The sequence below is a fragment of the Protomyctophum bolini genome (genome assembly GCF_963924005.1).
Source record: "Protomyctophum bolini genome assembly, chromosome: 13".
Taxonomy (NCBI): Eukaryota; Metazoa; Chordata; class Actinopteri; order Myctophiformes; family Myctophidae; genus Protomyctophum; species Protomyctophum bolini.
Genome location: NC_137874.1, coordinates 360,945 through 505,123, shown reverse-complemented (window position 1 = coordinate 505,123; position 144,179 = coordinate 360,945). Strand labels below are relative to the sequence as shown.

At 43.5% G+C, this 144,179-nt stretch overlaps 2 protein-coding genes and 1 long non-coding RNA gene across 3 annotated transcripts; all 3 read right to left on the bottom strand.

Annotated features, from left to right (window-relative positions):
• Nucleotides 1-59,584: 59,584 nt before the first annotated feature.
• On the bottom strand, nt 59,585-101,023 carry arl10 (ADP-ribosylation factor-like 10). Its single transcript, XM_080779902.1, has 4 exons — nt 100,843-101,023; nt 86,660-86,849; nt 72,126-72,301; nt 59,585-62,151 (listed from the first exon to the last, which is right to left on the bottom strand). The coding sequence occupies exons 1-4, from the start codon at nt 100,978-100,980 to the stop codon at nt 61,981-61,983; spliced, it is 675 nt and encodes a 224-aa protein (XP_080636028.1). The 5' UTR covers nt 100,981-101,023; the 3' UTR covers nt 59,585-61,980.
• Nucleotides 101,024-107,448: 6,425 nt separating this feature from the next.
• Nucleotides 107,449-109,295, bottom strand: LOC308326541 (methyltransferase N6AMT1-like; the record flags this gene model as incomplete). The annotated part of the gene is made up of 2 exons (XM_080779473.1): nt 107,449-107,532; nt 108,570-109,295. The coding sequence occupies 2 exons, from the start codon at nt 109,293-109,295 to the stop codon at nt 107,449-107,451; spliced, it is 810 nt and encodes a 269-aa protein (XP_080635599.1).
• A 28,250-nt stretch (nt 109,296-137,545) lies between these two features.
• On the bottom strand, nt 137,546-137,935 carry LOC308327011. Its single transcript, XR_013965156.1, has 3 exons — nt 137,894-137,935; nt 137,822-137,848; nt 137,546-137,596 (listed from the first exon to the last, which is right to left on the bottom strand). It is a non-coding gene; the product is annotated as an uncharacterized lncRNA (long non-coding RNA).
• Nucleotides 137,936-144,179: the final 6,244 nt, after the last annotated feature.

Sequence of the window (144,179 nt, the reverse complement as noted above, 5' to 3'; positions counted from 1 at the left end):
CGAGGGAAAAAGGTCTCCAGCAAGCTGGCCACCGCCCCAAGGCCAAAGAGTGCTCCCGAGCATATAGCTCCAACCCTTTCTCCCCACACTACGTGTATTATATAAATGCCCACAAGTCCCAAAGGGGAAATGCGCTTTGCCTGTCAGAGTCGGCCCAACAAAAAGTGACTTGTAAACAGAAAGGTGTACTTACGTTCCTAAGTTCCGAGACCCGAGTAGCCAAAAAACCCCTCCGCTGGTTCCCCAAATGACAAGGCTCCACCCCACAGCTGCCACTGATGGGAGGTGGGAACCTGAACTTACTTTTGCTTGTTTTAACACATAAGCAACTAAACTACAAAGCCTTGTAGTTTACCAAACCGTTTGCTGTGGACGAGCCCCCATTTGTTAAGGCTGGCTCTTGGGCCTTAACAAAGAGGGGAGACCAGACGGAGTTTAAAGCAGCAAAAAGTATTTTATTTCAAGAATTAATTAATAAATATAATCAAACAGGTCATTCGTAACGTTCCAAAATAAGCTGGCAGGGAACACTGCCCAATTAACAAAACATAACAGAAATCAAAAGTTGCTCTGGTGCTGCTGCCCTGCAGCCTACCTGAGGAGGAAAGAGGAGAGAGAACATATTCACAGCAGGTGCTTTAATAGCGTTTGGGGAGGACACTGGCCAGGTGTCTCCCCTTCTGCAAATTGCAGGCTCCGCCCTCCCAATCCAGCACTGCAAAGGGATTGGGTTAAAGATGTCTGACACAGAACAGCATATAGACTCCTTAAAGGTACAGGGGCCGTCACAGTACCCAGTGGAACATCTGCTTGTAAACCTCATCAAGGGAGAGCTGCTCCCCTCTACTCACATCTGGATAACCTCACGACCTGCAGCAGCCAAACGGATTCCTAAGGCGTTTGTTAACAGGATGACAGAAGTACGAGGCTTTATCAGAGATGACCAGAACTCAACATTGGCACAGGAATGGACTGGTGTTTTTCTGTGATCTCTTTTCTGACGAGAAGTTTATTTCTTTTGAAACACTTACTGCAGATCATAATATACCCTGATCTCATTTCTTAAGGTTTCTTCAAATTCGTAGTTTTACCCAGAAAAAGCTCCCTTCATACCCTTACTTACCACCCAAAAATCAATTGGACATTATATATTAGAATTTAGCCCCAAAAACGTGTGTCTGTCATTTACGATTTGATACGGGATCTAAAACCGTATTCACACCTCTTCAATGTGCATACGCCATGGTTTAATTCTATAATTAAATTAAATGTTAAATTATAATTTAAGATACTACATCAACTCCACTATTCAGGGGATAAGCTGGCCAGGCTCTTTAACATGCCAGACCCTGGATGCCCAAGATGTGGCCAGACCCCCGCCTCGTTAGGCCACATGTTTTGGATGTGTCCTTCCCTCACTACCTACTGGAAGCGAATATTTGACGTATTCTCTCATATGTGTGATACAGATACAGTGGTGACCCCTTCTTTTCACACCGCCATTTCTGGCATAATTCCCCCAGACTGTACACTCACATCTCCACAAGCAAATGCTTTGGCATTTGCATCCCTATTAGCACGTAGACTAATCTTCCTTAATTGGAAGTCCGATAAGGCGCCTTCCTTTCAACAATGGCTGAAAGAAGTTCTATCATTCCTGCCTCTGGAAAAACTCAGGTATAGAGTGGACAGAGCCCAAAAAAACTTTGTCCTAGCTTGGAGTGCCTTTGTGGAGTTTGTTGAGGACTTTTCATTTCAGTGAACTGTAATCCGTACTGTGCCCGACTATGTCCCTGTCAAGACAGGGACATAGTCGGGCACATAACTCTTATTTATTTATTTTTTGATCTATGATTGTCCACTGCTTTTGTTTTTTTTTGTTTTAGCCTAGGGGGGAGGGGTCGTATATGTTTGTGTGTTTTGTGTGTTTACTTACATACATGTAATGCAATGTATTGTCAAAATTTAATAACGGAAGAAAATGTAAAAATAAAGTTTACAAAAAAAAAAGAGATGACCAGAAGAAGGAGTTCTTCAAGAAGAGCATCAGTGATGAGAACCAGGCCAGCTCAATCTTCTCACACATCCAGAAATCAAAGATCCTCCACACCATGTGTGAAATCCCAGTCTTCTGTTGGTTCCTTGCTAGAGTTGTGCAGAACACGGGGATGACAGAGCTGCCCAAAACCCTGGTTGAGCTGTTCTGCCACTTCCTGATGGGTGAGACACTGCGGGAGAAGATGAAGGATCCTTCACTAAACGATGAAGACAAAGAGAAGCTCATAAAGGATGCAGGAGACGTTCTTCTGAAGCTGGGAAAGCTGGCGTTTGACCAACTGGACAATGGACAAATCATTTTCTATGAGAAAGACCTGAAAGTGTGTGGTCTTGATGTGATCAAGGACTTGCTGATCTCTGGCTTTTGCACAACCTTCTTCAAAGAAGACGACTCGTTCTTCAAGAAAACTGTCTACTGCTTCGTTCATCTGAGCCTCCAGGAGTTTCTGGCAGCAGTCTACCTGTTCCACTGTTTCACTCAGAAGAACACGGAGGTCCTGAAGACATTCCTGGGAGATGATGATGACAGTGACAGCTCCCTGTCTGACTTCCTGAAGGCTGCTATGAAGAATACCCTGAAGAGTGAGAGTGGACAACTGGACCCCTTTGTCCGCTTCCTTCATGGTCTCTCACTGCAGTCCAACCAGAGTAATTTAGGAGGTCTGCTGGGTCAGACAGAGAACAGTCCAGAGGAGATCCAGAGAGTCATCGACAACCTGAAGGAGATGAATGATCGCCGTGCCTCTCCTGACAGATGTATCAACATCTTCCACTGTCTGATGGAGATGAACGACCCGTCAGTCAGTCAGGGGATTCAACAGTACCTGGAGTCAGAGAGCAGATCAGGGAAGGAACTCTCTGAGACCCAGTGTTCAGCTCTGGCCTCCATGCTGCTGATGTCAGAGGAGGTTCTGGAGGAGTTGGACCTGGACAAATGCAACACATCATCATCGGGGCGACTGATCCCAGCTGTATATGTATTATGTAACAGACCTCTATCTGAATACATTGTGTGACAGGGACCTGTCTCCACATCAGCCACTCCCATTCTCCATTCCCTCTCTCAGCCCTTGTCACACACCTGTTTCCACCCCCTCTTCAGCCCAACAGTGCCATGCCCATTCCACACCTGAGAACACTTCTGCAATCACCCTGCTCCCTATAAGACTGGACTCATTTCACAAACAAACTGTCAGTACATACATCCTTGTTCCTGTGTTCTGCCTTGGACTGTTATTTTGGGCTTCTAAAAGGTATTTTGTGATTTTGTGTTTTGTATAGGTGTAAGCCTTTGGACTGAGTTTTTGCATTATTGCTTTTTGAAGTATTGCATTTTTTGGACTTCTGGATTTACTTCTTGCATTCCCTACTTTTTGTTGTTAAACTTATTTGGCTTCATAAATAAGTTAATTTGAAACCTGTTCTGCATTTGTCTCTGCAATTGGATTCAGTCTTTCCTGCAAACCGTAACAGAATGTACTGACATTTTTTTTTTGTGAAATGAGTCCAGTCTTATAGGGAGCAGGGTGATTGCAGAAGTGTTCTCAGGTGTGGAATGGGCATGGCACTGTTGGGCTGAAGAGGGGGTGGAAACAGGTGTGTGACAAGGGCTGAGAGAGGGAATGGAGAATGGGAGTGGCTGATGTGGAGACATGGTCTGTAGAGTGACAGACCATGACAGGACCCCCACACCATAATTGTTAATTGTTAAATGTTAATTTATTATTTTCAATTAATTTACTTAAATATGTTTTTGAAAATAGCTGATCTGCAACCTCACCATGTGACACAATGTGAGCTTGTAGATCTGCAATGGAAGATCTCTCAGTTTACTTCCTTGACAGTAAACTTGGTCTAACCTGTTTTGATCGTCTCTCATTTTACATTTAATCTGTCATTACAGACTTGTTGGTTTTGGCCTTTACCTCGAGAAGCAAGACATTGAAGTTGTGGCTTCAGCTCTCAGTTCTAATCCGTCCCATCTGAGACACCTGGACATCAGTTCCAACAACCTGGAGCCAAATATGGACCTGCACTCAGGAGTCCACATTGTAGACTGGAGACTCTACGGTCAGATATTTATTTATTATGTGATTATACTATTCATATTGTGGTGAGGCTTTATTGGTAGAGTGTGAATAAGGTTGATATCATAGTAACACACTTCTATTGTTACTGCTGCCATGTCATGGTTTTATTTCTGTGTTTTGTCCTCTTGGGGGCGCTCTAGGTGTGTTCAATGTGTTGTGGGTTTCTCGTTGTGTGTCTGTGTTTACTCCGGTTTGTGTGTGAGAGAGGTCAGAGGTTATCATTGCGCAGAAGGAAATGCACTGTCCGGATCGCTGGGAGAGAGAGAGCTCTGTGCAGAAGGAAGAAAGCAAAGTAGACCAGAAGAAGTAAAGTAAACTAAGAAGTGAAGTGATTAGTGAACGAAGTAAAGTGAACTGTAATATGTAAAGCAGAAGAAAGTTAAGTACAAGAAATGAAGTAAAGTAAAATAGAGAAAAGAAGAGAAAACAAAGAGGGTTTTCAAGAAAGACTGAAGGATCCAAGTCGACCCCCCCCCCCATTCATGTGCAAGCAGGCAAAGTGGTCAGTATTGTATTTGTTTGTGAAGGTTTATGTATTATCTGAATGTAACAATATGTCCTAAGTAAATGTTTTGTGTCTTTTGTTTTGTATGTCAGTTCTACTGTGTTTTACAGCACAGAGGTGTTAATAAACAGCAGTAAAAAGAACTCCGAGTCTCGTGCGATGGATGGGCGGCACAGTAGAACACTACACTGCGTTGGCGAAGGCTCCGAGCACTGTGTATCTGCGATGGTGAAGGCTCCGTGACGTCGACAGAACGCCGGCCCTAGAAGACAAAGCTACACAGCACACGCTGTGAATGAGGAGGTACTGTTTGGACTGGTTGCGATAGTACAAGCCAGTTAAGGAGCAAGTGGACAGTGCTAAATGTAACAAGGTTACAATTGTAGTTTATTTTCATGTTGAAATCCTACCAAATCTGTTATTCCATTCCAATACCTGTACTGTCACTTTAAGACTTCACTGCAGCCGAGAGTTAATGACGTCATAGGACTGCGTCTCCTCAGTTTATGCTGGACTCACTGAGGGGAGGTATGTGTGTTGTTTTTCTCCGTCAGAGTAGACGTTTTTGTTTTGTTTTGTAAGCAATGTTGCACAACAGTATATAATTGTAAATGCTACTCATATGTTTGTGATGATGCAGGGATGTCTCATGTGTGAATATAGAGTCTGTACAAATACACTTTTGTGACATTTATAGGAGACATGTGTTTCCAATGTTACAGGTCTGTTGCTGAACCCTGTACAGTTGGCTGCATATTCACTGCATATTGTGCATTTATTTTCTGACGTACAGGTATGTTTATTTCGTTGTGTTATGTATTCATTATTATTGGTATGTTGGAACTGGTGTTACTGTTAATTGTATTGTCATTGAAACACTATTATTGCTGTGAATAATAGTGATGATACATAATGTACATTTAAAATGTATATTAGTGAGTTTATGCTGGACTCACTGAGGGGAGGTCTGTTGCTGAACCCTGTACAGTTGGCTGCATATTCACTGCATATTGTGCATTTATTTTCTGACGTACAGTAAAGAATCATCAACAGCAGCGTGTGGTCCCTTCTTTCCTGTCCACCAACACAACACAACGCAGAGGGTTAGCGGATGTGCAGTCAAGTCTACTGACAGAACACACCCGTTACATAAACAAGCAAGCTCGTTGAAGAAATTAGCACAAGGGTTCACTGCCTTTTGAGTTGCTATCACACCAAAGTTTAATCTGTGTTTCTCCTTAAAGCAACAGTGCAGACATTTTCTTCTTGGCAATTGAATTGAGACAAAAGGAACAATTATATAGTCTGAATGAAGAGACTCAAGTGAAAACACCTTTGAGGTTAACTAAAGGTCTAAGATACGTTTTATTTTTTATTTTTATTTGCATTACCGGGTTCAGGCTTATGTGTATTCTTTGAATATTTAAACTATGCAACAGCAGTTCTAGAGTTTAATTATTTTTTCATTTCTATAATTAATTTTGGATTTAATTGATTGATGCTACACTGTTTATGATGTGCATTTTTTGCAAGGTTGAATATTACTAAAAGTTGTATTTTTACATTTAATATTTAGCCTATACTTATTTACATTTCACTACATAAGCACTTAACATGTCACACACAAATGAAAATGCTGCACTGCCAGCTGAAGAAATCAGCCTTGCAGAAGATGGTGGAGCAGAGAAGATTACTCCACCACAGCAAACTGACATTGATGAGCAAGACAAAGCGACACCACAAAACATACAACCTCTGACTGGTGCAGATGCAGTCAGAAGGAAAAGCCAGCGTGTAAGAACCCCCTCTGAGAAGGGAAAGGCTCTACTAGAAGATAAATTGAAAAATTTGAGAATGCATCTTGTAAAGGTGTATACAAGATGGAAGTACCACATCAATGGCTTGAAACGATCCATTAAGAGCCATGAGGCTACTGACTTGATTGAAGAAGTGATGAGTACAATCAATGCCAGCCAAGCTGATGTTGACGGTATTTATCTACAGATGATGTCCATCTCAACTCCGGACCCTGAAATCTGGAGAATGAATGACACATGCCATGCACTCACTAAAACTGCAAATTTGAATGCTCAACACTACTGTGGAAGTAATGATGAAGCCTGATGAAGTTTGATGTGTCCAGCGTTGCCTCGGCTAGTACATGCAAGTCAAAAACCTCTTCTAAGAGTTCAAAGTACGACAAACAACAAGCAGCAGCAGAAGTTGCAGCTTCAAAGGAAGTACTCAAAATAATGAAGACACAACATCAACAAGAGGAAGAAATACAAATACTCGAAGCAGAAGATCAAAGGTTGAAGGCTGAAAGAGAAGTGTTGGAAAAGGAAATTGAAGCAGAAAATGCTAGAAAAAGAGTTAAATTTGTTTCAGAAACTGCTGCCATACGGATGAAGCTGGAAGAGAAAAGGAAAGAAGTGGAACGGTTGGAGGAACTAAAAAGGCACAACGCAGCACAAGCAAGACTGCAAGTGTATACAGACGACGATTACAGTGATGAAGAAGAGTACATGTCAGCTGCTTCCCCTCAACGAGGCCATAGCCAGCCAAGAGTTTCTCCCTATCTATCACTCACACTCAACCCTTTAAGTCAACCTTTTCATCCCCCTCAACAAGTACAGCTTTCCCAAACACACTCTGCTCAACAAGCAGCAGCCACTCAAGTCCAGTTCCCAAGTCAAGTTAAAGTCACCACAACCCCTCCCCCAGGTCTTTCCGTGTTCACCTCAGTTTCCACCCCACAAGTCACTTTTAGTAAAGTTATGGCAAGTCATCAAGCCAACCCCATTCAACCTCCCACACCAAAACCACATGTTAACCAAGCTCCAATCACCCAATCAGCCACAACCACTACCTCTAATGAAGTTTCTAATGACCTTGTGAGAATGCTTGCTGAAGCTATCACAGCCAATCGGATTCCAATACCAGAACCGTCTGTTTTCACAGGAGATCCCCTCAATTATACTGATTGGAAACTTTCTTTCGCAACATTGATCGATCGCAAGAACCTGCCAACACAAGAGAGACTATTCTTCCTGCGCAAGTATGTTGGTGGCTCGGCCAAGAGAGCCATTGAAGGACATTTCCTAGCAGGAACAGAAGCTGCTTATCTTGCTGCATGGAATACACTTGAAGACAGATTTGGTAATCCATTCATAATTGGCAAATCATACCGTGACAAGATCCACTCATGGCCCAAAATTGGCACAAAGGACAGTGAAGATCTTCGTGATTTTGTGGATTTCCTGAGCAGCGTTGAATCAGCCATGCCCTATGTTCAAGGTTTACAAGCACTCAACGACTGCATGGAGAACCAAAAGATGGCTGCCAAATTACCTGACTGGTTGAGTTCAGGTTGGAATAGAAGAGTCACAATGTTTCAAGATGAACACCAAATGTTCCCTGATTTCAGTTACTTCATACGGTTTCTTACCCTTGAGGCTCGAATTGCATGCAATCCTATTACGTCATTACAAGCAATAAAGCCAGCAGAACAAGGAAGATCTAAGCCAACAGAAAGAGACTATAAGTCTCAACAGGATCGCAAGTGTCATGCTAACACTTTCACTACTAGCTCAAGTGAGACAAGTATCACATGCATGTTTTGTAAGAAGCAAGGCCACACTCTGGATAAATGTTGCAAGATAATGGAAAAGTCTATCGAAGAAAGAGTGAAGTTTGTGCAACTGGAGAGGTTATGTTTTGGTTGCCTTAATACTGGCCACTACTCCAGACAATGTACATCCAGAACCATGTGCGCCTCATGTGGAAAATCTCATCCAACATGCTTACATGAAGATCGTGACGAGGACCAAGAACAAAGAAGAAGAGCAAACCAAGTACAGTCAAATGAAAGTAAGGGAGTCTCAGATGAAGAGTCTGAACCAACACGGACTGTTACTTCCAACAGTGTTGTTCAAGAGAGGAACAGTGCTCACACCTCACCTATCGTTCCAGTATATGTTTCCACAACCACTGAACCAGACAAGGAAATTCTAGTGTATGCTTTGCTGGACACTCAGAGCGACACTACTTTCATCTGTGAAGATGCAGCTCAGAAACTAAACGTCAAGAAGGAGTCAGTAAAACTCAAAATGTCTACAATGACATCAAAAGCAAAGGTTGTACCTAGCCAAAGGGTGGACGGTCTACAAGTAAGAGGAGTCCACTCCGACACTAAAATCACACTCCTAGCAACCTACACCAGAGATTATATCCCATCAAATAAGTCCCATATACCCACAAGAGAAACTGCAAAGTCCTGGCCTCACTTACGACATCTGGCGGAAGAAATGTCTCCTATGCTTGACTGTGAAGTAGGATTGTTGATTGGCTATGACTGCTCTCAAGCCTTACGTCCCAGAGATGTAATTTGTGGCAATGAAGATCAGCCTTTCCCACAGAAGTCTGCGTTAGGTTGGAGCATTATAGGCCATAAGAATGAAAGTGTCGACCAAGAAAGGTTGGTGGTGAGTCATCATATCATCACAAAGCAAGTTATGCCATTTGACAAGAAAGAACCATGTCTCTCACAGGCCCACCACAAAGGAGATGGTAGAGTCTAGCTGCTTCACTGGGAAAAGGAAGCTCCCTAAAGAAGAAAATAAGTTTATGGTGGGAGAACTGAATGAAGACCCAGAACGGAAAGGAGCCCAGGTTCTAACTACAGCAAAGGAGGATTGCCTACAGACATCTTCAGTTTGGATGAAAGTAAAAGGCCACAGCAAGATACAAGAGTCATGGAAAGAAGCAAAAGACATGAAATGAAGATCCAAGGAAGCTGAAGAAACACGCACGCACATGCACACAGATCGCACACACATACAATATGTTTTATTGAGACTGGAAATAAGTGATGTAACTACGTTTTGTTGACTACAATGTACCATTTATTTTTGAGTTTTTTCAAGAATCACACAAGTGTGATTGGTGGGAGTGTTACTGCTGCCATGTCATGGTTTTATTTCTGTGTTTTGTCCTCTTGGGGGCGCTCTAGGTGTGTTCAATGTGTTGTGGGTTTCTCGTTGTGTGTCTGTGTTTACTCCGGTTTGTGTGTGAGAGAGGTCAGAGGTTATCATTGCGCAGAAGGAAATGCACTGTCCGGATCGCTGGGAGAGAGAGAGCTCTGTGCAGAAGGAAGAAAGCAAAGTAGACCAGAAGAAGTAAAGTAAACTAAGAAGTGAAGTGATTAGTGAACGAAGTAAAGTGAACTGTAATATGTAAAGCAGAAGAAAGTTAAGTACAAGAAATGAAGTAAAGTAAAATAGAGAAAAGAAGAGAAAACAAAGAGGGTTTTCAAGAAAGACTGAAGGATCCAAGTCGACCCCCCCCCCATTCATGTGCAAGCAGGCAAAGTGGTCAGTATTGTATTTGTTTGTGAAGGTTTATGTATTATCTGAATGTAACAATATGTCCTAAGTAAATGTTTTGTGTCTTTTGTTTTGTATGTCAGTTCTACGGTGTTTTACAGCACAGAGGTGTTTCAAAATCGGCATAATGGTGACGTTACCGCCACCCTCAGGACTGGGTATAATACTATAGGATTGCCGTGTGAGAATGAGATGAGAGATGGGTTAATGAGTGTGTATATCACGGATTTTTCTATTGGCATTAAAATGACAAATTAAACATATGAATAGTGCAATCCACTGTTAATTAGGCTGGCCATAAGACGGTAAGTGACTGATCGTTATTTATCAAAGGTTGGTATGGTGCAAAAATTATTAATCATTAAACAATTTTTTTAGCCTGAGGGGGGGATATGTTTATTTTTATTTTGGCTTGGGGGAGGTTGTACAACTTTATTTTGCTGAATTTTGTATTTAAAAAATGTTTTGATTATTTTGTTTTTCATAGTGTTTCACTCATATCTATCTATATAAAGTTTACCCTGTGTGGCGAGTGTACTTGGTATCTTCCATGTGTGCGCAACTGCGCATGCAAATAGAACAGATCTACAAGCTAACAACGTGTTGCTTGGTGACACGTTGTTAGCTTGTAGATCTGATTCTGTTCTACCAGCAAAGGTCCCTCCCCCGGCCGCTGATGTAGTTTGCTACGTCTGACGTGTACCCACTTCAAAACAGCACGGGACAGATTGATTCTGCTTGATTCTGTGTTCATAACATTTCCAGTAGAAAAAGCGAAAAATGTTTCAAGCTATGAACCGCGATGTTTGAATTGTGGGCCAGCAGCAGCAGGCCGCTGAAAAGAGTGAGTGTTGTCGGTCAGAGAGGAGGAAGGCGAGGAGCAGCAGCGGTTGACAGCACCGCTGCTGAGGTTGCGGTGGTGGTGTGAGGTGTCTCGGTGAAACCCAGCGCCGCATCACTGAGTCAGGAAAATGTCAGACTGAGATGATAATAACAACAATAATAATAATGTTGGGGCTGAGGTCGTGGATGATGTTACAATATAAACTTCTCACAAGTTACTGTTTGTGACTGAAGTTGCTTGTGAACGAAGCTCCTCCACATTGAAAGTAGCAAAACATCACAGGAACACCTTGAGGCCTTTATGTTGATGGACATGGAACATTTTGATGGAAGAGACTCTACCGTCTTTGGACAACGCATCGTCGTCTCGTCGACATGGTGGCAGGCGAGACAGATTCTCATTCAGAATACGGTAGGGCTGGTCTAAAAGCATGCAGCTATCATGTGCATCTTTGCGCACTCTGCAATGGTGGATTGTTGGTGTGTGCGTCACAGTAGCCAGGCCTGCCATGTCTCACCCTTTGAGTGTGACAGTCACGCAATTTGACCCTTTACCACGCACCACGCCACACATGCCATTTCACACGCATTATAAATTAAAAAACATCTCTGCGGCTCCGCCGCGTAGTAACGCGCGCTCATGCTGTGTGCGTCCTCACAAACGGAAAAATAGCCGATCTGCATGCAGCGCTGATATATGCAGTAGGAGGGTAAACAGTGGACCAAATCCTCAGCAGGGTCCCTGACTGTGTGACGCATGGAAATGAGCCATGCAGAGTTTAGTAGCCTACTTGTGTTTTGTCCGCGGTGCCATGTACTTTTGTCTGAGTATGTGGTTGTAATAGATTAAATAAAGAGTTATACTATTTGGTGGTGCCTGGCTGGCTAAATGAGCCGAGCAGGCATTTGAACGTTGGTGTTGCGCAAATTGTGCTTTTCTCTGTGGAGTATGACGCTGTAGTATTATGGTATGCGACTGCGTGACATATTTATTTAGCATTCATTCATTTTCATCATCCTGGGCTTAGACACAGAGGCGAGGGGTGCCCACTGCCTTGGCAGCTTGGCTAGAATGACTACGCACGAGGCTCACCTTAAAAATAGCCAATCTAAGCTCACAAATTTGCGTCGCGTCATCAGCGTGTTGTTGTGAGCTTGTAGGTCTGCTTATGCTATTTTCGAAGCTGCCAGATTCATATTTAAATCTTTAGTTGGAAGAATGCAATGGCATATCATCAGTGTTGAGTGTTGACCATAATGTAATGACGGATATGGAACCAAATGAACCGGCCGCCGCCTAATAAACGATCAGCGTTTACTTTATGCTGCTATACTGTTGGTGTGAATATAAAATAAATATGGTCTATGGTGTTGGGGGGGGGGGTTATATATATTCTTCCAGTCCCTGATGGGGGGTCCCGAAAAAATATTTGGAGGCTGGGGGGGGATGAGGTAAAATAAAAAAAATGAAATCACATCTGCACCACCCCACCCTGGTGGATAAATAACGATCAGTCCCTAAGAGAACATTTTAGCATTGTCTAAGATTCATCAACATGTTTAAGAAAATAGCCGATAATACAAATGATTGTATTGTCTTTTGCTCCAGCAGATGTCCTTCTTGTGTCTGTGACATCACCAGTTATCAGCTTCACTGTCTTCAATCCAGAATAATGTATTTTATAGCAGACAATCAAACATGTGGTGTTTTATTTCTCATTTAGACTGATGAACTGCTGGTTGTCAGAGAGAAGCTGTGAACGTCTGGCCTCAGCTCTCAGATTGAATCCTCATCTGAGAGAATTAGACTTGAACTTCAACGTCTTGCCGGTGTCTGGACTGGAGAACTTCTCTGGACTGGAAACGCTAAAGTGAGTAGACTGTCTGTCTGTCTGTCTGTCTGTCTGTAAACTGTAATTTGGCATAAAACAACTTTTTTAGAGTCATGTATGCCTGAACATTATGATGCAACTCAAATATCACTTCTACATGCTCAAATAGCAGATAAGCTCAAATAGCAGATCTACATGCTCAAATAGCAGATCTACAAGCTGAATAGAAGAGCTACAAGCTCAAATAGCAGATATACAAGCTCAAAATAGCAAATCTACAAGCTCAAATAGCAGATCTACAAGCTCAAATAGCAGATGTACAAGCTCAAATAGCAGATGTAGAAGCTCAAATAGCAGACCTACAAGCTCAAATAGCAGATCTACAAGCTCAAATGGCAGATCTACAAGCTCAAATGGCAGATGTACAAGCTCAAATAGCAGATCTACAAGCTCAAATAGCAGATCTACAAGCTCAAATTGCAGGTCTAACAGGAGATGACACAGAAGGTTCCCTCTCAGTCATTTCATGACAGTTTCTCAGCAGCACATACTGTTGCAGTTCCATTTGAGTGTCCTCAATGTATCAATGTATGACCACAGCCTGCTGGCCAGTACCATGGGAAGAAATCACATTAGAATTGTAATTACAACAAGTATTTCTAGGTCCTCTGGTCCAAGCCAGGTGGCAGTGAGTTTGTCCGGTCAGGCTGCCTGCCCTGGTGAAGATAATGGTAGCAGAAACACTGTAGTGTCAGAGACGTTGTGTTAGACAGTCAGACATTGATGTATTGTTGTTCTACTTCCTACAGCGTGAAACATGGAGGAGAACTCTGGACTAATCCTCAACTTGCTACACAATGTGAGTGTCTGTCTGTCTGTCTGTCTGTCTGTCTGCTATGTGTTGCTACTGGCATGTGCAGTGGTGGAAAGTAACTAAGTAATTTACTCAAGTTCAGAAAACAGAAAAGTACATTTTGTAGAATCTGGTCTCAGGTCCTAATGGGTTAATTGGTTTTCTGCCAAACGTATCTGTTGATTTTAACAGCAACGTTTTGATTTTACAGCTACCACCTGGTAGCTGGGGTGGAGGAGGGTGAGACAGGGTGTAGCTGGGGTGGAGGAGGGTGAGACAGGTGGTAGCTGGGGTGGAGGAGGGTGAGACAGGTGGTAGCTGGGGTGGAAAAAGTGCCAGCAGACTCGCTGATTTACTATATATATACCGCGGACCCCCTCCGCCCCGCGCCCAAGATCACACACGACAAGAGTTCACCAACATGCGATCCAGACCCGATACATATAGGCAGCGGCTACATCATTTGTTTTTTTTATTCCAATTCATTTTGACGTGCAGTGTCTCTCGGAGTCTCTCTCTCTCTCTCTCTCTCTCTCGCCACGCAACACACACAGGAATTGGGCTAATATAGGCTACCAATACAGGACGTTATAATCTTGAGTTTCATTAAATAACTGTCTTTCTCCGCATGCGCACGCGCGCACACATTATTCAAGTGAAATGCGTAACGCCAATATTGGGCTAATATAGGCTACCAATATGTGGGTATAGCCTACAGGGATTTACAGACGGAATGATTTTTGATTGATTGATTGATTGATTGATTTAAATATTTATTAACAGTTTGCAGAATTACAGTACATTTCAAGCACAAACTCAATACAAAGACTGTTAACTGTGAGTGGACGACCCAATTAAGCCTTACACTTTGTTCAATTCATCAAAACATTTAGAGACAAACAAATAGACACTTCTATGTAGTTAAAGAACAGAACAGGAATTCATCATATAGGAAGCAAAAAGGGAAAAAAATACAGTGAGGGGAAAAGGGGGGTAAAAGAAAAAGAAAAAGAGTGTAGGGCGCCTGCACACAACACCATGCGTTGATGCCATGTGTGCACATGTGCAGGCACCCATCACCACGTCCATACAAAAACATAGTACAACAGATAAAAGAAGGACAAAGTGCAGGGCGCCTGCACACAACACCATGCGTTGATGCCATGTGTGCATATGTGCAGGCACCTAACACCACGTCCATACAAAAACATAGTACAATACTAGGGTTTAATGCCGGGATTACGGGCCTCCCGGTTATAGGGCACGCAAATTCCCGACCGAAATTTTCTTCGGGACCCGTCATCCCGGAGGTGTTGTTTCTTCTTGTTAGAAATTACACTAAAGGAGTTTTCACACAGTGCACGTTCTTTCCCCAGCTGATCTATGAGTGCTCAAATGTCCAATCTGAACCCTCCCATCATTTTCAAACATGTTTGATATTTATATGGAATTATGGATCACACTGGGCTGTAACGGGGAGTCAGCGGGACCCAACGTAAATGTTGGTGGCACGGGCGGTATTTAAATACCTGCGGGCGGACACTGGCGGTCAAGATAAAATCAGCGGGACTCCGCGAATCCTGCATCCTGATACAGAGCTTATTATACACTTTAGCAAAATAATGAATGTCTGAGGAGAACGTATAATTTCCTGTCTGCGCTGGACAGGCAAAGCACCGAGTCACTCTCTCCAGAACTGTGTTGGACATCTTCAGGCACGCTCCCAAAGCTGCTGGCCTGGCTAATAAGCCAGACCAATCAGCCAAAACAAAAGATTGACAAAGCTGCTGCACTTGTCAATCATTTAGCCTAATCAGTCTCTGTGAGAACTGAGAAGTGTGTTTTACCCATAGAGTATTAAAAGGAGGGTTTTACCGACGGAGCGAGGAGTTTCCTTTCCCCGTGATGGACATTATCACTTCTAAACCCCTTTTGGCTTTTGCCTGCATGTGTGCGTCACTCAGCAGTCAGCAATAACGTGAAATGGAACACAAACAAAGATGAGTATCGGCTACAATTTGTTTTATATAGTAACCACCAGCACGCAGCCCCCCCCCTCTCTCTCTCTCTCTCTCTCTCTATCTCTCTCTCTCTCTCTCTCTCTCTCTCTCTCTCTAATAATCACTAATCATCAGTGTGCTGTGCTGCGCACTGGCCGTGCTGGCTATTATTTCATAATCTGTTCTAGTGAGCAGAAACAATCAATAATAAGCAGACTTGGTAACCTGACTGTAGAAAGTAACAGTACAGTAACAGAACCTGGGGGTTATTATTGATTCTGAATTGAATTTTAATTCTCACATTAATCATGTTACCAAGATTGCCTTTTTTCACCTTAGAAATATTGCATGAATCAGAGCCTATTTGTCCTTGGACGATGCAAAAACGCTAATCCACGCCTTTGTTTTCTCTCGGCTTGACTACTGCAATGCACTTTATTCAGGACTGCCTAAGAAAACAACTGACAGATTACAACTCGTCCAAAATGCAGCAGCCAGAGTTTTAACTAGAACTAAGATGAGAGAACATATTACTCCAGTTTTGGCATCACTGCACTGGCTTCCGGTTGTTTTTAGGATTGATTTTAAAATTATTTTACTTGTCTACAAAGCTCTCAATGGCCTCTCAAAGCTCTCAAAGCTCTTCCTACCTAAATGACTGCCTGCCTAAATATGTCCCAAACCGCCCCCTAAGGTCTTCCACTGCTGGCCTGCTCGCGCTGCCAAAAAAAATGGCAACTAAAAAATACGGGGAAGCAGCTTTTTGCTTCTATGAGCCGTCGGCATGGAACAAACTCCCACTGTACCTTCGTCAGGCAGCCTCTGTAGACATTTTTAAAGCTCAGCTCAAGACCCACTTCTACAACATTGCTTTTAATTGAGTTTTAATTTGCACGTTCCCACCCTGTCCTGACTGATTTGGTGCATGTGGTTTCCCCCCCCCCCGTGACCCGTGCGTCACATTAGTGCAAACTCCTTAAGTGTCACGTTTTCTGAATAGCGTAGTAGGCCTATAACATTATTTTATTGCAGGCTATATGTTCATATTTCGTTCAAATAAAACGTTTTCAACCAAGAAATTGTATATATTGAACATATGAAGTATCTATACATATAAATGCATTTTGGTGGGCACTTTTTTTTCCTTCTCTTTTGGTTTTTTTCTGACGGGAATTCCCGCGGGAGTCCGGGAAAAGGTCTGCAAATTCCCGGGAATTAAAATGAGCCAAATCCGGGAAAATATTAAACCCTAGTACAATACAGATAAAAATTCAGCTTTTACAGATAGTGTGGTACGAGGTGTATTTCCGTAGGGTTTTTTTGCTATAAGTGCTTTTTTTGCTTTTTTGGCTTTCATAGGGACCAAACTGTCAGAAAAAGATGGGGTTCAAATTTTCCCGACCCCCACCCCTTATTTGGGGGGTCATATATTTTGGGACCTCCCATAATAGTACGGCAGAAAATTAATGTCCGATTTTCATAATATTAGGGTTGTTTTATAGGTTTTTAAATATTCTGAGTTGATTTATTACACTTTGAAAGTAGCCAGAATAATCTTTTCTGACTTTAGGTTGGGGTCTTTCTTCACCGGGACGGGACCCCCCGGACTCATCTCAGTACTCATTACATTCCTCGCTCTGCTCCTGTTCCAGAACAATGTCAAATTAGATAATACTTAAAGCATTAAAAGTGTATGTAGCTGGGCACTGATTACAAAAATGAGTAGTAGTTAATACCAGGGGTCTTCCACAGGGGGCCGGGACTAGTTTTTCCCCTATTCTTGCACCCATATATACAGATTTGCAAGTATTTAGAATAGTATTAGAATATCTTGCGTTTATGTAAAGTACTTTGATAGTTTATTAGTATTCTACCATTATTGTTGACAGATGTTACTGCAGGGAATAAAGGTATTGCAACTTCTCACTTTGGGCACGCAGAATGTGTCCATTTATTTCACACACTGCACTCACACTAACACACGCACACACACACGCACACACACGCACACACACACACACACACACACACACACCTATCCTCTTAAAGAGCCCATGGTCAATTATGCCTACAATACATTATTTGCAGGATCTATTCATCTTCGTCATCATCATCTTGAATGTCCTCCCTAATAGTGTTGACACAGTCTCCACCATAGCATTTGCAGAGAGGAGTGCAAGGCAGGTTATTGTTTGAGCAGCTGCACCGTCCCTTGCAACCTGCTTTGCAACCACATTTGATGAGCTCAAGTACTGCTTTTGGAGCAGGGAGGGCAAGACACCTGACTGGAACATACCCTCCACTATCTGAATTCCATCCATTATGTTCGATTGGTGGAAGCTCAGGGCAATTTGGCAGGTATGAATGACTTATCCCGCATTGTGACGTAGTTGGCACAGAGGATATGTGGTAGCAGTGCAGCACGAGTTGGAGGTAGCATCTCACCCTCCAAGTTCTTTGACCGAAATAGTTCCTATCTGAGTAATGGTAAGGTTGTTGGACCTTTTGGACTATAAACACGGCATGCAAAATGCTCCAATGACTCCAATGGTGATGGAAGCTTGCCGTTAACAAGCTCAGGAGGAATGGAACCCATCCCAAGGTCCTTGAAGCAATTAATGGCAGGATCATCATCATCATCAAGCCTCAAGTAGGCATTGACCCATGTCTTCTTGGAGACCAGAAAAATTGTGTAAGCCCAGGAAAATTGTGTAGGCCCAGGAAGAATGTCATTTCTTGCCCCATCTGACACAAGCGCTGATGAAACCAGACTCTTCAATGGTGTGTTCTCTTTGAACAGATTGCCTCCACAGTGCAACTCAATCAATTTACATTGCTTGAGAGCATTTTCTCTTGACCACAATGCAATCTCTCCTGAGAGCTGATAATGTTCTTTCCTTGAAGACCTGGAAGCTTTTGGGAAGCTGTTGAGGTACTGATTCACTAGACCAGAAAGATGAGGTGTGGTAGTGACTAGTCGGTCCAGAGCTGCTATACTGAGTCCAACCATCCACTCCATGATAGTCTTTCCAGCTTAGGTCTTGCCCAGGGTCCTCTGAACTCATTCAACATTAGACACAGGAAAACATCACACCTGTGTGAAGTGAGGGGCGCTCCTATCATTGTACATCAGCATAACGTAACATGTCGATTTGCTCGTCCACTTATGACGTAAATTCTCCTTTAATTGTCAATGGGAATATGTTGAGAACCAGTGCTTTTACACCAATCACATCAACAGCTCATCCATCCAACGGCTTCCCTCATTGGCTGACGCTACACGTCGTCTCCACGGATTGGCCGTGGGCTTCACGTGACGTTTATTCCGCTGTAGCGATATAAGAGGGTGGTGTGTGGAGCCAGAACTGCATTGTGGGACAGAGAGAGACAGAACTGCATTGTGAGACAGATTTGCACGAACATTGTGACGTTAGAATGATCCGCTGGACCGTCCATCTGAAAGGAGGAGCAGAGAGATGTCGCCGTGCAGCTGTGGTGGCGCTGCAGGACAAGCTGTACTGCTTTAATGAAGGCAGTGATCACATTGATGTTCACGTCTTCAACACAGTGTCTTTATGCTGGAGGAAGTTGACCCCAGTGACCCCTGGAAGAGGAGGAGGACGCCACCTAGAGGTTCCATCCAGGCGCTGGGGACACACAGCTGTGTTGATAGAATATACAGTCTACATCTGGGGAGGGTGCTGGAGTAGGGAGTTCTACAATGTGCTTTATACATTTGATGTTGACACCCACAGATGGTTCAAACCCAGCGTTTCTGGGACTGTTCCAGAGGAGAGGTACGACCACTCAGCCTGTGCGTTGGAGAAGGTCATGTTTATCCATGGAGGAAACACCAAGCTGACTGGACCCTCTAATGACATGTACAAGTTGGACACCAGCACAATGGTCTGGTCAGTAATTAACACCAGAGGAACTCTACCTCCTGCTTCCGGGGGTCACTCTGTCACCATCATCGGGACAAAGATGTTTGTATTTGGAGGCTGGAGGTACCAGAACACTATCGGAGTGTTTGACACAGAGAACAACCATTGGCTCAACACACCTTCTGCACAGCTCCTTCCAGAAGCACGCTGTTGGCATTCAGCCTTTACCTACAATGGAGAGCTGTACATATTTGGTGGCTTGAACGATAACCAGACCTTCAATGATGTGTGGAAATTCAGTCCAGAGACCTTCTCCTGGAAGGAGGTTGAGCCCAAGGGGGAAGGACCATATCCAATGCGTCGCATGTGCTGTTGCATGATGGGAGATCGTGTCGTCCTCTTTGGAGGATACAAAGGATACGGCACACCCTCTGACGACCTTTTCATCTTAGACTGGAGTCCTAGTCTTAAGACCTTATGTAATCTAGCAGTTATGCAGAATGGTCTGGACCAATCAGAACTCCCACACGACATCAGGTGGGAACTGGCAGCCATGACAACCAAAGACTAGTGCTGTCAGAACGAATTTCATAATATGAAAGAAATTGGAGCAGCTACTGTACACGTCTGTTTGCATCAACATGTTGCTGGCTTCACAATGAATGATAGACTTTATCGTTGCGTCTGCCCGTGTTTAATGGTCAGGGTTTCACTGTCCACAGCAGGCAGACCTGTCGAAACTATGCACTTCCCAAAACTCACAAGACATGCCAGCCACGAGTATTATTATAGGCTAAATATGAGCTAAAATAAACAATGTAAATATTCGAATATTTTCGAAAATTACAAATAATGAAGCAATGAAATTCGAATTGGATTATAGAGGTGAACTGACAGCCCTACCAAAGACAACATAAAAGCATGTTCACAATAAAGAAGGACAATAAAAATACAAATATGACACAAAAATAAAACTCTAGTGTCCCATTGGCCGTGGGGCTTAGTGGGGGTTAGTGTCCCATTGGCCGTGGGGCTTAGTGTCCCATTGGTCGTAATAGGGCTAGTCTCCCAACAAATACAATTAAATTAAATCTTAATAAAGTAAAACATAACATTGAACCCAATAAGAACAGAAGAAGCTGTGAGCTGACTGTGATTGGTCATCTGTAATGGCCTCGGTCAGCTTCAGATGAAGATGAAAAGAAAATAAATAAACACACAAACAAAAGCCTTGATGGGTTTCTTTTCTCTCTCTCTCTCTCTCTCTCTCTCTCTCTCTCTCTCTCTCTCTCTCAGAATCAAATGTTTTATGGTCATTATTCACCAGGATCCTGGATGTCTGCATTCTACACTTAAAATAATTGATACCAGTAAGACGCGCAAACGCGGGAAGCGAACGCAGCTTGTGTTAGGATTGTGTGTTCTCATATATTGTATTGCATTGTACTGTATGGCCTATGGCCAATCCCTGTTGTTACAATTGCATTGTGGGTGTTAACGTCTCAATGACGTATATTGTAGGGGACAGTTTTTGCCCGCGCTCTCAGTTGAGCATCTAGAGAGAGACAACCACAACAGCATGGCTGCACAAAAGAAAAGAAAATAAAACTTCAAGTGAACACAAGTCTCTGTGATATTGATTTCAGTATGGCTGACGGAAATAGAAATCCAACAGGTTATGGGCCCAGACGTGATGGAGGCAAGTGGCAAAGATTAATATTTGACGGACAGGAAGACTATTACGAACTCTGGGAAGTAAAATTCCTCGGATACATGAGGACGATCGGCCTGAAAGAAACGATCCTCTTAACGGGCGTACCTGCAGATCAAGAGTTAGACGCAACGAAGAATGAAGAATGCTACGCAGAACTAATCCAATACCTCGACGACAGAAGCCTATCGTTGATAATGAGAGAAGCGGCAGATGGCGGGAGAAAAGCCCTTGAAATACTACGGAGCCACTACGCCAGCCAGGGTAAACCCAGAATTATTGCCCTTTATACTGAACTGACGTCGCTAAGAAAAGAGCATGAAGAGACTGTAACAGACTACATTCTCCGAGCTGAAAAGACTGTGACAGCATTGAGAAATGCAAAAGAGACAATTGGTGATGGCCTGATAATAGCCATGATTCTTAAAGGACTCCCAGAGTCTTACAAACCGTTCGTCGTTCATGCTACACAGAGCAGCGAGGAGATAACGTTCACCAACTTCAAAAGCAAACTGCGGAGCTACGAAGAGACAGAAAGGTTTGACAATAAACCTAAAACAGACAATGTGATGAAGGTGGATATGTCATCTGTAACTTGTTATAGATGTGGAAATCGCGGACACCTTGTGAGAGACTGCCGCCAAAAGGGAGAACAACGACAAGCAAATAAATGGTGCAGTTACCACAAGAGCTCAACACACAGCGATGAGACATGCAGGAGTAGAAAATACATGCAGAAAGATGACGCAAAACAAGCAGCAGGGGGCGCAGACGTCCACAAGGAAGAACAACAAACGTTTGTATTCAAAGTTAGTCAAGGGGTACTACCAGACAACATTAAGAAGAATGGTCTCATGGTAGACTGTGGAGCAACATCGCACATCATAACAGAGAAAAACAACTTCAAGAGATTCGACAGGACATTCAACCCAAATCTACACTTCATGGAACTTGCGGATGGAACCAGGAGGAACAACGTGGCATTGGAGCGAGGCGACGCAGAGGTGACACTTCAGGACATCAAGGGAAGAGACGTTGTGGTCACACTGAAAAAGGCTTTGTTCATACCATCATACCCACAGAGCATCATTTCGGTGGAGTCTGTAGCAGCTGATGGAGCAAAAGTGATCTTCCAAAAGGGACAGAATGAACTAATAACCAGAGATGGGACAGTCTTCCGCATTGAGGAACAGGAGAGACTGTACTACGTGAAAACGGTAATTAACCATGATGAGCAATGTGCTTATGATTCAGTGAATGATATATTATATAGTGACAAAGTGAACCTAACTTGTGATGTCAAAACATGGCATGACATTTTGGGACACTGTAATGTTGATGATGTGTTGAAATTACCAGATGTGGTAGAAGGTATGAAAATCACAGGTAACACCAAACTAGACTGCAGTGTCTGCACTGAAGGAAAATTCACTAATAGCAGAAATAGGAAAATGGATGCTAAAGCAAAAACACCACTGGAATTGGTACATACTGACTTGGCAGGTCCCATTGACCCAACTGGTCAAGATGGGCATAGATATGCCATTTCATTTACAGATGATTTTTCTGGGGCTGTGGCTGTTTATTTCATTAAAAATAAAAGTGACGCAACACAAGCCACAAAGAAATTCCTATCAGACTGTGCACCTTTTGGTTCAGTAAAATGCATAAGATCAGATGGTGGAGGAGAATACACAGGTGAAGCTTTCCAGTCCCTTTTAAGAGATAGAGGTATAAGACATGAAACATCATGTCCCCATTCTCCACACCAAAATGGTACTGCTGAGAGACAGTGGAGAACCCTTTTTGAAATGGGAAGGTGCCTTTTATTAGAAAGCGGATTGCCAAAAATATTGTGGCCTTATGCAGTTCAGAGTGCAGCTCATATCCGCAACAGATGCTACAACGATAGAGTTAAGAATACTCCATACTTCATGTTAACAGGAAGAAAACCAAATCTAGCAAACATGTGGGTGTTTGGGTCTGAATGTTATGCATACAAGCATGATCACAAGAAATTGGATCCCAGGTGTGAAAAGGGAATATTTGTGGGATACAGTAAGAACAGTCCAGCCTATCTGATCTACAATCCACATACAGAAAAGGTGTCAAAACATAGGCTGGTGAAATTCATCAAAAATAATTGTGTGGAACAACAAACACAAACTGATGATTATGAGACTGAGATCCAGGAATACACAAATAGAAAGCCTAAAAATGGAAGTGACACTGAGTTACAGCAGATAGAAGCAAGCCTAGGAGAAAATGATGAACAGGCAGAAACAGATGGGTCACAAAATGGTAAAATTACAGGAACTGAATCTCAAGATGAGAACAAAGACAGTGCAGATCCAAGACCTAGTCACAACCAAAACCAACGCTACCCGAGAAGAGAAAAGAAACCCCCCAAATACTTGGAGGATTACATATCAGACCTTGATGATAAAGATGTGTCAAATGCAAGTGTTGATTATTGTTGCAGGGCAATATGTGGAGTGCCCCAGACCTATAAAGAAGCCCTGCAGTCACCAGAATGGCAACGTGCCATGAACGAAGAGGTCGACTCACTTAAAGAAAATGACACATTTGAACTGACTTCTTTACCTGTGGGTAGAAATGTAGTGGGGGGGAAATGGGTTTATGCCCTTAAAGAAAATGCTGAAAAGGGAAATGTCTTTAAAGCTAGATATGTTGCTAAAGGTTACAACCAGACGGAAGGTATTGATTATAATGAGACGTTTGCTCCAACAGCAAGCATTACTTCAGTACGGGCACTAATGCAAATAGCAGTCCAAAATGACCTCATTGTCCATCAAATGGACGTGAAGACTGCTTACTTACATGCTCCCATAGAGGAAGAAATTTACTTGGAACAACCTGAGGGTTTTGATAAAACATCTGAGAAGGGAGAACAATTGGTGTGTAAGTTGAAGAAATCCCTGTATGGCCTGAAACAATCAGGAAGAAATTGGTACAAACTTCTAAATGATCATCTTGAACAAGATAACTTTGTGAGAAACCTGTCTGACCATTGTGTGTATAGGAAGCAGATAGGACATGAGGAAATCCTTGTAATCATATGGGTGGATGATCTTATAATTGCAGCAAGCAGCAATGATCTACTAAACAGGTTCAAAGGTACAATGAAAGCCACATTCAACATGAAAGACCTGGGTAAAATATCATATTTCTTGGGTATAAAGTTTGAACAAAGTGAAGAGAAAATCATAATGAATCAAAGAAGGTATATCCTAAAAATGCTTGAAAGGTTTGGGATGTCAGATTGCAAAGCTAGATATACCCCATGTGAACCAAAAGTAGAGGGGGTCAGCAATAATGAAGACAACAGCAATGAGCCTGTGAACCCAAGAGAATACCGGGAGATAGTAGGCAGTCTGATTTATGCCATGACTTGTACCAGACCAGATATTAGTTGGATTGTCAGTAGGCTGTCACAAACATTGGCAACTCCAAAGGCAGAAAACTTGGTGGCTGCGAAACACGTGTTGAGATACCTAAAGGGTACTATAGACTATGAGTAGGGTTGCCAACTATTAGATTTTCAAATAAGGGACATTTCTCGGGCACGCGGCGAAGCCGCGTGTCCGCTGCGTAGCCGCGCCGAAAATTTTTGGTGTCCCTTATTAAAAATTGGTGTCCCTTATTTGAAAATGTTATAGAAAAATTGGGTAATTTCCGGTCAAACCCCCCCCCCCCAATTTCAGGTCTAAATTACGTTAATCAATTACATTAAATTAAACAACACAGTACAATCTTTTGGCTTCCAGCGACCCCACATTGTTTTTTCAGGAACAATATTTCTAGTTGTAATATTGTAATTGTAATATAATATTATATAATTAATATCAAATACTACCTGACCTGTATTGACATGTAGGCCTATATGAGCTGTTTGAGAGTGTAAAAGTGCTACAGTATATAGTATGCATTATTTTTATTATGAATAAATATTAGTCATTACATCTACTTGCATTATAATATGATTTAGTTGATTTTAATGGTTTAAAAAATATATATAACAGTGTATCAGTGTTGGGGTACTTAATTAGTAATTACATTGACCATTTAGCAGTATGAAATTGACAAAAAACGAAATCTAAAAGTTAGTAAAGGTATGATTTGGAAAGTATACATGACTTGAATGAATCTGCAGTCTGCACTGACCTAAAACTTTGCTCTACCCTAACCCTTCCAACATATAGTTCATGCCATAAGGTTTTATAGGTTTAACAAACAGCATACAAAATATTAAGCCTTAAATGGCAAATGTTCAAATCATAAACTTGACCTTATTTCAGACCATTTTACAAAGCATACAGGCTTCTCAGTACCTGGTTTTAATTCACATTTACAGTTACTAAGCCAGTGGTTCCCAAAATGGGGTCCGGGGACCCCCAGGGGTCCTTGAGTGAGTTCCAAGGGGTCTCCAGCTAAATGATACTTTGGAACCAAATGGATCCTTATGGGTCTGTAACTCTGAGAGTGCAGGTCCATTTGGTTCCATTTGTATACTCTCAGAGTTAAATTAACATAGATTTTACAATATAAATTGGGGGTTCCAGAGGTAGAAAACTACATCAGGGAAAAAGTTTGGGAACCACTGCTCTAGAGTTGCTTGATGAACAAGGAACTACAGTAGCCTATATGTGTCCCTGTCAGGGCTAACTGGCACATGATGACAGCACAGTCCTTTGCAATTTGCAACTCTAGATTTATTATAGCCTAATGATATGAAGTGACTTGCCATAAACCATCCATTGACTCCCCATTCATCCAATTTGCATCTGCTTGTATTAAACGACATTAAACTCACCAACATTGCAGCTGTAGGGAAAGGTTGAATATCCACTTTCAAACTGCAAAGCTTTTGTTTCATAAAAATCCACCGAATCTTTTTCCCACTCAGCTCTGCACTTAGTTTTTCTTCTTTTTTAGTTATATCTCACTACTAGAACTTTCTGACTCTGAGGTAGATAAGATGTTTGGCTGTGAACAGCATCCATTAGTTTTTTCAATGTTTTGGACCGAGAGCCTGGTGAAATAGTTGCTAAGATACGACACTGCATAGTGATTGGCTCTGCTGCATGCCTATGAAGAGTACTGACCAATGAGCTGTGCCTAGCGCCTCTCTAGACAGCAGGTTCCATGTATTCCTCCTGTTCCCATAGCTCAGATGGCTGCCCCTTCTACTTGTGTGTGAGTGTCCGCATGTGAGCGACTGAGAATCACCATAACGCGCTGTCATTCTTCCACGACCCCAAAATACGGGATTAAGTGCGTCCCGTATCGGTTCATTACGGGACAGGTCTTTTAGTTGTCAAATACGATACAAACCCGTATTTTATGAGCTATGCTTTAAGAAAAGTGATGAGAACTTGAACCTCATAGCATTCAGTGATTCAGATTGGGCATCTTCAGTCGAAGATAGGCGTAGCACTACAGGTTATTGTTTTAGCCTGACAAAACAAGGCCCTGCCATTTCATGGAAATCAAAGAAACAGGCTACAGTGGCACTGTCGACATGTGAGGCTGAATACATGGGTTTAGCAGCCACTACTCAGGAAAGCCTGTATCTAAGTCAACTACTAAGTGGTATGGATAATAGAGATTACAGTGGCACCAACATCCATGGAGACAATCAGGGTGCCATTGCACTGAGTAAGAATCCTGTAAATAGGCAGAGGTCCAAACACATTGATGTGAAGTATCATTTCATCCGTACTACTCTGAGTGAAGGTAAAATAGATCTAATCTATTGTCCATCAGAAGACATGGTTGCAGACATATTAACAAAGCCTGTAGCAAGAGTCAGAATTATCAAATTCAAAAATTGGTTCTTTGGTAATTAAGAAATTGTTTTCTTTTTGTGTACAGTTCTTTTTTGGTTTGTTATGATGAGAACAAGTGGGGGTGTTAGGATTGTGTGTTCTCATATATTGTATTGCATTGTACTGTATGGCCTATAGCCAATCCCTGTTGTTACAATTGCATGGTGGGTGTTTATATATTGTAGGGGACAGTTTTTGCCCGCGCTCTCAGTTGAGCATCTAGAGAGAGACAACCACAACAGCATGGCTGCACAAAAGAAAAGAAAATAAAACTTCAAGTGAACACAAGTCTCTGTGATATTGATTTCAGTATGGCTGACGGAAATAGAAATCCAACAGCTTGTACATATTTGGGTTTTTTTAAGATTTATTTTTAAGTTATTATTTTTTTAAGTTAAGTTAAGTTTTTAACTTAGCCATAACCATATAAGGAGTCCCCAAACCATCCACCCCATGTCCCTTTAGCTTCTTGATTTCCTGCTCAAGGTCTTGATCTGTGAAGAGATGAGTGAACGGTATCTCTGACTTTGCCAGTTGCCACCACAAATTCACCTGACTTCAGTGCGTTCCATGTTTCTGGGTCATCCTGTTCAAGAGCGTTCATTTGGGCAAGATAGTCGAGCATATTTAAGGAGATCACGAGCAAAGAAATACAAATACTTGATGAGTTCCTCTAAGGATGACAAGTGGAAGACCCCTCATATTGGCTACTACCATTTTTTTTATATCAGAGCCCAGCTACAAATACTTTTATGCTTCATTTATGATCTAATTTGACAATATTCTGGAGCAGGAGCAGAGCGAGGAATGTAATGAGAACTGGAATAGGCCCAGGGGTCAGTACGGGAGGTCCCAGGTGAGGATCAAACACCCCTACCAAAAGTAAAAAAAGATTCTTCTAACCACTTTAAAAGTTTAAGAAATCAACTCAGAATGTTTTAAAACATACAAAACAATTCTAATATTATGAAAATCGGACATTAACTGGCTGGCATACTGTTCTGGGAGGTCCCAAATAGATGACCCCCCCCCCAGAAACGGGGTGGGGGTCGGGGAAATTTGAACCCCATCATTTTCTCATAGTTTGGACTCTATAGAACCAAGATCTGCAAAAAAATCAATTTTAGCACAAAAATCCTACGGGAGCTGTTTTTTTGACGCCTCGTACCACACTAGTGTGGTACGAGGTGTATTTCCGTAGGGTTTTTTTGCTAAAAGTGCTTTTTTTGCTTTTTTGGCTTTCATAGGGACCAAACTGTCAGAAAAAGATGGGGTTCAAATTTTCCCGACCCCCACCCCTTATTTGGGGGGTCATATATTTTGGGACCTCCCATAATAGTACGGCAGAAAATTAATGTCCGATTTTCATAATATTAGGGTTGTTTTATAGGTTTTTAAATATTCTGAGTTGATTTATTACACTTTGAAAGTAGCCAGAATAATCTTTTCTGACTTTAGGTTGGGGTCTTTCTTCACCGGGACGGGACCCCCCGGACTCATCTCAGTACTCATTACATTCCTCGCTCTGCTCCTGTTCCAGAACAATGTCAAATTAGATAATACTTAAAGCATTAAAAGTGTATGTAGCTGGGCACTGATTACAAAAATGAGTAGTAGTTAATACCAGGGGTCTTCCACAGGGGGCCGGGACTAGTTTTTCCCCTATTCTTGCACCCATATATACAGATTTGCAAGTATTTAGAATAGTATTAGAATATCTTGCGTTTATGTAAAGTACTTTGATAGTTTATTAGTATTCTACCATTATTGTTGACAGATGTTACTGCAGGGAATAAAGGTATTGCAACTTCTCACTTTGGGCACGCAGAATGTGTCCATTTATTTCACACACTGCACTCACACTAACACACGCACACACACACGCACACACACACACACACACACACACACACCTATCCTCTTAAAGAGCCCATGGTCAATTATGCCTACAATACATTATTTGCAGGATCTATTCATCTTCGTCATCATCATCTTGAATGTCCTCCCTAATAGTGTTGACACAGTCTCCACCATAGCATTTGCAGAGAGGAGTGCAAGGCAGGTTATTGTTTGAGCAGCTGCACCGTCCCTTGCAACCTGCTTTGCAACCACATTTGATGAGCTCAAGTACTGCTTTTGGAGCAGGGAGGGCAAGACACCTGACTGGAACATACCCTCCACTATCTGAATTCCATCCATTATGTTCGATTGGTGGAAGCTCAGGGCAATTTGGCAGGTATGAATGACTTATCCCGCATTGTGACGTAGTTGGCACAGAGGATATGTGGTAGCAGTGCAGCACGAGTTGGAGGTAGCATCTCACCCTCCAAGTTCTTTGACCGAAATAGTTCCTATCTGAGTAATGGTAAGGTTGTTGGACCTTTTGGACTATAAACACGGCATGCAAAATGCTCCAATGACTCCAATGGTGATGGAAGCTTGCCGTTAACAAGCTCAGGAGGAATGGAACCCATCCCAAGGTCCTTGAAGCAATTAATGGCAGGATCATCATCATCATCAAGCCTCAAGTAGGCATTGACCCATGTCTTCTTGGAGACCAGAAAAATTGTGTAAGCCCAGGAAAATTGTGTAGGCCCAGGAAGAATGTCATTTCTTGCCCCATCTGACACAAGCGCTGATGAAACCAGACTCTTCAATGGTGTGTTCTCTTTGAACAGATTGCCTCCACAGTGCAACTCAATCAATTTACATTGCTTGAGAGCATTTTCTCTTGACCACAATGCAATCTCTCCTGAGAGCTGATAATGTTCTTTCCTTGAAGACCTGGAAGCTTTTGGGAAGCTGTTGAGGTACTGATTCACTAGACCAGAAAGATGAGGTGTGGTAGTGACTAGTCGGTCCAGAGCTGCTATACTGAGTCCAACCATCCACTCCATGATAGTCTTTCCAGCTTAGGTCTTGCCCAGGGTCCTCTGAACTCATTCAACATTAGACACAGGAAAACATCACACCTGTGTGAAGTGAGGGGCGCTCCTATCATTGTACATCAGCATAACGTAACATGTCGATTTGCTCGTCCACTTATGACGTAAATTCTCCTTTAATTGTCAATGGGAATATGTTGAGAACCAGTGCTTTTACACCAATCACATCAACAGCTCATCCATCCAACGGCTTCCCTCATTGGCTGACGCTACACGTCGTCTCCACGGATTGGCCGTGGGCTTCACGTGACGTTTATTCCGCTGTAGCGATATAAGAGGGTGGTGTGTGGAGCCAGAACTGCATTGTGGGACAGAGAGAGACAGAACTGCATTGTGAGACAGATTTGCAAGAACATTGTGACGTTAGAATGATCCGCTGGACCGTCCATCTGAAAGGAGGAGCAGAGAGATGTCGCCGTGCAGCTGTGGTGGCGCTGCAGGACAAGCTGTACTGCTTTAATGAAGGCAGTGATCACATTGATGTTCACGTCTTCAACACAGTGTCTTTATGCTGGAGGAAGTTGACCCCAGTGACCCCTGGAAGAGGAGGAGGACGCCACCTAGAGGTTCCATCCAGGCGCTGGGGACACACAGCTGTGTTGATAGAATATACAGTCTACATCTGGGGAGGGTGCTGGAGTAGGGAGTTCTACAATGTGCTTTATACATTTGATGTTGACACCCACAGATGGTTCAAACCCAGCGTTTCTGGGACTGTTCCAGAGGAGAGGTACGACCACTCAGCCTGTGCGTTGGAGAAGGTCATGTTTATCCATGGAGGAAACACCAAGCTGACTGGACCCTCTAATGACATGTACAAGTTGGACACCAGCACAATGGTCTGGTCAGTAATTAACACCAGAGGAACTCTACCTCCTGCTTCCGGGGGTCACTCTGTCACCATCATCGGGACAAAGATGTTTGTATTTGGAGGCTGGAGGTACCAGAACACTATCGGAGTGTTTGACACAGAGAACAACCATTGGCTCAACACACCTTCTGCACAGCTCCTTCCAGAAGCACGCTGTTGGCATTCAGCCTTTACCTACAATGGAGAGCTGTACATATTTGGTGGCTTGAACGATAACCAGACCTTCAATGATGTGTGGAAATTCAGTCCAGAGACCTTCTCCTGGAAGGAGGTTGAGCCCAAGGGGGAAGGACCATATCCAATGCGTCGCATGTGCTGTTGCATGATGGGAGATCGTGTCGTCCTCTTTGGAGGATACAAAGGATACGGCACACCCTCTGACGACCTTTTCATCTTAGACTGGAGTCCTAGTCTTAAGACCTTATGTAATCTAGCAGTTATGCAGAATGGTCTGGACCAATCAGAACTCCCACACGACATCAGGTGGGAACTGGCAGCCATGACAACCAAAGACTAGTGCTGTCAGAACGAATTTCATAATATGAAAGAAATTGGAGCAGCTACTGTACACGTCTGTTTGCATCAACATGTTGCTGGCTTCACAATGAATGATAGACTTTATCGTTGCGTCTGCCCGTGTTTAATGGTCAGGGTTTCACTGTCCACAGCAGGCAGACCTGTCGAAACTATGCACTTCCCAAAACTCACAAGACATGCCAGCCACGAGTATTATTATAGGCTAAATATGAGCTAAAATAAACAATGTAAATATTCGAATATTTTCGAAAATTACAAATAATGAAGCAATGAAATTCGAATTGGATTATAGAGGTGAACTGACAGCCCTACCAAAGACAACATAAAAGCATGTTCACAATAAAGAAGGACAATAAAAATACAAATATGACACAAAAATAAAACTCTAGTGTCCCATTGGCCGTGGGGCTTAGTGGGGGTTAGTGTCCCATTGGCCGTGGGGCTTAGTGTCCCATTGGTCGTAATAGGGCTAGTCTCCCAACAAATACAATTAAATTAAATCTTAATAAAGTAAAACATAACATTGAACCCAATAAGAACAGAAGAAGCTGTGAGCTGACTGTGATTGGTCATCTGTAATGGCCTCGGTCAGCTTCAGATGAAGATGAAAAGAAAATAAATAAACACACAAACAAAAGCCTTGATGGGTTTCTTTTTCTCTCTCTCTCTCTCTCTCTCTCTCTCTCTCTCTCTCTCTCTCTCTCAGAATCAAATGTTTTATGGTCATTATTCACCAGGATCCTGGATGTCTGCATTCTACACTTAAAATAATTGATACCAGTAAGACGCGCAAACGCGGGAAGCGAACGCAGCTTGTGTTAGGATTGTGTGTTCTCATATATTGTATTGCATTGTACTGTATGGCCTATGGCCAATCCCTGTTGTTACAATTGCATTGTGGGTGTTAACGTCTCAATGACGTATATTGTAGGGGACAGTTTTTGCCCGCGCTCTCAGTTGAGCATCTAGAGAGAGACAACCACAACAGCATGGCTGCACAAAAGAAAAGAAAATAAAACTTCAAGTGAACACAAGTCTCTGTGATATTGATTTCAGTATGGCTGACGGAAATAGAAATCCAACAGGTTATGGGCCCAGACGTGATGGAGGCAAGTGGCAAAGATTAATATTTGACGGACAGGAAGACTATTACGAACTCTGGGAAGTAAAATTCCTCGGATACATGAGGACGATCGGCCTGAAAGAAACGATCCTCTTAACGGGCGTACCTGCAGATCAAGAGTTAGACGCAACGAAGAATGAAGAATGCTACGCAGAACTAATCCAATACCTCGACGACAGAAGCCTATCGTTGATAATGAGAGAAGCGGCAGATGGCGGGAGAAAAGCCCTTGAAATACTACGGAGCCACTACGCCAGCCAGGGTAAACCCAGAATTATTGCCCTTTATACTGAACTGACGTCGCTAAGAAAAGAGCATGAAGAGACTGTAACAGACTACATTCTCCGAGCTGAAAAGACTGTGACAGCATTGAGAAATGCAAAAGAGACAATTGGTGATGGCCTGATAATAGCCATGATTCTTAAAGGACTCCCAGAGTCTTACAAACCGTTCGTCGTTCATGCTACACAGAGCAGCGAGGAGATAACGTTCACCAACTTCAAAAGCAAACTGCGGAGCTACGAAGAGACAGAAAGGTTTGACAATAAACCTAAAACAGACAATGTGATGAAGGTGGATATGTCATCTGTAACTTGTTATAGATGTGGAAATCGCGGACACCTTGTGAGAGACTGCCGCCAAAAGGGAGAACAACGACAAGCAAATAAATGGTGCAGTTACCACAAGAGCTCAACACACAGCGATGAGACATGCAGGAGTAGAAAATACATGCAGAAAGATGACGCAAAACAAGCAGCAGGGGGCGCAGACGTCCACAAGGAAGAACAACAAACGTTTGTATTCAAAGTTAGTCAAGGGGTACTACCAGACAACATTAAGAAGAATGGTCTCATGGTAGACTGTGGAGCAACATCGCACATCATAACAGAGAAAAACAACTTCAAGAGATTCGACAGGACATTCAACCCAAATCTACACTTCATGGAACTTGCGGATGGAACCAGGAGGAACAACGTGGCATTGGAGCGAGGCGACGCAGAGGTGACACTTCAGGACATCAAGGGAAGAGACGTTGTGGTCACACTGAAAAAGGCTTTGTTCATACCATCATACCCACAGAGCATCATTTCGGTGGAGTCTGTAGCAGCTGATGGAGCAAAAGTGATCTTCCAAAAGGGACAGAATGAACTAATAACCAGAGATGGGACAGTCTTCCGCATTGAGGAACAGGAGAGACTGTACTACGTGAAAACGGTAATTAACCATGATGAGCAATGTGCTTATGATTCAGTGAATGATATATTATATAGTGACAAAGTGAACCTAACTTGTGATGTCAAAACATGGCATGACATTTTGGGACACTGTAATGTTGATGATGTGTTGAAATTACCAGATGTGGTAGAAGGTATGAAAATCACAGGTAACACCAAACTAGACTGCAGTGTCTGCACTGAAGGAAAATTCACTAATAGCAGAAATAGGAAAATGGATGCTAAAGCAAAAACACCACTGGAATTGGTACATACTGACTTGGCAGGTCCCATTGACCCAACTGGTCAAGATGGGCATAGATATGCCATTTCATTTACAGATGATTTTTCTGGGGCTGTGGCTGTTTATTTCATTAAAAATAAAAGTGACGCAACACAAGCCACAAAGAAATTCCTATCAGACTGTGCACCTTTTGGTTCAGTAAAATGCATAAGATCAGATGGTGGAGGAGAATACACAGGTGAAGCTTTCCAGTCCCTTTTAAGAGATAGAGGTATAAGACATGAAACATCATGTCCCCATTCTCCACACCAAAATGGTACTGCTGAGAGACAGTGGAGAACCCTTTTTGAAATGGGAAGGTGCCTTTTATTAGAAAGCGGATTGCCAAAAATATTGTGGCCTTATGCAGTTCAGAGTGCAGCTCATATCCGCAACAGATGCTACAACGATAGAGTTAAGAATACTCCATACTTCATGTTAACAGGAAGAAAACCAAATCTAGCAAACATGTGGGTGTTTGGGTCTGAATGTTATGCATACAAGCATGATCACAAGAAATTGGATCCCAGGTGTGAAAAGGGAATATTTGTGGGATACAGTAAGAACAGTCCAGCCTATCTGATCTACAATCCACATACAGAAAAGGTGTCAAAACATAGGCTGGTGAAATTCATCAAAAATAATTGTGTGGAACAACAAACACAAACTGATGATTATGAGACTGAGATCCAGGAATACACAAATAGAAAGCCTAAAAATGGAAGTGACACTGAGTTACAGCAGATAGAAGCAAGCCTAGGAGAAAATGATGAACAGGCAGAAACAGATGGGTCACAAAATGGTAAAATTACAGGAACTGAATCTCAAGATGAGAACAAAGACAGTGCAGATCCAAGACCTAGTCACAACCAAAACCAACGCTACCCGAGAAGAGAAAAGAAACCCCCCAAATACTTGGAGGATTACATATCAGACCTTGATGATAAAGATGTGTCAAATGCAAGTGTTGATTATTGTTGCAGGGCAATATGTGGAGTGCCCCAGACCTATAAAGAAGCCCTGCAGTCACCAGAATGGCAACGTGCCATGAACGAAGAGGTCGACTCACTTAAAGAAAATGACACATTTGAACTGACTTCTTTACCTGTGGGTAGAAATGTAGTGGGGGGGAAATGGGTTTATGCCCTTAAAGAAAATGCTGAAAAGGGAAATGTCTTTAAAGCTAGATATGTTGCTAAAGGTTACAACCAGACGGAAGGTATTGATTATAATGAGACGTTTGCTCCAACAGCAAGCATTACTTCAGTACGGGCACTAATGCAAATAGCAGTCCAAAATGACCTCATTGTCCATCAAATGGACGTGAAGACTGCTTACTTACATGCTCCCATAGAGGAAGAAATTTACTTGGAACAACCTGAGGGTTTTGATAAAACATCTGAGAAGGGAGAACAATTGGTGTGTAAGTTGAAGAAATCCCTGTATGGCCTGAAACAATCAGGAAGAAATTGGTACAAACTTCTAAATGATCATCTTGAACAAGATAACTTTGTGAGAAACCTGTCTGACCATTGTGTGTATAGGAAGCAGATAGGACATGAGGAAATCCTTGTAATCATATGGGTGGATGATCTTATAATTGCAGCAAGCAGCAATGATCTACTAAACAGGTTCAAAGGTACAATGAAAGCCACATTCAACATGAAAGACCTGGGTAAAATATCATATTTCTTGGGTATAAAGTTTGAACAAAGTGAAGAGAAAATCATAATGAATCAAAGAAGGTATATCCTAAAAATGCTTGAAAGGTTTGGGATGTCAGATTGCAAAGCTAGATATACCCCATGTGAACCAAAAGTAGAGGGGGTCAGCAATAATGAAGACAACAGCAATGAGCCTGTGAACCCAAGAGAATACCGGGAGATAGTAGGCAGTCTGATTTATGCCATGACTTGTACCAGACCAGATATTAGTTGGATTGTCAGTAGGCTGTCACAAACATTGGCAACTCCAAAGGCAGAAAACTTGGTGGCTGCGAAACACGTGTTGAGATACCTAAAGGGTACTATAGACTATGAGTAGGGTTGCCAACTATTAGATTTTCAAATAAGGGACATTTCTCGGGCACGCGGCGAAGCCGCGTGTCCGCTGCGTAGCCGCGCCGAAAATTTTTGGTGTCCCTTATTAAAAATTGGTGTCCCTTATTTGAAAATGTTATAGAAAAATTGGGTAATTTCCGGTCAAACCCCCCCCCCCCAATTTCAGGTCTAAATTACGTTAATCAATTACATTAAATTAAACAACACAGTACAATCTTTTGGCTTCCAGCGACCCCACATTGTTTTTTCAGGAACAATATTTCTAGTTGTAATATTGTAATTGTAATATAATATTATATAATTAATATCAAATACTACCTGACCTGTATTGACATGTAGGCCTATATGAGCTGTTTGAGAGTGTAAAAGTGCTACAGTATATAGTATGCATTATTTTTATTATGAATAAATATTAGTCATTACATCTACTTGCATTATAATATGATTTAGTTGATTTTAATGGTTTAAAAAATATATATAACAGTGTATCAGTGTTGGGGTACTTAATTAGTAATTACATTGACCATTTAGCAGTATGAAATTGACAAAAAACGAAATCTAAAAGTTAGTAAAGGTATGATTTGGAAAGTATACATGACTTGAATGAATCTGCAGTCTGCACTGACCTAAAACTTTGCTCTACCCTAACCCTTCCAACATATAGTTCATGCCATAAGGTTTTATAGGTTTAACAAACAGCATACAAAATATTAAGCCTTAAATGGCAAATGTTCAAATCATAAACTTGACCTTATTTCAGACCATTTTACAAAGCATACAGGCTTCTCAGTACCTGGTTTTAATTCACATTTACAGTTACTAAGCCAGTGGTTCCCAAAATGGGGTCCGGGGACCCCCAGGGGTCCTTGAGTGAGTTCCAAGGGGTCTCCAGCTAAATGATACTTTGGAACCAAATGGATCCTTATGGGTCTGTAACTCTGAGAGTGCAGGTCCATTTGGTTCCATTTGTATACTCTCAGAGTTAAATTAACATAGATTTTACAATATAAATTGGGGGTTCCAGAGGTAGAAAACTACATCAGGGAAAAAGTTTGGGAACCACTGCTCTAGAGTTGCTTGATGAACAAGGAACTACAGTAGCCTATATGTGTCCCTGTCAGGGCTAACTGGCACATGATGACAGCACAGTCCTTTGCAATTTGCAACTCTAGATTTATTATAGCCTAATGATATGAAGTGACTTGCCATAAACCATCCATTGACTCCCCATTCATCCAATTTGCATCTGCTTGTATTAAACGACATTAAACTCACCAACATTGCAGCTGTAGGGAAAGGTTGAATATCCACTTTCAAACTGCAAAGCTTTTGTTTCATAAAAATCCACCGAATCTTTTTCCCACTCAGCTCTGCACTTAGTTTTTCTTCTTTTTTAGTTATATCTCACTACTAGAACTTTCTGACTCTGAGGTAGATAAGATGTTTGGCTGTGAACAGCATCCATTAGTTTTTTCAATGTTTTGGACCGAGAGCCTGGTGAAATAGTTGCTAAGATACGACACTGCATAGTGATTGGCTCTGCTGCATGCCTATGAAGAGTACTGACCAATGAGCTGTGCCTAGCGCCTCTCTAGACAGCAGGTTCCATGTATTCCTCCTGTTCCCATAGCTCAGATGGCTGCCCCTTCTACTTGTGTGTGAGTGTCCGCATGTGAGCGACTGAGAATCACCATAACGCGCTGTCATTCTTCCACGACCCCAAAATACGGGATTAAGTGCGTCCCGTATCGGTTCATTACGGGACAGGTCTTTTAGTTGTCAAATACGATACAAACCCGTATTTTATGAGCTATGCTTTAAGAAAAGTGATGAGAACTTGAACCTCATAGCATTCAGTGATTCAGATTGGGCATCTTCAGTCGAAGATAGGCGTAGCACTACAGGTTATTGTTTTAGCCTGACAAAACAAGGCCCTGCCATTTCATGGAAATCAAAGAAACAGGCTACAGTGGCACTGTCGACATGTGAGGCTGAATACATGGGTTTAGCAGCCACTACTCAGGAAAGCCTGTATCTAAGTCAACTACTAAGTGGTATGGATAATAGAGATTACAGTGGCACCAACATCCATGGAGACAATCAGGGTGCCATTGCACTGAGTAAGAATCCTGTAAATAGGCAGAGGTCCAAACACATTGATGTGAAGTATCATTTCATCCGTACTACTCTGAGTGAAGGTAAAATAGATCTAATCTATTGTCCATCAGAAGACATGGTTGCAGACATATTAACAAAGCCTGTAGCAAGAGTCAGAATTATCAAATTCAAAAATTGGTTCTTTGGTAATTAAGAAATTGTTTTCTTTTTGTGTACAGTTCTTTTTTGGTTTGTTATGATGAGAACAAGTGGGGGTGTTAGGATTGTGTGTTCTCATATATTGTATTGCATTGTACTGTATGGCCTATAGCCAATCCCTGTTGTTACAATTGCATGGTGGGTGTTTATATATTGTAGGGGACAGTTTTTGCCCGCGCTCTCAGTTGAGCATCTAGAGAGAGACAACCACAACAGCATGGCTGCACAAAAGAAAAGAAAATAAAACTTCAAGTGAACACAAGTCTCTGTGATATTGATTTCAGTATGGCTGACGGAAATAGAAATCCAACAGCTTGTACATATTTGGGTTTTTTTAAGATTTATTTTTAAGTTATTATTTTTTTAAGTTAAGTTAAGTTTTTAACTTAGCCATAACCATATAAGGAGTCCCCAAACCATCCACCCCATGTCCCTTTAGCTTCTTGATTTCCTGCTCAAGGTCTTGATCTGTGAAGAGATGAGTGAACGGTATCTCTGACTTTGCCAGTTGCCACCACAAATTCACCTGACTTCAGTGCGTTCCATGTTTCTGGGTCATCCTGTTCAAGAGCGTTCATTTGGGCAAGATAGTCGAGCATATTTAAGGAGATCACGAGCAAAGAAATACAAATACTTGATGAGTTCCTCTAAGGATGACAAGTGGAAGACCCCTCATATTGGCTACTACCATTTTTTTTATATCAGAGCCCAGCTACAAATACTTTTATGCTTCATTTATGATCTAATTTGACAATATTCTGGAGCAGGAGCAGAGCGAGGAATGTAATGAGAACTGGAATAGGCCCAGGGGTCAGTACGGGAGGTCCCAGGTGAGGATCAAACACCCCTACCAAAAGTAAAAAAAGATTCTTCTAACCACTTTAAAAGTTTAAGAAATCAACTCAGAATGTTTTAAAACATACAAAACAATTCTAATATTATGAAAATCGGACATTAACTGGCTGGCATACTGTTCTGGGAGGTCCCAAATAGATGACCCCCCCCCCAGAAACGGGGTGGGGGTCGGGGAAATTTGAACCCCATCATTTTCTCATAGTTTGGACTCTATAGAACCAAGATCTGCAAAAAAATCAATTTTAGCACAAAAATCCTACGGGAGCTGTTTTTTTGACGCCTCGTACCACACTAAGAGGCCGGTTTCGAATTGCAGCCATCCGTAGGTGCCCTTTGAGAGCAGTTTTGAAGGAGTCAAGGGATTCACATGTCTTAATGACTGTTGGTAGGGCGTTCCACATTTTGGTGGCATAGGAGCGAAAATAATTTAGTCCCTTGTTTGTGCCGAATCTGGGTTGTACATGGTTTGTTGCACTCCCTCTGGTGTTGTGGGTGTGGACTTCGTTTACATTACTCTGAATATACTCACCACGACTTCATTCTTACATTATGATAGTTAGAGTATGGGCTGTATGGGCTGCATGGGGTACGTGCGTGCGTGCATGCATGCTTGCATGAGTGTGTACACTAACTGAGTGGTTCTCAATATCAAGAGTAATATACTGAATCAAACTGAGTCAAACTGAATAATATAAAACAAAAATAGTCTCATCTTTTTCTGCTGCATATTCCACATTGTGTACAGTAGATATCTAAATAAAATACAGCAGTTAAATCTCTCTTGACCTTTTAAACTAAATGTTTTCAAAAGGCAGCCAACAAAACTGTACTCTGAGAAATATGAAATATGTGCTATTTCTTACACATTACATGTTTTTGGTTCAGTAATACCTTACAGTACTCGTTACTGGGTTAAATAATAATATTACAGTAATATACAACAAGTAACTCGTTACTGCTCAACTGGCTATTATAAGTACACTGAGTACTTGTATTTAAATATAACAAGTATCCTGCATTCATAGAAAAAAAAATCTGGAAAATGAAATTAAAATAAATAAATCTGAATGAAGTTATCTTTAATTACATTATTATAAGTAATACTATTAGAGTTGTACTATTACTCGAACGATAAACGCAGCGGAACCATGGTGAGGTATGTCAAGTCACTACGGACTCACCTGTCTGACCCTCGCAGCTATATGAGCCTCAATAAGCGCCGTAAGGTTGATGCCGAGAACCGGCACTTTAACCCAAAATGAACCAATGATTTCGCTTTTATTTTGCCATCTCATGCAAATGCAACACCACTATGTTTAATTTGCGTGCAAACAGTGTCGGTTGTTAAGCTTGACAATATAAGGCGGCACTATGAAAGCAAACATGCACGGTTCCACACCGACTTTCCGCCTGGTAGCAAAGCCAGAGAAGACAAGATTATTAATTTGAAAAAATCTTACGCTGGCTCCACAGCCATAATAACAACAGCAGCAACACTAACGCAAGAGGCCACTGCGGCCTCACTACGTGTGACTTGGGAGCTTGGAAAGCCATTTTTGGACGCTGAAGTGGTGAAACGGTGCACACTAGGCATGGTGGAGGAGTTGTATGCTGGGGAGAAACAGAAGGAGGAGATCATCAATCGTGTGAAAACAGTCCAGCTATCTGACTCAACCGCGATGCGCAGAGTTGAACACTTGTATGAGAACAGCTTTTCCTCTTTGGTGTCACATCTGAAATCAGCGGAGGTAGAGTTCATGTCCGTGGCAGTGGATGAGTCAACTGATCAAACGGATACAGCTCAACTATCTGTATTTGTCAGGTACTTTGATGGACATGTGTTCAAAGAGGAGTTACTGTGCCTTTTGCTCCTGGATACGAACACAACTGGAGAGCTGACTTATGCTGCTGTGAAGAATTTTTTTAATGAAAATGCTTTGGATCTCGGTAAAATAAACCTTCTTGTTACCGACGGGGGAGCATCCATGATCGGAAAGGAGAAGGGCTTTGCGTCGCGTGTACGAAAAGACTACCCCACTGTAAACTCACTTCATTCCATCATTCATCAGACTGTTTTGTGTGCGAAGCTGTCTGGCAAGATGAAACAAACCATGGAGACGGTGATTAAAACAGTGAACCATACGTTCAACGTCGAGTTTGCAGCACCGGCTTTTTAAAATGTTGCTCAAGGAACAAAACGCCGAATACGCTGACCCCCTTTCAGCACAACGACGTGAGGTGGTTGAGCAGCAGCGTGTGCTGGAGAGATTCTTTGCACTGCGAAATGAGGTAACTGCTTTTCTCTCCGGTCAGAAATCTGCCGAGTTCTTGTCATTTATGCAAGATCCAGAGTTCATATCACATCTCGCATTTCTGTGTGATATCACAAGTCACCTTAACACACTTAATCTGCAGCTGCAGGGTGGAGGTGCCAGTGTGGCAGAACTTATCCACAAAGTGCATGCATTTCAAGTGAATTTGGATACAGTGTTCCTATCTGAGTTACAATTCCCTACTCTGCGCGGCGTCCCCCTGGACCCTGCTAAAAATGCATGTTCACTGTCCGAAATGGAAGCATTGTTGAAATGCTTGAGAGATAACTTTAAGGCCCGCTTTGAGCATTTCCAACTACCGAGTGAAGTGCTCAGATTTATGCGCGACCCATTCAGCGTCACTGCCACCGGGTCATGCCTAGGGTTGGGATTCGTTAGGATTTTAACGGTTCCGAATCCTTCCCGGATCCCTCTTAACGGTTCCGGTTCCTAACGGTTCCCTTAACGGATCCCAATATAATTTTTCCCCTTTTTTTCTGACATTATGCTTATATTATAACTAACCTAACCAAGTACATAATAAACACAAATTCATTAATTCAATTATTGAAAATGCTCTTTACAATTATGAGGTGGCACTATTATTTTAATTTCACCACCACCAGCTAGCCACCACAACTAGGGGTTACGTATGTAACCAAAGTTATATAACAGCGAGCAAGGCTGCTCACTTATGGGAGTTTGCGCCCCCTAGCGTAAACACAGAAGCATTATATAAACTCACAGACAATTTTGCCTGGGACTTTGAGACGTGATGACGTTGAGAACCGCCCACCGGTGCGCTAGTATAAAAGCGCGTCAACGTCCCTTAGTCTCCATTCGATAACAATTGTTCTCTTCTCAAGCAACAAGAAGGGAATCCTAGTGAGCAGCCTTGCTCGCTGTTATATAACTTTGGTTACATACGTAACCCCTAGTTATATTATTCAGCTTAGCAAGGCTGCTCACTTATGGGAGACTTTATTAACTCCCTTATTGTCATCGCGAAGTCTGGACCCTTAGGGCCCGTACCATCTGTGAGCAAGGACCACAGTACGTCCCCAAAAGGACTACTGCCCCTCCTTGGGAAAGCCAACCAGGCTCAGGTCTGTCATAAGCGCCTAAGAGGAGCCGACAGAACAACCAGCTCAGCACCCTGGAGAAGACCAATGTCCCCCCAGGGAGCCGAGTCACTCCACTAACTGGAGGCCACGCTCAGGACCGCATGCGCCATCGGCGCTGCTGTCACATCCAGCCTATAGAAGGTGGCAAAAGTGGAAGACGATGCCCAACTTGCAGCGGAACAAACATCCTGAACAGAGACCCCCCTACAGAGGGCCCAGGATGACGCCATACCCCTCGTGGAATGCGCCTTCAACCCTATGGGAGGCACCATATTCCTACCAGAGTAAGCCCGCTCTATAGCCTCCACGATCCACTGGGAAAGCCTAATCTTCGAGATAGGCAGTCCCACAGTCTTGGGATCCCAGGAGACAAACAGCTGTGTAGTCTTCCTTGTCGCCTTAGTTTTGTCCAAATACAACCTCAATGCCCTCACCGGACAGAGGTTATGCCTCCTCCTCTCCTCCTCAGAGGCAAAGGGGGGCGGACAGAACGCCACCAGGTCCATCGGTACCGGGGTAGCCAGGCGGTTCTTAGGTAAAAACGCCGGATTGGTCTCCATGACCACCCTAGCATCCCCATTAAACCTCATGCATTCCGCACTCGTGGACAACGCATGGATATCACCGACCCTCTTAGCGGTCACCAAAGCTATTAACAACGCTGTCTTCAGCGACAATAGCTTCATACTCAACTCCTCCAAGGGCTCAAACGGTGGTCGGGACAGAGAGTCCAGAACCAAAGCAAGGTCCCATGAAGGAACCAAAGACTTAGTCACCGGAAGGAGACGACTAGCTCCCTTCATGAACTGGCGTACCAGCGGGAGCTGGCCCACCGTCTTGTCCTCAAAACCGATGTGGCAGGCAGAGATAGCAGCCAGATACACCTTGACAGTACTAAAGGCTCTGCCTTTATCCAAGAGGTCCTGGAGGAACGACAGAACGACCCTCACTGGCGCTTAAAAAGGCACCACTTGAGCTGGTGAACACCAGTCCTCAAACAATCGCCATCTCAAATCATAGGCGTCCCTGGTCGACTGCGCCCTCGCACACTGAATAGTGTTGATGACGCTCTGGGGAAGACCCTCCGCGCCAAGATTCAGCCTTTCACGGGCCAGGCCCAGAGGTCTAGATCTTCCGGCCGCGGGTGGAATATCTCGCCCCCCGCCTGAGTCAATAGGTCCCTGCATACTGGAAGCTGCCAGGGCCGATCGTACAGGAGAGGGACAATGTCTGACCTCCAAGAGCCCCATCCTGGGGCCACTAGGATCACCGACAGGCACTGCGTCCTCACCCTCTCCAGTGTGGGAAGGATGAGAGACAGCGGGGGAAAGGCGTAAAGAAGGCCCCGGGGCCAACGGTGCGCCAAGGCATCCAAGCCCAGCGGCGCCGTCCCTGCTATGGAGAAAAACAGAGGACACTTGCTGTTTTCTTCCGACGCAAACAGATCCACTCGTGGCTCGCCGATCCTCTCCCATATCTGCTTGGCCACTGTCTTGTGCAGCGACCAAGCCGCGTAGAGGTGCCGGCCCCTGTACAACAGATCCGCTCCCGTGTTCAGGAGTCCCGGAACATGGGAGGCCCTGACCGACAGAAGGTGCTCGTCGCACCATAACGTCAGTCTGTGTGCTAGCGCATGCAGTTTGGTGGACCTTAGTCCCCCCTGCTTGTTGATATAGCACATCATCGTCGTGTTGTCCGTCCTGACCAGGACATGGGAACCGCTGATGAAATGTTCGAAGTGCTGCAAAGCCAACATCACTGCCATCAGCTCCAGGTAATTTATGTGTAGTCGCAGAGACGACTCTGAGTCCGCATAAATTTGCCAATCGTCCACGTACATTGCTATCCGAACGCCCCGTTGACGTAGCGGAGCGACGGCTGCTTGCGTACCTTTCACAAAAGTCCTCGGACTCAGTGACAGTCCGAACGGAAGGACCAGATATTCGTATATCTGTCCCCTGAAGCCGAACCGTAGGAATTTCCTGTGTGGCGGGTAGATGGGGATGTGGAAATACGCGTCTCTGAGATCGAGAGTAGTATACCAGTCCCCTCGACGCATCATACGCAGCAGAGCCTTGCTCGTGAGCATTTTGAAGCGAAACACCTTCAAATAGCCGTTCAGAGCCCGTAGGTCTAGAATGGGCCGCATGCCCCCCCCCTTCTTTTTCACGAGAAAGTAGCGGGAGTAAAACCCGGTGTTGCTCTGCTCCGCCGACACCACACGTATAGCCTTTTTCTCCAACAGAGATGTTACCTCGTCTTGGAGAATTTCGGCTGCCTGACCACTCGCTTGCGAGCAGAGAACGCTCCCACAGGTGGGAGGTCTTCTGGCAAACTGTAGTTTGTAACCTTTCGAAATGGTGTTCAACACCCAAGGATGAGCACCACAACGATTCCACTCCTGTAGACACAGCGCCAGAGGGGTCGAAGCCAGCTCCGAGCCGTTTTGTGGCGGAGCGGCGCAACGTACGGTCGGAACTCGGGTCTTGAGCCTCTGTTCTGCCGTACGGACCCTGGGCTCTGGTGCCGTGTCCGAGGTGGTTACACTTGCATTTCGGCCGACAGCCACAGGCCCCCTTGGAGGCCCGGGCCGTGGGCCCAACCCCTTGAGTTTCAAATGTCGACCCACGAGACCGGCTTTCAGTAGAGAACACTGCTTTATTAAAGAAAGTGGTGGTACAGAAAACCTTGGAGAGACATTTATTAACAAACAAGTCTTCTTCCTGTCTGCGTGGAGAGCGTCCTGCATGAGGCCCGTGGCCGCTATGTTGCGCTTTAGAGAAACTCGGGGACGGGTGGGGGAGACAGTGTCCGGTGTCCCCCCTTGGGGCGGGTCTGGTTATTTCGGCTCCCCGCCGGGTGGTCCACCCTTCCTGGCATTGCGGGGGCCGCCGGCCGGAGACGCCGAGGGGCGTCTAGGCCTGTCGCCCTTCCTGCGGGTGCGCGGTGGACGGGAGGACGAGGCCGCTGCTGGCGGAGCCCTCTGACCTGCAGGGAACTTGGGCCCCGAGAAGGTGCTCGTCCTGGACCTGGAACGATCGTCCCTTTCCTCGGGGCGGTCGTAGGACGGCCTGTAGGGCGGAGCCTGTTTGGGCCGTGCTCTGGACGCCGGGAGGCAGGCGCCGATGACCTCCGTGTCGGTCTTCGTTTGCCCGTCGCGGGAGCGCATCTCTTCGAGCATGGACGCGAAGAGCGTTGAGGTGGAGACCTTCTGCTTTAGCGGGTTGCGTCCCACCTTGGGGGACAGCTCCAGCCACCTGGCCCTCTCGAGGGCCAGAAGCCTCGCCATGGTCCCGCCCACCATCTCAGTCTGGGCCTGAGTGAGACGGAGGAGCTCGAGGTGCAGGCGCCTCAACTCAGCCATGTGCTCGGGGGTAGGTGTGTCACCCGCCTCGAGCAGGACATGGGACGCTGACCCTTGCAGAAGGGTCGCAGCGTTCAGCGCTCTGGCCGCAGTCGAGGCGCACTTGTACGCTGCCTTATTCATCTTGGAATCGTCCTTGTCCGAAGGCAAGGAGAAGTCCGGGTCCTCGTGGAAGACGTTGGGATTAACGCCCATGAGCCATCCGGCGAAGGACTTGTCCATGGGAGGCATGGCCTCGAGGCCTGCTTCCCGTTGACCCGCGCAGTCCAGCAGCTTCATGCCTCCGGTCAGAGAGGCGGAGGCTGAGTAAGGCTGTTTCCAAGACATCATGAGGGATTTCAGAAACCCGTCATCGATGGGGATCTCAGCCTTGATCTGGGACTTCACTGGGTTGCCCTGAATCCTCTTGCGGAACTGCTCGCATAGGGTGTCCTTAGACACCGGAGGTTCGAGGCTGGCCGGCCAGACCAGTCCACAGCGGATTGTGGCCTTCTTGAAGAGGTCGACTATGTCTGTGTTATCATAGTGGAGCTCTGGTTCGGCCGGAGCAACTGGGGCCATCGGAGCTATAGCGGCGTCGGCCGGTGCAACCGTAGCAGTGCTTGGTGTCGCGATGGGGGCGGCGACGTCGGCCAACTGAACGGCCTTGACGACTGGAGGCGGGACCGCCATTTCGGTGTCGCTCTCGCCGTCGCTCTCCTCGTTATCCTCCTCCTCTCCAGAGGTGTAGGAGGATGCTGAGTCCTGAGATGAGGACTCGTCGGAGTCCATCTCAGCGTCGCGCTCTGGGAGAGCTCGTACCCGGCCCGCGTCGTCGTCTGCAAGGATGACGACGTCAGGGGCGTCGGAGAGCGGCGCCTCCATGTAGCGGTTAGGGTCAGCTGCCTCCCTAGAGGCTTCCTGACGCTGGGCCTCGTCCTCTTTCCCCTGTGCGTGGGCGTCCCGTTGGGTTCGGTACGCCCTGTGGGCGCGCTTCTGCCTGCTACGCTTCAGAAAGTCGGAAAAGGTGAAGCAATGCGGGCATCGCTCCGGGTTTTCCATCGCTTCCACAGCATGGCCATAGCCCAGGCAGTAGAGACACTCGTCATGCAAGTCGTCATGGGCGAGCAGGCCCTTGCAGGTCTTGCACGCCCTTTGCATGCACTGGCTGTGAGCGTCCGCCCGGGCGTGGCGGCGTTGGCGACGGGTCGTGGTCTCTGCCATCACACGAGGCTAGGAAGCACGTGGAAACGAAGAGCAGAGTTAAGAGCAGCCACGTAGGTGGAGGCTTCGTGGGCGAACACGTTACAGGCAAGGCTCGCTGGTTCATATAACCCTGGTTACAACAGTAACTGCGAGTTTAATCAACCAGTTTCACAAGGCTGCGCAAACACGTTACAGGCAGGGCTCGCTGGTTCATATAACGCTGGTTACAACAGTAACCGCGAGTTTAATCAACCAGTTTCACAAGGCTGCGCGTTTCAGATCACCACGCTGCCGCGGGCTCGAAAGGCCGCGGGACGTTGTATGTGGAGGCCGAGTAAAGAGCTATTATTAGCTGTTAATGCAGGCCGTCAACACAAATGTGAGAGCTAAACAGAAATATTACTATATGCTGTTCAGAATACCACGCCGCCACTAGAAGGGCCGCGGGGCGTTGTATGTGGAGGCCGAAAAAAAAGCGCTATTATTAGCTGCTAATGCAGGCCGTCAACACGAACGTGAGAGCTAAACAGAGATATTACTATATGCTGTTCAGAATACCACGCCGTCACGGGCTTCGGGGCCGCGGGACGTGCGTGTGCTGTGTCGGCTACACTAGCTGTTAAAGCAGGCCGTCGACACAGACGTGAGAGCTAAGCAGAAATATTACTATATATTGTGCAGCTCACCACGCCGTCACGGGCTTCGGGGCCGCGGGACGTGCGTGTGCTGTGTCGGCTACACTAGCTGTTAAAGCAGGCCGTCGACACAGACGTGAAAGCTAAGCAGAAATATTACTATATTTTGTGCAGTTCACCACGCTGTCACGGGCTTCGAGGCCGCGGTACGTGCGTGTGTTGTGTCGGCTATAGCAGGCTAATGGTAGCAGCCACCGATGCCGGCACACGTGTGGAAACTAGCAAAGGGTCGAGACCGTTTCTAGCCCGTCACACGTCCGGGACCTTAAGTCACCGAAGTTTGTGTGGAAGCAAAAACACGCTATTGCTAGCCGTGTCAAAGACCGTCACACGGGTAAAGAAACTCAGCAGGGCTCGAGCCACCACACAAGTTACATTACCCACCAAGTTATTATTAACCTTGGTTTATGGAAAAAGGACTTACCGTTTTTCTTTACTTCTCGAAGCCTCTAGGAAAGCAGTTTCCGCGGTACCGAGAAGTTTTCTCGTCCTTGTGGAAATAACTCAGATGCTAAACCTTAGGGAGACTTCGCTTGCGCTGTGTTACACACATGAGAAGAAACAAATGAATGGAGACTAAGGGACGTTGACGCGCTTTTATACTAGCGCACCGGTGGGCGGTTCTCAACGTCATCACGTCTCAAAGTCCCAGCCAAAATTGTCTGTGAGTTTATATAATGCTTCTGTGTTTACGCTAGGGGGCGCAAACTCCCATAAGTGAGCAGCCTTGCTAAGCTGATTAATATAACAATATCATTGTTGCAATTTGTACTGTATATTGCAATTTGTACTGTATAGTAAATATACAGTACATACACATTGCAATAATGATATTGTTGTGGTGACAAATGTTGTCTTTAATGTTCAGATGAATTTAATATGAAGGACCCCTGGGCCCTTACCCTAATGGAAACAAATAGTGCTTTCTTGGATTATAAAAATTGAACTGTAGGCTACGTTCCTGTGCTTTTTTCTGCAAACTCTTTATAAAGTAATCAATCTATGGAGGTATATGCACCTAAACGCTGGGCTCAACAGTCACGCGATTAATTTAGAGACAAATCAAAAGCATTGATAGTGATATTTAACGTGATTCATATAATATCAGACAGAAGGACGTCGAGTCATTGGCGGTCTAAATTAACACCATTAACAACAGTTGTAGGCTACAACACGCCTAATGAAAAGCTCTGTAGAAGTTTAGTAGTTTTTATTTTCTATTACGTTACTAGCCTGGGGAAAGTGAACGAGCCTTGCATCATCCTCGTCCCCCGCCGGCTGTGGTGGAGCTGCGGGGAGTGCAGGCACGGCTTTCCGCATGGCTCTCAAACGCGATGTGCCTACTGTAGATTATTCTCGTGAGTTGTGGACTCGTGTAGACATATTGATTTTGAGAACTCGTGGACGTGGTGCAACTGGTAGCCTACAAGTTGCAACAACCTTTGCAGCGAACTATAGCATATAGCATTTATTGCACGTTGCGTGCTCAGCCTCAGTCATTTCCCTCTCTGTTAACCACACTATGGAGATCTCTTCGACATACTGTCCCACTCGCTCTGCGGCGGTCGCTGAATGCACAGAACAGTGGGCGTATCCTCCCCGACCCCACTCTCTCATGTAGGTGGGGTGACGTCACCACAGGCTCTGCTTGCATGCATGCACAGACACAGCGGAGCTAAATGACGACTGATGAGAACCGTTTGGGGAACCGTTAATACGAAAACGATGGAACCGGCTCCGGATCCGCAATGTCGGAACCGGGTCTGAAATGGACCCGGTTCCGAATCCCAACCCTAGTCATGCCCAGCCGAAGCAAAGGCTCTGCTGCCCGTTATCGACGAGGGCACGTTCCAGCTGGAAATTACGCAGCTTCAAACAGACGAGCTGCTGAAAGCCAAGTTCAAGGAAGAAGAACTGTGGGCGTTTTGGACTCGTTCTGCACAGCCATATAAGAACAGCAAGAGACTTGCTATTTACCTTTTGACAATGTTTGGATCAACCTATATTTGTGAGTCAGGGTTTTCAACGATGAATCTGATTTAAGAATCAGAAGCGCAACAGGCTGACAGACGCGCACCTCAATCATTGCATGCACATCGCGCTCACCGCATACACACCCGACTTCAGTAAGCTTGCAAAGGAGAAGGTATGCCAACCGTCTCACTACATTTATTTGGTATATTTTATTTTTTTGCTCTCAGATTTGAGCAGTTCCTTACTTTTTATGGAAGAGAAGAAAAACGTTTGTTTAAAGTGGACCAAGTCATGCAATGCAAATGAAAGACATATACTTATCCCTATTCCCTGACATAATTTTATAGCTAAACGGACAGAATTTTATTTTATTTGAATGATGAAACCCAGCTGCCATTAATAGTTCTTCACTTATAGCTATCTATTTTCAGGTAAATTGTTTTATTTTACTCAGTCGGCCATATCACTACTCATTTTTTTTCATGAAAAAGGTCATAGCTGGGTAATCTATTTTCAGGCAGATTGTGTTTATTGTATTTTATTTTACTCAGCCATAACAATTTATTTTCTGTTAACCAACTTGCTGGCTGGCAGGCAGGCAGACAGCTACTCATAGACAGGCAGACAGACAGCTACTCATGGATAATTGGACAGGCAGGCAGGCAGACAGCTACTCATAGACAGGCAGACAGACAGCTACTCATGGAGAATTGGACAGGCAGGCAGGCAGACAGACAGCTACTCATAGACAGGCAGACAGACAGCTACTCATGGACAATTGGACAGGCAGGCAGACAGCTACTCATAGACAGACAGACAGACAGCTACTCATGGACAATTAGGCAGGCAGGCAGACAGCTACTCATAGACAGGCAGACAGACAGCTACTCATGGACAATTAGGCAGGCAGGCAGACAGCTACTCAGACAGGCAGACAGACAGCTACTCATGGACAATTGGACAGGCATGCAGGCAGACAGACAGACAGCTACTCATAGACAGGCAGGCAGACAGCTACTCATAGACAGGCAGACAGTAAGACAGCTACTCATTGACAGACAGACAAATAACTACTCACGGACAGACAAACAGGCAGGCAGGCAAAGAGCTACTCATGTTATGTTATTATGTTATTATACAGCTACTCATGTTATGTGCAATAATTTGTGCAGTTATGGAAACAGCTCTTTGTGTTTATGCAAGAAAATGTAACACATTTATGTATTTACATATTGTGTGCATGCACATTGTACAATGATACTATTTTGCGGAAATAAAGCAATTGAAAGAGAGAAGTTATCAAGTATCATTAATGTCGTAATTTTATCTACTGGCCCCTGGCCATTTTTGTAATGTGGCCCACAGGTAAATCTATTTGAGTATCCCTGACATAAGGGATGGTTTTTATGACAATACACGGTGTGGCAAACCAGGGGAAACAGCCAGGCCTATTCCCCACAGAATGAGGCTGGGGGAGGTGATAGAGGGAGTATATCACCCGGTACAGGTATTGCAGCCAATGGGAGCCTGGACATGGACGCACCTGCAGCCAGTAAGGCAATCACCAGAAGCTGTTAAAGAGCCGACGCCCAAGCTGTCTGGTGAGTGAGTCTGAACTGCTGGAGGAGTGAGGAAGGAGGAATCTCTCTGTGCATGAGGAGGCTGTATGAGGGAGATCTCTCAAGCCGACTGAACTCCTCAAGGGAGAGCCTACAGCACCCTCCCCCAACTAAGTCACTAGCTCTCTCTCTGCTCTACCCACAGGACTGCAAGTGAGAAGCCTAAGCCCCTGAGAAGAGGAACCTTTATGTTGATGTTTTGCCCCGTTTTCCCCTTTCTCTAAGACTTTAAATAAAAGACGATTTAAGTTTATGTTGCCTCTGACTCCGAGCCTCTTACTTTATTGTGAATCTGTACCTATTCTCCCCTGGGTTGCCACAACGGAAATAAAGATCCATTCATTCATTCAGGGACCCCAGCAGTTAGTGTCAAAGTGTCCTTGAGCAAGACCCCTAATTGCTCCCGATGTGCAGGTTGGTGCCTTGCATGGTTTCCTCTGCCATCGGTATGTGTGTGTGTGTGTGTGTAAAGTGCCTTGGATAAAGGCGCTATATAAAGGCACCATTTACAATTCATTAAATCATTAACACACATGCGCACACGCACTCACAGTCCATGTAAAGCAAACAGCAGTAATAAATGTGTTTACAGTAAGTTTCATGGTTCTCTTATAGTCGTACTAATAGGTCATAGTTCTCATAGCTGTACTAATAGGTCATGGTTCTCTTATAGTCGTACTAATAGGTCATGGTTCTCATAGCTGTACTAATAGGTCATGGTTCTCTTATAGTCGTACTAATAGGTCATGGTTCTCGTAGCTGTACTAATAGTTAATACATTGTGGTTTTCAGTGTCATTTCACATCCACAGTGTTTACCTGAGCTCCAAAGCAGTAGAAGCACTATCACTGTCTCATCCATGTCTGGATTCTCTCACACTGGATTCTCAACTGGAACTTCACCGATCTGCACCGACTGGTTCTGGCTGGGATTCTGGTCAACACTCTCTGAACTTCACCGATCTGCACCGACTGGTTCTGGCTGGGATTCTGGTCAACACTCTGGCCCCTTTTCCACCGGGGTTAAACCGGTTCGGTTCTTTCTTCCCGCCAAATATTGAACCAGTTCAGAGTGTTTCCACTGAAAATGAGTTGGTTCCGAACCATAAACGTCCGTTCCCAATGTGAACCACAAAACAGTGGTTCAGCTTTGTAATTGCACGCAGCACTTTGTGAACCGAGACTATATATGTGGGTGTCAGTAGGTTGGAACTTGTCAGTGGGTTGGAACTTGGGAGAACGCAGACACGCAACATAACAGAACTGTCAGAACTGAACTGATAACGATGCCGCCAAGAAAAAATTATGGATCGAACAAAGAATGTGCAATGGTCCGATGAGGAAACGGAATGTTTGTTGTCCGTATGGGCATCTCCTGAATTTCAGGAGAAGTTGGAGAGTAGTACCCGTAAAGCCAAATTATATTCGCAATTAGTTGAAGAGATGGCGAAAGATGGGTTCACCCGAACGGCATAACGAATTATAAATAAACTGAAGAAACTAAAATCTGATTACCGCGATGCCAAAAAGGAATTGTCCAAAAGTGGAGCGGGTTATGATAAGGCTGATGCATTTCCTTATTATGACATAATGGACGGGGCATTGGGACATAGGCCTGCAAACCAGCTGACAGGGTCGCTGAATTCAGCGACAGCAACGCTGGATGAGTCAAATTTTGCATCCTCATCCCCGTCTATTGCAACAGCAAATGATGACGGTAGGTTGGCGGTCGTTTTTTACAGTAGCCTATATTTGGATTTGGAGGTTGTATTGTCGTTCATCATAGGGCAGGCCTATGGGTATCCACTATCCAGAGTATAGTAGGCTATATGCAGCTGAACACTGTACAATGTAGCCTGCAGATGGACACTGTACAGATGTACAGTACAACTTTGGGTACTCATATGAATAGCATATAGAAATGATCGACTATAGTCAGTACATTGTACAGTCAATCAATTATGCATTAGTCTCTCAAGACAGACAGGGGTCGCTGTTTTCCTGTTATTTTCCGATGGGATTCTCAGATTGAACATGCATTGACAATTTATGTCTCATAGACATAGTTTTTCTCTTTCAAATAGTCATATTATGACTGAAACTCTAGCACAAGTTTACCATCAACATTAATAATGCGCACACAATTCCTATCTGTTGTATACTGTGTTATATACTGTTCATGTACCTCATGTGTGTGTGTGTGTATATATATAGCCTTAATATTGTGCTCGTATAATGCTTTTAGAATTGTCCAGCAGTGAAGCAGAATCTACAAGCACTGATACCCCTGACATCCCGACTGAAAACAAAGGGAGTAAGTATGCTAGGCATGCCTTTCTATGTTGTCTTCGGTTGTTGTGTAACCATTCGATTTACGCCCTTCCTGCAATTGTTACCATTATGGCAAGAATGCAATTATCTTTGTATTTATTCATTAAATAATTGTAAACCAATGCTGTTCTGTTCTTTAACTCAGAAAAACGTAAGCTTCAAGATGAGGTCTTGGAGTATCTGCAGAGTGCAGATGAAAAGGCTGAGGAAAGAGACGAGAGGATGCTGCAACAGATGCAGCAGTCTACAACTTCTCTGCTGGGGCTGGTGGAGAATAGAGGGAGTCAGCAACCCTAATAATAATAGCTGAGTGATTGTGTTAATTGTTATAAGAGTGTTTGTTCAGTAACATGTCTCTCCCATCTGGACTGGAGATGGGGAGACCCCTGTTACTGAACAAACACTCTTATGCCATGCATTCATTTGCAACACCAGACACATTTAATGCACTTTATTTTATTTATGAAATCATTTATTTTGACAACTTTTTGCAGTATTTTTTGCAGTTTGTTTTTTAATGTCAAAGACAAAATATATTTTATCCTTATAATAAAAACACTTTGCTGCAATACTGAAAAGCCCAAAGGTTTACTGATGTCTACTGAGCTACATGGGGGACCATATTTGAAAATATGAAAATAGCAAAGTCTAGAAAAAGAAAATACCTAGCATCTCGTGTAATTTCATTAGGAACATAGTCAAGGGGACATAACCCATAAATACATAGGCCATCTACAAGCTCAGAATGCGTTGCATTGTGATTAGTTGTGATTGTAGATTGGCTATTTTTGGTTAAGAGATTTGATGTAAAAACAGAAATTTGTGTTTCTTTCACATCTTAATTGAAACAAAATAACAAGGTGCCCAACTTGATACCAAACTTAAATGGCCAAAAACACAGCATAGACAAAGTAACCACAAATATAATAAAAAAAATATAGCAGCGTACATTCTGCTCATTAAATTAAACAGGGTTGAAATAATCAAACAATGCAGCTCGAACATCAGCTCCATCCTGCTCAGGGTCTTGGAGTTCATGGACAGGGGGCTCCATGTCCAAATGCTGCTGCATTGCTGAAATGCCCCCGGATTCGAAGTATCTGTCTCCTTTCTCCTCACAAATGTTGTGGAGCACACAGCAGGCCAGAGTCATCTGCTTAATCAGGTCCACTTCACAGTCATTTCTCTTGAGGAGACACCTCCATCTACCTTTAAGTCTCCCAAAAGTTGTCTCCACAATTGCCCTAGCACTGCTTAGCCTAAAATTATATCTGAGCTGCTGTGGGGTCAGTCTGCCAGAGTCAGCAAAAGGCTTCATGAGCCAAGGTTTCATGGCGTAAGCAGGGTCACCTATTAAATAGTGTCCAATGTCACGGCCAGAGATATTGTCTATGTTTTGGTGGAAAAATTGGCCATCACTTACCATGTCCCATAAGTGTGACTGTTTCAGTACACGTGCATCATGCACACTCCAAGGAAACCCCACACACACATCCCAGAACAGACCCTTTCCATCCACAACAGCCTGCAGTATGATTGAATGGTAGCCTTTCCTGTTGTGGTAGTCCCGTGCATATCGTTCTGGTGCTACTATGGGAATGTGGCTTCCATCTATAGCTCCAACACACTGGGGCACTCTCCATTTGTTGTGGAAAAATGTAGCCATCTCCAGCAACTTCTGCGCATCAGGGGTCTGGATGTGATCAGGAAGCAACACACTGATGACAGCCTTGCAAAAGTCCTGTGTGGTGGAATTCACAGTCAATCAGTAATAGCTAATAAAGGGGTCAGAGGCACTACTTAAATGGTGGTCCTTTAACACATGAGTGGACATGATGGGAGATAAACAATAGCTCAGGCCCAACAGAGATAGTTTGGCTCTTGTCATGTCAAATATAAAATGTATAATTGGGCACAGAGATGAATAACATATGATGAACATAATGTATAGCCTACTGGAAATAAGGTTACATTAACCAGCCATAATAACATGATTTCTTCCTCACCTGCAAACAATGGCAGGCAGTTGCAATGCCCACGCCAAAAAGGTTGCTGATGGTCCTGTAACACTCATTTGTGGCCATTCTCCAGAGGGCGATGGCAACTCTTTTTAAAACTGGGATGCACTGGCGGTAATTAGTGTCTCTCCGTTGAAGAACAGGGGCAAGGCGGCGACAGATATAATGGAAGCTCTTCCGTGAGACCCTAAAGTTGCTCATAAATCGATTATTGCTCCAAACAGGGACAATAAAATCCCACCAAAGGTGTGCCTGTGGATGGACCCACACCTCGGCCCTTCGTCTTCGGGTGTAGATCAATGACTGTGAAATGTTATATCAAAGTTGAATTACAGTTTTCTTAATTTCTTTTTGATAAATATATGAGCACGAACGCATGCATCGAGAGCCAGAATCCAGCTGAGACGGGGGCGTTTAAATAACGTATAACCTACTGTGACATCACAACCTCGTGGATACTGTTTACATCGGTTTGTGTTGTCACTGTTGTGCAACGCCCTCGGGGCGTCTGCGTGTTTGACGGATCCTCCTCCTTTTCAACATTTTGTGTTTAGGTATATTAGCACCACCAAATGAACCGGGGTTCAATCTGGTGGAAATGCAGCCGGTTCGCGACCGGTTCGCAAAAAGCACCAAGGTTCGGAACCGCACTGGTTCTGAACCGACGTTCTTTTGGTGGAAAAGGGGCCTCTCTGAACTTCACCGATCTGCACCGACTGGTTCTGGCTGGGATTCTGGTCAACACTCTCTGAACTTCACCGATCTGCATCGACTGGTTCTGGCTGGGATTCTGGTCAACACTCTCTGTTGTCTGTGTGTTTTATAAGTGACACATGTCAGCTCGTCATATCTCTTCATCATCATGTGGTGTTTTTTTTCTATGTAAATTCACACTGTAACTGCCGGGAACACTTGCTGGTTTTAACTTCAATTATTTTTGGTTTGAGGTTGATTTGTTTATTTACATTGCTTTGGGATATATTTTATTTTGACACTTCTTGTACGTTTGGTTTACCTTTTAATTTGAAGTGCCCTGTCACCGCTCGCTAAAACCACTCGCTTCACGCACGCCTCATTCATTCACACAGTCAGACAGTGACAGGAGAGAGAGACTACAGCGTGTGCGTATACGTAGAAACACTACGGTATGTTTGTTTGGTAACGCTTCTCACACTTTAATGCTGTAAATGTTGAACCTAGACATTTGTACGGTTGTACCTTCAGTAGACTGAGCAGTTTATACTTTCCACAGTGCCCGCCTGCTGTACTCAGTGTTGACATATAATGATGGGTGACGGTGTATGAAGGTTCCAGGTGGCGTCCAAACAACTTGTTAGCCCCTCGATAGCCGGAGCAAGGTATATCATATGATTGTTTGTTTTGGGTTTTTGTTTATTATTTACTTTGGGCTTAATTGCTTTTGTTTGTTTGTTTGGGTCTACGATGCTTTGTTTTGGTTCATTTTGCATTATGCCTGTTTGGGTTTCTATGTTAAATGCCTTTGCTACTTACTGAATCACTGAATTATAATCGACTATAAAGTATTTTATTGTTGAATTGTACTAACGTGATTATTCAAATGCACTGCTTTTATTGTTGAATGAAACTATGAAATGTTTGAAATGTTAATGTATTTATTCTCAATCTTTCCATAGTTTTCACGGTGTACAATCCATGATTCCAAAGGAAAATATAAACACCCGTTGAGACCAATCCACTCTTATTCTTTCACATCGAGGGCAGCTACACACACCTTTCTTGTTTACTAGAAGCTGCAGCTCCTCCTGCCCTACATAGTGAGTGTGAACTCTGCATGCTTCACATACATTAGAATAGGCCTACATTAATTTAAACAATATACTAGGCATACCATATTCTGAATTACCAAAAAGAGGACACATGCGCGCGTGCATGTGCACTTGTCAAAAAAAGTTTGGCTCCTAAATTTGATCAAATAATTATTAGTTATGTATTTATTTAAAGCAGTGGCTCTCAAAGGTGTGATCCAGGGACCCTCATGGTTCCTTGAGGGGGCTGATCTACATCCACACGTGAGCTTGTAAATGTTTTTGTTTCAAAATAAGGATGTGTTTACAAAACATTGCAGGGTTTGTTTACAAACATTTCAGGGTTTGTCTACAAACATGTGTGATTTGTTTACCTACATTGTGGATTTGTTTACCTACATTGTGGATTTGTTTACAAACATTTGGTGTTTGTTTATTTGGGATTTGTTTATAAACATTTTGGTATTTGTTTATAAACATTTTGGTATTCGTTTATAAACATTTGGGATTTGTTAATAAACATTTGGGATTTGTTAATAAACATTTGGGATTTGTTTATAAACATTTTTGTATTTGTTTATACAATTTTGGTATTTGTTTATAAACATTTTGGTATTCGTTTATAAACATTTTGGTATTCGTTTATAGACATTTTGGTATTTGTTTATAAACATTTGGGATTTGTTTATAAACATTTTGGTATTTGTTTATACCTATTTGGTATTTGTTCATAAACATTTGGGATTTGTTTATAAACATTTGGGATGTGTTTATAAACATTCTGGGATTTGTTTATAAACATTTTGGGATTTGTTTATAAACATTTGGGATTTGTTTATAGACATTTGTAAACAAGCTGTCAAGATGAGTTATGTATTTATTTAAAGCAGTGGCTCTCAAAGGTGTGATCCAGGGACCCTTGAGGGGGTTCCAAATGGACCCATTACAGGTCTGTAACTCTGAGAGTGTAACATATGGACCCTTACAGGTCTGTAACTCTGATAGTGTAACATATGGACCCAAATGGACCCATTACAGGTCTGTAACTCTGAGAGTGTAACACATGGACCCAAATGGACCCTTACAGGTCTGTAACTCTGAGAGTGTAACACATGGACCCAATTGGACCCTTACAGGTCTGTAACTCTGAGAGTGTAACACATGGACCCTTACAGGTCGGTAACAGTTGGTAGTGCTGTCGCCTCACAGCTAGAAGGTCCTGGGTTCGATTCCCGCTCGGGGAGCTGTGGGTGCTGGCGGCATGTTTCCTCCTCCACGTCATCAGTGCCCATACCCGAAGGTGGGGTTGGCGAAAGGGCCTTTCTGTGTGGAGTTTGCATGTTCTCCCTGTATCCCCTAGGGTAGGTACCCTCACAAAAACATGCAGTAATCCTGGTCTCTAAACTGCCTCCCCCTGGCCAGCTGGGGCGCCTGATGGAGGGGAATGGAACTGGTTGGAATAACGTGTTCCTTCCACACGCTACGTCCAACCAGGGAAACTCCCCCCTGTCAGGTGTAAAGGAGCAACTTGGACACTCAAGCATGAAGGAAGCATGAGTTCAAGTCTGTTGCTCTCCCCTTGTCCCCCATATATGGGGACTAGGTTGGCGGAGGGTGTGTAGAGCCCAGGATCACATTAGATGATTGACACAGGGGTGAAAAATGGGTTACAAAATCGTGGGATAAAAATATATATATAAAAAAAAAAATGTCTGAACATAGAAGCAGTATCCGAAACCAAGATCCTAAAAGCCAGGTTGCAATGCATTTTCTGTCCGCAAAACACACTGTGGCCACTCTCAGATACCAGGGGATTGAACATGTTAAATGCCCCAGGCGAGGAGGGGATCTGAATAGAATTTTGTTACAGCGTGAATCCTTTTGGATTTACACCCTAAATACAATGTCCCCAAAGGGAATGAACGAGGACTTCCCCATCAGCCACTTTTTGTAATTTCTTTATTGTATGCTGTATATATTTGAATTGTTGCCTAATTAATTAATAATACCTGATTATGTGAATCACTGTTTTAGATTATTTAATAATCATGATGTCCTTTTGTCTTACTCCACTGTGGTGGATTTGAGAAATGTGTAACACTGTTTTTAATGATATTTCAATATTTGATCTAATGACCATGTAGTGTTAGTTCCACCCACTGACTAGTAACGTGACCCGTGGGTGTCTATTTAAGTGGGTGGATCACTGACATCTTGAGTTTGACCAGATGAAGAGCCTTGGCTCGAAACATCGTCAATAAAAGTTATCTTTTGGAGCATACGAGTGTGCGGGTTCCCTTCTCTTTTCAGACAACACAAACATTAAACACTATAGCTGCTGTTAATAATAATAATAATAATAATAATAATAATAATAAAGTGCATTCCTTCGTCTTCACGTCTGCTCCTTTTCGCCCGACAAGCCATGAGGACGACCTCTCTGGTCTGGGGACCCTCAGGGGTCCATGAAGTGTTACAGCTCTGTAACACTGTGTACAGTACACATGGAACGATTTAGAACGGTGGTTATCAAAAAATAGCAGATGTGCAAACTTGTGTGAGCTTTTATATTTTCGATTTTCTTTTTTACATTTTTGAAAAATCTTGGAAGAACCTCCAATAGTGTTGATTTTGTCGACAAAAACTATGACGAAAATCTTTCACTGTCAAAAACTGAGCTATTCTATGATGAATTAAACTATGACTAAATATATTGACAATTTCAAAGGCCTGCCAAAATACACTTTAGTAGACTAAATCAACTATAGATTTAGTTGACTAAAATTATACAGTATTTGGTCGACTAAAACTAGACCAACAACACAAAAATGTTCAAAAGACTATGACTAAAAGTCTAAAATCAAAATTAGCTGTCAAAATCAACACAGGGGGCCCCTCAAGGACCCTTGGTGGTCCCCAGACCCTACGTTGAGAAACGTATACAGCGTGTGTGGAGATAAGCTTGAAGTTTGACGTCTGTCCACGGGGTTAGCAACTTTTTACTTGAGTTGCTGTTACATGTCTTGATGTCATATTAGACCGTGGGCCTAATATTTCCTATCATTGTTGTTATTAAACCCCTCGGGAGTCTCACATTTTGTTTTAAAATGCAAATTTTGGTCATGGGGTGGTATGGTCGATTTGGTACTGTAGCCTAGACCAGAGGATATTTCTCATGTTATTTTAAGGCTTAAACAAAACAAAAACATCATCTTGCTGGAAAAGAAAACGAGAAAGCTTTAAATATGGAGTGCCACAAGTTTTTTCCAGTTTTTCATGTGTCTAGGTGACAGTGCTTCATTAGACACCCTGGAGTCGTTTTTATGTGCAATGGTGTATTAACTTTGTATTTAAGGTTTCTTCCTGGAGGCTGAACCCTTGACAGTCAAACGGGCCAATGAAATAAACAGTATAGTATAGTGACATCACACTATCCCCAGCCCCTCCCCCTTTATCATACAACTACAGCTGTGGGTGCGGCTTCAGTTCAGGTAGATCTGACCACCCATCACCACCCACCAGGCAAACCAGGCAAACTTAATGAGATGGTGGGCGTGTCCACATAAAAGCATGATTTTAACAAATACTGTACACTTTTTGGAAAAAGTTCTTGCTCATTATATTATAATAATACCTGATGATCATGTTTTAGGGTGGGAAAAAATTGTGGCACTTCATCTTTAAAACAGAAAGCCAACTATTAAGGCATTCGGACACTAGATGCCTGCCAGTCACAATGTGGGACAGATCAAGTCTCAATTTGCGGGACGCCTAATACGTCTTGGAAATGAGGGACTGTCGCACCACGCAACGGGGGGGACATCTTGTCACCCTACGATGTACAGCTTGTCTGGTAGTCCGGCAGTCGAGGTCGACGGGTGGGAAATTTGGTATATAGTCTTTTTTATTGGCCTAAATTTTTGTCTAAACAATATATTCATGAATCTGCTTTCTGACCGGCTGTCGGTATTGGGCAATTTTAGGGGTTTCTTGTGACCCTACCATTAATATCCTATGGCAGGCAAAAATGTCAAACTTTTTTTTTGCTTTAAGTAGCATGTAAACTGGAGGTTTTCATTATTCTGAATCCATTCCAAGCATTAGTTTAAATTAGTTTAAATCAGCCATAGCCACTTGCCAAAATGTGCTGACCTCATTCAGAATTGTGAAAACCCCCTAGTTTGACATGTCACATGCTACTTAAAGCATGAGGAAAGTTTGACATTTTTGTAAATTTTGCCTGCCATAGGATGTTAATGGAAAAAACTAATATTTACCAAATTTCCCACTTTAAAAAGACTATGGCGGATGAGCTGAAGTTGTAACGTGCGTGACTCCACAGACGGCTCCTCCTCCTCCTCACACCAGCTGCAGCAGCAGGTCCTGGAGCGCCTGCAGGCCGTGCTGGGAGGAGGAGGAGGAGTCATTCCTCAGCTGGGAGGCCAGGAGGTACAGCCTGCGCTCCTCCGACACGGAGCCCAGGGACAGGGCCTCGTGGAGCTCTGGCACCCCCACTGCACCGGGCATGTCCTGAGAGAGAGAGAAATTATGTCTGAATTTCAGTGGTGCATGGAGAGTAATAATAATAATAATAATAATAAAGCTTTATTTATATAGCACCTTTCAAGAACAAGGTCACAAAGTGAGGACTGGACAAACTTTTTTACAGGGAGAGGTCGGATGTGGTAGAGGTCGGAATAATTAAGAGCAATTTTTAGGTATTTTGCACTTTACGTCTACTTTTAACTTTTACTTCTACTCCATTACATCTCAGAGGCAGATATTGTACTTTTACTCCACTACAACTATTTGGTAACTTAGTTACTTTGATTATATATAATTGCAAAGAAAGCATACAATCAGTATGACAATCAGTCCTAAATATCACATTTAAAGGAGAAATACACACATGTAATAATAATAATAATAATATCTCAAACTTATATAGCGCTTTTCTGAGTACCCAAAGACGCTTTACATGGGGGGGGGCTTTACAGAGGTAACAACAAAATAAAAACAACTTTATTAGAAAAAAGGAAAAACACTAAAAGCTAAAGAACATTAAAATACAGTGAAAGGGGTTAGCTAGGGAAGGCAATATTGAAGAGGTGGGTCTTGAGGGCGGTTTTGAAAGTTTGGAGGGTGGCATCTCTGAGTGCCTAAGGGAGGGTATTCCACAGGGTTGGGGCAGCAAAGGCAAAAGCTCTGTCACCCCACGTACGGAGTTTGGTTTTGGGGACGTCGAGGAGGTTTGCATCACCAGACCTGAGGGAGCGAGAGGGGACATGACGTTTGAGGAGGTCACAGAGGTATGGGGGAGCCAGGTTGTTTAGTGCTTTGTAGGTGGTCAGGAGTGTTTTGAAGTGGATTCTTTGTTTAACCGGTAGCCAGTGAAGGTCACGGAGGACTGGTGTAATGTGGTCTCTGGAACGGGTACTGGTGAGCAGACGGGCAGCTGAGTTCCGGACATATTGCAGTTTATTGAGGACCTTAAAGGTGGTGCCGTAGAGGATACTGCGGGATGTGATGAAGGCGTGGATGAGTGTTTCAGCTGTGGAAAATGATAGAGAGGGTATTCCAATATGGCCGCTATTTTTCATGATGGCGCCTATTACGTGACTAAAATGTAGTGTTTTCAGAAGTTGTCTGATCACAGATATTGCAAAGGGCAACAGCCATGATCATTTATTCACTTTTGTATACGAGTGATGTCAATTAAAGCACAACCAGGGCATACTGGTAATGTTATATTATTGTAATCCATTTATTATTTAATGCACACTTAATTAATGAAACTGAACGGACCGATGGCATCCACACGATGCACGGCATACATAGCCTATTGTCTTATTTTAATAGATTATCATCTTATAAAAATACAATTAATTGTAGGGATGTGGAAATGTGTCCAAAAGAAAATGTATTAGTATAATTCAATATTAACGATTAATCGAGAAAATAAATTGTCATGTTAAAAAATGTACCATAAAAAAGGTTCAATTGCAATTGCACCTCAAGGACCACTGGTGGTTTTAAAACATGTAGAAAAACTATTGCAATGGCAACCCCAGCCTAGGCCTGATTAGGTGAATTCCCAACACCTGCTAAGCCCTGAATTTTAATGACTGGTGTGAGACACGCAGGGAGGAGAGTCCTCAGTTTAAATTCTGGAAGCTTGTGTTGTCAATGGAATTGGTGGTTTTCTCTTTGGTCAGATCTTTCAGAGAGGCTAACTTCAATTTCAATTCACTGTCTGCTCTAATCCCCTTCTTCTTTGCAAACAACAATGTGAACTATGCTCGATGGCTCCCCATCCACCTCAGAGACATGGGGCTGTATTTTGCGTGTCTTAAGTACCAGGTCTTATTCCCTAACTTGAGTAAACTAAAGACCTGGAGGCGTGATCAATGCCATTTGGCTATTCTGAGTGGCCAAAGAGCATTGATCACGCCTCCAGGTCTTTAGTTTACTCAAGTTAGGGAATAAGACCTGGTACTTAAGACACGCAAAATACAGCCCATGGTTTCTTTGGAGCAAACTCATCCTCAGGTGTTCAATGAATTTAAGCTGGGAAAGTTTGTGGTCCACAAGACTTACAGGGAGTTCTCAGCCATTGACCAAGCTCACGAGCAGGCCAATGCAGTTGTTAAAAGTGATGGTGGTGCCATTGGAGTTACTGAGGATCCATCTGCACTGAGGTGGTGGATGTCACAGTCCCAGGCAGGGCTGTGGTTTTCTTGTCTGTCTCTGTCTTGTCAGTGTCTGTGCTATGTGTGGGTGTGTGTGTGTGGGCCTATGCTTGGCTCCATTTACCTCTTGGCTCACCTGTTTCCAGTCCCTTCATTCCAATCTACGCTCCTGCCTGCCATCAGCTCATCAACTCCAGCCTATAAAGACCCGGCCTTCCCACATCACCAGCGCCAGATTGTTAAATCAACCACAGTGGTAGTAGACACTTCTAGTCAGTATATGCCAGTGTTTGTTCCCAGTGAACTTCAGTTTCCTTGTGTTTTTCTAGTTTGCATTTTGCCTGTACTCACCGCTCTCCTCTCCTCCTCCTCAGACCACACCTGCCTGCCAGCCACTGCACTGACCAGCCTGTTTGGACCTTGCTCTGCTCTGCCTGCCTGCCAGTTTGTTTTCAATAAACACCCTTGAACTGTCAAACTTTTGTCTGTGTCTGCATTTGGGTCCGCCAGTCCTTGGTACCGTGACAGTGGATGGTGTCTGGACCAGAAGTTAGCCAATTAGTCAACCAGTATGAGTTGGCATCACAGGTCAAAGTAGCAAATTAAGATATCAGGCATCATGAGCAGGCCATACAGTCTCAGAAGTCCTTCACTGAAAAGGTGCAGAAGTTGTTTAGTGTGATGAAGGATCTGGGCAATCCTTTCCAGGAAGAGTCCAAAGATCTGCTCACATTGGACACAAAAAACGATGCACATCCCAGTGCTGCTGAGCTCAAAGACGACTGTTCTCGCAGCTCTTCATATCCTGCCAATCACGAGAGTTTGACTTGCTTGCGTTCTTTAAGCATGAGAATCAGTCTTTCCCTGCAGCACTGAGCGACACAGGTAAATTCCACTCTAGTCAAAAGTCTCAGCTTGCAAAAATTCTGGAAGCTACCATTTCTCCTCCTGACAAACAACCAAAATGTGATGCTATTATCATTGGTGGTTCCTCTCTTGTGTATTCATTGTCTCCAAAGACATCAAAGACCTTTGAGGAATATGCTGTCCAAGCTGTAGTTCCAAAGATCCTGACATAGTCATCAAAGTATGAGCGAACATACATAATCTAGTCTACTGGACTTCAAGCCTGAAGGCTGAAACAAGGACAAACAGAGGTAAGGGAGGACGACGTAGAGTGACAGACAAAACCAAACTACCACCCAACTGGAAGAGCTTCCTTCGAGACAACGACAACAAGACTGAGCTCTTCGGGTTCCTAGCTGACAAGATAGTGACCCTGTGTCCCGACAATGTCGTAGTTGTGACCAAGGGAGAGCAGGCTCTTTCAAACAAAAGGCTTAAGTCCTTGCAACCATGAAGAAGCTGACTCGAGAATCTTCACACATGCTCTTCATGCAGCCAAGCAACAGATGAAGTCTGTGTTGATTAAGGCATGCGACACAGATATTCTTGTTGTTGCAGTTTTTGCGACTCTTCAGGATGCAGGCTTAGAAATTATTTGGGTAGAATTTGGTCAGGGTCAGTCCATTAGGTGGTTGCCAATTCATGTTATGGTGGTGAATCTTGGCCCAGAGAAATCCAGTGGCATGCTGCTCTTTCACGCCTTCACTGGCTGTGATGTAGTTTCAGCTTTTCGCGGTAAAGGCAAGAAAACTGCATGGCAAGCATGGCAGGTTTGCCCTGAAGTGAGCCCTGTCTTCAAAAAGCTCAGTCAATACCCACCTATCATAGAATATGCGGACCTCAACATCCTTGAGAAGTTTGTCATCACCATGTATGACAAGCACAGCGCTACAGGCAAGGTTGATGAGGCAAGACTGGACTTGTTTGCTCGGATGCAAAGGTCTTATGATGCCATTCCACCGACAAGCGCATCACTCGTTCAGCATGTGAAGCAGTCTGCCTTCCAAGCTGCCTGCATATAGGGCCAGGCAACAGTGTGCAAAATGCAAACTGAAAGCCCTGCCAACTGGGGCTGGCAAAAAAGATGGTGAGGTCTGGCAGGTTCTCTGGACAACCCTTCCACCCATTGCTCAGTCTTGTGAGCAGTTGACAAAATGCGGTTGCAAGACTGAATGCCGAGGATGATGCAAATGTTATCGCTTCGGCCTGAAGTGTACACGGTTGTGTGCCTGCAAATGTGAGGACTAAAATAATTAACAAATAGTAACAAAAAATATATATAAAATATATTAAAAAAAACATTGGGGGAGACAAAGACAACCTCTACGTCTCCCCTACAAGTAGCTTACTGGTCCAAAAGCCGAAAGTGAAACTAATGTCTTTAACGCATCTTCTAGGACTGCTGAAATGCAATGTGCACAGTTTACTGTCCTACCACATGTGTACATTGGTGATCACGCACCTAGACATCACATCGGAAACATCACCAAGAGTGTTCTTTCGTTTAATTTGCATTGTATCGTCATAATATTCAATATTTTTAAATTTTCTAAATTCAGAAGTGGATTTCTCATACTCAAGAACATATATTTTGAAGTATAGGCCATCAAATAGGATTTTAGAGCTCAATATAGCTCAAACTCTGTTTAAAACCACCTCGAATGGCGGCCATCTTGAAAAATGGTGTTTGTTTTTTTCAAGTGGACAACATACTTTTCTGAGAGAGTAGGTTCTGAAGCACTTGCCAATTTTGGTGCTTGTATCACCAAATGAACGATCGTTTCAGTAATCTGCTCCACTATGGGAGGATGTATACGATGAAGAGGAGGGGACCAGGTACAGAACCCTGGGGGACACCATGGGTAATGGGCAGTGGAAGAGTTGCAGCTATTGATGGAGATGAATTGTTGTCGATCGGAGAGGTAGGATGCTAACCAGGAAAGGGCAGTGCCGGTTAAACCGAGGGAAGACTGGAGACGGGTGAAGAGGATGGAGTGGTTGATGGTGTCAAAGGCGGCGCTGAGGTCGAGGAGGATGAGTATGGAGAGGTGACCAGAGTCGGCAGACAGGATGACATCGTTGGTGACCTTAGTGAGTGCAGTTTCAGTACTGTGTAGTGAACGGAAACCGGATTGAAATTATTCGTAAAGGTTATTGGTGTCACAATGTGGTTCTGGAGGTGTAGGACTCAGGTGCAGAACGAACCAGACACAGGCAGAGGAGTGAATTAAAGGGTTTTAATTATCAAAAGATGCACATCGTGAAACAACTTGGAACAACTAGACATAACTAGGACTTGGAATAACTAGGACTTAACTAGTGAAACACAAGGTACTGACCACATCATTCACGACAACAAACTGACAAGGAGCTGAAAACACTGTCTGGGGAATAAATATAGACAAGACTAACTACACACAGGTGAACTGAAACACACAGTCAACAACAGAACACAGGTGGCTAGGGTTACACTAATACAGGGGGGTGAGACAAGGCAGGCGACAGAAAATAAGGCAGACAGGAAATCACAGAACACTATTACAAAATAAGGTACAGTCCCAAAACACAGACAAAGTCCAAGGGCAGAGGAGCGTACCGTGACAGTACCTCGAGGCCCCTCTGCGGACAGCTTCCAGATGTCCCAAAACTCAGACAAGGAACATTGAGCCGGGTGGGTGGAGGGGGTCTGGGGGAAAAGGAAAAGGGGTCTGGGGACAAGGACCCCAGAAGGATGGCCAGGTTGAACTGAAGGGTGGAGCTGGTCTGGAGGACGGCCAGGCAGTTGGAACCACCCAGGAGGACGGTGAAGTTGGCCTGGCCACTTGGGGGGAGTGTCAGGTGGACGGCCAGAGGGGCGGAGCCACCCAGGCAAACAGTGAAGTCGGCACGGCCGCTTTGGAGGGTCCGGATGTCGACCAGATGGGCGGAGCCACCCAGGAAACCGGTGAAGTCGGCCCGGCCGCTTGGGAGGAGAGTCTGGAGGACGACCAGACAGGTGGGGCCACTTTGAGGTACTGGGCAGCGGAGGGCCAGGCAGCACAGGCATGGGAGTACTGTGTGACACAGGCATTGCGGCGCAGAGTTGCGGCAGCGGAGCCTCAGTGGCAGCAGGCTTCAGCGGCACGACCTGAGAGGAGGCGAACTGCATTGATGGGGCTTCGGAGGAGGCGAGCTGCAGCGGAGGGGTCTGGAAGGCGAACTGCAGCGGCGGGGCCTGGAAGGCGAGCTGCAGCGGCGGGGCCTTGTAGGCGAGCTGCAGCGGCGGGGCCTCGGCGGTGAGCTGCAGATGCAGGACTGCAGGCGGGGGAGCCAGGGCTGCAGACGGGGCTGCAGGTGGAGAGCTGGGCAGTGGGGTGCTTTGGAGACCACTGGGAGGATGTTGAGAGCCATGGCGACCACGCCTTCTCCTGGCAGGCCCACGGTTCCCCACACAAAGGGCCAAGCATGACCCCTCATATGGGTCCTGGATGGCAGTCGGCTCAGGATAGACGGGTATTTTTACCTGGCTACAAAAGTAGGCCAGCAGGCTCATAGGCTGGTTTTCCAATGGTGCAGGAGCTGGGCTGGCAGATACAGACACAGGCTGATTGACTGGGGCATGGGCTGGTCACAAGCAGGCTGGGAAGCGGGAGAACCAGAACCGGACGGCTGAAAACTATTCAGCCTCTGCCAGACCACATCAAGGTGAGGAGTGAATTAAAGGGTTTTAATTCTCAAAAGATGCACATCGTGAAACAACTTGTTTTAGGTACAGAACACAAATACAAGTAATATGTCCCAAAACAGTGCGTTCCAGGATTTTGGAGAGGAAGAGGAGGTTAGAAATGGGCCGGTAATTGCTGGGTGCCCTGAATCCGCCAATAATCCTGTCCCAACATACATGTTGGCATTGAATTGTTTCATATAAGATGCCCCCTGTTCTCCATTTTCCTCGCCCCCTTGCCACCCTCGAGCTGCCGTTAATGGAGCGATAGAAGTTCTCAACTGGCCTGAAAATTAAGGTCCGACCCATGAGTTCTGTATGAACGGCAGCTCGAGGATGTGATTACCAGGACACTATTAACGGGCACCTACGGACTGTATATGTTTCTTTTCCCTTTTTACCTCCTTTATGATGAATTCCTGTTCTGTTATTTGACTATATAGTGTATATACAGTATAAGTATACATAAGTGTCTATTTGTACGTCTCTAAATGTTTTGATGAATTGAACACGGTGGACCCTCTTGTAAACAAGTGTAATGCTTAATTGGGTCATCCACTCACAGTTAACAGTCTTTGTATTGAGTTTGTGCTTGAAATGTACTGTAATTCTGCAAACTGTTAATACATATTTCAATCAATCAATCAATCAATAACCCATTCAGGTCGGGAACCCCTATTGGTGATTTAAGCATTGTGTTATACTTTAGCTAAAAATAGCAGATCTACAATCTCATAGTGTGTCACTGAGTGCCACGCTACGAGCTTGTAGATCTGCTATTTTGGAAAAATCTTGAAAGTGTGTCGCAAATCTTTGAATATATATTATTTCAGAGCGAAAGTTTTTAACTTCTGGGGGGGGGGGGGGATTATGGTTAGCGTTTGAGGTAGGTTATCGTTTGTCGGACCAATGACTAGTCTGAACTAAGTACTACACCTGTTTTGGGTGTGGATTACTCCTTTAATAATAGTGTGGAAAGTCTGTCCTAAAGATCACATTTAATAACCGTGTAACATAACAGAGAGTCTGAAGGATCGGATTTGAGAAACGGAATGAGATTTGTCTGCAGTGCGGCCAAAGTCTATGAGGCTAGATTACAAAACGACCTTCAGATTCCAAAGCACACGTCATCTCACCCTGCTAACGACATTGTAATTAACTTCTTTCTCACAATAGACTCTGCCATCATTAAGATCAGAACACCCAGCTTCCAGAATAGCTCCCATACTGAAGCTGTCCACCTCCTTAACACTCACACTGCAGCCGACTGCACGCTCAATTATGCAGTAGACAATACGTTACTATCTTCCCTTAACATTCCATTATAATCCAAGTACGTTTGGATTAGTGCTTTTATAATGTGTTCATGTCAAGGAACCCCAATTAAATATGTGTTGGCCACAGACAACCCCAGTATGAGTTGGCATCACAGGTCAAAGTAGCAAATGAAGATATCAGGCATCATGAGCAGACTATACAGTCTCAGAAGTCCTTCACTGACAATGTCCAGAAGTTGTTTAGTGTGATGAAGGATCTGGTATATATATATATATATATATATGTATTTTTCTTTTTAACAGGCGCCTGGTTGGCTTGAGTACAGGATTAGAAACTCTGAAAGGATATAATTGGTCCTCACAAATGTTCACGATAAAATGCCACTATTATTTTATACTCGGTCTGTGTCACATGGAAGGGCTGCGGGCAGTTCAGAAACCCGTCCACCAGTGACGTCATCGATGGGGAATCCAAGCTACCCTAATAGAAGCTGCAGGCTTTCTATTCCTGAAAAGTTGCAATGCTGAAACCATCGTTCTCATGATAATAAAAATCTTATTTAAAAAAATAAAAAAATCTTAATTAAAACAAATGATGATGTCAGTGGTAGACGGGTTTCTGAACTGCACACAGCCCACATATGAGACACAGACTGAAAAAAATGTGCTATATTATCATGAACATTAGTGATTATATGAAGATAACTTGAAAAGTGGTGATTTTTGGAAATGCATTTATAAAAAATGAATGAACTTTCTAAATGTGTTTTATACCAAGTACATGATGATCATGGAGCTCTTCATTCCACTCCAAACATATCTTAAAATATGAACTCTTTCTACATGAAAACAAGACTGCAATGACTTTTTGGTGCTATACCTTTTGGAATACAGTAAGTGTTTGACTCTACTCTGTTGCTGTTTTTTCATGTATGTCTAATACATTATAATAAACTATCAAACTTGCTCGTTATTTTCTCTCACCACTCGTTAATTAGAGCATCAGTTTATATTGAGAGAGAGACTGTCACACTGGCAAGTTGGACCTAACCTTGCGTCACTAGTTGTAGCAGCCGAAGCATTGTAAAAGTAAGAATGAATATTATGAAATATTACGAAACCTTTAAAAAAAACATCCTAATCACTAATCAGACCTCACGTGAATTAACTTATCCCCTGCAATGGTGTGTCAGGTTAGGAGGTTTTCAGATGGATGTCTGTGGACAATTATATATTAATCTGGGGATCCTTGACGTGAAGAAATGTGGAAACCAATGGTTTAAACAACATTAGGAAGCAAGCCCAAATAAGCAACTACTGTACGGGAGGCATACTATGATCCGACGGAGCATTGGTTCGAAGGAGCATTGGTCCGAGGTGCTCTGGGGGTCGGGAGAGGGTTGGGGTTTAGGTTTAGGTGTGCTGCCCCGGGGTAGGTTAGGGTGAGGGTTTGAGGTAGGTTGTCGTTCGGACGAATGCTCCGTCGGAACAAACACATGAACCCATATATAACTCTATGATACAGACAAACCTGTGCGTTCCTCTCACTGGTGTTGTAGTTTTAATAGAGGACATGTCAACTGGTTGTTGTAGTTTTAATAGAGGACATGTCAACTGGGTGTTGTAGTTTTAATAGAGGACATGTCACTGAGTGTTGTAGTTTTAATAGAGGACATGTCACTGGGTGTTGTAGTTTTAATATAGGACATGTCACTGGGTGTTGTAGTTTTAATAGGACATGTCACTGTGTGTTGTAGTTTTAATAGAGGACATGTAAATGCATGCAGTGTTGTAGTTTTAATAGAGGACATGTTCACTGGGTGTTGTTCTTTAATAGAGGACATGCTCACTGGGTGTTGTAGTTTTAAAAGAGGACATGTCAACTGGGTGTTGTAGTTTTAATAGAGGACATGTCAACTGGGTGTTCACCTGCTTGTTGCCTAGGACGACCACAGGAAGGCGGGGCTCCACCCTGAGGAGGCGGTGCAGCTCAGCTTTAGCCAGTGGGAGCCTCCGTCTGTCGGAGGAGTCGACCACGTACACGAGGACATGAGTCCTCCTCAGATACTCTGACCAGTAGCCTCGGAGATTCTCACCACCTCCAACTACGCACACACACACACGTGAGGATGGAAAAAAAGTTAACATTTAAGGCTGTTTCAGACACCGGCGTGAGAGGGTCTTGGCCACATCCCTACCAGAACACACCGCTCTCAAAGGTTGACCCATAGCTGCTCTGACCTGAGCATCCCAGGCACTACGACGAGAAAGCCCAGGGTCCTTAAATTCTATTTGAATCCTGCATGAACTCTTGTTTAGTTAGTATGATTGTCACAGTCATGGCCACTCCCACATTCATTTCCACCACGCAGTCCCACTTACACACCTGTAGACCAGTCCTGAAATAGAAAAAACCCTTTAGAAAATGACCCTGTAGGCATTCTTGAGGAAAAGTACTTAATGAGTAGTTTCTATATGATTTTGATGTGCTGAATCCATTTCTGCCGTATGCCGAGTGATACGGGTCACCGTGTGGTCAGAAATGGAGTAATTAGCATAATTAATCACTCAAAACTGGAAATGGGCTATAATACTGATAAATAATTGTGGCAAAACTGGGAAGGCAAAAGCTGTCAAGGCAGACAGAAACATCTTGCAGCGCCTCATCGCTGCATATGAAGCAGGACGGCCAGTTGACCTGAAGAACATGGTGAACTGTTTGTTGTTCCACTGTCTGTGGCTGTATTGCTCAAAGACAATACTTGATACGATCATGACTGGCTTCAAGATGATTTGGGCATGCAATGTCAGCAGAGACCTGCAGGGTGAATCAACACATATTATTGATGGTCAAGCTCTGGTCATTGCCACAGGAAAGCCACAAGGAGCTAAGACCGTTGGAGACTTTGCAGATGTCTTTGTTGGATCTGTTCTCCAAAGTGGAGCACAGTTCCAGTGAATTGATGTCTTGTTTGATCGCTACCACAAGCACTCTATCAAAAGTGGAACACGGAAACGGCGTGGAAGAGGCTCATTGGCAATCAGGAGACCAGTTACAAGCAGGGATTTGCCACTTCCTGAAAAGTGGGTGAACTTCATTGCCCATGAAGAGAACAAGGCAGACCTTCCTCACTTCCTATCTCAGCAGCTGCTTCTGAAAGCACCAGTCAACAAGACTGTAGTTACTAGTTGTTGAAGGTGGCTTCAGTGATAAAGAGAGAGTTGAAGCATCTAATGCAGGGGTGTCGAACTCAACTTGGGGCGAGGGCCGCATTGGTCAAAAGGTCACTTGATGGGGGCCACAACCAGTTTCGGATGCACGCTCGATGTCTCAGTCAGTCACTGCTATAATATCTATCTATCTATCTATCTATCTATCTTTGCTCAGACCGAGCCAGTCAGCCAGCAAGCCACACACATAGTGCTCAGACCCAGCCAGCCACACACATAGTTCTCAGACCCAGCCAGCCAGCAAGCCACACACATAGTGCTCAGACCCAGCCAGCCACACACATAGCTCCGTAAGGGAATGGTTGAAAAAATCTTCAAAAAACTGAAGAGGCTACTGGAGATTGGAGAACCTGATTTGGACATGATCTGATGCAGGACAATGTCACTATGACAGAAAGAGAAGATGGGTCTGGCCACATTCATTCACCCCATAATCTCAGTGGAAATTGGGGAGATAGATAGAAAGATAGATAGAAGAGAGATATATAGTTCCAGTGCCGAAAATGTCTAATCCCAAAGTCCTTAACGACTATCGGCCAGTTGCCTTGACATCATTGTTAATAAAAAGCTTGGAGCGCATTATCTTAAATAACCTCCTTAATAATGTGCAACATGAAATGGACCCCTTGCAATTTGCATATAGAAAGGGGAGGGGCACTGATGATGCTCTTCTTCTTATGCTTAATAAAATCTACTACCATCTAGATAAACCTCAAAAGAAACGATATGCTCGAGTACTCTTTGTAGACTTCTCCTCTGCATTTAACACAATGAGACCTCATATTTTGATGAGGAAACTCTTTGATATGGGTGTTAACACCAATATCATCAGGTGGGTGGAGTCATTCCTGACTGAGCGGGTACAACAGGTCAAGGTGAATAAAGCAATATCTCTCCCCATTACGACCAACACGGGGGCTCCACAAGGGAGCGTGATTTCACCGGTACTGTTCACGCTGTACACAAGCGACTGCAGGAGTGAGTCAGATAACACCTGTATTGTTAAATTCGCAGACGACACAGCTATTGTTGGTCTGATTGAGGATGATGAGATAAGCTATAGAAGAACAGTGGACGAGTTTTCCGGTTGGTGCAGGAGTAACTTCCTCCAGCTTAATATAAAAAAAACTAAGGAGGTCATATTGGACCTTAGGACTGGTGCCCATGCACACCAGGAAATAGTCATTGGTGGGGATGGGGTAGTGATGGTGGACGAATATAAGTATTTGGGTACAACGATTGATTCCAAGCTGACATGGAATTCCAACACTCATTCCATCTACAAGAAAGGTCAGCAGAGGCTGCATTTTATGCGCAGACTGAGACAGTATAACGTTGAAAAAAATATCATGGCACTCTTTCATCGATCCTTTGTGGAGAGTGCATTGACATTTTGTTTTGTTTCATGGTATGGCTCATTATCATTGGTTAATAAGAACAAACTCCATAAAATCATCAGCGTGTCCAGCAAAATTGCTGGGGTACGATTTGAGAGTATGACCTCAATGTATGAGACCCGGGTACTCAGGAAGGGGAAAGCCATTACTAGAGACAACACACACCCGTTACACAGCCAATACCAGCTTTTACCATCAGGGCGACGGTATATGGTACCTTCTCTGCAGGCTAGGGCCTCAAGATCGTTTGTTCCCATAAGTATAGGACTTATGAACAAGCAGGCCCCATCTCAGTTCCGTGCATAGAGTGTGATGTGATGCCTCTTGGAACTATGACTGGTGGCCTTCTGTTGGCACTGTTTCTTTATTGTCTATGTACTGTCTGTGATCTGTTTGTTTGCATGTTTTATGTATATCCTGATGACTGCTGTGCACAAAACAAATTTCCGAAAGGACAAATAAAGTATCTATCTATCTAGATAGTCACTTACTCACTTGTTGTAACTTGTAGGGATGCCACAAAGTGACCATCAGCCAAATCGAATAGTCGACAGCTCTGCCGATTAATAATCGATTAATTGAACCCACCCCCCATATTAATCAATATCAGATACAACTTATACGATTTTATATTATGCACATGCCATGGTCACATAACCATTATATGTTGAGTGCATGCTTTGATGGTTACAGTTTTATAATCAGTTTTGATGAGTAAACCTTTGTGGAGATCTTCTCAGTTCTCATTGTATGCTAGTTACTGCCATTCAGGATGGAAAATGAAATCCATTTGGATTTGGGGAGAAGTAGTTTCATAAGGGGCTGGTATGAAGTACTTGATATAAAGAGAATGTTCAGTTCACTAGTCTACACTCTACTCTACACCTGCCTTCATTTCATGATCAGGCATTTCAGGCATTTCATGATCAGGTGATCAACCATTGACACAGACAGCTTGGAAGATAAGCATGAAGAAGCAGACACAATAATTGTTCTTCACTGCATTAAAAGCAGTGCAGCGACCATTGTTGTCTCTGCAAGAGACACTGATGTCTTGCTACTGCTGATCACCTTCTTCCACATGATGCCGTGCCAACAAGTCTGGATGAAAGCAGGTACAGGCAAGAAAGTACATCCCGGTTCATGCAATAATTGAAAAGCTGCAGATGGAAGAACAGGTCCTCAAGCTGCTTCCTCGTTTCCATGCTTTGACTGTGAGTGACTCAACATCCTACATTGCAGGCCATACAAAGAAGAAATGCTGGAATGTGTTTGTAATAGGGCTGTCGGTTCACCTCTATAATCCAATTCGAATTTCATTGCTTAATTATTTGTAATTTTCGAAAATATTCGAATATTTACATTGTTTATTTTAGCTCATATTTAGCCTATAATAATACACGTGGCTGGCATGTCTTGTGAGTTTTTGGAAGTGCATAGTTTTGACAGGTCTGCCTGCTGTGGACAGTGAAATCCTGACCATTAAACACGGGCAGAGGCAACGATAAAATCTATCATTCATTGTGAAGCCAGCAACATGTTGATGCAAACAGACGTGTACAGTAGCTGCTCGGCCTGCTCCAAATTATATTAGCATTCGTCTGTGTCTGCCCGTGTAAACGCAGCATCGAGTGTGTTATTAAGGAGGACTCCTTGGCTTCTAACGATATGGACTAGAGTTAAACTAATGTTAGCTCCCATGCTAACTAGTTGCTACCCTCGTCAGAAACAACACCACATATCGGGTGGAAGATGCTGATATCACTTTGCTTGTGCCCGTGGATGGGAAATGAGATTTAAAAGGCTATAGAAGCGTGGATGAAAGGCAAGCACAGATGTGCAATAAAGTTGCGTCGTGAGACTGTATTATGATTTTCGTTCTACCGGCGATTTCTGTCTGTGTAGTATACTAGACGTATCTATGTATGTGTTACAAGGGTTTGTGTGTCTGTGATTAAATGTGCTACTGTTTACAACAGCCAGTAAGCCCGCCCACCCTGTAGACTGTCTCTGATTGGCTTACCCTGAAATCTGGCCCTACGTTAGCCAATCAATGACCTCTTCTGCGACGTGACCGGCGTGCACCTGCAGTGGAAGCGGCCGGGGAGATTTCACAGCGGTAGATGCGTTACTCAATACATTTAGTGAGCGGATAAAATAACATAAAACAAAATAAAAATATTAAATAGAATTAATAACTCCATTCGAATGGCAATTTTAGCTTTCGAATATATATATATTTTTAAATATTCGAATTTCTTTCATATTATGAAATTCGTTCTGACAGCCCTAGTTTGTAAAGTATAGCCATCTGCTTAAAGGGCTTGGTGAAGGTCCTCCTGGAGTGATCACACCATTCAGGACGCAGAAGTTTTTTTCTGCAGATTGTATGTTGCGATGAATGCTGACAACATCTATGTTCTTCAAGGGCATGACAATAGAGAGACCAGGGATTCTCTCTACTTCCACATTCAGCGTTTGCACTTCCAGGCATTGGTCTGGCGACAGGCCCACTTGCAGCACCCAGTTCTGCCACCCCCTGAACATATGGGATGGAAGATTACTTATGAATTACTAAACGTCTACATCTTTAAAACAGAAATTGATTCATCACCTATATTGGATATTTCAGGACAGTTGTCCTGACATCCAGGACACTGTAGAGAAGGCATTCTATGTGGACAATTGCCTAAAGAGCCTACCGTCCACGGCTGACTCCAAAGCCCTCCTGGACAAAGTCCGCTGTATCCTGGCCAAAGGAGGCTTTGAGGTGCGCCAGTGGGCTAGCAATGCGGCAGAAGTTGTCCAACACCTTCCACCAGATGCCCGGTCGAGCAGTACTGACCTATAGCTCTCCCAATCGGGCACTGACCCTCAAGAGTCCACTCTAGGACTGAGATGGAGTTGCCTTCCAGATACTCTGGGCTACCGAAACCGCTCAACTCTGGATACTGAGACCCCCACGTTACGTGGCATATACCGGACCATAGCCAGCCAATATGACCCACTCGGCTATCTTCTCCCCTATACAACTCGAGCCAAAGTCCTAGTCCAGGACTTGTGGCACACCAAGAGAGAATGGGATGAACCCATCCACCCGGCTGCGTTTGTGGAGCGATGGACATCTTGGGAGTCGGAGCTATCCGAGATCGAGGAGGTGCAGATGCCGAGGTGTTATGTGCCACCTGGTGCTGACCGACCCGAGTCCAGGTATGAACTCCACGTGTTCTGTGATTCATCTGAACGGGCATATGGCGCCGCCTCGTACCTCCATGTGGCAGATGAAGATGGCAACCTTCATGTCTCCTTCATCATGGCAAGGTCTCGGGTCGCCCCAAAGCGCCAAACATCCATGCCCCAAATAGAGCTCAGTGCCGCCCTGTCGGGTGCCCAGTTGGCCACTACATTAATGGCACTAATCACTGCAGAGACAATCCAGTTCCAGCAGTCTCAGGCGAGCAGCTTCCCTGAAGACTTGAAAGCTCTAAAGGAGGGGAAGGAGGTGTCGAAGGATAGCCGTCTCATCTCTCTGGCTCCTGAGTACGACCAAGTCCTTGAGCTGATCAGAGTTGGCGGATAATTGAGGCAGGCTGAGGACTTGGACCCCGATGCTATTCATCCCATCGTCCTTGACTCCAAACACCCATCGACCAGGCTACTCATCAAGAGTTACGACTCCAATCTCCTCCACCCGGGACCGGAGAGTGAACTCAGACGGAAGTATTGGATAATTTGAGGACGAGGGGCCATTCGCAAACATCAGTTCGCCTGTATGGAGTGTCAGAAATGGAGAGCCGGCACAGTGGTACCCAAGATGGCAGATTTACCACCAGCCCGTCTCCGCCTGTACAAGCCTCCTTTCTGGTCGACGGGAGTTGATTGCTTCGGGCCCTTCACCAATCACCATCAAGATCGGCCGACCATTGGAGAAGCGATGGGGCATCCTGTTCAAGTGTCTGACGACCAGATGTGTCCATCTGGATCTACTGGAGAGTATGGATGCTGAATGCTTAATGGCCCTGAGACGGTTCATTTCAAGACAGGGGACCCCCTTCGAGGTCCTCGCCGATTGTGGTACCAACTTCCGATCAGGAGAAACAAAGCTAGAGGAAGCTTTCAGAACGATGGAGCCTCAGCTTCAGAACCAGTTATCTGACCACCAGATCTCCTTCAAATCCAACCCTCCGGGTGCGCCGCATTTCGGAGGTACATGGGATTGGGAGATCAAATCCGTTAAGACGGCCCTGAGAGTCGCCTTGGGTGACCAGACCTGCAGCGAGACTGTCTTGCGAACAGTTCTTATCGAAGTGGAGGGAATACTGAATTCCAAGCCCCTTGGTTACCTCTCCTCAGATATCGCTGACCCTGATCCAATCACCCCAAACCTCCTGCTGATGGGCCGAAAGGATGCCTCACTCCCTCAGGCTATCTATGCAGACCACCATCTCATCGGCAAGTGCCGCTGGCGGCACAGCCAGGTCTTGGCTGACCACTTTTGGGCTCGATTCATCCGAGATTACCTTCCGAGCCTTCAACAGAGGGGGAAATGGAGACAGGAAACACCCAACCTGACCAAAGGTCGAGTGGTCATGATCGTGGACCCCTGCCTCGTGCCTCCTGGCCAACCGGCCGGGTCACGAAGACCATTCCTGGTCGTGATGGTCGCGTCCGAACTGTTGAGATCCAGGTGAAGAACCAGACTTATCTCCGCCCTGTTGCCAGGATAGTCCCTCTTCCGGAGGTGTCTGAGGAGGAAAATTGAGCCTTTGTATAAAAAGGAATTTACCTAAATTCCGGGGTGGCTGTGAAAAGGCCCATAGAGCCTCCCTGCCAATCCTGCAATCAAGGCTGAGTGGCTGGCAGCTTGCTCACTGCACACAGGTGTGGGAGGCTACAAATAGGACTAGCTGCACTCACTCATTCATGCATGCTTCACCACACCGGCTTGTTGTCTACCAACCTCCAGCACCATCTCTCTCTTCACCCTCCAACTGTGTGCGCGTGTGTATATTGTTTATACTATGACCAGCAGTTCTTAGTTGTTTATTTCCTTAATGATTCATTGCATTGAACTGTGGACTAATAGACCTAGTGTTTGGCCTGCCTAACTGCATCACACATATGTGTGTTCACGTATGTGTGTGTTAATGTATGTATGTATATGTATGTGTCTATACATGTGTATACATATATACTGTGTATTCGACATAATTGTATTCATATCTATATATGTGTGTATTGTGTAGGTGTTTGATATTGTGTATAATAGGCTGCCCTTGATGCTTTCATCCTACACATTAGGCCTACATTATTGATGATCATGACTTATTGGGATATTAATTCTTTCATGATATGAATATTATTTACTATTGAAGTTATTGGATTTAACTGCTATTCATGATTTGGTTTGTTGGATATGTCTGGATATGTTTACTGATGCCAAACATTGTATATTCCCTTTGTACAGCACACACACACACCAATAAAAACCTGAAAAGGAATTCCTCTGCCTCTGCCTCTTCTGGGGTCAGCCTGGCCGGTGGCCAACCTGCTCACCATTTGTCCATTACACCTATACGAACTATTTCCGAGTGCCACCACTCTTTCACTATGTAATATGTTTTTTTGAGTGGTGCAACCACCCCTATAGACAGATATGTCTATGGCTGTGTCCCTGTGTCCGAGCATCAAAATAGCATTATAGCGTTCGTTCACCACCAAGTGTCACTGTTGCACAGCTTAACACAGCCACACACATGCCAGGCAGGAGGGCTTGTACAGTACAGTACAGTACAGTACAGTACAGTACAGTACAGTACCACTCATTTCAGACGGGTCTGATTTTTTATTTTTTTATATTAGTCATGATGCCATGTTCATGACCAAAAACTTGTCGTGAAAAAGTCTCACTTCCTTCCTGGACTACAAAGTCACACCTCCATGCAGACTCCCCCTCAGGAGGGGAAGTGCACTAATGCATTATGGGCATTGTAGGAATTCAGCAATCCAGTCAAACCCTGGTCAAACACACAGACTTCAGTATTTTTCTGGCCATAGGGTGCACAATTCAAATTGTGCTACGACAAATATTATTAACATTGAGTGACTGGCTGCAGTTTCTTCCAGCAGTGAAAACAATTGAGTACTTTTTCCACCACTGCTGTTCAACTTGCTGTCGTCATTTTGGGCATGACCTCCACCTTAATGTATTTGATGTGTTTTGTATAACGCTCTAGTGAGATCAAGTAGGACATTCATTTACGGAAAAACATTAGAATATAAGCCAACAAGCCTGGGCAGTGGGGAGTTATGGGAGAACGTGTTCCTCCTTCACTGGAGCGAACGACAGCATGCACTTCCAAGTCTGCCGGCAAGCCAAGCCGACAGACGTGACCCACCGTGAATGGGACTATGGGAGACATTGAGTCATTGAATTATTATTCATTGTTTGTTCAGTTTGACCCACCAGTTTTGGAGATATGGCTTATACATATGTCTTGCAGAGATTACGTACGCGGATGACCTTGCCATACTTTCCCCTAGTAGCAGTGGGTTCCAACAGCTACTCAATATTTGTACAAATTACAGTATTGACTTTGATATTCAGTATAATGCCAATAAGAGCATGATACTCATATGTAGAACTAAAGAAGATTACAAAATATATTGGGCATATTATAACAGATACCTTAGAGGATGACGAGGACATGTTTAGACAGAGGAGAATGCTATATGTACAAGCCAACATGTTGGTCCGTAAATTTCACCATTGTACTACGGATGTTAAGGTAAACCTCTTTAGAGCTTATTGCACCCCTCTCTACACAGCTCCACTGTGGGTGAAGTACAAGAAGGAGAGCTTACGCAAACTGCAAGTAGCCTATAATGACTGTCTTCGTATTCTGTTAAAAAAGCCCAGGAGCACTAGAGCCAGTGGGCTTTTCTGTTCATTGGGTCTCACCACATTCATGGCTCTGTTGAGGAACTTGACATTCAAATCCATGAGCAGGCTGGATCGCTCACTGAATAGACTCATTGGACAGATGACAGATCCTGGCCGTAGTTCTGTAATGTACACTTCTACCATCAGAGGACACTGGCATGAGTGCCTCGCCTAGAGTTGTAACCTGTGGGGCTGGGTAAATGTACTGTATTTGTTTTTCTTTTTTTTTCTCGTATATGTGATGTACTGTCTTACCTTGTGGGCCTGTAATAAAGTTTATATATTACACCTAGCTAAATTTATTTCATATAAAATGTCGATTTCAGTTCTGACATTTATTTCAGAGCTAGTATGTGAAATGTGCTATTAACACATTTTGGATTGCACGATGACAGGCTCTCAGTCAAATCTGGTCACAGACAATGGTGGAAGAAGTACTCTTACTAAAGTAAAAGGATCAATACCAAAAGTGAAATCCCACATCTCCAAATTGTGTATGTTTCGTGTTTGTTTTTGTTTTGTTTTAATCATCAGCCGAAAGCCGTACAACAAAAATGTTGTGTCAACCCATGTGACTTCCATTGGAAATGTATTGGGAGCTTGCATCAGTAAACAAGTCTCATACATCTAGCATGCATCAATGTTGTATGCTAGGCCTGACTCACACCTTCGCAACATTCGCGTTGTACGGCTTCCGGCTGTGTTTCGACTGCCCCCCACCCCCTCATACAACACAAATGTTGTGTCAAACCATGTGAATCCCATTGGAAATGCCCTGTGAGCATCAGTCAATAAGTCTCATACAACAAGCATACATCAGTCTGTGTTGTAAAGGTGTGAGTCACGCCTCCGGCCTCACTCACACCGATCTAGCATACAACATTGATGCATGCTAGATGCATGCTAGATGTAAACAAAGGGTAAGTGTCAATGCATCTCCAATGGAAGTCACATGGTTTGACACAACATTTTTGTCGTACGGCTTTCGGCTGTGTTTCGACTGCCCCCCTCCCCCTCATACAACAAAACTGTTGTGTTAAACCATGTGACTCCCATTGGAAATGAATTGCGAGCTTGCATCAGTAAATAAGTCTCATACAACAAGCATACATCAATCTGTTGTGAACGTGTGAGTCAGGCCTTAGACGCACTAAATTGAGAAAGGATGCATCATGTTACCCTCTGGGTGTCCTGGGATGCAATGCTGTACTCAGTACTGTACTGTAACAGAATCCATGTTAAAAAATAAATTGCGGTAAAGGAATCATAATAAACCCATTTAGCCGATTCTACAAATGTCTTCTGACATTTTCTGAAAAACCCATGTTTTCATGTTAGTCATTCTCAAACATTTTTATGTCAAGGACCCCCAAACATATATGTAATTGGCAGCCGACCCCCATCTGAAAATATGTTGTTCCAGGGACCCCTCAGGAAGCAAAGATTTTAGTTAAAAAACGTTCGCTCTGAGGGGATTTATTCAAAGATTTGAGCCACATTTTCACGATTTTTCAAAAACAGCAGTTCCTAGCGCGCCACTATGAGCTTGTAGAGCTGCTATTTTTCAATAGCTAAAGTATAACATCATTCTTAAAACACCAAAAGGGGTTCCTGTCATCAATGGGTTAAAAGCTAGACAAAGTGTTATTTTGTAAATGGAAGCATGATGAAGCCTTCTGAGGCCAAAAAAAACACAAAGAAACTGCATTCAGGCCTGTAGATCTGCTAATTTCACCATTTCCATTTTTTTGTCAATTCAAGTGGTCAAACGATCCAATTGATCGGAACACAGGTTATTATTTTTTTTCTCCCCCATTTCCTGACAAGTAATAGTTATGGACATACGAGCTTTCCACACGACAAACGGTGAAAAGCAATGAAGCGTGACTTTTCCCATCGGTTAAAAAGAAAGCAGGCAGGCTGTCAGAAGCCAGCCGGAGTCCAGTGAGGTGTATCTGATTAGCACAGACACAGACTAGGCTAGCAGCTCACTCTGTAAGCCTCCCACTGAACACTATAGCAGGAGAGGGGGGTCAATGTCAATTCCGATCCTTTTCCCCTCTTTGTATACATTTTTTGTCACTGCCTATACCCACTTATCCCTAAACTATTTGCCTTTTATTTATTTACCATTTTGAAAAACATTTTAAAATGTTCAACTAGCTGATCTACATCGACACGTTGTGAGCTTGCAGATTGGTGTGATAACTTTTCATGCTACGTTGATGAATTGAATACATAGACGCATTTCCAGACAACGTTAAATTCACACTAGAGAGTGACATTCCGTGGGTCATGTGATTCCCGCGGGATGGGATTAACATTTTTATGAATCCCGTGATCTGGACGGGACGGGAATGAAAGTCAACGGGAGCGTGCAGGAGCGGGAATGACATCTATCTATAGCCTATACTGTAGATCATAATGATCATGTTCAGCTGGTCGCGGCGCCAACCAAAAGAACAGAAGCACCCATATTTGTAGTCATCTTTCAGTGAGCCACTATACTACATACCCATAATCCATCAGTGCTTGTAGCCGGAACTTAAATGCGGAGACTCCGGAAAGAAGCGAAAACTGAACACACAACAACAACAACGAGAAGCACAACAACTAAAATGGATGGCGGGTGGGGAATAATGATCAGTCTGTTAGACTCAGAGAACTTGTCGGTTGTTGACAAGGTTCATGAGACTTGAGCATAATTGTATCAATACTGTGTATGCAGCCTGTACAAATTGCGTAGTGCTAGTAAAATACACAACGGAGGGAGGGACAAGTGGTAGACACACATGCAAATAAAATACTGCTGAGAACCAGCCAAAGATGTCTTCATTTGTCAAACGTAAATTGCCTGTTGGTGCCAAGTCTTCCCTAACCAACAAACTAGCTCGGATGTGTAGCCAGGACTTGCAAACTTTTTCAACCGTAGAGGGGCAGGGATTTATTACGGTTGCCCAGGAGCTGCTTGATATTGGTTCAAGATACGGAGGAGCCATTCAAGCAGAAGAACCGCTACCCTGTGCTCGCACTGTCAGTAGACATGTTGAAGGAGAGTATGACGACAAATTGAAAACACTCCTCTTGGAAGAGCTCAAACAGGTACGTTATGTTGCACAATTGTATATGTAATTGTAAATGCACGTTTATCTCACGCAGTATAAAGTGTACAAAAAATGGATAGTTATGTTTAGTTTTGGAACTTAAAATTAATGTAGCCTACTTAATTCGTTTAGTGCAGAGACTATGCTGTCACCATGGACCTGTGGACAGAGGAGAAGACAAACACCAACTACATCACCGTTACAGTCCATTACATCTTTAACTGGGAGATATAAAACCGCATCCTGGCCACAAGGATGATGGAGGGGGTCAAATTGCATGACCGCACCAAGACTACGGTGGAGGAAATCCTTCAGTCTCTTGGTGTTGCCCTGTATTAATGTATGTGTTAAGCAAATTGTCCTGTATTTATGTATGTGTTAAGCAAATCATACTGCATGTGTAAACTGTGTGTATTATCCTACTATAGTGCTATTCTTTATTGTAAAGTGCTGTCAAATGAGTGTAAAGTGAAATTAAATTATTGTTAATCATTATTCAGTTTTAAGTGAAATTAAATTATTGTTAATCATTATTCTGTTTTAATATATTATGTCTGGGCTTCTATTTGCTAAGCTTTTGAGTTTGTCTTTGTTTGTTTTTTCATATCATAGGAATTTGGCATCCAGAGCAAAGACAATGTATATGTGACTGGTACGTGGTGGTAGCATTTATCAACCTGGTCCTGAAGTAAAAAATATATAATGGAATCATTATTTAGGAAAGTAGAATTTGTAATCACTGTAGCCCTATGTTTCTTGTGTACTGTCTCTTTGTATTTTCAGATTTCAGAAACGTCACACCCGTCCACCTCCATGAAAGTGCTGCAGTTCCTCTTTTTGCCAGTAGGTAGTGGCAGCTTCAACGTTGGATAGCCTTACTGGGGGCTTGGGCTTAACATATTAAAACCGGGAAAGCATCGGGTTCTCAAATGGCAGATACAAGCTCACAGTGAGCTTTGTGCTGTGCTGCAAGCTTTTACATGGCTATTTTTTAATTAAAAAAATCTATCTCTTCTGGGGCTCCACTGGTACAAAACCTTTTCAGATCGGGTCCATGACCAAATACATACATTTTTGGGGTCCTCCTTGTCACAACAAAGTTTGAGAACTACTGATTTAAAAGTCATTTGTGGAATCGGCCACAGATCTTAATGGGTTAAGAAAATAATATGTTTGAGTCTAATGTTCAGTAGAAACTATGTATTGAGTTAAGAATTGTATAAATCTTAAACTGTACAATGCCTGTCTGCCTGAGAACATCTATGCCCGGCAATAATGATGTTGCATATCATGTTGATTTCACTCCTCCACCCCCTAGCTGAACGAAAGGTTAGCCCAGTGGAGTTGAAATTCAAAATCCACCTGTATACCATAAGGTAGCCACAGCTCTCTCTCCTAGCCTGAGGAGTTTCCTGAATACAAATGACAGTTTTCTGAAAAACCTTTGTTTCTATGTCATGTCAAGGACCCCAAAAATATGTATTTGTCCGCCGAACCCCATCTGAAAATATGTTGTTCCAGGGACCTTCCAGAAGCAAAGTTTGAGTTAAAAATGTTCGCTCTGATAGAATATATATTCAAAGGTTTGCGCCACATTTTTACGATTTTTCAAAAATAGCAGATCTACAAGCTCGTAGCACGGCACTCGGTGCAGCGCTATGAACTTGTAGATCTGCTATTTTTCAATAGCTAAAGTATAACATAATGCTTAAAACACCAAAAGGGGTTCCCACCAGAATGGGTCAATTGATGCTAGATTGATTCCTAAAGGCAATCAGCTGGACTCACTCTCCAGGAAGTGCAGCTGGGTGGCACGCCGGGGCACGCTGAGGCTCATGAAGTTGAAGCCCCGGGTGGGTCCGCAGCCGTGGGCCTCAGCGGGGGGCTGGCCCGGGGTCAGTCCCTGCAGCATGCTGCTCTTCCCTGCTCCGTCCAGACCCAGCACCAACACCTGCCTCTTCCCAGCATCCTCGTCCTCCTGCACAAGGACACCGAAGACACGGTGAGGATTATTTCAAGCAGGGGCGTGAATTTTCAAATGAGTCAAAAATGCATTAGAAGGACAATATCACTCACGAGAAGCAGGGACGTGTGTTTTCAATGAATCTAACATGCATTAGAAGGACAATATCAGTCACGAGAAGCAGGGACGTGTGTTTTCAAATGAGTATAGCATTCATTAGAAGGACAATACCAGTCACCAGAAGCAGGGATGTGTGTTTTCAATGAATCTAACATGCATTAGAAGCACAATATCTGTCACCAGAACGTGTACATTTTTAGTGAGTATATCTAACATACCTTAGAACAGCAAGTGATTCTCAAACTTTTACATTTCAAAACTCTGACAGTAGACAAATAGAGGTAAATGGACGACTTCACGACTACGACAAGAACTCTATTATAATTTATAGACAATCAGAACACCATTTATTTTTTTTAATAAATGGGGGGGGGGGGGGGGATGGGGGGGTTGCGATGCAAGGTGCGATGCGCAATGCGAGGCGAGCAGACACTGACTCACATTGAATTTGGCTTAAACAACGATATAGCAGAGAGAAACGCATGCTTGGATTGGTCTCATTTATTTTAAACGATAAGCAACAACTGTTCCTTTGCCTTATTGTAGCAGCGTTCATGAAAGCAGTGACGCACAAATAATTAGGCTTACAATAAAACATCCGACCGTACTAACAAGTCAACTTTAAATAAAACTGCTTGACACAGGCATTACCTCTCAAATAAAAAAAATTATAATCCAGACATTGTAAACGAAAGGCATTTTGTTTCTCTTCAGATTGAAACTGAAGATGTGAAAACACCAAAAAAACACCACCCGATCGTAACATGAATGTTAAATCAATTAAACCCTCTAAGCTCTCTATGGAACAAAAAACTAAAAAAACTTAAAAAAGTAACAGTTTGGCTACCATTTTTCTTCTCCTCTTTCCGTAACATTAACTGAAATAAAGCGTAATTTAATCGAGGCTTTATGACAGCAGCAAGACGAGTGCTTGGTGCGAGGCGCACGCATGGCTCGCAATCATAGCTGCATAGGCGGCGGGTGCATAAGGCTAGGGAAGGCTTAGCCTTCCCAAAAATTATGCTGGGTATTTTTTTAAATATATATAATATATGTGCGCAGCATTATAGAAGGCTATTGTGTGTGTGTGTGTGTGTGTGTGTTGTCGCTGCCCCCTGGTGATCGCTGATCGGCAACTGGGCTAATCAGCATATGATTGAATGACTACTATTGGTGTCTGTAAACCTCGTCCTTCCAGTCGCTTTGTAGCAAAGAGTAGCGCGCGCTGGTTTGTTTTGGGAAACAGCAAAACGCAAAATGTATTTTTCAAGGCAAAGATAAAGTAGCCTAATTCAGAAGAAGAAGCTGTGAGTCGGCTGTCAGAACTCAGTGCCCGCACGGTTCACAGTTCACACCACTGCAGCAACACTGACACGTTCAGCGGAGTGACTGCTGTCTCTGTGCCGTCTGTGAAGAGCCATGAGCCGCGACTCCCGGAGGGGCAGCAACACTGACTGACTCGAGACTTGAGAAAAAGACGTCCAAAAGTCGTTGTCTGTGTATAGGCTAATTCATTGGTAAAAGTATGCTAAATAACTAATTTTTAGACCATCTGGGAAAGAAATAAATAAATAAATCCGCGGCGGCGGCCTCGCTTCGCTCGGCCGCGAGAGTCCCCCCACCAACGCAATTCTAGCCTACCCAAAGGTAAAACGCACCCGCCGCCTATGCATAGCTGCCTGGGAGAAATGCGAGGCCCCGTGCTTTAATAATTAATTTGTTAATATTCAAAACTATACAAAAATGATCACATTTCTATCTATAAGGACAAACCTTATTAGAAAAAATATTAATAGCATATGAAAGCCTTTTGAAATGTGTATAGGTTACTGAATTGCAGGTGCTGCCAAATAAGTATAATTACTAGGCTACCTCAGGCTGCCAGTCAGTTGCGCAAATATATATCAGGTCAGATCAATTAGCAGAGCGGAGCAGGTTCTCACTCTGCAGCACAATGACCAGCTCTTTACTTATACTTTAATAATATTAATATGACATAGTGTTGGATCTCCATTCTCCAGACAAACAAACCTTGGATTATATTCATTGTATTTATTTAATTCTTCTACGAGGTAAGAAACTATATAAGTATTCACTGTTCGCACAGCACCCATGCAGGCAGGTGTTCTTAATCTCATTCCCATCAAAGTAGCCTCACACTAACTTTGTGATCAACCTTCTTAATGTGCATATTTTATTTGTAAAAAGGAACACTGTATTAACTAAGACATGGCAGTATAATATTGGTGCAAAATGGAAATATGTAATTAAATACCGGTAGTTGAGAGAGAGAGAGAGAGAGAGAGAAATGCTTTGAGAGAGAGAGAGAGAGAGAGGGAGAGAGAAAGGGAGAGAGAGACAATTGCTATTGCTTAAGGCGCGTTCGCACAACCAAAAAAGCGGCTCTGTCTCTGAGAGTGCAATATTATAGTTTAGTTACTGTACTGATATGATATTAGTGCAGAAAAGAGACAATAAATCCCGCTTTGGAGAAGATGCGCTCCGAAGGGGTTGTAGTGGCAGGGAATCAGTGACGGATAGAATCCTCTTCGCTATATAGGTGCCAACTTTGCATAACGTGGCACATTATTCACAGTGGTCGTAGACCTCTTTGCATATTTTAAAATGCAACCATGTAACTTTTTACTTATTTTTCCTGCGTGGACCGCTGGACGGCATGACTGTAGCTGCTTGACTTCCTTGTTTAACACGTGAGGACGGAGGAGGCTCTGCGAGGCGCGAGCATGGCTCGCGGACCAAAATGGGCCGTCTCGCGGACCAAAAGGGGACTTTTTTTTTAATGACTATTCGATTAAAATTTTCTAAATCGATTCCCGTGCGTATCGATTGAACGTCGATTAATAATTTTTTTGGGGTCAGCCCTACTACACACCCTCCGCCAACCTGGGGAGATCAATGGACTTGAACTCATGCTTCCTTCATGCATGCGTGTCCAAGTTGCTCCTTTTCACCTGACAGGGGGAGTTTCCCTGGTTGGACGTAGCGCATGGAAGGAACACGTTATTCCAACCTAGCCTGGTTAATAAACCAGACCGAATCAGCCGTTGGCAAAAGAAAAATTGCCTGCCGGTGGAATACGGTCTGGAGAGGCTCAATTGTACGCCCATTTCCTACACCAGAGAAATGGGGCGGCCAATCGGGACACGGTATGCAATATGGGCGGGCTTTGGTACAGTGACTTTCAACGCTTGAGACCTTTGACTGACAGTAGCTCTGATCAATTGCGTCAAAGAGAAAATGTTTCAACCCACCGTCCTGGAAATTAAATCCAAGCTGAGCCTCCCTAGACTAATATCCCGCGGTCCCTGCGATATTAGTCTGGTTTATTAACCAGGCTAATTCCAACCAGTTCCTTTCCCCTCCATCAGGCGTCATGGCTGGCCAGGGGGAGGTAGTTTAGAGACCAGGATTACTGCATGTTTTTTGTGAGGGTACCTACCCTAGGGGACACGGGGAGAAAATCCACACTCCACACAGAAAGGCCCTTTCGCCAACCCCGCCTCAGGTATGAGCACTGATGACGCGGAGGAGAGAACACGGCCTGTGCCCACAGCGTCCCCAGCGGGAATCGAAACAAGGACCTTCTAGCTGTGAGGCGACAGCACTACCGACTGTGCCACTGTGCCCCACCCAGAACACCATTTCTCATTTGACACAGTGGTGCACTGACAACTATGCCTAGAGTTGAATGTGGACAAAACAAAATAACTGGTCATTGAAACAACCTACACTGGCCTTAACCCTCTCCTCAATCATGGCAAAACTGATTGACAGTTTGACAGTTTAACATATCTTGGACTCACTATGGACAAAAATAGACTTAGGTTTGATCAACACATTGCATCTATCATAATACGTTTTCAGCAAAGACTGTTTAAACTGTAATCCATGAATTAAGATCATTAATTAATGTCCAAAGAACCTTGAGGTAGAAAAGGGTCAGTTTTAGTAGGAGTTTTGTCCCTCGGCCTTCGCAGCATTAAAATAACTGCAGAAATGTCCATAGGAGAGTGTACAGTGGGGATGTATGGTTTGTCTTGGTGATATGTTGTTCTGTGCTGTTGAATTTTCTGTTGGTATTGAAGAGACTGTGAAGACAAATATAAAGATTATTAAGGGACCAAGAAGTCACTTTGGTCACTTATTGTTTTTGTGTTTATTTTTCTTCTCCTTCTTCTGTCCCTAATAGATACATGCAGCGTCATATGCTTTTGCAACTGTACAGTATGGTAGAGTGTCATGCCAAATAGCACTGAAAGCATATACAAAGAGAAGTTTGTACGTGAAAACACACTGTAGTAAAAAATACTGAATGATGTTACTGTTTAGAATGAGTGAACTGACTGTGTCTGCATAGCTCAGTCGGTAGAGCTCTCACCTTTGGACCACAGGGTCACTGGTTCAAATCCAGGTAGCGACAACTCAGCCTGTGATTCTTATTTGTGCATATTGTTCTTATTGCGTATTGTCTTCTTTCTTGGTCCCGCCTTATCGCTGCTTGCAACTATATTTATTATTATTATAACTTATTGAAGGTCCATGGACCACTTTGAGAACCAGTGCATTCGAAGCAACAATGCCAGTCACCAGAAGCAGGGACATGTGTTTTCATTAGGATAGCATAATAATGAATAAATACATAAATAGTGACGCTTCCTGCAACACATTGCGACGTTCATAATGGCTTATACTCAACAAAATGGTTCAGAAATGGTTACTTTAGCTCTATCTATGGTGTTGTTTTTGCAACTATGTAGTTAAGTACTAGGCTGCACATAGTGTTTCAATCAGAGTGTATCGTTTGTTGGCCTTTCAGTTTCAGCATGATCACAGGTTATATACAGTTATTAAAACACTGAATTTCTCTGCTGCTACAATAAAACAACACAAGCATTTACTCTCATGCCATGCTTTATAACCTATTACTACTATTACTATTACTGCTATCAAATACAACTTTCCAAAATATAACCCATTAAACCCTAGTCAAGTGTTTGTCCAATTCTCAGATCATGGTGCTCTTGTTTTCCATTCATTAGCTAAGTAGCCAAAGACGTTCTGATTGCATGCAGACATGTTCATACTCCATATTACTCCATACACCCATAGTCTTCTACTACAGGGGTTCCCAAACTTTTTCATGTCAAGGACCCCCAAATTGACACTTATTAGCCCCGCGGACCGCCATTTGAAGATATATGCCTGCAGGGACCTCCCTAAGCCCCTAAGAGAAGATTTTTACGGCTCTAGCAGTGATTCTCAGCCCGTTTAATTTCAAGGACCCCCAGTTTGATATGTATTAGGCTACGGACCCCCATTTAATGGCATTTCTATCTCTGGGACCCCAATTTATATTGTAAACCATTTGGTACACCCATTTGGTACACTCTCTGAGTTACAGACCCAAAAGGGTCCATTTGGTTCCTAACTATCATTTAGCTGGGGACCCCCTGGAACTCCCTCAAGGACCCCTGGGAGTCCCTGGACCCCACTTTGGGAACCACAGCTCTACTACGTCTCATGTCTAGGTTTGTGATAGACAGGTCTGCTTATGTTTACAATTTACAGGCATTTAGCAGATGCTCTTAATCCAGAGCGATTTACATTAAGCAAGAACAAAGAAGCATGGCAATATGTATACACATCAAAAGTAGTTATCATAAATCATACGCAAGCTAAGAACGTAATAGTAGAATATCTATATAATGAAACTATGCATACAATACTTTATAGTGCTATGTCTACATCAAATGCTATCTAAGTCTACATAAAAATGTCATGGCTAGGGCAAGTGCTACGTCCATGGACTACGGCGGAAGATTAGTCCTTGGGCCAAGTGCCCATATATGACATGTCAGTACCGGTGAGGCGGCAAAGTTTAGTTGTGATTTTTTTATTCCTATACATCCCTAGATTAGGTTTTGATATGATAGACCTTGCTGACTGGCAGCTTTTTAGTGGTTATCACCTCAAACCCCCCTTTTTGGTATATGGCTCTGGCGAAATTGTGTAAAGGCAAATAAAAATTCACTAAAATTACATAAATACACATGGAAGTGTGAAATTTGGCATGGAGTATCCTGACACATAGGGGTAAGTATCAGAATAGGATTTTGGGGCTATCTACCATTGTATTCTTAAATATGACCTACATCATCCTCAGAAACACAAAAATATACACTGTCCGTTTAACAACAACAAAGATGGTTATTTTCCAGCACATTAGGGTGAATATAACTGCCTCACTTGTATATAGAAAACTTCCCATATCCTTAAGCTTCAATTTAAGCCCAAGATGACCTCTCTATCTTGAAGATTACTCTTTCTGTGGCCAAAATGCTGCACTATACCTCAAATCGGATACATTTTCATTATCAGTCACTATAGCCTTCCAGAGTCCTAGAATGTAACAATAGGTTCACATGTTCTGCAACTACTGCTGTCTGAAGTTAGAAACATGAATACTACAGCAGGAACACAAATGCCTTTTATTATATTTATATTTATTTATTATATTATATGCACATAATATCTTGTTTCAGTACATAGCCTATCAATATAGTCACCCAAATCAATGTGCACCCAAATGTTAATAATAAAATAGAAATGTTGAATAGGAGAAGAGGTAGAAACCTGATTGTGTCCACCTTGATGCATTAATATAATTCAACCATCATCACTCCATGTCACCCTCAATAAATATATGTGAAACCACAAGCCGACTATTGGTCCTGCATGGTTCTCTATGCCTCACACTGGTGTAAGGGTGATATAGCCTACAACCAGCAAACCCCTTCGTACAGTATACAATTCTTTCATGGTCCTTCGAGCACGGATCACCCTGCCATCAGAGATGGACCGGAGTCCCCCTCCCCAGCTCCACCGCCACCATCGGCGCAGGAGCGACCATGGGCCCCAGCCCCCCAGCAGTCATGGCCCTCAGCTGCTGCTGGGGAGCTGGGGCCATGGTTGCTAGGGGGGGCTGGGGGCCATGGCTGCTGCTGGGAGCTGGGGGAGTGGGGGCCATGGCTGATGGGGAGCTGGGGGCCATGGCTGCTGTTGGGGAGCTGAGGACCCTGACATGCTGTGAATGCTGGACCCTATAGAGCCCAGACATGCTCCTAATGTAAGGATTGAATTGATACCTATTTAATTGAATCCTATAGAGCCCTGAATGCTATTTCAGAGCCCTATAGACCTACATGACGAAAGTGCTGGACCCTATAGAGCCCTGACATGCAGTGAATGCTGGACCCTATAGAAACCCTGAAATGCTGTGACTGCTGGACCCTATAGAAACCCTGAAATGCTGTGAATGCTGGACCCTATAGAGCCCTGACATGCTGTGAATGCTGGACCCTAGAGCCCTGAAATGCATTGAATGCTGGACCCTATAGAGCTCTGACATGCTGTGAATGCTGGACCCTATAGAGCCCTGAAATGGCTGCTGGGGAGCTGGGGGCCATGGCTGCTGCTGGGAGCTGGGGGAGTGGGGGCCATTGCTGCTGGGGAGCTGGGGGCCATGGCTGCTGCTGGGAGCTGGGGGGGTGGGGGCCATGGCTGCTAGGGAGCTGGGGGCCATGGCTGCTGTTGGGGAGCTGAGGGCCCTGACATGCTGTGAATGCTGGACCCTAGAGAGCCCAGACATGCTCCTAATGTAAGGATTGAATTGATACCTATTTAATTGAATCCTATAGAGCCCTGAATGCTATTTCAGAGCCCTATAGACCTACATGACGAAAGTGCTGGACCCTATAGAGCCCTGACATGCAGTGAATGCTGGACCCTATAGAAACCCTGAAATGCTGTGACTGCTGGACCCATAGAGCCCTGACATGCTGTGAATGCTGGACCCTATAGAGGCCTGACATGCTGTGAATGCTGGACCCTATAGAGCCCTGAAATGCATTGAATGCTGGACCCTATAGAGCTCTGACATGCTGTGAATGCTGTACCCTATAGAGCTCTGACATGCTGTGAATGCTGGACCCTATAGAGCCCTGAAATGGCTTCTGGGGAGCTAGGGGCCATGGCTGCTGCTGGGGAGCTGGGGGAGTGGGGGCCATGGCTGCTGGGGAGCTGAGGGCCATGGCTGCTGCTGGGAGCTGGGGGAGTGGGGGCCATGGCTGCTGGGGAGTGGGGGCCATGGCTGCTGCTGGGGAGCTGGGGGAATAAAAAAATCACAACTAAACTTTGCCGCCTTTTCGGTACCGATATCTCGTCCGGCCCAAGGACTATCTGATTGTTCTTACAATACCCCCTTAGATAGCACTTTTTGTAGAATTAGATAGCATTTGATACAGACTTATAGCATGTTATGTAGACAGCACTAGAATTGCATTGTAGTCATAGCACTTCATAGTACATATGTATAGCATAGTACAGTATATATGTATAGTTTAGTTTAATTATATAGATATTCCACTGTTACGTTCTTAGCTTACGCTTGTTTCATGATAACTACTTTTTATGTACAGTATGTGATGTATTGCCATGCTTTTTGTTCTTGCTTAATGTAAGTCGCTCTTCTAAATCCCCTTAGGTCCAGGGGTAAGTAAGTCCATTCCGAATAGGGCTTTAGACACACAATCTTAGTAAAAAAACAAAACAAACAGTGAAGAGTAATGCATTTAGGAATAGCTGATGCAACCCAGCTAGGCCAGCAGGGACACCTGCCAGTGTGATGTGTCTGTATAATAAATGATTGTGCTCTCATCTGTCTGCTCTGAAAGATAACAGCCAGAGCCAAGGAGACGTGTTCGTTCACTATGCCTATAAAATATAGTCTCCTGACTGCAGCTTACCTCTGTTTAATACTAGAGGCAGAGAGAGAGAGAGAGAGAGAGAGAGAGAGAGAGAGAGAGAGAGAGATGTTGCTTAGCAAGAGGGAGAAGGACATAGCGGATGGCAGGGAGGGAGATATACAGAGAAAGAGAGGAGGGGAGGGGAGAGAGAATGGAGAAAGAATAATTGATGCTAGGCAACAACGGTTCATGTAAGGTCAGTTAAAAAGAAAGTGAAAGAAACACGAGAGAACAAGAAAGAATGAAGGACAGAGCAGGAGAGAGAGAGAGAGAGAGAGAGAGAGAGAGAGAGAGAGCATCTTTGTTGAGTCACACAACCCAGAAAGAAAAACACAATCACCAAACCAAAATGATCATGACTCACTGAAGATAACTGACTTAATACCACGCAACAAAAGTCATTATATACAAAATAACTGAACATTAGAATACAGAGTGTGTGTGCATGAGTGAGTGAGTGTCCATGCACAGGCATTTTAAAAAACATAGCTTTTTCTATGGGGTTTGTTCACATTCTGGACGGGAACACCTTTTGGTGTTTTAAGGATTATGTTATACTTTAACTATTGATAAATAGCAGATCTACAAGCTCATAGTGCGGCACCGAGTGCTGCGCTACGAGCTTGTAGATCTGATATTCTTAGAAATTGTGCTTCTGGGGGGTCCCTAGAACAGCGTATATTCAGATGGGGGTCAGTGGCCAAATTCATATAATTTTTGGGGTGCTTGACCTTGACCTTGCTTGACCTTGAGAACCACTGACAGAAACATAGGTTTTTCAGTAAACTATCGGGATTTAGAAGGCATTTGTAGAATCAATGCAATGGGCCTGGTCTACAAGATACGACTTCCGATCACCACCAAGATACCTGCACCAGCAGTGTTGTTTTTGACAGAATTTTTTAATTTTAGTTTTTAGTCAGTCTTTTGAATCATTTTCATTTAGTTTTACTCACATTTTTGTCACCTGGAATGTATTAGTGTCTAGTTTTAGTGGACGTAAATGTCATAAGATTTTATCTTAAATGTGTTTTGGCGGGCCTTGATGCCGTCGTAATGGCTGATTTTACACTTGCTGGATCTACAAGCTCACAACGCATCACAGCGTGACGCATTGTGAGCTTGTAGATCGGCTATTTTCAGCATGCAACCAAATGACTTTGGTTGACATTTTAGTCTAGTTTGTATTTGTTGACAAAATAGTTTTAGTCATGGTGGTATATATTGTCAATGAACATTTTTCGTATTAGTCGACGAAAACAACACTGCCCTGGACCTCGCTTTGAGAATCACTAGGCGTACGGGCCGACGGCATGGAACAAACTCCCACTATACCTTCTACAGGCAACCTCTGTATAGACATTTTTAAAGCACAGCTCAAGCTTCTACACTCTTGCTTTTAGTTGATCTTTTAAATTATTTTTTTGTTATTCATGTCCTCTCTGTATTGCATTACTGCTATTATTTTAATGTTTTATGCCTTGCTTTTTTTCTCCATTACTCTGTATTGTTACAATAATGATTTTGTGTTTATCACACATGCATACATGAATTATGAAAGGGAAAGATTAAGGAATCGGAATTGTTCAAATTGAGCAGTCTTTTAAAACCTACTTTATAGACTGTTGCAAGTGCGTTTTGATCTGTTCCTTCCACTGTTCTGTGCTCTCTTCCCCATTTCAACTCTTCCTTTAAATAAAAGCTTAAAAGTTGAGAGCTCACCACAAAGAAGAATTTAAAGATGAATCGGTAGATTGATAGTGTCGCTTGGCAAGATCTGATCTTTCCGGGAAGCCATCCTGCCATGCACTATATCGTCACAGTTCAGGCAGCAAGCTTGATTTTGTGATTTAATTTCCTACTTTATCATACAAGAATGTCGCACAAAAGCTGTGAAAATCAGCTGTTTTCACTATTACAAATCTTACAACTTACAAGGAATCGACCAACATCAACGATATATTAAAAATGGTGTAAATTACATGTGATGTACACATACAAAAATATAGATATGTTGTTGTTTTTGTTACGGTGTTCAGATACAGTGTTCAGATAGCAATCATTTCTATAGTGTTTGTTCAGTAACAGAGGTTACTCTCCAGCTCTTTGGTAAACAAGAGGGATACCAATTTCATCCAATCAATTTCTTTCTTTCGTCACTTCTAATTCCACTTGTTTATCCTCTATGACAGTGGCGTGCCTACAATAAGGCGTGGCCAGGCGGACGTTTGGCCAAGTCCATTTGAAAACACGACACAAAAAAGAGAGGACCAACACCAGACCTGAGAACTATTAGTGGACAGCGGATTGGCCGAGCGCAACCCTCAATCACCTGTTGGAATGAAAATGCATGCCTTTCAGCCTTTGTAGCCTATACTTGTCTGGCAGGTATATCTCTTTGAAAACCTTTAGTGTTTCCGATTGTGCAGCGGGGTAGGACGACATCTTGCCTGCCCAAGATGTAAATCCTGGAAACGCTACTGCTCTATGAGTTCAGTGCATGCGTGCGTGCGTGCAATGGCGTCAACTCTGGGAGTGCTTGAGGGCTAAAGCACCCACTGACACAATTGTAAGCCAAATAGCACCCACTGACTGAAGGCTGAAGCTCCCCTGCCCCTGGTCAGTTTGTCACGTAGGCACACACCTTTACGGTGTTCACAGAACAGGTATTCAAATGCAAATAAGGTGGCTTTGTTCCAGTGACCTCACGGTTCATTCACACTCCTGCAGAAACACTACACTGACACGGTCAGTGGAGAGGCTGCTGTCTGTGTACCGTGGGCCCGTCTGTAAAGAGCCATGAGCCGGGAGGGAGGGGAGGGGCAGCAACACCGCCGGGTAATCTCCACAATGACAACAGAGCCATATCAAAATATCCCAAAACAATGTCCGGGGAACAGAACTGTTCCTTTTCCTCAGACTACTTTAATTAAAAGGTAAGATGCAGTGGCTGTAATTGGGTCAAGGATCTTGCTCTTGTATACAATGGTGTACGAGATTGGTAATACATTGGTCAAATCATGACATCGTTAGACCATCTGGTGGAAATAAATAAATAAATCTGCGTCGTCGTCCCACGCAATTCTAGCCTATACCTAAAGGTAAAATCCACCGGCCGCTTATGGCTGAAACAATTTAAATCTTTACTGTTGATCATTGACCATGCTGAAATGTTGAAAGAAGATGCTGAAACAATTGAATGTGTTTGTTGTGAACTGAAAGCACACCACTGTGTTTATTAGCAAACTGTAAATAAAGTACCAAAATAACTCCCCCCCCCCCCCCCCCCAGCAGTGGTGGGGGGTGGGCGCCCACTGTCCTTATAGAACTGTAAATCAGTGGTGTGAAGTAACTAAGTAAATGTAGTAATTTGCTTAAGTAGGCTACTGAAGCCTACTTAATGTACAATTTTGAGGTATTTTTCTTGAGTAATTCCAATATCCGATCTTACTTCTACTCCACTACATCTCAGAAGTAAACATTGTACTTTTACTCCACTACATTTATTTGAAAACTTTAGTTACAATATAGTTAATCTGTAGATTTTGATTATTATTACAAAACATACATTAAACACTTCAGCCCCATTTGAAAATAGGTGATCTACAAGCTCACAATGTCGCGAAAAATATCTTTATACATTTGAAAACTTGAAATGGGACATTCTGAGTATTTTTACTTTTGGTACATTTTGATGCCATAAATCCTCAAGTACAATACTCAAGTATATTTTGAGTTTTACTTCTATATTGCAGTATTGATACTTTTACTTAGGTAAAAACTTTGAGTACTTTTTCCACCACTGAGCATAATATAGGCACAGTATGTTCATTAATCATTGTGGACTTTGCAGGAAGGTCAAAGTCCTCCATACTAATCCATTCTTCTGTCACCAATAAGCAGTTTGCCTGTTCAAACAGTCTGTCGTAAGTTTTATCAGCTGATGTCCAAACACTGCACACACACACACACACACACACACACAGTTGCACTGTTGTTGTGATGCCATGCAGTCTATGTCTGATATGACACATGATTTTTGGGGGTTTGACTATTTAACCTACCCAAATGAAAAAATGCAGATACAAAATATATTTGTCAATATACAAAGACATTACTGACATTTAATAATTGTACTGTCAAAATATTTTAAATATAGCAGACCTAGACTATCCATAAGATTGTTGATCGGCATTTATGCTATTTTTTGGAGAGAGAAAAAAGTTAAAAAATATGAACCTTTAATAACAATTCAACATTGTTATTACAAACTAATGTGATTGGCCCATCATTATGTACCATAATATGTATGGCGTGCTACCATCATCATCATCATCATTCTTCAGTCAGGCTCTCAGTTTTGCCACAATAACCATGCCATTAGCAGTCTGTCTCTAGAGCAAATTCGTTCTCAAAGTGGGGTCCGGGGACCCCCAGGGGTCCTGGGAGGAGGAGTGTGTGTGCGTGCGTGTGTGTGTGTGTGTGTGTGTGTGTGTGTGTGTGTGTGTGTGTGTGTGTGTGTGTGTGTGCGTGTGTGCGTGTGTGCGCGCGCGCGTGCGTATATGCTGTATAGGTTTAGATGAAACAGTGAAAACGGTGATGAAAATAGACATATTCTTGCACATTCTCTCTCTGGTTGTAGGCTATTTACTTATTTACGTGTGGAATGTAACGGTGAAAATCGACCACCAATAAATTAGCCCCGGTCGGACCCCCGCGTTGAGAAAAGAGAACCACTGCTCCTCCAGTCCACACCTAAATTCCTATAGTCTACAGCCCCTGAGCTCCGTCAGAACTTTAACAATGTCACTAGCTTACAGAAAAAATACAATTAGGCCTACATACAAGGACAAATAAATAAAGAGACTGAGCTGATCGACAATGGCAGCTTTATAGCCAGCGCTCTTATGTCGGCATTCGGCAAGCGACAGTCAGATTACATTCTAGGCTGCGTATGCAACACGGCACTTACTGATAGCGCGAGAGAGCCAGAGAGAGAGTCTATTTATTGCTTTGATTATCAAATCAAAGCAATAAATAATGAAAGATAACAAATTTGTCACCTCTTTGATGGGGCAGTACTGTGCCACGGGGGACCATTGTCGCCTCCGGTAGAAGTAACTCAGGGCGATGAAGAGAGCCGAGCCGAAGGCAGCCACCACGGCGGTGAGAGCGACGCTGATGTGCCGGAGGAGAAGCATGTGTGAGCGGCTTGCTGGAGCCCGAACGCCCGCTGCCTGGCTGGCTGGCTGGCTGGAGAGTGCTGCTGTTGTGTTACACGCAAGCCTGTGACTTATACACTTCTGTGACTGTCTTGAAGTCACTGACTTCAGCGCAGTGTTGCCAGATTGTGTGACAGTGTGGGGGAAACTATAGAAACCAGGTCTGTGCAAAAAAACAAATTAAGCCCAAAAACAACTATTAAGCGATATAAACCTTATAGCCTAAAAGCATAGGCTATTGCATCAACTATTTGCAGATCTACCAAAATCTGATCTATAGGTGTCCACTTGTAAATCTGCTATATTACATGTGAGCTTGTAAATCTACCATATAAAAAAAAGGAAAAAATATATAATGAGAAAAAGCTGCCAGAAAATCTATTAATATAAATCTGTAAATTAACTATCTTAAAGCTGACAAAATAATGATGCAGAGTAGGCCTAGACACATCTTTTTTGATATTATCACAATTTAATATATTATGTTTGGCGTCCATGCCAATGTTTGCCAAAAGCCAAATTGTCCAACACTGTACATCGACATAATGTCCGCACATGTCTTCAACATTCTGCAGTGTTGGGTTATGGTTGAGAGTCAGTCTTTTGCTGCCCTCTTGTGGCCTCAATGCCTCACTGCTGTTTCACTCTGGTTAGTATTCAGGTATGAGCAACAAACTAACAAAAATAAACATCTTACCTCCAGTCAGATGGTGCAAAACTGCTGCAGCACGCCTACTCAAAATACTAGAAAACATATCACACCCATTCTGGCCACACTGGCTCCCTGCGAGCTACATTATTTATTTTAAGATCTTATGTCTTGATTACTTTAAAGCCATATGGTCAGTCCAGTTACAACAGACTTGCTGGAAACCCATAAGCCTGTGCGCAACCTCAGATCCTCGGATAGCCCTCCCGATCCTCCCTCAACTCGCCTTGTCACTCGAGGGGACCGGGCCATTGTGGCTCGGAGTCGGTCACCTTTGCTCTGGGCACTCCCTGCCCTTAATTGGCTCTTAAACCCAAACCACACCAAAGGGTCTGGTCGGGACAAAACTGTTTTTAAGGTAAACCACACCAATGCAACTCATTAAGTTGCAAGGAGTTGCATTGGTTTGGTTTACCTTAAAAACAGTTTTGTCCCAACCCTTTTAAAAACACATTTGTATATAGGCCTATGTCAAGTGTTTTACCTACTATTATGTTTAAATTGTTGTTGATTGTTACCTTTTCATGTTTTATTTTTTTTATATGTGTTGTTTCAACGTTTTGTTGTTGTTTTTGATGATTGCTGTTTATAACCTTTTACAGAAATGTTATAAACACATAAGCACTTCATTGTAACTATATGTTTGGAAATGTGCTATTATGAATAAAAGTCATTCATTCATAACAGTCCAATAAATACATACGTACACTCAATAAACATGGTATCTTTAAGGACCCCGTCAGCTCACGTTCATAAAATGTTGAAATATATTATTATTATTAGTAGTAGTAGTAGTAGTAGTAGTAGTAGTATTAATCATAATAATAATTATAATAGTAATAATAATAATAATAATAATACTATTTGTACTTAATGCAGGGCCAATTCTAGGGCAACATCACTACCTCAAATGGATCCAAGGTCCAAGGTCAAACTCGAGACAAAGGCTTTAAAAAATGTAACGCGTTGTGAGCTGGAGAAAACAATAATGTGGAGAGTGGTTACTGGTTATTTTCATAACACGATCGTGTCGTTCCATCCTCTTGTTCTGATATCAGCCCCATTGTAGAACTCAATACAGTCTTCTTCGGGATAAAAAATAGTGTCCTTGGTCATCATGGAGAAGCAGGAACATTCAATGTATTATATAATACCTTTGCAAGGATGGCTTTTTGTTACCAGGGCTCTGTTTTTGTCCCCTTATCCCTTAAACCCTTAAACTACTTTGCCTTTTTAATATTTTGAAAATACATTTTGAATAGTTCAACCAGCCGATCTACATCGACACGTTGTGAGTTTGTAGATAGGCTATTTAAACTATTCAAAAATGTATTTCAAAATAGTAAAAAAGAAAAAAGGCAAAGTAGTTTAAATCTCTTGTTTATTGAACCAGCTCAGCCCTATGTGTACTTTTTGTCCTTTGGTGAATAGTGAAAGTAGCTGATCAACGGGCTCACAACGCATATAGCGTCCGCACCCAAAATTGGTATCTTTTATGTAGATGAGTGATAGTCGCTATTTCTGAAATGATGGAAGAAGAAAAAAAAACATCAAACAAACAATAATCATTGTTGAACCTAAATGTTGGTTGAAATGGACATGGAAGAGAGGAGGTAAAAGTCGTGTTCAGTCGTGTTCCATCCACCCACATGCAGATTTGTTAGTCGAAACCAGCCACATTCTGGTTTAAACCAAAGATCTGCTGGTTACTACAATAGATTTTTGGAATAAATAACCTACTGTATACCCAAACTATAGTGAAAATAGCAGATTTACAACCTCACATGCAAGGTTGCGAGCTTGTGGGTCTTCTATTTGTACGAATTCTTAATTATATATTTTTTCTTTATGGAAACTATTTGATCTTAAGAAAATGGCCACAATTGTTTATAAATTGACAAACTGATTGATTTTTCTTTTCATCTTTGGAAATATATGTCACAGTCCGATTGAAAAAGGAGCACTCGGTTTCTTCGACAGAGGTGCGCCGCCTGAAGATGACTTGAGCCACGAGAGGCAAGCTAGGCGAGCAAGCTAAAGCGAGCAAGTCACCCTGTCAGTCGACCCAGGCCGTCTGAGTTATGTACCGATAAAGACAGAATTGTAAATCATCGTCCTTCCTGTCTCTGTACCGCGCGGGAGGTGAACTTGAAGGAAACTAAAACTGAAAGATATGTGTGGGGTTATGAAGACCAATAGGCCTACACACCATTAGTGTTACATTTTCCAAAGATTGTCAAGCTTTTCTTTTCCAAAAGAGCAGATCTACAAACTCATACTCACAGCGCATCACATTGTAGATAAACTTTGTTTTTTGTTTTTTAATAGTCAAAGTATGACAGAGGAGGGTATGTACAAAAGTTTTATTATGAAAATATACTTTAAGTACCAAAGTAAAAGTAAGTATATAGTCAATTGACGTTTTGTATTAATACAATCTGTAACGTACGAAAAAACTAAAGCTGTCAAATGCTGTAAGTAGAAGTAACAAAAATGGACAGTAAAGTAAAAGTATCTCAAAACGGTAGGCCTACTGTGATTGTATAGGCAATACGAGTGCAGAGTGACATGGAATATATGAATGGTCTTTCTTAACTCAAAATGTAACTAATATCTAATATGTAGTGGAGTGGATAAAAAATAATGAAAATGGATATAGGCTACTCAAGCTTTTCCAGCAGATCTACAAGCTCACAACGCATCACATTGTAGATCAGATTTTAGTCAAAGCATGATGTAGTGAGTAGTGAGGTTGAGGTTAAATATTTCGAAAACTGCAAATTATTTCAATGTCCTCAGTAAGGTGGGTTTTTTTAATTGTGAATTGAGTTTCTCAGTGGAAGTATGAACGAAGGGTCCAAAGTTTTATCACTTGTGTTTTAAAAGTTTAATATCTAAAGAAAAAATGACAAAAGTAAAAGTTCAGGCCTGTGTGTCCAGAGTAAGCTGATCTTTATTCTATTTTTAATTGTGAATTGAGTTTCCAGGTGAAAGTATGAAGAAGTTGTGATGTACCAAAATCCTCCATTGACTTCCATTATACATTTAAAGTAAAATATTTCTAAAACTACAAAATATTTCAAATATTCATGCGAGTCCACAGTAGGTTGAACATGTCAAAGTTTGAATAGAGTTTCTAAGTGAAAGTGTGTAGAAGTAGTTAGGTGCCACCGTGCCGAGGTTTTGATCTTAAATCGTCTTTCTTAACTCAAAATGTAACTACCGTAATATCTAACATGTAGTGGAGTGGATAAAAAGTAATGAAAATTGATATACTCACGCTTTTCCAGCAGATCTACAAGCTCAAAACGCATCACGTTGTAAATCAGCTTTTAGTCAAAGCATGATGTAACTAGACCTGTAGGTGCCCATCGGCCACGGGCCTACTTGAGAACGATGCAACTTGGGAACCTAATAATACCCGTTGTCAACTTGTCATAGCACCCATTTTGGGTTAAAATGGTCGCGCCACCGAGTGGCGCGCTACGAGCTTGTAGGTCTGCTATTTTTGAAAAATCGAAGAACGACTGACATAGAAACATAGCTTTTTCAGAAAACTGTCAGGATGTAGAAGACATTTTTAGAATCTGATCTCAGGTCAAAAAGGGATAACTGTCTGTGTCCCACATGGAGATCTGCTGTTTTTCAACAGCTCTATTCTAACATAATGCTAACACCAAAAGGGGTTCCCGCCCAAAATGGGTTTTTAAGACCGATCCATATACCATCCAATATAAAATATACACTCAATATTTCTGAAGAAAATGCAGGATGTTACTTCGTTGACCCACTGGCATCCTACAGCTGCCAGGCTTCCATCAAGGACCCCTGGGTACCCTTTGGGTTCCGCAAGGACCCCTGGGTACCCTTTGGGTCCCTCAAGGACCCCTGGGTACCCTTTGGGTCCCTCGAGGACCCCTGCGTACCCTTTGGGAATACGTGAAATGGGTCTTATCTCAGCAAAGCAGAGGTGTTAATGTGAGCAGGGTTTGTAGTGGCTTTAGACTCCTATTTCAATGTTTTCACTTTCAAAAAGGCATGAATTCATTATTATTTGCACAACAATAGCCTGTTTGTGCCTCGATCTGATCTTATACAGTGAGTTATATATATATGCATTCCTGTGACGCAGCATGTAGCCTATACTGCATGTATTATTGATATCTTTGTCTTATTTCCCACCCTTCCAATTCATCTCTTTTAGTTTCTCATTGTTGCTTTCTGTGTTGTTGCTGTAGAATTAGAATTACTTGCAGGTAAAACCAGCACGGCTATAGCTATAGGGAGGCACCCTGCTATGGCAATGCAACTTGATTTGTATAATAATTAATTGCATTTTTATCGCATTTTCTATGCACTACATGCCTACTCAAAGCGCTTCTCCATAATGGGCCTTCTCCATAATGGGCCTTACACACAATTTACAATTTAGGCATTTAGCAGACGCTCTTAATTAAGCAAGAACAAAAAAGCATGGGAATACATCACATAAAAACATTTATCATGAAACATGCGTAAGCTAAGAAAGTAACAGTGGAATATCTATAATGAAACTATACATATAAGCTATACATCTATACTACTATGCTATACATATGTACTATGACGTGCTATGACTACATACAATGCACTTATGCTGTCTACATAACATGCTATAAGTCTGTATCAAATGCTATCTAAGTCTACAGAATTGCTATCTAAGGGGGTGGGGTAAGTGCTATGGGCCATGATGGAGTCTGAAAAGGTGGGTTTTCAGACTACGGCGGAAGATTGGGAGTGATGCTGCAGTTCTGACTGCAATGGGAAGTGCATTCCACAGTTTTGGAGCCAGAAGGGAGAAGAGTTTGGGACGTGTGGAGTGTTGTCCCGGCGTTTTTAGTGAGGGTACTTCCAGCTTCCCTGCGTTGGCTGATCTGAGTGAGCGGGAGGGTTTGTAGGGTTCGATCATACTTGCAAGATATGGGGGAGCCATACCTTTGGTTGCTTTGAATGCCAGCATCAGAGTTTTGTATTCTGTGCGGGCAGCGACCGGGAGCCAGTGGAGGGAGCGGAGCAGGGGGGAGACATGTGAGAATTTTGGCTGGTTGAAGACCAAGCGAGCTGCAGCATTTTGGATCAGCTGGAGAGGCTTAAGTGCACATGCTGGTAGGCCAGTAAGGAGGGAGTTACAATAGTCAAGTTTTGACAAGACTGTTGTCTGGATTAGGAGCTGGGCTGATTCCTGGGTGAGGAACGGTCTAATTCGTCGTATGTTATAGAGTGTGAACCTACAGGATCGAGTGACAGCTGTGATGTGAGTTTTGAACGGGCACCACTCCAGTGTGTGTGTGTGTGTGTGTGTGTGTGTGTGCGCGCGCGTGCGTTTCCATTTGGCCTGACGCCAGCAGCATCACGCTCGACTGGGCTAAAACAAAACAAGGAAAAGCGAGCGGAGCGCGCTGGTGCAGCACTCAACTGTCACTCTCAATATCGCCCAACCATGAGACCTCTCCTAAAACGCACGCACACACACACACACACACACACACACACACACACACACACACACACACACACACACACACACACATACACGCGCACACGCACGCACACACACTTGGAGAGAGAGCACCTTTCCTTGCCTAATTAGAATTGTAAATACAGTAAATGTGCACAACAATTAAACAAAGAGGCAGAAATTGAAAGAAAAGAAATAAAACAGACCCGGCTGACTCTGAAGTGAAGTCGACTACTAACTACTAACTGTAGCGGACCTGATCGAGGGCTCGAACGCTTAGAGGGGAGCACGAGAGAAGCCCTCCGGTTGATGGAGGGCTCCAACGCTTATAGAGGGGAGCACAAGAGAAGCCCTCCGGTTGATGGAGGGCTCCAACGCTTATAGAGGGGAGCACGAGAGAAGCCCTCCGGTTGATGGAGGGCTCCAACGCTTATAGAGGGGAGCACGAGAGAAGCCCTCCGGGTTGATGGAGGGCTCGAACGCTTATAGAGGGGAGCACGAGAGAAGCCCTCCGGTTGCTCCTTTACACCTGACAGGGGGGAGTTTCCCTGGTTGGACGTAGCGTAGCGCGTGGAAGGAACACGTTATTCCAACCAGTTCCTTTCCCCTCCAGGCGCCCTGGCTGGCCAGGGGGAGGTAGTTCTAATTCTAATAGAAGAGTTACGACATTGAGGGGGGCAGAAAATTGTGCACTCGAGCGCTGTTCATGCAGCCTGAACTGGGACAAGCTGTCCAATGCATTTCTGCCTATACTTCCGGTCCAGGCCTTGTCCCAGTTGGTTGACCCCACCCTCAATAGAAGTCTATGTAGGAGAGATTCCACCATTGGACTGAAGCCCCATGAAGTGAACACAGTTTGCGTAACTCTGTCTATATCTAAGGCTCTGCAGGCCAAGCCTTATATTATGGACTTTTTAGAACAAATTTTGTTCCGCAAAAACTTTCAGGCCAAGTCAACGGCAAATGACGCCCATGTCTTTGTGTTATGTCATCATCATACATGGTGATTATAGTTTTAATTTTTTATCCCCATATATGGGCACCCGGGGTGAAAAAGCTGCTGGTGAGAGAGCGGCGCGTGTACAGACTGGTTGGTGGGATTCACCGCTGGCCATTCTAAATGGTAAATGGTGCATTTATATAGCGCCTTTATCCAAGGCGCTTTACAAAGATTGTGCATTACATTCACCCATTCACACACACACACTGATATCGGCAGGAAACCATGCAAGGCACCAACCAGCACATCAGGAGCAATCAGGGGTTCAGAGTCTTGCTCAAGGACACTTCGACACCAACTCTGGGGGAGGAGTCCACAGGGTTCGAACCGGCAACATTGCGGTTACCATCCGGCGACTCTACCGCTGAGCCACCGCCGCCCCCTAGTGGCCACTCTACCCCTGAGCCACCGCCGCCCAGAAACGCGGTCGGAGGCGGTGCTCGGTGGAAGCGCAGGACGGACAGCCTCTCGTTGCCCGCCCTCCTGGACAGACAGGAGACGCCGGCGAGGCCGGCCTCCGCCAGCAGAGAGACGATCTCCGCGGGGTCGTTCTCCGCCTCGGCCACCAGGTAGAACCGTCCCCGGTCGGACAGCAGCCGAGGCACCGCGGGGAGGAACCTGTCCGTCACCTCTCGGCCCCGCCGGCCGCCGGCCCACGCCGCCTCCGCGCCCTCGCCACGGCCCACCTCCTCCGAGGGCGTGGGGACGTAGGGCGGGTTGAACAGCAGGACGTCCACGGCTCCGGCCATCCGCGGCAGGAGGCCCTCGGCCAGGTCGGTGACCACGGGCTCCAGGGAAACGCCGTTGCGGCGGGCGGTCTCCCGCGTGCAGCGCGCGGCCGCGGGGTTCACGTCGGTGCACACGTACGTGCACGCCGAGGGTCCCAGCACCGACGCCAGGAAGGCGGACACCACGCCCGAGCCGCTGCCCACCTCCACGCACACGGACGGCCGCAGCCGCCGCAGGGCGACCGCGTCTCGCTCCAGGGCGTCGATCAGGAGGAAGGAGTCCTCCGCGGGCTCGTAGACCTCCCGGAACTCTCCGCGCCCGGCGTGGGAGTAGACGGGTGTGGGGTAACGACGTGACATTAGCTCGCTACACGACGGTCTGACTGACTGACTATGGCTGTCTCGTTTTGCTAACAGTACGTTTCATAGACGCGTCGTATTATGTGGTCATCGCTGTCGTTAAATATATTGACGACATGCGAGCAACGATATTAACACCATATCCGTCAGTTCCTCCTCCTCCTCCTCCACTGAGCTGGGTTCATGTCAGCGCGCAGGTATAATGCTGGGGGTCGAATGCGCAAATCGCCGTAGTTAAGCAACGGTTTCTGACATCAGTCTAACGTTTGTGACATCCACCATCCACCATGTCTGGTCGCTTTTACTCTGAAACCCACGACCCGGAAACAATCCACTAAAAAAAGGTTACTTTACATTGCTAGCTTACATTGCTATCGTTTTAATTTATACGATACAGTATATGATCCAAAAAGCGTTCGTATTTTGCGGGAGAGACGGATGAGGAGCAGAAATGAAGCGCCAGTATATCGATCCGTTCAAAAACCACGGAGAGCGCCCTGGATTCTTTCCGCCGCGCTAACAGCTAAATCAACGGTATAAGATCATTTTAGTGCAGAGCGTAGCATACGGTAGCCGAAAGGCGAACTGACAAATAAAAAATATATAGAATATTCTTATCTCGCCCGGTATCATTGAGGACGTCCTATGCGTCGATTGGGACCCCTAGGGACGTGTGGCGACGTTCTATGTACGGAATCGGTTAACATAATATGTGGATGTACTCAAGAAAGACGCAAGGGCGCAAAGCACCAACGAACTGGTCAGACGTACAGAGAACCGAGATGACTAGAAGAGACAACTCAAATCTTTGCTTCTGGGGGGGTCCCTGGAGCAACATATTTTCAGATGGGGGGTCCTGCACAGCCACATACAGATAATTCTGGGGGTCCTTGACGTGTAAAAAAGGTTGACCACCACTCACTGACATAGAAACACACATAGGTTAGGATTTTGAAGACATTTGTAGAATCCTCCTCAGGTCTAAATGGTTTAACCCATTCTGTACGGGAACCCCTTTTGGTGTTTTAACTAAGCGTTATGTTATACCTTGGCTATTGAAAAATAGATTTACAAGCTCATAGCGCGGCACCGAGTGGCGCGCTACGAGCTTGTAGATCTGCTAAAAAAAAATCATTGTGAAAATGCGGCACAAATCTTTGAATATATATTCTTTCAGAATATATTTCTTTTATTTCAGCTCACAAACTCCTGGAGGGCAATTATAGACTATATACCGAATCTCAAAAAAAGTTGTTATTACCCGACTCCGGAAATCATGACTTGTGTAGTTAATCTTTGACTTTTGGAAAGCACAAGCTATAGAAAGTACAGTAGCTATAAAAAGAAAATTGAAAATGAATAGAATGAATGAAAATGTACTTGAGTAAAAGTACAAAAGTATCGGCATCAAAATGTAGTACTTAATAAAATGTACTCGTATTACAGAATGTCCCATTTCACAAGTTCAAAATGTGTACAAAATCGATTGAAAATAGCAGATCTACAAGCTCACAATGCGTCGCACTGTGAGCTTGTAGATCGGCTATTTTCAAATGGCCGAAATGTATAGTGTTGAAGTGGTTAATCTATGTTTTCTAATCCACATTAATCCTCCAGTTTTTTCAAATAATTGTAAAAGTACAAATGTTATGCTTTAGCTATTGAAAAATAGCAGATCTACAAGCTCATAGCGCGCCACCGAGTGGCGCGCTACGAGCTTGTAGGTCTGCTATTTTTTTTGACATTTTTAGAATCTGATCTCAGGTCAGAATGGGTTAATCAGACCAGTGTGTGTGTCCAGTGGAAACCTCGTATGAATCTGATCTCAGGTCAGAATGGAAAACTGTCAGGATGTAGAAGACATTTTTTTTAGAATCTGAATGGATTAAGGCTATAGAGCCAGATCTCTGGGTCATTGTTCTGCAGCCAGACGGTATACAACTGGCATGATGTTGAAAACCCAGAACACACACAGTGAGAAAAGAGGAAAGCATGGCTTCCCATTTCTGATGAATTCAAGGGTTTACTTAAGAACGAGAAGGAGCGAAGAAAACAGGAAGAGACTGCATGGGTCCGTCCGACCGCAACACAGTTGTAGTAGTTTAGTTAAACAGCACATCTTGTCACAGACACAGAACACATTGCTAAGGGGGGGGGGGGGGGGGGGTACACTGACACGTGACTCTTTTTGATATACAGAGACAGTCATAGTGGCAAGGAGAGGAGAAAAACTGATTATATTTTTTTATTTTCGACAAGGCTGTCACGACTATGGTCGTGTGTGGTTATGATTAATTATGAGTGTTATGATTTATGAGTGTTATTTTGGATTATAAATATATATATATGTTTATTGCTAATAGTATATGTATATTTATATGGTGGTATATTGTTATAGTATATGTATATGTATGTGGATTATCTTAGGCCTAGATGTCTTCTAATATATATATATATATCTATATCTGTGCAGCAGTTGTTATGAACCTGTATTAGACTAACTCTCCTCCCATGCAGAGTATACTAATGGGTCTTCAGACAGACTGATTGTCATCAGCTGTGTGTCTGGGGTAACCCTGTTGGCCATGACCATGGAGGTCTGATCAACCTCCCTGATTGGCTGACGGTCACGTGAGCGAGCTAGCGGCCGCGGCTCTCTCACTACATAGCCCATTCATGCCCAGCCCAGCGCTGGGGAAACACTTCTAAGGTCTTTCCCCCATCCGTCGTACTACTGTCGCCAACTGTTTTCGTTTTGTTCTTTAATTTGTGAAGTTGAACCTTTGTTTGTTTAGATAAGTTTTCCCTTCGGAAAGGAATAACTTTAGTTTCGTTTTGTGATCCGGTTTGTATTAATTTGAAGTTGAAGAGCCATTTATTTTGTACTATTGTTAAATTATTATATTTATTCACTATACTACTGAATAAATACTTGCATTAAGGCCTTGGTTTCCGTTTCTCCTACCTATCTTACATTACCTTTTACCCCTAGACATATGGTTTTGTAACATATTTGGGAGCCCGTCCGTTTCAAAAAACAAATTAAGGATTCAGTTGTTCAGTTGGTTATGTTTTTTGTTTTGCTAGTATTGCTTTTGGTGGTAGACGGATTGGGGAGTATTAATGGTGAGTATGTTGCTCGCACCAGTTTGAGTAACAGATTTTGTTGCGGTGGTATGGCCTCTGATGACCAGGGTGCTAGTACGGATGTCCTGTCGCTTGAGGAGCTACAACAGTGCTCATATTGGGAATTGTACAGTATTGCCAAACAATTTAACGTTCCTTTACCGCACGGTACCAAAAAGAAAGAGGCGATTTTCGCAGCTGTCTCACGGCAGTTGCTTTCACAGGGAGTCATTACGATGCTGTCAGATGAGAGTGAGGGGGGAGACGTATCACTCATTGTCGCAGAACCGAGTTCCAGTGGGGCCAACCAGTCTGACACTACGGGTGTGTTAGAGCAGGGCGAGGATCCCGCGGGGGACCCGTCTGCTCAGGCCCCACATGATTACCCACGGGGCACTGGGGGGAGTCCTCAGGACATAGGGGGGGTTCTGCGCCTCCGGGAGCTTGAGCTGGAAATAGCACTAACAACGCTGAAGAGCGAGGAGTGCAAACTACAGCGTCAGAGACATGAGCTCGACATGGCACGCCTGCGAGGCCAGACCTACCCCGACGAGGCGTCCGCAGGGGCGCCCGCCTCCCAGCAGCAACACGGGTCATCCCCAGGTTCCAGAGGAGTGGCAGCGTTCGACATAAGCAAACAAATCGCATTGGTACCTGCGTTCAAGGAGGGTGAGTTGGATAACTACTTTTGTGCTTTTGAACGAATTGCTGGTGCTGTTAAGTGGCCCAGGGAATTCTGGAGTTTGCTACTCCAATGTAAGTTGACAGGTAGAGCACAGGATATCTGTAGCGCACTCACGGTGGATGAGAGCCTATGTTATGATGTCGTAAAGGCGGCTATCCTTAGCGGTTTCGAAATGGTGCCTGAACATTATAGGCAAAAATATAGGGCCGCTCAAAAATCCTCTACTCAAACGTTTGTGGAATTTGGCCGTGAAAAAGCCACATTGTTTAGGAAATGGTGCAACGCGAGCAACGTACACACTTTTGAGCAGCTTACTGAGCTGATAGTGATGGAAGATTTCAAATCATGTATCCCAGATCGTATTGTTGTCTATCTTGAGGAACAAAAGATTAACTCAATTGCTAAAGCCTCTGTGAGGGCCGATGAATATGATCTGACGCACCGGTCGGGTGTTTCTCCGGTGCGTAGCGGGGAGGGTCTGTTTAACATGCAGAAAAAACAGCACAAATTGTCACAGCCGAAAAGTCCACCGAGGGGCGCAAGTTCAGCGCCTGACAATCGTGCTTGCTTTTACTGTCATGAAATGGGCCATTTGGTTTCTCGTTGCCCTAAAGTACAACATAAGCAGCAGAAAGAGAATGGAAATGGAAATGTGTATTCAAAAAAACCAAAGGGTGTGGGGTTTGTGCATACTATTCCTCGGTCTGCTTCCGAGACAGCTATGGCTGTCCGGGCGGAGGTAGAGGAGTGTTTTGATCCCTTTATTTTGCATGGCTCAGTCTCTCTGTCTGATAAGGAAAATGAGCGCGTTCCTATCACCATTTTGCGTGATACAGGCGCCTCACAGTCCCTTATTTTACAGAGTGTACTGCCATTTGCGGAGAATACCTTTTGTGGTTCCGATGCATTGGTTTTGGGCGTGGAAATTATATCCTCTCGCGCTCCATTGCATATGATCCACCTACGCTCTCCACTTGTTTCTGGTCTTGTGCAGATCGGGTTGCGTGAAAGTTTACCCATTGAAGGTGTGGGGATGATTCTTGGCAACGACATAGCTGGGGAAAAAGTGTTTGCGTCGCTAGAAGTGGTTGAAAAGCCTGTGGCTAACGTAGCTATGCCTGTGCTGGGAGCCCCACCCACTGTGTTTCCGGGTTGTGCTGTGACTCGCGCACAATCGAAAAAGTTTGATGACGAGGCTACGTTGTGTGACACTTTCTTGTGTGCCGAGCGACCAGTGGGTGATGCCCCACAGACACCGCGTAAGCGGGCTAGGAAAAGCTTGCTGGCTACTAAACGTGATTTTGGGTTTGATATCGATAGGGAAACATTTGCGCATGCGCAGAAGCACGATCGCTCTCTCTCTGTGTGCTGGGAGGCAGTTACCAAAGTGGGTGATGCTGCTGTGCCGAGTGCATATAGTGTAGAGGATGGCCTCCTTGTGCGTAAATGGTTTCCAGCGGCTATCGGTGACTTGAAATGGAATGTGGTGCGTCAGGTTGTGGTACCTCAGGGTTTCCGTTCCCAGATTCTCAGTCTGGCTCACGACAACATTTCTGGCCACCTGGGCATTCGTAAAACTTATGACCGCATCCTACGCTATTTTTTCTGGCCGGGTTTGAATGCGTCTGTTACTGACTTCTGCCGCACTTGTCATGTGTGTCAGATGACGGGGAAGCCAAACCAGACTATTCCGCCCGCGCCGTTGAAACCGATCCCTGCTGTGGGTGAACCATTTGAGCACATCATGATTGACTGTGTCGGTCCATTACCGACCACAAAATCTGGTCACAAATACCTTCTTACTGTAATGTGTAGTGCAACGCGCTACCCAGAAGCGTTCCCATTACGCACACTAAAAGTGAGACCAGTTATTAAAGCGCTTTCTAGCTTTTTCTCTACTTTTGGTTTTTGCCGGTATCTTCAAAGTGACCAGGGCTCAAATTTCATGTCAAAATTATTTGCTCAAGTTGCTTCCACCCTTGGCATAGAACACAGACACTCTAGCGCTTATCATCCTGAGTCCCAGGGCGCGCTTGAGCGGTTTCACCAGACGTTGAAAGCGATGATGAAGAAATACTGTCACGAAACTGGTAAAGCCTGGGACGAGGGTTTGCCTTATCTTATGCTGGCAGTAAGAGAGAGCGTACAGGAGTCGCTGGGGTTTAGCCCAGCGGAGCTGGTGTTTGGCCATACGGTGCGCGGGCCGTTGCGTGCGTTTCGAGAGGGCTTATTAGCCAACGCAAACTCGCCGGTGACTAATGTATTGGATTTTGTTGCGGGGTTTCGCGAGCGATTGCACAAGGCCAGACAGATGGCTAGCAGCTTTCTGAGTAAAGCTCAAGGTAAAATGAAGGCATGGTTTGACAGGAAGGCTGTGCATAGAGTGTTTGCTGTGGGTCAGAGGGTGTTGGTGCTGCTCCCACTGCAAAGCTCAGCCTTCCAGGCCAAATTCAGTGGTCCTTATGTGATTGACAAAAAAATAAGTGAAACGGATTATGTGATTTTGACGCCCGATCGTCGCAAAAAGACAAGGGTTTGTCATGTGAATATGCTCAAGCCGTATCTGGCTCGCACCGAGTCAGATACTCCTGTTATTCCCGCAGTTGTCGCCTCACTTTCTGCAGCAGCGCCGTCACTTTATTCCCCTGAGAGTGATGGGCTGCGTGTAAAAGGTTCGTCTGGGTCACGTCTACAGAACTCTGAAATATTGAATGATTTACCGGGGTATTTAAAACATTTGGGTCCCCAGGCGCAAGCAGACATTATTGATTTGATGGAAAATAATGTGAATCTGTTTTCAGATAACCCATCATGCACATCAGCCCTTTCTCATGATGTAATTGTACAGAAGGATTGCCCTCCTATTAAGCAACATGCCTATCGGGTTAATCCAACCAAGCGTGCTTTACTACGAAAAGAGGTTGACTACTTGTTAGAGAACGGGCTGGCTGTTCATAGCAGCAGTGCGTGGTCTAGTCCCTGCTTGCTGGTGCCTAAGGCTGACGGGAGCCAGCGGTTTTGTACAGATTTTCGTAAGGTTAACAATATAACGCAGGCTGACAGTTATCCGCTCCCGAGGATGTTGGATTGCGTGGATCGGGTGGGGTCTGCTAAATTTGTAACTAAATTGGATTTGCTAAAGGGTTATTGGCAAGTGGCTTTGACACCCCGTGCATCAGAGATCAGTGCATTCGTGACACCAGACGGTTTATACCAATATACAGTGATGCCATTTGGCTTAAGAAATGCACCAGCGACATTTCAAAGATTAATGAATAATGTACTAAGAGGCGTGGACAATTCAGAGACTTATTTGGACGATGTTGTGGCATATAATGATACTTGGCTTGAGCATATACACACTTTGAGACAGATTTTTCAGCGGTTAGGAGAGGCTAACCTGACATTAAATTTGTCAAAATGTGAATTTGGTTGTGCGACCGTAACGTATCTTGGGAAGCAGGTTGGTCAGGGCCAGGTACGTGCTATTAATGCAAAAATCCAGGCTATTCTAGAATATCCTGTGCCAAGGACTAGGCGTGAGCTCCGCCGGTTTTTGGGCATGGCAGGTTACTACCGGGGGTTTTGCAAAAATGTTGCTGCCGTCACTGCGCCGCTGACTACGCTGACTAGCGTCAAAAGAGTATTTATCTGGTCGCCTGCCTGTCAGTTAGCGTTCGAATCCTGCAAGGCTCTCCTCTGCAGCACTCCAGTCCTGGCTGCGCCCGACTTCACCAAACCGTTCAAGCTGGAGGTGGATGCCAGCGCCTGTGGGGCCGGTGCTGTCCTGCTCCAGGAGGATCTTCAGGATATCGATCATCCCATCTGTTACTATTCAAATAAATTTAATTCAGCGCAGGGTAACTATAGTACCGTTGAGAAGGAAGCTCTCGCCCTGTTACTTGCATTACAATTTTTCGAGGTATATGTTGGCTCAAGCCCGTTGCCTATTGTTGTCTATACTGACCATAATCCCCTTGTGTTCCTAAGGCAAATGCAAAATTCAAATCAAAGACTGATGAGATGGTCCTTGATGCTACAGGACTTTGAAGTGGAAATTCGCCACAAGAAGGGGACGGACAATGTCCTTGCGGATGCCCTTTCCCGGGTTTAAGGTGCTCTCTTCTTTGAGAAGAAGTTATTTGGGGATATAACTTCTTTTCGGGAAGGGGGGTGTCACGACTATGGTCGTGTGTGGTTATGATTAATTATGAGTGTTATGATTGATGAGTGTTATTTTGGATTATAAATATATATATATGTTTATTGCTAATAGTATATGTATATTTATATGGTGGTATATTGTTATAGTATATGTATATGTATGTGGATTATCTTAGGCCTAGATGTCTTCTAATATATATATATATAGTTGTTATGTTGTTATGAACCTGTATTAGACTAACTCTCCTCCCATGCAGAGTATACTAATGGGTCTTCAGACAGACTGATTGTCATCAGCTGTGTGTCTGGGGTAACCCTGTTGGCCATGACCATGGAGGTCTGATCAACCTCCCTGATTGGCTGACGGTCACGTGAGCGAGCTAGCGGCCGCGGCTCTCTCACTACATAGCCCATTCATGCCCAGCCCAGCGCTGGGGAAACACTTCTAAGGTCTTTCCCCCATCCGTCGTACTACTGTCGCCAACTGTTTTCGTTTTGTTCTTTAATTTGTGAAGTTGAACCTTTGTTTGTTTAGATAAGTTTTCCCTTCGGAAAGGAATAACTTTAGTTTCGTTTTGTGATCCGGTTTGTATTAATTTGAAGTTGAAGAGCCATTTATTTTGTACTATTGTTAAATTATTATATTTATTCACTATACTACTGAATAAATACTTGCATTAAGGCCTTGGTTTCCGTTTCTCCTACCTATCTTACATTACCTTTTACCCCTAGACATATGGTTTTGTAACAAAGGCGTATACTCTTCACATACTAGAGCATGTCTAAAATAAATGTCAGAGCTGAAATGGACGTTTAAATATGAAAGAAATGCTTAAACATGTAGCTAGATGTAATGTTAGAGACCACAGAAGACATGTAAATATGAAAGAAATGCTTAAACATAGCTATAGGTGTAATGTGAAGAGACCACAGAAGTGAACCTTTAATTTCAAGCCTGTTTTTCCTCAACTCGCTGTTTCTCTGCAAGACATTACTCAATTTACAATTTACAATTTAGGCATTTAGCAGACGCTCTTAATCCAGAGTGACTTACATTAAGCAAGAACAAAAAAGCATGGGAATACATCACATAAAAAGCATTTATCATGAAACATGCGTAAGCTAAGAAAGTAACAGTGGAATATCTATATAATGAAACTATACATATAAACTATACATACCGTGTATACTATAATATGCTACAGTATACATATGTACTATGACGTGCTATGACTACATACAATGCAATTATAGTGCCGTCTACATAACATGCTATAAGTCTGTATCAAATGCTATCTAAGTCTACAGAATGCTATCTAAGGGGGGTAGGGTAAGTGCTATGGGCCATGATGGAGTCTGAAAAGGTGGGTTTTCAGACTACGAGAAAAAAAACGAGAAATGACTTTTAGCCTCTGTCAGAAACAGTGACATACAGTATGCTCTCTGCGCAGAGAGAGCACTTTTCTAGTTGTGGCCTGCCAGATGTGCGACGCGTATAGAGAGAGATAGAGACGCAAACAACGTGTGCATGCGTGTCAGTCTTCTCACAGACTCGCACACGAACACACACACACACACACACACACCCACGCACACACACACACACACACACACACACACACACACACACACACACACACACACACACACACAAACACACACATAGTTTGTTATGACATTGAAACGTGCGTGTGCGTGTCAGTCCATTTCATCACGTGTGTTTTCCTGTGTTTCCTCCAACAGATTCCTCTCCTCTGTCGTTGGATCCAAACACAGCGTACAGAAACCTCCTCCTGTCAAAGAACAACAGGAAGGTGACTCGGACAGATGAAGACCAACCTTATGCAGATCACCCGAAGAGGTTCACCGGTTACTTTAATGTGTTGAGTAAAGAATGCATATCTGACCTGTTTTACTTTGAAGTGGAATGGAGTGGAGGGATGGTTGGTATAGCACTCTGCCAGGATGACGTCAGCAGAACGGCATGCTTTTCATACAGTCCTCAGTCATGGTTGTTACATTACTTTGATAGTAATAAACGCTACGTGTTCTATCACAACAGCATTGTGACTGATGTGTCAGGACCGGTTCCGTCCACAAGGGGGAGCCACAGGATGGGGGTGTACATAGACACCCCAGCAGGTGTTCTGTGTTTCTATGATGTGTGTGGAAACACAATGAGTCTCCTTCACACAGAGAGGACGACCTTCACACAACCTCTGTATGCAGGGTTATATGTTAATTATAGATCTGCAGCAGAGGTCTGTGAGATCTGGTGAACATGTTGAACCTCTATACTAACAGCTGAGCGGGGTTCTCCAGGGCTCTGTCTGTACTTGGAGCTGTCTAGGAAAACGTTTAATTTCCTTTGTTTTTAAAGCAGGTTTAGTTTAGATTCTGTGAAAATGTGTTTTCTTTTTAATTAGTTTAAGTTTTTATTGTCGGCCTAATGTATTGGTGTCACTCAGGGATGAGATTCAAAAAGCTAAATCAAATAAAATAAAATATCAGAACAGCCTCGTTTGACTTTTCTTTCCTGTGTTTAATGTTGAAACATAAATATTTACATAAAGTATATATAGTTGAAGGTACAGTATTGTGTAAACATAAAGTAATCTCCAGCCAGGTATAAATATTCTTCAGGCCCACACAGATTCAAAATGTTGTTGAGCTCATTTAAAAAGTGAACTCTAACATTTCCCAAATTAGGAGCATACACATTAATAAATACCATAGTAAAAAGTTCATACTTGGCCCTGACAACTATTAATCTGCCCTTTACAATTTCCTCAAATTCCTTCTACCGGAATGTTACACCTCTCCCGCTTAGCGGAGAGTGGGGTGTGGTAGAGGACATCTCCCTGAACGCGTGCATATGTCACAACAGTTATTGCCTCGCGGAGGCCTCTTTTGTCCAGTGTCCACTTTATAAAGTCCATACACTCCAGTGAATAGCATTTATCCATTTAGATAACCTTTTTACGTTATTTAATTACTTATGTCTACACAGAAACATAATGTGTGTCTTATAGCATCATTTAAATGCTTAATTTGTAGTTTTAATGTGCAAATTAATCTGTTTTTTCAATACTCTAGGGTACTCTTATTTTGAAGCGAGAGAGGGGGAGAGAGAGACAGAGAGAGAGAGGGAGAGGGTGTGGGAGAGAGATAGAGAGAGAGAGAGACAGAGAGAGGGGAGAGAGAGATAGAGAGGGGGGGAAACAGAGAGAGAGAGAGAGACATATATAGAGACAGAGATAGAGAGGGAGGGGAGAGAGCGAGAGCGAGAGAGAGAGAGAGAGAGAGAGAGAGAGAGAGAGCGACAGAGATACAGAGAGAGACAGAGAGAAACATAGATAGAGAGACAGAGAGAGAGAGAGACAGAGAGAGAGACAGAGAGAGAGAGAGAGACAGAGAGAGACAGAGAGAGACAGAGATAGAGAGACAGAGAGAGAGAGAGAGAGACTTTTTTGACTTTTTATAAAACCTTTTATTTACAAACTAAAAAAAGCAACAATCGCTTGTTTTCAATCAAACATTCATGTCGTTGACCAAGGGCATTTTACCAAAAAACATAAAATAACATCAACTGAACAGCATCGTTATTCATTGAACACCATTTTTGCACTAAACTAATGCAGAGGGTTCATCCAGTGACGTGCTGCTGCCCCTGAACTCCCCCTGTACACCGAGTCCTCCTCCACACCCAGCCCGTCTCTGGGCACAACACAACACAACAGTACAGTACAAGGTCATTTTCATTTTCAGTGTCCTTCATAGACCGTTTTCCGCTGCACAGTTCTGGGAAGCAACCCACACGGCAAGATGATATCAGCCCCAGCAGATCAGCTACTGCTCCTGCATCCAGCAAGCTTTGACCAGCTATATCCACCAGTTCCACCATGACCACTGTCACACAGGCTGTGACGAAGGCCCATCCTGGCCCTTCCAACCAGTGGCCCGTCTGAGAATCAGAGCCTACACGTAGCAGGCTCCAGCCGCTCCACCATTGTCCAGTCAACCAAAGCCAACAAAGCACACAAGTGGCCGGCTGTATCATTGTCCAGTAAATCTTCATGTCCATTAAAGACAAAACCAAGTGCATTAAAGACAAAACCAAGTGCAAAAGAGGACCCAGCGCACAGAAAGGAACCCAGCGGCACCACCACCATCACGCTATCCTTTTCAAGGCTTTTTCAATTTCCAATTCCGCATCAACCCTCAGCACCAATTTCCTCATTCTGAAAATCTCTTGCTTGTTAAAGCATACTCCTTTTGTTAACTTCATGTTTTGCCTGGCAGCCATCACAAAACTCTTCACATCTGGGAAGTACTTTTCAACTCGGATCAGTCTCATGTTTTTTGTTTTCAGCAAAAAATGTTTCATTTCTGACACCCCATAAACATTTTTCTTTTTTTTTTTCACATATTTCACCATCGCTCACCCAACCACAAGTACTATCTTCTGAATTGATTTTTCTTTTCTGCCCCACCACCTTTACCCCTTCCTCCTCAGCCCCCATCTCCATGTCTGCTACTGTAGCCCCTTCCTCCTCCACTTGACTGACAGGAGGACTACTGTCCTCTTGGGAGCTTGTGTCAGGCTCAGCCACAGGTTCAGCATTAACCACTTCTCCTTCACCTCCACTGTTTTCACACTGATTATTCTCTTTTCCCCCTTCATCTCCACCCATTTGCTCAGTGCCCTCCCCATCCTTATTGACATTCTCTGCCAACACCTTGGGTTCAACACTTCCTCCTTCATCCTCACCCACAGTACCATCCCCATTAACGTTTCCCATCTCCTTTTCAACATTTTTCCCCCAGGGGTTTCTCCCCCGCCCCCCCCTGGTAGCATTGCTTGCCCCCTCACCAGGGTCAACAACCCTCTCTGGACAGGACCTTAATAGGTGCCCTTCCACCCCACAGCCAAAACACTTCATGTTCTCGGTTGTAGCAAAGAGAGTGTATTCAAAATTGTCCACTTTGATCTTAAAGCCTGTAATCAGCTCTTTGCTACTGTTTCTCAAAATCATGAACAGCAATCTCCTGTGAGAAACAACATGTCGCAACTCCGGTGATTTACACCCTGACGGGAGCTTTTTGATCGGCGACACCACCTTCCCAAACTTGATCAACTCTCTCACTATCAGTTCATCGTCAATGAATGGGGGGACGTTTGACAGGAACACTTTACTCGCTTTGCGAGTGGTGTTGCTTTCACAAGCGGGCCCTTAACCACAACGCCACTCTCAATCACAGCGTTTGCTTTATTCGTCTCATCGACAAAAATCACAACACCACCGTTCATCCTGGCAGCAGATTTAACGCTAGCGGGTCCGACTACTTTCGCGACCACTAAACTACAGTCCTCTACAGAACACGGGAAGGCTGGCGAGATCTTAAAGCCGTGCTTCCGTGTAAGAGTTGTGAAAGCCATAGCGACGCCGACAGCCGTCAGCGCGCAGCAAAACACAAAACCACCAACAGCAGTTTAAACACTAGACCAGTGCATAACCGCAAAAAACAATACTAGCGAGATAGAAAGAGCAAAAGACAGAGTTTAGATAGAACAAACACTCACTCCGTAGAGACTCACTCCGCACCACCACCCCACACACGCTCGCACATGCGCACGAGAGAGAGAGAGAGAGAGAGAGAGAGAGATACAGAGAGAGAGAGAGAGACAGAGAGAGAGAGACAGAGAGAGACAGAGACAGAGAGAGAGGGGGGGAGAGACAGAGAGAGACAGAGAGAGAGAGAGACAGAGACAGAGAGAGAGAGAGAGATAGAGAGAGACAGAGAGAGAGACATAGAGAGAGAGAAAGAGAGAGAGGGGGAGAGACAGAGAGAGACAGAGAGACAGAGAGAGAGACAGAGAGAGAGAGAGGGGGAGAGACAGAGAGAGAGAGAGAGAGAGATAGAAACGCACACAACGTGCGCGTGCGTGTCAGTCTTCTCACAGACTCACACACGCACACACACAGTTTGTTATGACGTTGAAACGTGCGTGCGCGTGTCAGTCCATTTCATCATGTGTGTTTTCCTGTGTTTCCTCCAACAGATTCCTCTCCTCTGTCGTTGGATCCAAACACAGCGTTCAAATACCTCCTTCTGTCAGAGAACAACAGGAAGGTGACTGATACAGGTGTAGACCAACGTTATGAAGATCACCAGAAGAGGTTCACCATTTACTGTAATGTGTTGAGTAAAGAATGTATATCTGACCTGTTTTACTTTGAAGTGGAATGGCGTGGAGAGGGGCTTGGTATAGCACTGTGCCAGGATGACGTCAGCAGAACGGGGGATCTATCACGCTTTGGAGCCACTCCTCAGTCATGGATGTTATATTACCATGATAGTTCCGTCACAACAGCATTCAGACTGAAGTGTCAGGACCGGTTACCTCCACAATGTGGAGCCACAGGGTGGGGGTGTACGTAGATCGCCCAGCAGGTGTTCTGTGTTTCTATGATGTGTGCGGAAACACAATGAGTCTCCTTCACACCGAGAGGACGACCTTCACACGACCTCTGTGCAGGGTTATATGTTAGACTTGGATCTAGAGCAGAGGTCTGTGAGATCTGGTGAACATGTTGAACCTCTATACTAACAGCTGAGCGGGGTTCTCCAGGGCTCTGTCTGTACTTGGAGCTGTCTAGGAAAATGTTAAATTTCCTTTGTTTTTAAAGCAGGTTTAGTTTAGATTCTGTGAAAATGTGTTTTCTTTTTAATTACCGGTAGTTAAAGTTTTTATTGTAGGCCTAATGTATTGGTGTCACTCAGGGATGAGATTCAAAAAGCTAAATAAAATAAAATAAAATATCAGAACAGCATCATTTGACTTTTCTTTCCTGTGTTTAATGTTGAAACATAAATATTTACATAAAGTATATATAGTTGAAGGTACAGCATTGTGTAAACATAAAGTATATACAGTTGGAGGAGGTACAGCATTGTGTAAACATAAAGTATATACAGTTGGAGGAGGTACAGTATTGTGTAAACATAAAGTATATACAGTTGGAGGAGGTACAGCATTGTGTAAACATAAAGTATATACAGTTGGAGGAGGTACAGCATTGTGTAAACATAAAGTATATATACAGTTGGAGGAGGTACAGCATTGTGTAAACATAAAGTATATACAGTTGGAGGAGGTACAGAATTGTGTAAACATAAAGTATATACAGTTGGAGGAGGTACAGTATTGTGTAAACATAAAGTATATACAGTTGGAGGAGGTACAGCATTGTGTAAACATAAATTATCCGGGAGTGCTTGTGGGCTTAAGCACCCACTGACACAATAGTAAGCCAAATAGCACCCACTGACTGAAGGCTGAAGCTCCCCTCCCCCTGGTCATTTTGCACACACACCTTTACGGTGTTCACAGAACAGGTATTCAAACGCTAATACGGTGGCTTTGTTCCAGTGACCGCACGGTTCATTCACACTCCTGCAGCAACACTAGCCCTGGTCCAGCGCTTACACTGAGACCAGGGCTACAGCAACACTAGCCCTGGTCCAGTCCTTACAGCGAGACCATGGCTACAGCAACGCTAGCCCTGGTCCAGTGCTTACAGCGAGACCAGGGCTACAGCAACGCTAGCCCTGGTCCAGTGCTTACAGCGAGACCAGGGCTACAGCAACGCTAGCCCTGGTCCAGTGCTTACAGCGAGACCAGGGCTACAGCAACGCTAGCCCTGGTCCAGTCCTTACAGCGAGACCAGGGCTACAGCAACGCTAGCCCTGGTCCAGTGCTTACAGCGAGACCAGGGCTACAGCAACACTAGCCCTGGTCCAGTCCTTACAGCGAGACCATGGCTACCGCAACACTAGCCCTGGTCCAGTCCTTACAGCGAGACCATGGCTACAGCAACGCTAGCCCTGGTCCAGTCCTTACAGCGAGACCAGGGCTACAGCAACACCTGCCCTGGTCCAGTCCTTACAGCGAGACCAGGGCTACAGCAACGCTAGCCCTGGTCCAGTCCTTACAGCGAGACTGGACTGGGAGTCTCTCCTGCTGAAAAAAGAAGCATTTTGGATATATGAATTAAGAAACCCTTAAACCTTTTGGTATGAATTTGGACCTATAGATATCAGACCATTCCTGTAATACACCTGCCTGGCATGCAGCGTATTATTATTATTATCTCTGTGTATTCCTATTATTACTTGCGCAAGCAGAGCGCGCAAGTAATCATTTCGCTTGGTCTCTTCGAAGTGAAGCCGAGTTTTCTTCAACCGTAAGTCTGTGCCTGGTTTGCTGGGACCAGTTACAACATCACGTCATCCTTGAGAGAGTACATGGTGTGTATATGACGTAATGTTACAAGTTACAAGTTACAACATTACGTCATATACACACCATGTACTCTCTCAAGGATGACGTAATGTTGTAACTGGTCCCAGCAAACCAGGCACAGACTTACGGTTGAAAAAAACTTGGCTTCACTTTTTGGAACCAAGTAACCACAGTATACTGCTAATCAAATTACAACTACATACTCTGTATGTAGTTGTAATGTGATTTGTAATTTGTAAATCTGTGCCTGGTCTGCTGGGAACAGACTACACAGATGACCATATCTCTTACGTCATCACTGAGAGCTAGTCATACATATACACACCATGTACTCTGGTCCCAGTTCTCAACGATGACGTAATGTTGTAACTGGTCCCAGCAAACCAGGCACAGACTTACGGTTGAAAAAAACTTGGCTTCACTTTTTGGAACCAAGTAACCACGGTATACTGCTAATCAAATTACAACTACATACTCTGTATGTAGTTGTAATGTGATTTGTAATTTGTAAATCTGTGCCTGGTCTGCTGGGACCCTAGACTACACAGATGACCATATCTCTTACGTCATCACTTACTATTTACTATTACTATTTTTCATATAAAGGCAGAAGATAGTAGAAAAGATAAAGACACACGGTTATTTGATCTGGATTGCACAAAAAGTAAACTATCACAAACAGGAGGTTTACCAACAACACTCAGTATAGCAATTGGTGCACAAGTGATGTTGACTACTAATGTAATGGTATCTGATGGAATAGTCAACGGTATCAGAGGACTTGTTGAGTATATTGACTTTGAGAAAAACGACACCTATGTTACAGTAATACTTGTTAAATTCCAAGACAAAGATGTTGGTCTTAATGCGAAGTCTAATAGTAAATATAAAAATTACCCAGAAGCAGTTCCAATATACAGACATGAAGCTATAATTTTCCATGGAGGCAGAAGAACAGGATCAACAAATAGGTTTCAATTCCCGTTGACATTAGCTTGGGGATTAACTATTCATAAGGTTCAAGGTTTAACTATACAAGAGATTGTCGTATCTATGAAGGGCTCACGTTTTAACCCGGGACAAGCCTATGTAGCATTCAGTCGAGTGAAAAGGATAAGAGATCTATATATACTTGATTTTAGTCCTAAAAAGATCAAAGTAGATAAGAATGTAGAAAGAGAAATGATACGATTACGACAATCACCTCTAGAAAATCCAAATATACGGAAGATAACTCAATTACCATTAAAACATTCATTAAAAATTGGATTGTTGTACATCAGAGGTTATCTAACACATTTACAAGATATAAACTCAGATTCCCAACTCGAAATGTTGGATTTAATAGCTTTTACTGAAACACACTTAAAGGTGATATAGGCAAGTTTTCAGCCAAAAATCAACATATTTATCTATCTATATTTGTGGCCTTATTCCCTCTATCTTCCCCTATATTTTGATGCTGAGCTGCTGCCCTGTAGACATACACTCTCCCTTTGTCTCCCTCTATGTGTTTGTATCTGTTTATATCCACTGTTGTTTATGTCGCGGGACGGAAGCGTCGTGTTGGGAGGAGGGTCTGTGTGGGGGGTGACGCGGAGTCTTAGCCAATTGCAGCGCGAGGCTGTGACTGTGTGTTCGACCAAGCAGTATTATAATGAAAACGCAATGCGATTTCATTGCAACTTGCAATGAAATCGCATTGGTGAAACTAAGATATGGGGATAATATTATACTTGCAATTTGCAAGTATAATATTATCCCCATATCTTAGTTTCACCATTGTTCATGTGAAATAGTATGTTTATGATGTAATATGTAAGCCTGTTGAAATTATGAGAATCGCTATGTATAGCGCATGGTTTGGTGGTCCGGCCGGCTTGAAGCTTGCATTCAACCCGTGCTCGCCAACGGTGACAAGCCGTCGCTGATCATCATAGCGATGAATAACCGTGGACAAAGTAGTTCACATGAACGATGCTGTAGTGGCTGGGGCATTTGAGGGGCAATATGTTTTATATGCCAATTGAGAGCCAGTGAGTCTGCTCCACTACTTCCTACTTCCTCATTTGCGGGACTCGTCGTGTCAGTCTTGTGATATTGTGATTACGCTACAGTTACCCTTAAAAAAACATGTCAACTCAATGTCATTGTTGTAACTATGATATCGATAGAAATTCATAATTTTTTAATGTCATATTTAGCCATACGAGCGCAATATCCATAGCGTCCCTCCCAGCAGCAACAACAACCCCATAGCCTGAAGTGACCTGGCTCAGCCAATAGAATGACGGGGGGAGGGGGGTGGAGCTAGATTTTAATTTGTTTGGAAACACTCGATCAATTCTGTGTACAAACACTGAAAACTTGCCTATATCACCTTTAAAGAAAAATAATAACATTACTTTTAAATTAAAAACAATGAACACCAATTACAAAACAATCAGGAATGACAGAGAATATGATATAGGTGGGGGAGTTATGTTTGCTATAAAAGAAGATATTGCCATTGAAATAATTCAAAAAGAAATCGAGATATTAGAAAAAGTAGAACACGTATGTATACATGTAAAAAATAAAGATCTATATATCATTCTTATGTACAGATCAACTAAAACAAACCTTACGGAATTAAACACATTTCTCAAGAAAATGGTAAAGTATCTATCATCTCCGACTTCCACAATTATGATAATAGGAGATTTCAATGAAGACCATTATACTGAAAAAGATATAAATATAAAGACCTTCATGTCAAGATTAGGCTTTAAACAATTAAATACAAATCCAACTACAGATTTCGGAAGTATTTTAGATCATGTATATTTCAACAAATTTGAAAGTATTATTACAGAAATTGAAGTTAGAGACACATATTACTCTGATCATGATTTAGTATTAATATCACTATAGTACAAAATGAAATACATTTAAAACAATTGACAATTTACAATAAGTAATAAAATAATTATACTGTATAATATATTTTAATTCAGTTTATATACCTTTTTTTTTCATCACATATCAATGATTCATTTTTCTGTAAAAAAGTAGTTAGGTAGCAAATAGTTACACGTAATGATTATACATTTCAAACGTTCCTTCACAGAGATACTGAGATGTGATACTTTCCAGCGGTCGAAAGTACTTGCGCGCTCTGCTTGCGCACTAGTAGGCCATTTATGGCCTACTAGTGTGCAACAAGCAAGTATGCACTCGGCAGAGTGCAGTTCTAGTTATTATTATTATTACATGGCTACCTAACATAAGTGTAAAGTTGCCCGAACGGCCAAGGCTCCAAGAATCGACAGTCCAAGAATGTAGATCTTTTTTGGTTTTGCAGTTCTAGTATTGTATATATGTTTTGGTGTATGTATTGTATTTTAAACCTATTCTTCGTGAGTGTATGGCCCCTTAATTGATGTATTTGAATTGCTCTTCACATAGATGTAGCCTATTGGCTTATCAATTGATTGAATGACGACACCCAGTTATGTTCCACCTATTGAAGGTTTTCAAGGCCATACCCATGGTGTGACTTGAGAAAGCCCGGAGGGGCGAAACGTTGTTGTATTTATAGGTTGAAATAAAAAAGACGGGGAGCAGAATTATATCGTGTGCGGAGATTCCACTTTTTTCTTCATCGACTGTAAATCCACCACTAAATCTGTTTCTTCTCCTCCTTCAGCCGTTTTACATTTAGGGATAAATAAGTGTAAAGATATATATAGATAGATAGATATCGCCCTGAGCCTAAAATAGTATAAAGACTAATGTTTGTGATTAGTCAACTAAAAGACTAGACCAACACCAGTTTCAGACGACCAAAAAGAAATGCTGCGTTATTCACAACACTAACACTGAATAACAATGAAGACCAACCAGTAGCACCAGATTCCTGTACTGTACTGTGTGTGTGTGACTGTGTGAGTGTAGAGAGAGAGAGAGAGAGAGAGAGAGACAGAGACAGAGAGAGAGCGCCATTGCACAGGTAAGAAACTCAACAATAGGAAAATATTGTTTATTATTATTATACTAATGTATAATATTTGAAACAAGATTAAATAATCTTAATAGGTTACATTTGAAACACATGGAAACACAATGCAATAAGTAAGGGATAATATCTGGCTATAGGCGGTCTTTGTCGGGATATAATTCACCGACAGGGAGTTTAACCACCGAGGAGGAGTTTAACCACCGAGGAGGTGGTTAAACTCCCTGAAGGTGAATTATATCCACCACCTAGCCAGATATTATCCCTCTTATTACATTATTATATTATTACTTGTGCAAGCAGAATGCGAAAGTAATCATTTCGCTTGGTCTCTTCAAAGTGAAGCCAAGTTTTTTTCAACCGTAAGTCTGTGCCTGCTTTGCTGGGACCAGACTACACAGATGACCATATCTCTTACGTCATCACTGAGAGCTAGTCATACATATACACACCATGTACTCTGGTCCCAGTTCTCAACGATGACGTAATGTTGTAACTGGTCCCAGCAAACCAGGCACAGACTTACGGTTGAAAAAAACTTGGCTTCACTTTTTGGAACCAAGTAACCACAGTATACTGCTAATCAAATTACAACTACATACTCTGTATGTAGTTGTAATGTGATTTGTAATTTGTAAATCTGTGCCTGGTCTGCTGGGACCAGACTACACAGATGACCATATATCTTACGTCATCACTGAGAGCTAGTCATACATATACAAATCATGTACTCTGGTCCCAGCTCTCAACGATGACGTAATGTGGTAACTGGTCCCAGCAAACCAGGCACAGACTTACGGTTGAAAAAAACTTGGCTGTCACTTTTTGGAACCAAGTAACCACAGTATACTGCTAATCAAATTACAACTACATACTCTGTATGTAGTTGTAATGAAAAAAGTAGAACACGTATGTATACATGTAAAAAATAAAGATCTATATATCATTCTTATGTACAGATCACCTAAAACAAACCTTTCGGAATTAAACACATTTCTCAAAAAAATGGTAAAGTATCTATCATCTCCGACTTCCACAATTATGATAATAGGAGATTTCAATGAAGACCATTATACTGAAAAAGATATAAATATAAGACCTTCATGTCAAGATTAGGCTTTAAACAATTAAATACAAATCCAACTACAGATTTCGGAAGTATTTTAGATCATGTATATTTCAACAAATTTGAAAGTATTATTACAGAAATTGAAGTTAGAGACACATATTACTCTGATCATGATTTAGTATTAATATCACTATAGTACAAAATTAAATACATTTAAAACAATTGACAATTTACAATAAGTAATAAAATAATTATACTGTATAATATATTTTAATTCAGTTTATATACCTTTTTTTCCATCACATATCAATGATTCATTTTTCTGTAAAAAAGTAGTTAGGTAGCAAATAGTTACACGTAATGATTATACATTTCAAACGTTCCTTCACAGAGATACTGAGATGTGATAGTTTCCAGCGGTCGAAAGTACTTGCGCGCTCTGCTTGCGCACTAGTAGGCCCCTACTAGTGTGCAACAAGCAAGTATGCACTCGGCAGAGTGCAATTCTAGTTATTATTATTATTACATGGCTACCTAACATAAGTGTAAAGTTGCCCGAACGGCCAAGGCTCCAAGAATCGACAGTCCAAGAATGTAGATCTTTTTTGGTATTTTATTTACCTCAAAACACAGAGTGACCGACCCAGGCTGGATTTCACTGTGCAGGCAAAAATAATACTTGTCAAGTAAGAAAACACTTGACAACTCAACTAAGGAAAAACAACAAAACAAGAACTTAAGAAACTGAAAACAGGCTATGCCTTCCTGGCCCTGCCAGCTCTCCCCTGGAGTTGTCTCCTTTGTTAGTCTCAAGCTAAACTGATTCCCCCCCAAACATTTCCACAAGCCTCCCTGTACCAGGTGAGACCCCACCCACAATGATTAGTAATTGGACCAATCTACTCAAACCAGGTAAACCATGACCCATGAGTTAGACCAACTATACAATTACACATTTAGAGTCTGAATGTTTTCCAAGGCATCACATCACACAAAACAATTACAATAGAATTAGGCAACACAGATAAGGGTATATGATGCTACACATGGCCACCCCTCCAAGGAGCTTGATGACAGTCAATTAAGGGAAGCATCTGTGCAGTGTGTGTTTATCATGACCAGTTTTATATTGTGGAGTCTTCTAGTGTCTATAGGGCACGGGTTGCCCCGTGACAATAAGTATAAGTATTCCATAATTTGCGCTGGCTGCATCTGGCCAGCTGCAGGGCTGGAGCACGTGTAGACAATATGGAGGTTATGCTATGCATGAATATTCATGGCTCTCATAACTTTAAATGTGTCAAAAGGAACTTAGTCTGCTATAAAGTACTATAAAAATACTGTATTTGAATGATAGAATGAGTGTTTGGACACTTCTTGGACACATTTTCCTGTACTTTGTCTCCCTCTAGATTTCGGTGAAAGATGGCAGAGAGTGGCAAAGGGCCAATTGGCGACGACAGTCTGGAGGACTGGGAACTACTGGGCTCAGGGGGCTTTGGGTGGGTCTTTAAGGCCACACACAAGCTCCTGGGCATTGGAGTGGCCATTAAGGTGCTTAATTATGATGACAGGTATGATGACAATGAGCTACATAATGTATCTATAATTGATTAATTATATTCACTAGCCCTTACCCGTTGTGAGATATTTGCCCCCCCTCTTGTGGCCGTGGGGGGGTACTGCGGCCGGGTGCGTTTTTAATTCACTAATAAATCTTGCATCCTTTGGTATTCTTCTCCTGATAAACTACACGGTTTGCACACATCTCACCATGCACAACAGCGACAGGTAGCCTGTCCACACATGGACCGCTACTTTGCATTCATATTCATGTCATATTGACAGTACAATACCCATTTTTGCATTTTTTAATCCACTAATAAATTCATTATAAATCATTAATGTGTCAAATTGGAAAAAGGGCTCCATTAAGACCTCCATATAATTATGGTCCATGCCTGTGTGAAAAGTGGGAGTGATTGGGCCAGCCAATGTTGAGATAAAGCGCTGTCAGGGACATTCATTCATTCAGACATTCATTCAGACATTCGCTGAATTTTAGTATGATTCTTAGTCAGTTTTACATAATTATAACATTATTATTATAACATGTTGGGTTCTAACTCCTAAACTGACCCCGTACTGCAGCTCTGGTACGTTGTATGCTGCCCTGTGTCGCGAGGCAAGTCACATGGAGGATGCAGAGCAGTTTGTTCCCAGGGTCTATGGGATGTACCGCGGCCGGCCCCCCTTGATGGGCAAGAAGGAGGTGCAGGGTATAGTGATGGAGCTGATGGAGGGAGGCTGCCTGGAGTCCTTTCTGCGCACCAAGGTCTTTATAATTCAACTGAAACTAACTAAATAACCACAACTAAAACTGAAAACGCATCTTCTTCAACTGAACTAAATCAAAACTAGAATAAAAGAACAAAGACGTTAACTAACTGAAAGTGTGTTGTGTGTTTACAAATTGTTTGAAATTATATTTGTCTGTACTCTGTATATTTTATTTTTTACTTTTATTGAGTTTTTAGTACACATTGGTGGTTCCCAAACTGTGGTACGTGCACCCCTTGTGGTGCGCAAGAACCTTCTAGTGACATGAAAAGGCTAATGGTGGTGCTATGGTTTTATTTAAAATATATTAACATATCGTGGCAAGTAGGCCTATATGTATAATATAGCCTATGCTGCATATATATGCCATATTCAGGTTCATATTATGTGCATATAGGAAATATATGTCTATAATAGCTTATGCAATTCTTATTTCCATGTGGGGGTGCGTCAGCTAGGTCAGGAAGTAACAGGGGGTGCATGGCCAGAAATGTTTGGGAACCACTGCCCTATAGTACACGACAGGCCTACTTACTCTGACCGTTATGAATCCTGCTGCTGGGGGGGGGAACTGCCCTAGTACACGACAGGCCTACTTACTCTGACCATTATGAACCCTGCTGCTGGGGGGGGGATGGGACCACTGCCCTAGTACACGACAGGCCTACTTACTCTGACCATTATGAATCCTGCTGCTGGGGGGGGGGGGGGGATAATAATAAAGAACTAAAGCTAACACTAAATCCAAAACTATTCTTAACCTTTCTACAGACCGAGTCTAAACCTCCACCCTGGCCCCTGGCGTTCCGTCTAGCCCACCAGGTGGCGCTAGCCATGGACTTCCTCCACTGTAAGAAGAACCTTGTGCACATGGACCTGAAACCAGCCAATATCCTGCTGGATGCTGACTTCAATGCCAAGGTACACAATATACAATAACTATACATCCAGTAGAACTAAATGTTAGGGAGGGACTAGTGGAGAAGAGATCCAGTAGAACTAAATGTCAGGGAGGGACTAGTGGAGAAGAGATCCAGTAGAACTAAATGTCAGGGAGGGACTAGTGGAGAAGATATCCAGTAGAACTAAATGTCAGGGAGGGACTAGTGGAGAGGAGATCCAGTAGAACTAAATATTAGGGAGGGACTAGTGGAGAAGAGATCTAGTAGAACTAAATGTCAGGGAGGGACTAGTGGAGAAGAGATCCAGTAGAACTAAAATACTAAAGTTATTTTATGCTCAGTTGCACTCGGGTGTTGCACTCTGAAATATAGCAGATCTGCAAGGTCACAATGTGTTCCATACGACGCCATCAAGGCCCGCTTAAATAAAATGTAGTTGGCTAGGTCAACTTTAGATTTAGTTGACTAAAACTAGACTAAAACAAACATTTCACGTGACTAAAATCTGACAAAAACTAAATAAAATTGTATTCAAAGGACTGGCTAAAACTAAATCCAAATTTGCTCTTGAAATGAACAGTTCTCGTCACTGCATGTCCTGCTTAAACACAATCATAAATGCCTCCTCTTTCTGTCAACAGATAGCAGATTTTGGCCTGTCTACGGTGACCAACAGTGTCAGGCCGACCAACCGTACAAACAAAGGAGGCACTGCCTCCTACACCCCCCCTGAGGCTTTTGACGACAAATACCACCGTGTTCGCTCCTATGATGTTTACAGGTTGGATGTTTCTGTTGCTACTACATCAGTCATAATCCATATAATAAGTCAGCGAATCTCTGAATGTCTGAATGAATGAATGAATGTCACTGACAGCGCTTTATCTCATCATTGGCTGCACCAATCACTCCCACTTTTCACACAGGCATGGACCATAATTATATGGAGGTCTTAACGGAGCCCTTTTTTCGATTTGACACATTAATGATTTATAATTAATTTATTAGTGGATTAAAAAATGCAAAAATGGGTATTGTACTCAAAAATGGGTATTGTACTGTCAATATGACATGAATATGAATGCAAAGTAGCAGTGCATGTGTGGACAGGCTACCTGTCGCCGTTGTGCATGGTGAGATGTGTAGTTTATCAGGAGAAGAATACCAAAGGATGCAATGAATTTATTAGTGAATTAACCTCGCTCCCTCACACCTTAGCGACACCTGCATCACAGGCCATCGTTCTCACCGTTACCCCACTGGCTCTAGCTAGCGCTGCAACACAACAAATTGTGCCCTATACAATTTGGCGCCGCTGACTGTGTGTGTGCGTGTTGCATCCTTTGGTAGTCTTCTCCTGATAAACTACACGGTTTGCACACATCTCACCATGCACCGCGGCGACAGGTAGCCTGTCCACACATGGACCGCTACTTTGCATTCATATTCATGTCATATTTACAGTACTACGGCCTTCACAGTGTGTGTGTGTGTGTGTGTGTGTGTGCCAGGAGGCGGTGTGTGTGTGTGTGTGTCATAGACTGTAAAAAATATGGACAAAGCGTTCCGCGGGTCTAACGTGAACGTAAAATGAAGCCTGTCAGTCCTTGCAATGGAAGTCGCCATCTTTCTAGATCCGTTTTGGCCCAGCTGGCCATTGGCTGGCCCAGACAACGAGGCGGGACTTCCCCCTTCTTCTTCGTTGGTTTTTATTTTGACTCGAGTGGGTGGGGGATCCCGTTCATAGACTGTAACGGTAGCCACGCCCCTCAGAACATGCGCGACTTTATGGTCATTTTTCTAATAAATGGGACCATAATTTTCCAAAAAGAATATTATGACATTAGAAATGAGACTTTAAACTAGTGACTGGAAGCAAAAAGTATTCATGACCATGTTTATTAAGGTAATACAGTCTAGGTGAAGTTGGGCCAAAATACATGGACTTCTATGGGGCTATGGGTTTTTTTGAGCCCAATGAGAGCGCCACAACAGGCCATTATATGAACTTTCATTTCCTTAGTGGCTTCACAAAATATCCGTCTGACTGCCCCCCTGGTGTGTGTGTGTGTGTGTGTGTGTGTGTGTGTGTGTGCGCACGCGCGCGCGTGAGAGGGATGCTAAAACTGTCAACACTTCTACTAAAGAAAGAGGCAGCGATGGCGCCATAAGTCCATATCCATACATTCGGGGACATAAATTGCGCAAAAAACTTCAAAACTTTTAAACCGCAGCAGCTTACTGCATTCTCCTAGCTGTTGCTAAGCTACATTAGCATAGGAACGGAACCAAAACAGTGTTGGGCAATCACCAGGGTTGCCACATTGACTGAGAGGGAAACAAGCAACCAGGTCTATGAAAATGTTAACAGGCCAGAATAAGTCAGAAAATCCGAAAAAAAATCTACAATAAGCAACAATATAGCTGACTGTCAAACATCATTGTCCAATGTTGTTTCAGAGCAGTGGTTCTCAAACATTTTCATGTCATGGACCACTAATATTATATATATATATATATATATATATATATATATATATATATATATACTATATATATATTTGCTGTTCATATATTCAGAACGGGTAAGGACTAGTAAATACAATGAAGTGACACACGTTTTTTTATAGTGTGAAAACCTCTTTCTAATGCTTGGATTTTTCCCGTCTTTTTATTAGCTACGGCATACTTCTCTGGACCATTCTCACTGGAGAGAGACCCTATCCAGGTAAACTATCCGCACGCACGCACGCACGCACTCACACACGCACACAATCACACACAATGTAAATGTTCCTATATTTTATGTAGAGTCGGGTCGGACCTTGTTGGAGTTCCACATTCGCGAGAAGGGAGCGAGACCAGATCTTCGTCAAATTGATGTCCAGAAAGCAGCTGGATTAGACGAGCTGGTGGAGCTCATGCAGAGATGCTGGGACTCTGAGCCCAACAAGAGACCTTCGTTTGGAGGTAAATCTACCTTTGTCACTGCACCAGTGAGAAGCTCTATTGAAAGATTATTCTTTGCACTAATGAAAAGCGTTTTTGTTTTTGAGGCGCTAAAGGTAGGCCTACTCTAAAAAATGCACAGCTTTTTGCACACAATCATAAGAGGTGAAAAAATTAATAAAACTCGCTCAGCGTACACAAAAGTCCTTAACGATGAAAAGTTTTCAAAAGCGTGAGTTTTCGTAAAATGGCGTGACCGTGGCTTAGCGTCGAACTTCAATTAGCCCCCGCCCCTAATATGATTGGTCGACAGGCTATGTCATAGTTTCTAATATCACCTGCCGTTTGTCACAGAGAGTCATGAGTCGCCTCGACTTGGCCTGGGCCGGCCTAGCGGTCCAGGCACCCTAGGCTGGTAATGAGCGTGTCGCGGGTTTGAGTCCCGAGCACGACGACCTTTGCTGCGTGTCTTCCCCCGTCTCTGTCCCCCTTTCCTGTCAAACTACTGAAAAACCCTCAATAAAGGCAAAAAGCTCCCAATAATATCTTTTAAAAAAAATAAAGAAAATGTGTTTTTTTTTCAATTTCAGAATGTGTTGAAGTGACACGTGGAGTTTTTTCAAGACACGAGGAGAGAATCTCTGCTGCCTGTGACCTCCTGAGACCTCCTCCTCCTCCTGTTCCTGCTCCAGGGAGCACCGACACCCTGACTCCACCTCCTCCTCCAGGGAGCACCGACACCCTGACTCCTCCTCCACCTCCTGTTCCTGTTCCACCTCCTGCTCCAGGGAGCACCGACACCCTGACTCCACCTCCTGCTCCAGGGAGCACCGACACCCTGACTCCTGCTCCACCTCCTGCTCCAGGGAACACCGACACCCTGACTCCTGCTCCACCTCCTGCTCCAGGGAACAGGAGGAGGTGGCCTCCTGTTCCTCCTCCACCTGGGAGGAGGAGGTGGAGCAGGAGCACAGACACCCTGAGACCTCCTCCTCCTCCTGTTCCTGCTCCACCTCCTGCTCCAGGGAGCACCGACACCCTGAGACCTCCTCCTCCACCTCCTGCTCCAGGGAGCACCGACAGAGAGGCCTTTTTAAAACGTGAGTCCATGTTGACACACAGCTTCTACACAGTGGAACTGTTTGGATATCAGTATACAATGGGCTCGATTCACCAACAATAAAAACGCCAGAGTGTAACGGTGGCGGAAACAGATATCGTATTTATCCGTCCGATCAAGCTACGTTGAGATGACGTGTTATTCAGAGAAGCTGGTGTAATCACTTCATTTGTGCGGATCGCTGAGTGTATCCTCTCCGCATTTTTCCCAAGCGATTCGCCTGGTGTCGCCTGGTTAGTTGGAACATCCACGCCCATTCTACACCATATAAGGCAACAGGAAATCTCGAAATACGTCATCATAGGCACAGTGGATTCCCAAACTATAAATTCTATACAACATCGCAATGACTGAGCTTGGACTTTAATTTTGACAGGAGGTTCTCTGCACGGACAGATCTTCAAGCAAACAGCGCGAGTTATATGTATATAATTATAAACGAAACTTGCCAACTTGGCACGCATTGCTTCACTCCTTGTTAAATGTCAGAACGTTAATAAGTTAACTGATATGTTACAGTTACTTTCACATAATGAGAAAGAAGTTAATTTGTAGGCTACTGTTCACCACACGACCAAATGCTATATTACAACTCGGCAATGATAATATAATATAAGCCCTTACTGATGAATGCACTGCAGGGTTATAAAAACAAGAAAGAACACACGCCTGCAGAAGTAAAATAGATATCCGATACTTTTTTTTCAGAGCTACATTGATTCATGCGGGGAATAGATTAATATCATCTCACTGTCATCTGTCTGAATAGATTAATATCATCTCACTGTCATCTGTCTGAATGCCATGTGGAGAATGGATTTGTTCTGATCATAGACACATATAGCATATAGCCATTTAAAAGTTAAAACTGACTGGCCAAATTGCACGCGCTGATGCCATAATGTGGATTTATAGGGCGAATTAGCCCTCGTGACTGCTGTCTGTCTGTCAGACCGGCATGTCTGTGAACCATAGAATGCCAGTCGGGCCGGGCCGTGTTCTGTCCGGGCTCACCGCGCCGTTATATTAATTATCCAATGTAAATTTCACCCAGATTGGACTCGGTTCAGCGGCAGCATGCTGCTGTCCGCCCCACACACACACACACACACACACACACACACACACACACTCACACACACACTCACACACACTGACAGTCAGAGAACTGACTCACTAACTAAACAACACTAACACACACTAAACAACGTTGGATTCGTACAGTGCAGATTAGAATTAGAATTAGAATTAATTCCAAATTAATGTGGGAAATCCACGTAAATGCCTTTCCGCCCACGTCACGTAATGTTATGAGCGTAAGCGCCGTTGTGAATTTGGACCAATGTGTATAGTAAAATACCAGCTCAGCCTTAAAGACGTAATGTCCGTGATCATCATATGGTCATACCTAACAATAGATGGTCATCATATGGACATACCTAACAATAGATGGTCATCATATGGACATACCTAACAATAGATGGTCATCATATGGACATACCTAACAATAGATGGTCATCATATGGACATACCTAACAATAGATGGTCATCATATGGACATACCTAACAATAGATGGTCATCATATGGACATACCTAACAATAGATGGTCATCATATGGACATACCTAACAATAGATGGTCATCATATGGACATATACCTAACAATAGATGGTCATCATAATTATGGTCACACCTAAAAATAGATGGTCATCATATGGACATACCTAACAATAGATGGTCATCATAATTATGGTCATACCTAACTGTAGTGGCAATAATCACGTTAAACCACACCCTATGGTGTAATATTGCTTAAATATACTCCATCAGAGATTTAAAAGTGCTAGCATTGTACATTTCAAGTTAAAGTGGGTGTACGGTAAATACGTCACGGTCGCAACCCTTGAGGTTTTCAATACCCAGATTTGTTGTGTTTCGTTTTATATGCTATCTATCTTCAGTTAATTTCGTATTATTTTAAAAGTAGGCTAACTACAGTTGAACTTCAATGGACTTCTATGGGCTTCTACATAGCATATAAAACGAAACACAACATATGGGGGGAGAGACAGAGAGAGACAGAGAGAGAGAGACAGAGAGAGACATAGAGAGAGAGAGAGAGAGAGAGAGAGAGAGAGAGAGAGAGAGAGAGAGAGAGGGGGAGAGATATAGATAGAGACACAGAGAGAGAGAGGGGGGAGAGAGACAGAGAGAGAGAGGGGGGAGAGACAGAGAGAGACATAGAGAGAGATATAGAGAGAGAGAGAGAGAGAGAGAGAGAGAGGGGGGAGAGATATAGATAGAGACACAGAGAGAGAGAGGGGGGAGAGAGACAGAGAGAGAGAGGGGGGAGAGACAGAGAGAGACATAGAGAGAGAGATAGAGACGCACACAACGTGTGCATGCGTGTCAGTCTTCTCACAGACTCGCACACGCACACGCACATACACACACACACACACACACACACACACACACACACACACACAGTTTGTTATGACATTGAAACGTGCGTGTGCGTGTCAGTCCATTTCATCACGTGTGTTTTCCTGTGTTTCCTCCAACAGATTCCTCTCCTCTGTCGTTGGATCCAAACACAGCGTACAGAAACCTCCTCCTGTCAAAGAACAACAGGAAGGTGACTCGGACAGATGAAGACCAACCTTATGCAGATCACCCGAAGAGGTTCACCGGTTACTTTAATGTGTTGAGTAAAGAATGCATATCTGACCTGTTTTACTTTGAAGTGGAATGGAGTGGAGGGATGGTTGGTATAGCACTCTGCCAGGATGACGTCAGCAGAACGGCATGCTTTTCATACAGTCCTCAGTCATGGTTGTTACATTACTTTGATAGTAATAAACGCTACGTGTTCTATCACAACAGCATTGTGACTGAAGTGTCAGGACCGGTTCCGTCCACAAGGGGGAGCCACAGGGTGGGGGTGTACATAGACACCCCAGCAGGTGTTCTGTGTTTCTATGATGTGTGCGGAAACACAATGAGTCTCCTTCACACCGAGAGGACGACCTTCACACGACCTCTGTATGCAGGGATATATCTTAATTATAGATCTACAGCAGAGGTCTGTGAGATCTGGTGAACATGTTGAACCTCTATACCAGGGGTATTCAATTAGATTAGGCCGGGGGCCACAACTGTAGAATGATTGTGTGTGGGGGGCCGCACTGTGTGCGCGCGAAGCGCGGAAATTTGTGGGTTCTCAAAATGCTTTTTGTGTTCAAACACGAAGATTTATGTATATTTCCGCACAGTAATGAGCAGGGTAATATGTCTATACAGGTATATGCCACCTTAGAATAGATGTAGGCCTAGACCTATTTGACAGTGCATAAACAGCATTGCTTTGACATTAACGACCATCAGCTGGACGGACACACACACACACACACACACACACACACACACACACACACACACACAAACATTACATAGAGCAGTGATTCCAAAGTGGGGTTCGGGGTCCGGGGACCCCCAGGGTCCTTGAGGCAGTTCCAGGGGGTCCCCAGGGAAATGGCTTGGAACCAAATGGACCCTTATGGGTCTGTAACTCTGAGAGTGTACAAATGGAACCAAATGGACCCTAACAGGGTTTATTATTGTGAGAATGATGGCTTCCATTTTCGCAACTTTTCAGGACTAGAAAGCCTGCAGTTTCTATTAGCTTGGATTCTCCATTGATGTCACTGTTGGGTGGGTTTCTGAACTGCCCACAGCCCTCCTATGTGACACAGACAGAGTAGACAAAAACGTGTCATTTTATCATGATTATTAGTGAGGACCTATTATATGAAGATAGGTTGAAAAGTGGTCCTTTAATGATTACTGTCATTATGGTAATCTCACAATTAATATCACACACACCATACCTGTAACTCTTATTAGCCCTATTATTATTCAAAAAAAAAAAAGAAAGTTTTTTTTTTTTTTTTTTTTTTTTTCAAAATTCTTCCAGGGGCCACAAGGAGGCGCTCCGCGGGCCACATGTGGCCCGCGGGCCGCCAATTGAATATCCCTGCTCTATACTAACAGCTGAGCGGGGTTCTCCAGGGCTCTGTCTGTACTTGGAGCCGTCTAGGAAAATGTTTAATTTCCTTTGTTTTTAAAGCAGGTTTAGTTTAGATTCTGTGAAAATGTGTTTTTTCTTTTTAATTAGTTTAAGTTTTTATTGTCGGCCTAATGTATTGGTGTCACTCAGGGATGAGATTCAAAAAGCTAAATCAAATAAAATAAAATATCAGAACAGCCTCGTTTGACTTTTCTTTCCTGTGTTTAATGTTGAAACATAAATATTTACATAAAGTATATATAGTTGAAGGTACAGTATTGTGTAAACATAAAGTATCGCGCCACTCGGTGGCGCGCTATGAGCTTGTAGATCTGCTATTTTTCAATAGCTAAAGCATAACATAATGCTAACACCAAAAGGGGTTTTCCGCCCTTTTTCTTCTCTCTCAAAAGGGCACATTGCCAAAAGGGCAGGGGGTCTAGCACCCCCTAGTGTCTATCTGTAGCCTATATGTGAAAGTGAAAGGACCACAACAAGCCACTGGCTTTTTTTCTGTGATATAAGCATAATAAAAGTAGGCTATATTGTGCGCACTTCATCTGCCTCAAAGGCTATTTCTCTCTGTGCATGCCTGAATGCACAGACAGACTGCTATGGACTGAACTGAATATATAAGTCAGAGACTACCTAATTCCTGTGTACGTTCTTTGCAAAGACCGTCGGAGGAGGGACTGTCGGAGGGGGGGGGGGATTTATACGAGCAAAAAGGAACGCGGGCTGCGGGCAGGTCAGGAATGCCTTCACAATCATATCATTATAATATATTATATATATTAGTTTGCGCATCCTGGCGCTTATTCACTATTTCAATTTCAGGAATAAATAGCCTTGCACATGTTACCATGCACATTGGCCTCGGTTACATGCACAAAGTGATGAATTGTCTATTCTGTACACTGTACGGTTCCTGTGATCCAGCTGTGTGACACTGTATTGTTCCACCACTTTTGCTTTGGCAATGTAAACGTATGTTTTCCCATGCCAATAAAAGCCCTTTGAATTTAATTGAATCGATACACGTCATTAGTGATCCCGGAATGTGCCGTCGCTTTGAAATGACAGCGTAGTACATTCTGATTCTAGAGGCAAATCTAGAGAGAGAGAGAGAGAGAGACAACAAAACTGTTTCCAAAATCCCACCATTGTTTCAAGGAAATAAAATCTCTCTTTCTAGATTGATAACCACTCCAAAGAAAAATAAAACTCTCTCTAAAGTGTGCATCTAATAAAAGAGCAGTGTTAAAGTGACAGTATGCAGATCTACCATTGAGTGATCTGAAAAACCAACAGGCATATCACACTTTTTATAAATACTGAAATGATGTTTAAAACAATACAATCTGTCCAATCTGGCCATAGAAAAAAGACTGTCTCTGCTCTGGACCATGTTGTATATTGTCTTTGCTTGTCATGCATTTCTCTCCAAACATCAGTTAAAGTGTGTGTTTCCACCAGCCGCTGCATGCAGGCTGTTTTAGAAGGACCAACATGATTACGGTCAATCTGATCATTTTCTGTACAATTAAAATCTCCAGCCAGGTATAAATATTCTTCAGGCCCACACAGATTCAAAATGTTGTTGAGCTCATTTAAAAACTGAACTCCAACATTTCCCAAATTAGGAGCATACACATTAATAAATACCATAGTAAAAAGTTCATACTTGGCCCTGACAACTATTAATCTGCCCTTTACAATTTCCTCAAATTCCTTCTACCGGAATGTTACACCTCTCCCGCTTAGTGGAGAGTGGGGTGTGGTAGAGGACATCTCCCTGAACGCGTGCATATGTCACAACAGTTATTGCCTCGCGGAGGCCTCTTTTGTCCAGTGTCCACTTTATAAAGTCCATACACTCCAGTGAATAGCATTTATCCATTTAGATCCTTTTTACGTTATTTAATTACTTATTTCTACACAGAAACATAATGTGTGTCTTATAGCATCATTTAAATGAAGCGAGAGAGGGGAGAGAGAGAGAGAGAGAGAGGGGGGAGAGAGAGACAGAGAGAGAGAGGGAGAGGGTGTGGGAGAGAGATAGAGAGAGAGAGAGAGGGGGAGAGAGAGATAGAGAGGGGGGAAACAGAGAGAGAGAGACCTTTAACGAAGCCTTTATTTAATCTTTTGTGTACAC

Bases quoted from the DNA above. Each gene is read 5' to 3' on its own strand.
- arl10 (XM_080779902.1), bottom strand. From the start codon at position 100,980: ATGCTTCTCCTCCGGCACATCAGCGTCGCTCTCACCGCCGTGGTGGCT. The intron at 86,850-100,842 runs GTGACAAATTTG...GTCCTTGTGCAG, and splicing joins AGTACTGCCCCATCAAAGAG to GAGGACGAGGATGCTGGGAA. The intron at 72,302-86,659 runs GTGAGTCCAGCT...GTGTGTGCGTAG, and splicing joins CCAGCTGCACTTCCTGGAGA to TTGGAGGTGGTGAGAATCTC.